Genomic DNA, 144,179 nt, shown 5'->3' with positions numbered 1-144,179 from the left:
TAACTGTACTAACAACCCAAAATGATGCTCGTTAGGGAAGCATGTGAATGAAAAACAAACATACAATTGCTTAAGCAAAGATAGATGTAACACCAAATGAATGATTTGTTAAGACAATTAAGATAAATTAGAGTTCATCAAAATGTTAAAAAATTAAAAATCTGTTCTTCAAAAGATACTGTAAAAGAGATTGAAAAGACAAGACACAGACAGAAAACATTAGGAAATCATGTATTTCATAAAAGACTTAGTTTAGAGTATATAAAGAACTCTCAAAAGAAGTCAATAAGAAAACAAATATTCCAATTTTAGAATGGGCAAAAAAATATGAACAGATACTTCACCAAAGAAGACATGTAGATGAAAAAATGTTCAATGTCACTAGTCATTAAAGAAATACAAAATAAAACTGCAATGAGATGCTACTTTATGTGGATTAGAAGGTCTAAAATTGAAAAAAATTGACCATAAAAGGTATTGGCAAAGATGTAGAGAAAACAGAATTCTCTGACACTGTTAGGAGGAGTACAAAATGTTATATCCACTTTGAAAAACAGTTGGACAATTTCTTAAAAAGTTAAACATGTAGCTACCATGTGATCCAGTCATTCCACTTTGTAGATATTTACCCAAGAGAAATGAAAGTGTATGTTCATACAAAGATCTGTACACAATTTTCTGATTTATTATTATTACTAGTACTACTATGTGTAGTAATGGGGACTGAATTCAGAACCTAGGACATGCTCACATGCTAAGCAAGCACCAAGCTAGTGCCCTATCCCTTGAAATAGGGTCTGAGTTGCTTAGGATAACCTTCAACTTGATCTTCCTGCCTCTGCCTACAAACTAGCAGGGATTACAAGCAAGTACCATCACACCCAGATAACAAACATTTATAGTGGTATATGCATAGAATGGTATACTACATAGAAATAAAAAGGGGTGAACCACCAATAAACACTACAAATGGATGAATTGCAAAATAATTTTGCTAAGTGAAAGAAGTTGAAAAATATTTTGTATTGAGTGATTTCACTTTTATAAAATTAGAGAAAACAAACTTAAACATTTTAGTCAGCTTTACATTGCTGTGACCAAAAGACCTGACAATAATGACTTAAAGAAGGAAAAGTTTTGGTTCATGGTTTCAGAGGTTTAGTCCATGGTCAGCCATCTCCATAGCTCATCACCCAAGGTGAGGTAGAACATCATGACAGAAGGGTGTGGCAGAGGAAAGCAGCTCAGAACATGGTAACCAGGAAGAAGAGAGCAAGATCCTCTCACCAGGAACAAAACATAAACCCAACCCCCAGTGACCTACTTTCTCTAGCTGGACCCTACCTGCCTGCAGTTGCCATCGGGTTAATCCATATCAATGAATTAGTTCACTGATTAGGTTATATCTCTCATGATCTAATCATTTCACCTCTGAACATTCTTGCATTGTTTTGCACATAAGTTTTTGAAGGAAACCTCATATCTAAACCATATTCCAACTCTGGCCCCCAAAAGCTCATGCCCATCTTATGTTACACAATACATTTAGTCCATTTTCCAAGAGTCCCCATAGTTAATAGTTCCAGCATTATCTAGAAGTCCAAGTTCAATGTTTTATCTGACACTAAAGGCAAATGCATGAAGATTTTCCTCTGTAAAGATCAAAATAAGTCATATATATCCAATATATAATGGCATAGAGTTAACATTTCCATTCCACATGGTTCAAGTAAGAGCACAAAAAAAGAAATGGGACCAAAATAAAATCAAAATCTAGCATCTGGGGCACATGGCGTCATGAGGTTTTCTCCAAAGAACTTTTGTAACTCTATCCCATGGACTTGCTTGTTGTAGCCCACATGGCCTCTCTCCTGGATTGTCTCTGCTTGATTCCTGCAGCTTTTCTTGGCAGACATTCCATGTTACTGGTTTCTCTTAATCTTTGGAGTCTCCACTGATTCAATTTCTTTCTCACATCCTTACACCTCCCCTTCTCAGGGGCTGCCCCACAAGGATTTCAACCCTGATACATTTTGCCTGGTCTTCCAGGTCTTTATTTAAAAGCTCAATAAGGAAACTTCCATGGCACCTTAACTCCAGCATTCTGAATCCCTGCAGAACCAGCAACATCTGGATGGCACCAACATCTGCCACCATCTTGAGCAGTAGCCAACTCTCCTGGGACAACTGCTATAGCAGTCTTTGAGTGACTGCATGGTTCCACACAATATATCAATTTCCTAAGACCCCCTGTGTAGGTGGGGTACACCTATGGTCTTGCCTCAAAGGAGTTTTTACTTTTATACCCTTTAGCCTGAAATGGGTATGATCCTGCCAATTCCTGAGGTGCCTCAAGCCATGTTTCCTATTGTCTCCTTTGAAGTACTTAGCATCACCTTAGTAGCTATAATCTCTTTAACAACCATACTTTCCTTAGCTCAGTTTCCTTAGACGAACTGCAAGTTTTTCAAATCTTTCTGCTCTGTTTTCTGCTCCGTTATCACAGCAAACTTGGCTAAAAGTTTCCAGCAATATCCATGACACCCCCTGAATGATGTATTGCCTTGAAATTTCCTCACCAGACTAATTAGTCCATCACCTTTAAATTCAACCTCTTAGAAAGTCTCAGAATATGGATAAAAGGTAGATAATTTCTTTGCCATTATGTACCATAAATGGCCTCTAGTCCAATTTCCAATAGGATCCTTCTCCTCTGAAACCTCAACAACCCAGTCATTGATGTACATAGTTCTACAGGTATTCTGGTCTTCTAACCTCCCACAGAATCATCCATTAACCTCCATTTACAACATTATAAAGCTTTTCCATTTTGTATCTCTAAAAATTCCTTCCACAAACCAGCTCCAAAGGCTTTTGAGCCACATGGTCAACTCAGTCAGAGCAACAACCCCACTTCTTGGTACAAATTTCTATTTTAGTCAGCTTTGTGCTGCTGTGACCAAAAGACCTGACAAGAGCAAGTTAAAGGAGAAAAAGTTTGTTTTGGTTCATGGTTTCAGAGGTTTAGTCCATGGTCAGCCAACTCCATAGCTCATTGCCCAAGGTGAGGTAGAACATCATGACAAAAGGGTGTGGCAGAGGAAAGCAGCTCAGAACATGGTAACCAGGAAGCAGAGAGCAAGATCCTCTCACCAGGAACAAAACATAAACCCAATCCCCCGTGACCTACTTTCTCTAGCCAGACCCTACCTGCCTGCAGTTACCACCCAGTTAATCCATACCAGTGGATTAATCCACTGATTAGGTCATATCTCTCACAATCTAATCATTTCACTCTGAACATTCTTGCATTGTCTTACATAAGTTTTGGGGAACACCTCACATCTAAACCATAACACTAACCCCAAAATGACAATATAGATGAGAAGTTTCCTGAGGATTGAGGGGTTGGGGGACTATGGACATGAGGAGAATAGGAAGGAACAATAGAAGGAAAGGAAAACAAGGAAATTTTTAGTAAGGAAAACAAGGAAATGTTTAGGGTGCTTGTTCATTACCTTGATTGTGTTAATGTTTTCACCGTTTCATATATTTGTTGAATTTACAAAATTATATATATTAATATATGTAATTTATTATATAGCAAATTTATTGTAGTAAAACTATAATAATAAAAATACACAAAATAAAAGTTAAGGAGCTGGACATGGTGGCGCATGCCTATAATCCCAGCATCTCCTGAGCCTGAGACAGGAGGATCACTAGTTCAAAGCCAGCTCAGCAAAAGCAAGGCACTAAGCAACTCAATGAGACCCTGTCTCTAAATAAAATACAAAATAGGACTGGCGATATAGCTTAGTGGTTGAGTGCCACTGAGTTCAATCCCTGGTGACAAAAAAAAAAAAAAAAAAAAAAAAAAGTTAAGGAGAAAATTACAAATTAATAAAGAAAAGTATTGGCATGAAATGGATGACTTTATGGATCTTCTCTATAGTGTTATTGTTAGAAAGGCAACATGAAGTGCTCGCCTCGCAAGCACAAGGCCCTGGGTTCGATCCCCAGCACCACAAAAAAAAAAAAAAAAAAAAAAGAAAGAAAGAAAAAAAAAAAGAAAGGCAACATGATATTGTCATGTAAGAATTAGAAAATAGTTTTTCCATTATAATGGTCCCAGTCATTTTCAAGTACAGATGTGAAAAATGGGTTCATATTTGAAAAATGACATAATGAAATTAAATAGAGAATCTATTCATTGTATACGTAACTGGCTTGACTAACCAGTATAAGTATTTTAATTTTCTAAATAACAGTTAGTAATTTTATCTTCTCAAAATCTCCTTCCTTCTAAGAAACCGTCTTCTTTAACTAAAATCTCAGTTGGAACCCATTATTGTTTTAGGGCATGCTTTAGTGACTAAAGCCATCTCATGTCTTTGCAAAGCTTTGGTTGGTTGATTGGTTGGTTGGTTGGTTGGCTGGTTGGTTGGTTGGCTGGTTGGTTGGTTGGCTGCTTGGTTTTGTTTTGTTTTCCCCCGTAGCTGAACTACTGGTTCAAGTTGCCTGGGCTGGGGAGTCGAGGAGTAGTCTGCCCACCCACTCTTCCCTCTCACTCCCATCCTCACTTCCACCTTCTTTACTCCCAGCATATTCTTCAGCAGCTGGCATAGGGGAAGTTTGGTATCCGTGGGCTTCAGTGGGGGTCACCATAGGTAGCAAGAACGTTGTCTCTTTTTCTGTTCTTCCTTGGTGCTCCCCTTCCTGCCTGTCTCATGGGGGCACATCTGTTATTCTACAGAGGACACTCAGGAACCTCTCCTTGCACAGCGGCCCCCACATGAAAACCCACCATAACTCAGAGCTCTGTCTCTCCTTTCCCACCTCCACCCACCCTTTTGTGGTTTAGGTCCTCTGACTCAAACAGACAACACTCTTTGGAGGCTCCTAGCAAGGTAACTAACTTAAGAACAGTCCCCAACTAGGATCCTCATCTTTCCTTGTCAAGTAAAATGGTGCAAATTCAGACAGCCCCCCAGCCCAGCCCAGCCCAGAGCTCTTTCTCAATTCTGTTCTCTCTCTCCTGCTCCAGTCTTCACAGGCAGGGCCACACATTCTGATGGGTTTAAGGGCCCGACAACTTTCAGAGAAGACTGTTACCTGCTCCTAACTATGAAGAGAATAGCCTAAGCACCCCACTACTGTAGAAATGAAAAGAACAAATCAAATCCCTCAACTCCCAAGGCAAAAAGAGGGGTTAAGACATCATTGTAACTTGACAAACTGCATTTTCCCCAAAATTAATTTTTCCCCCCTTCATTCTCTTATACCTTCCCTTCATAAATGCCTCAAAACTTTTGAGCCTCTCTCAGTGGGATAGGGTATGGGAGACACACTGAGAGGCAAGTCCTCTGGATTGGGCCTTAGAGAATGCAGTCTTGGTTCCCAGCAAGATGGGCTCTCCTGTTACCCCTGAGCTACTGCTGGGTGACCTCTAAGGGAGAAGACCTCAGTCAGTCCCCGCACACATTCCACAGTAATCTGCTTTCTCCAGAGCCCTCTGCTGGGTGCTCCAGAGAATTTTCAAGTGAATGGTGTATACTCTGATAAGGGACTTTGGACAAAAACTGAGTAACCATATTGGAAAGTGGAACGAATTCCAGAAGAAAGCCATGAATACAGTCAAGGACAGATTGTACCGTACCAACACTGCTCAATAACCGTTTTCTTACACCTAAAATAAGAGACTTCTTCCATTTCCTTTCATGATGTGGGGTCATGAAGACATTGGCATTTGTTCTGAGCCTTAAGAAAAGGAAGAGTTTGAACTTGTAGACATAGGTGGGGAGGCAATTAGAAGTGAGGAAATTTTTTGGAGACAGTAAATCATAAGGGGTAGTATTAACTGTTGTTAAGTATAATGTTTCTCAAGTTCCCTGATTATAGGAATCAGTAGGGGTGCTTGTTAAAAAATACAGATTCCTAGCTCCACCCCAGACCTCTGGATCAGATCCAGAGAGGGAGACAGGGAATCTGAATTTTTAACATTCATCTCCTGGGTAATTTCTCACAGTGAAGCAAGTTTTAGAAATACAAAAGAGGGATCTGAAGTCTACTTTGAGTAAGAAAATATTGTAACTTATGTCACTGAACAAGAAAGGGAAAAATGGGCTCTCATTTCTGTAAAAGTTTGGTGTGGAATAAGACTCTAATTAAAGGTTTCTAAACACTGAAATAGGCTTTTATGAGAGTTGGACTTGCCATCCCTGAAAAGCTTTTAAAATGGAGGAGATCACCATTTGCCCTAGAGGAGCTGGCACTAGGCAGCGGGCAAAGGATTGAATTATTTAGGAATCATTTGGGGTTTGTGAAAAACTGAAATCCACTTAAGCTAGCATGAATGAAAAGAGTTTATTGTGAGGACGCAGGAAGTCTCAAAGAAACCAAATTGTGAAACCAAAGATGGACCTTGGGGAAACCAGAAATTCACCAGATACCCTCTCTTTACCATGTCTTTCGTCCTCTTAATCCTATATTTAGTATATATAAATGAATATATACTTGTATATACACACATACATTATACATATTTATGTATGTTACATACACACATGCGTATTTAATTCTCTCCCTCCTAAGATCACCTTCACAATTTCACCATCCACTTAGTAATGGCAATCTTATTCCCCAGGTTATAATGACTCCTCGAACACTTAGAGTGAATTGATGCAATCTCTGGTATCCTAATTCCATATTCCTCCTGGTCGTGAAATCTGATTGGCCCACCTTGAGTCACATACCTGCACCTAATCCAGTCAACAGTGGCTCATGGTACTTCATTCTGGCTGTGGGTGGTCCTGACACTCTGAGAGTGCGATGGGGATAAAATGAAGAATATCTCATACAAAAATAGACGAGATGAATCTTCACTTGCCTTAATTTTATATTTTACCTCAAAAGCAAAAAGGTTCTGAGTTCTACAAACTGATTCTATTAAGAATTGCCTGTCTGTAAGAGAAGACAATTTAACTGGGGAATAGTTCTATCCAGAGATTCTTATAGCATCATAAAAGGAAAGTGAGAGGAGCGACCATAAGTATGAGTCTAGTCCTGCATGCAAGATCCCCAGTGCTCAAAACCACTCTTGTCCCTTTTTGTTTTGTTTTGTTTTGTTTTGTAGGTACTGGAGATTAAACCGAGGGTTGCTTTACCACTGAGCTACATCCCCAGTCCTTTTTATTTTATTTTGAGACTGGGTCTCTCTAAGTTGCCCAGGCAAGGCTCAAACGTTACTCAGCCTCCTGGGTAGCCGGGATGACAGATGTGTGCCACAGTTTCCAACTCTTTTCCCTTCCTGCTAAAGGGCCCCCTTGACTCCCCGTCCTGCTCATTCTCTCCATCTTCCTCTTCTACCTCCTCTGAGTCATGCTCTCCTCCTACCTCAGAATATGAATAACTCTTACCCAATGACACCAGGATTTATAGGGTTCTACTTTTACAAATAGGCTCATTTTAGCATCTCTCATTACTTTGAGGCTCCACTACAGAAATAAGCAGGAGGAAAACTCTTTCCTTTATTAAAACATTCCACAGAGGAAACCAGCCAAGGAAATTGCACAAAGACCAGAAGCAAAGGAGGTGTTTGATTGGTTTTTTTTTTCTTGCCTTTTTTTTTTTTTTTAAGTTGCACTTGTTATACTCTGATCTCCCTGGTTTTGAAAAACTAGCAGTTTATTCATCGTGTGCTGCCAGTTCCAGGGATTCCACCAATTTTCCATAGTTTTTCTCACGTGAACTAACAGTTAGCCTTGAACACAGAGGTAGAAACTCTTTACAAAGTATGTAGGCACTAAGTAAAAGAGACAAGTTGAGAGATACAGTGTTATGAATGTATAAATCCACCGAGATGAGCTAAATAGCAACTATGCCCAGTTCGAGGGTTTGAAATGAATCATTTAGATGGAATGTGGAGAATGAGCCTCTCTGGGCTGGAATGGAAGGAAAGGCAAACACACGAACAAAAATTAGACATATCTAAAGAGTAAATGAATAAAATTCTTTTATTAAGATGAAATCCAATAAAATGACTTATTATATACCACATAAAGACCATTTTAAAGGGTAGAGCTCAGTTGCATTTAGTGCACTTACAATGTCATGCAACCACCACCTCTGTCCAGTTTCAAAACTTTTTCATCTCCCTAGAAGAACACCCTATAGCCATCAAGTGATTACGCCCTCTTCCCCCCTTCCACTCTTCACTTCCTGGCAACCACTGATCTGTTTTCTGACTCTAGATTTTCCTATTCCAGAAGTATAACATAATAGAAATCACATAGTATGTGACCTTTTGTGTCTGGCTTCTTTCATTTAAGGTTTCATAATGTTTTGGTATCATCTGTTCAAGACTCATCCAAATTGTCCCATCTATTAGTACTTCTTTCTTTTTTGTTTGTTTCATATCTGGATAATTATTCCATTGTGTATGTGTATACACACACGCAGCATTTTGATTTCCATTGATCTATTAATGAACGCTTAGATCGTTTCTACCTTTTGACTATCCTGAATAATGCTGCTATGAACACCAAAATATGGAAACACCATTTATTGGGATCCTTGAAAGAAGAGGAATAACATTTTAAGGTAGTAACTCAGCATCCATTCTTCTACATGCTTCCAGGGCATCCAGGAGTACAAACTTGGAAGACAGCCCAAACCCAGTAAAGGAAAGGGCCCGAATATTTTCTTAGTCACAAATCAAAGTGGAAAACTCTAGGAGCTGATATCGTCACCTGAACACTTAACAGGAACCTATTTACCCAGATAAAACCAGTGGGGATAAATCTGACCACACTTCTACCAAGAAACAAAAAAGTGGTGTGGGCAATTTCAGAGATGATTGAGCAGGGGTATTTGAAATGATTGATGAATTAACATCACTGAGAACTCTTCTGATCATGTGCCCAGAGGCAGATATGGAGTGGGGGCTGGTAGAGGAATTCAGAACCATTGTCTATTTTTTTTTCCATGAAACTTTTTTTTTTTTTTTTCTTGAAAGGACTGCACAGCTGCTGCAATTGTGTGAGCATTTTGGGACCGTCAAACCCTCATCTGACTTTGTGAAGAATTCTTCTGAGGTGGATTTTATTGGTTTCAGCTGGGGAATCCATCCCACTCCACTAACACAAAGCCACATGCCCACCAAGCACTGCTTCTCTTCTCCTACCCTGAAGTGATCAGAAAGCAAGAGTCCACCACGGGGAAAACAGGCAGAGCCAATTTATGTCTCAAGTTAGTCCACGGCTTCCCACAATCTACAAGAGATAAGATGAGGATAGTAACACCCCAAGAAGAATAATAGTTCAACGAAGTTCATCTTTACTAAGGGAGTTCGTCCCTTTGTGGAATCTCTATTTTTTTTATTTTTCTGGCAGTAATGTTAACTTTTCAATGTTCAGGAGAAGTATGTTCAAACTTTATTTTGTAAACCTTCTGGAGCTTCAGCAGAACTACTGTATTCTGTATCAACATGCACAATGTAGAAATATTATTGGCATCAAGCAAATAATGGCTATTTAGGGAGAGGAGTGGGGTGGGGGTTGCAGGGAAGGAAGCTGACATCTGCTCCTGCTCTTAGCATTCAATTCAGCCCACCTCGAAGGACCCCCCACCCCTGCTGGATCTTGATGCTCTGATGTTCAAGAGCTGCTCACGATGTCGACACTGGGGATCTAACCAAGTGTTGAAAAGCAACGTGGAGGACCTTCTTCAGGCACATGCTGTGAACAGAGGCAGCAATCACTTTGGTTCTCTTTGCTCAGAAACCATTTGTGAGCCTTTGCCAACTCCCCGCCTTTGAGGATAAGCTTTGAGGAAGACTATTGCTGGGTAATACTTCCCATGTTGGAGATAAACTATGAATTCTTCCAGGCAATTGTGAAGGAAAAGTTCTTAAAGATAAATGAATCCAGCCAGTGTTCACTTTAGGAACACCGTGACAACCTCCTTACCACAGATGCACTCAAAAGGGACAATTCTGTAGAGACTTCCCCAGAAAAAGCATGAGTGTGCACACATGTGTAAGGAGTCAGTCAGATGTGTCTAGGAGTTCCAGTTCAAGTGGATCTCCAAATAAATATGGCTTACGATTTTGGTGTACTCCTTTTTTTAAAAGAGAATTTTCATTGAAATACTAAAATGAAACTCCACTGTAGTCCTCAGTTTTTACTTTTAGTTATGATAAAAACATATAATTTGGCTATGTTAACCATTTTGAAGTGCACAGTATTAGTAACTATGTGCACATTTTTTGCACTACAAATCTCTAGAAACTTTCAATTTTGCAAAATTGAAAGTCTATACCATTGAACAACTTGACTTTTACTCCCTCCCCACAGACCCCGGAACTACTATTTTACTTTCTTTTTCTAAGAGTTTATAGTCCTTAACTTTTAAAATTGGATAGAACTTAAAAGCTATCTAGTCAAAGCTCTCATTTTCACCTGGGTAAACTAAGCTGTAGAATATTTAAGCCAAGACATAAGTGGCCCAGGAGGAATGGAGCCAGTCCTTGGTTTTTTGCTGGTCCAACAAGTTCTGTCTCCCATGCAGCACATAATCTGTAAAGCTATTATGATTTTGGTTGTCTCACATCACCCAAATCAATGCTCATTTCAAAAAAAAAAAAAGTAAGCAATTTGGCAGTAAGTAAATAAACAGTACAAAAATCAAATTGCATTTCCATAAATACTGTGCAAATTGAGCAAAACAGCCAAAAAAAAAAATGATGCCCAAAGCATAATCCTCCCCACTCTGTGTAAGTTTAAGATAACAATATCAAATTCACACAGATAGTTTTTAATAAGCTGTGTTAGAAAGAAGGGGAGTATTTAGCAATAAATAATTAAAAATTCAGAAAGTAGTTCATCAAGAGTGTGAATAGGTATTTTTTATTTACAGTGAAGTCACAGTAGTTACATGACATAGAAAAGAATGTCCTGATTACAGGAAACAGTATGTATCTAGGTCCTTCTACCATGCTCTCCCTCCTTTTTTTTTTTTTTTTTTTTTTTTCCTGACACCTTTATTTTCTCTCCACTTTTCCTTAATCTCCTGTCTGTGCCCCCGTTCATTCCCATGGACAAGACCAATCTCATATTTGGTGATTTGAAAGACAGTCCAAAGGATTCTTCTGCTATAACATAAAGTTTCCTCTAAATTTTAATTAAACATTTAGTCCTCTCTGTAATCACCATTTTTAATGCAAAAGCCCTGACTTTTAAGAATATTTAGTAATGAAAATATTAACCTGACTCCTAATCACTCTGTCACATTCTCTTGTACTGAAATTATACATCTGAAATTATCTTGTTTATTTATTGATTGCTTAGTTGTCCTTCTCCCCAAGCTCTGTAAAAACGTGGGCTTTTCAGTCTTGTGCACCACTGTATTCTCAACCCCTACAATAGAGTCTAACACATATCGGATACTTAACAAATATCTGTCAGGTGTTGAGTGGCTGAAGTACTTACTTCCCCTACAATATGTCATGCAGTCCATCCTTTGGTTCTCCTAATTTGCTATTTCCTATGCACAGAGTGTAAAATTCATTCCGGGTGTTTAGTAGCTATCTATTATGTGTTTACCATTCCCACCAATTCTAGGATTCAGCATGGGCATTTTGACTTTCCTGAGGCCTTTTCTGAGCCATCTAGATTGTGTCAATGCCCTTTTATCAAATCCCACAGTGTCCCTGCCCCCACCTGGTTTAGCATTCCTGAAATCTCATACTGACAAAGCCATCACTATTACCAGGCCTAAAGTTCCCACTCTAAATTTGGTACTGGAATAAATGATAGCACAGCTAGGTTCCACTGAAACTGTTGAGTGTGTAGGGGGTGGGGGAGGAGATCAGGCCTTCTGCAAAACTCTAAAAGGCTCCATGGCAGCCTTGAGGATAATGTGGGAAAAGTTAGCTCTATAATATCAAGTCTATGAATATTAGTGGTTCAGTTTTATCCATGTCAGTTTCTTATGCTGAGAACTTATGAAGAGAGAAACTGTCTTCCTCACTATTTTGCCTCATCTGGTCCAATGTTGGAAAGTATTAAAACCTCCACTATGTTCATGAACTAAATGCATGCTTTGAGCTTCTATCAGCTTAATTACTTTCAGCCATGAAATTGTTTTATTCTTATGTTTCAAATCATATTTTTGAAGTATTCCAATGATGTGGTTGCACCATCTCAAGAGCATAATGTTCAAGAACAAATGAAGATTTCTTTTTATTTATTTCTTCTCCAAGTTGAAATGAAACATCAAAGATAAGAAATCTACAAATAGCACAGGCTCAGAGTAGAATTTTAGACACTTCAGTAAGCTCAGCTCCCAACCTCAAATAAAAACACAGGTGTTGAGAAGGGACCACCCACACACTTATTAGGCCATTGTCCTGCATTTGACATCGATGGTGCTTTCTGGACATATTTGCTGAGAGGGAATGGCAAGCACAGGCCAACATCAATATAGTCAATCTGCACAAGTATGGAAAGAACACTAGAACCCGCCTGGAACCCAGCAATAATCTGGTAGCTCTGAGCCTATTTCTCAAGTTAAGCCCAGAGAACATTTTGAGGACTTCTATCTATGGGAATATGGTCCCAGCTGCCCATGGGAATAGGTAATAAAATGGGGTAAGAACAACATGCCCAGTTTTATTTCTAGATGATATAGTCAAAACAGAAATAGTCTAAAGTTGATGGATTTTCTCAACAATGATTTATATACCTTGCAAATCTTAATATTGCCTTCAAATGTGTGAAAGGAGGAACTATACCACTTCATGTCATTTAAGTTTTGATGTCAAAGTAAGTTAGAGTGGTTTTATCAGTTCCAGATAGTTAGGGACCTCACCCTGATGTATATCTGAGCAATATATCCTCCTATAAAATACTCTATCACATTACTCAAAGGAAAAAAAGGCATTGGAATCATGGGGACAAATTTAGACATGTTGGGCAACCAACTATGCAGACAACTGCTTGGTATGCAATTAAAATACCATTGGTGGGAACAATTGGCTCTGGCAATGGGAGAGGGAAATAGACTTTTCCCTTCGGGAAACCAATTCTGGTTGACAGCTTCACTCAACAAAATGAAATGGAGATTTTGGCATGGCTTCTAGTAACAGGTCCACCTGACATTCAGCACTTGATTAGCCACTGATAAGATTGCACAGAGCAGGGATACAAATACTTCTGCACCAGAAGCTGAGAGAGCTACACAGGCATCACACTCTGAGTTCACAGACAAGGCACAGTGGTGTCGCACAGCTCTGCACATTTTATTGGTGCAATCCTCTGGGAATAAACTGCAAGAGCTGACCTTGGATCTGAAATCACAAGTGCTCTTCTCAGTGTCCCAGAGAAGATGCATTTTAGGAAAAAATGAGCCAGAAGTCACCACACGCATATAACACGTCCAAGAACTAGTTTCTTGGGATACATCTACCTTCTTCATTATATTCTGAAAATTCCAAAATATCAGTTAAACTTCCATTTAATAAAGGACAGTTTACTCCATGGTTTCACCATACCTGTGGCTGAAACAATTCCTGTCTCTTGGAACTCCTTGGGTTTTTTTTGTTGTTGTTGTTGTTGTTGTTTTGTTTTGTTTTGTTTTAAATTAGAGCCTTATAGTTATACATAGAAGTTGGGTTCATTTTGACAAAATCACACAGGCATGGAATTTGATTCACTCCATTTCCGTTCTCCGTCCCCCTAAGACTTACCCAGTTTTCCCTTCCCTCCTCCCTCCCCCATCCTCCTTCTTCTAACTGATCTTCCTTTTACTCATTTCTTTCTTTACTTTTTGTTGGTGCTTTCTACATATACATTAAGGTGGAATTCCCTTTGGATTTATTTATACATGTATATAACACGATTTTGTTACATTCATTCCATACTTCCTCCCATTTCCCAAAGAGAGAGAAAATAATATATTTAAACTTTCATACATCACCTGGCTTCAACAATTATCAACTTAGGTCCATTGTGTTTCATCTCTAACATTGTCCATCACCCTCCACCAACACCAGCTTCCATAAGGCAAATCCAGGACAGCATATGCTTATTTCAATCTGTATCTTTAAAAGATAATGCCTCTTTTTAAAATATAGCCATTGGGTAACCTGCTATCAAATCTTCTTGCTCCTACAAGAGTTCTGTTTCTATTCTTCACACTTGAATAAATCCTACTTCTTTCAAAAAACTACATGTGCAATCATTATCATACATAAATTTTTTTAAATAATTCTGTAATATTATCAAATATCTAGTCATTTATCAAACTCTCATAATATTTTTATTGTTTATTTAAATCAAGGTCAATATGTTGCAATCAATATGGCTCATATCTTAATCTCTCAAACACAAAAACACACACAAACACATAATTTGTTGCTAAAAGAAAGAAGTCTTTTTTTCTGAAGCATTTCTTATATTTCGAATTTTCTAGTTGCATTCCCATGGTGTTATTTAACATGACCCTCTTTCTGTTTTTTCCTGTAAATTATTAGCTGGCTCTAGAGGTTTAATTACATTTTTGACAAAAATACTTCATGCGTGATTAAATCCTGGTACAGAAGGCACTTTATATCTGGTTGTCTCTCTTTGTGTGATGTTAACAGCCATTGAAGATCATCCTGAATTGTTTCATTAATGGTGGTAAAGTGGTGATATTATCATTCTATTATTTCACTTTATCATGAGTATTTCTTTAAATATAAATAGTTCTTCATCAACTATTTGATTATTCAGTAATTTTTAAAGAAAAGATGTAAAATCCTTTATTCTTTATTACTTTTCAAATAATGAGTTATTTCCCTGGCATCTCCAAAAGGTTATTTTTTTGTTTTTATTCTTAGGTATTATCATGAACATGAATTTTAAGCATTTTGTATATTCAGTCTATTTCAGCTATCAGTTTTTTGTTTATTAATGTTCAAATTATCCTATTTTTAATCAATGAAAAGATCTTGGAGTTGACTGAGATTTTTGTCATAATTCTCTAGTCTTCAATGAATTTCTTGCTTTATGTTATAAATCAGATTACGTATTTTCTACTGCTGGTCTGGAATCAGTTATCTACAGAGTCCTGGTTTCTTTCATTGGGCAGTGGTATTTAGAACCCATGATGTGGGTATTAGAGATCTTACAGCTAGTGAATTGGTCATTTTTTCTAGGGCTTCTTAGTAGGTAAAACTAGAAAATATCTTTAAAATAAAATATTTCATAAATTTATACTGATATTTTCGATTAAAATTTAAATTTATAAGGCTTTTACTTAACTTCTTTGATTTATATTTCTTTTCTCTTATGCTAAAAATGTTGGTTAACCTTAAACATTCATATAATTATTATTCTTTTTCCTATAATGTCCTACATTACAGTTCCAGAATAATAACACAACTATGCTACTAAAAGGATAATTTAGCTTATATTTTGTACAAATATTTTTCTTCTTAGAATATATACCTCTAGAATGCAGTTCAACACATCATATATAAATGGAGTATAACTTATCATTCTTCTGGTTGTATGTAATGTAGAATTTCACCAGTCATGTAATCATATGTGAACATAGAATAATAATGTCTGGTTCATTCTACTATTTTACTTATCCCCATATCCCTACCCTTCCCTTCACTCCCCTCTGTCTAATACAAAGTACCTCTATTCTTCCCTAGCCCCCTGCTTATTATGATGTATAACTAATTACAACTAATTTTTTTTAAAAAAGAATATATGCCTCTAGAGGTATTTTAAAGTACTGAGTTTTAAAGTCTCTTGGAATAGACCTTTATGTGGTTATTTTAAAAAACTGACACTAAGCTGAATTCATATTTCATTTTTATTTGTTCTTTTACAGATTTCTTTTTAAATTTGATTTCATTTTATAACTATTTGTATGGTTCCAAAGTCAAATCAAGATACAAGACATAATTTAAGTGACTTTAAAATGTCTATTGTACTCCCAATTTAATATTAAAATTCTTTAATATTTAAATTAAAATAATATGTATATTTGCATATTTATATATATTACACACACACACACACACACACACACACACACACACCTTTCTTTGATCACTTTTCTCATCCTTGCTTTTTCTGCTTACTTTCACTTCATGAGAGTATATAAGCATATTCTTTTATTTTTTTTAGTTACATAATACTCCTCACTTATTTTTATAACTACACAGTACTCCACTGGGTGGTTGTGCCAATGGAGTAGATACACAGGTTGTTTCCAGCCTTTTGATTATAAATATTACTTTATAAATTGTCTGTGCATAACTAGGGGGCATATTTTTGTCTTGGGGATATATTTTTGTCTCTGGCATAGACTCTTAGAAGCAAGATTGCTTTACCAAAATATAAATGCATATGTAATGTTGCAAGATATTGTCAAAACCCTATAACAGGTTACATGTCCACAAGAAGTAATGTCTGAGTACTTATTTCTACACAAACTTATGGTTTCACATAAAATGGTATCTGCTGGTAAATGGATAGAATTGGAGAATATCATGCCAAGAGAAATAAGTCAATCCCAAAACACCAAAGGTTGAATGCTTTCCTTAATAAGTGGATGATGATATATAATGGGACTGGGAGGAGGTGGGAGATAAGAAAAGAATGGAGGAACTTTGGATTATGCTAAGTCACTTAGGGCCTCACTAAGTAGCTGAGGCAACTTTGAATTCATGATCCTCCTCCCTCAGTCTCCTGAGCTGCTGGGATTATAGATATGTGCCACCACGCCCAGCTAAAATCATTTTTCAATTAACCCTTGATTTCCCTTTCCATAATATGGTGTTATCTTTCATTATAGAATTTAAAAAGAGACAAATTTGAGTTCACTGCACTAGGGTGCCTGTGAGAAGCTCACTTACACAGGAAAATGCTAGGTTATTCATTATACAGAGAAAAACTCAGGCCTGCTTGAGTTAAATTAGGAGAAAAATACATATAATCTTTTCACTTTCATTCAGAGAATATTCATTCTTGCTGACAATTTTTCCCCCTTATTCTACTATTCCTGTTTTCTTTCTTTGGAGAAAAGGTAATCCTTTTCAGAAATAGCTGTGGAGTGGTTCCAGCATGGTTGGTGTGGTCTCTGGTGGAGGTGGAGATTTATGCTTGAGGGAAGGAGTCAGAATGGTACTTGGTAAAGAGGAGTGATCCTAGATTTCAGAGTCCCATCTACACAATGTTTCAGATTCTTCTTCTTTCTTAAAATATGAATTTCAATGAACTGTACTGAGTTTATAAGGAAGTCTACATTGTTGAAAGCACTTCACTAAGTCCCATAGCTTACGTGTGTTTATAGCTATACAGCTAACAACTAGTGAAATGGCATAAACCTTGGTGGTTGAATTAGATAAACTGAGGTCTTTTCAATTGTTAAGATTCTCTATCTATGCATTGAAGAAGATTTGGGCCTACTTTTTCTTCTAGTAGGCACAAGGTCTCTAGTGTCTAAGCCTTTGATCCACTTTGAGTTAAGTTTGATGAAGAATGAGAGATAACGGTTTAATTTCATTTCATTACATGTGGCTTTCCATTTTTCCCAGCACCGTTTGTTGAATAGGCTATCTTTTCTCGAGTGAATGTTTTTGGCACCTTTGTCTAGTATAAGATAACTGTATTTATGTGGATTTGTCTCTGTGTCTTCTATTCTGTACCGTTGGTCTACATGATTGTTTTGGTGCCAATACTATGCTGGTTTTGTTACTATTGTTCTGTAGTATAGTTTGAGGTCTCGTATTGTGATGCCTCCTGCTTCAATCTTCTTGCTAAATAGAGGATATAAAATCAATACCCATAAATCAAATGCATTTCTATACAGCAGTGATGAATCTACTGCAAGAGAAATTAGGAAAACTACCCCATTCACAATAGCCTCAAAAAAAAATAAAATAAAATACTTGGAAATGAACCTAACAAAAGAGGTGAAAGACCTCTAAAATGAAAACTGCAGAACATTAAAGAAAGAAATTGAAGAAGACCTTAGAAGATGGAAAGATCTCCCATGCTCTTGGACAGGCAGAATTAATATTATCAAAATGGTCATACTACCAAAATTGTTATATATAATCAATGCAATTCCTGTTAAAATCCCAATAACATTCTTCATAGAACTAGAAAAAGCAATCATGAAACTCATTTGTAAAAATAAAATAGACTTTGTTTTTTAAGAGCAATTTTAAATTCACAACAAAATTGAGGAGAAGGTACAGAGATTTCCCATACCACCATGTTCCCACACAAACATTGTCAACAGCGTCCACTAGAGGGACTCGCTTGTTACAACTGATAAATATACATAACACATCATTATCACCAAAGGCCCGCACTTTAATTTAGGATTCACTCTTGCTATTTTACATTTTATGGGTTTGGATAAATGTATAATGACAAGGATCCACCATGGTGGATCACACAGAGTGTTTTCACTGCCCCTAAATATCCTCTGTATTCTACCTATTCATCCCTCCTCATCCCAGTTTTTTGCAACCACTGACTTTTTTAGTATCTTCATGGTTTGGCCTTTTCCTGAATGTTATTTTGTTGGAACAATATAGTATGTAAACTTTTCAGATTGGCTTCTTTCTTCCAGTTATGATTACTCCATGTCTTTTCATGACTTGATAATTTAATTCTTTACAGTGCTGAATAATATTCCACTTTCTATATGGATACCTGGCCCCTATTTTTCAAAATGCAGCAATATGGCATGAAAGACAAAGAAAAGCAACTAGAAAGACACAACAACTAAAAGCAACATGTGGGTCTAGCTTCCACACTATACTTGGGGGGACTGCGGTGAGGAACATTACTGGGAGAATTGGCAGAACTGGAATACAGACTGTGCACTTACGTGTTGTATGGATATCAAATATCCTGAAGTTGATGACTATACTGTGAATGTACCTAAGAATATTCATGTTCTTAGAAAATATACACTGAAATATTGCCAGGTGAACGGATATAGTGTATATAACTATTTTAAAATGGTTCAGAAAATTATATATATATATATATTATATAGTGCATGTGAGTGTGTGTGTGTGTGTGAAGAGAGAGAGAACATATAAGTGACAAAATGTTAAAAATTAGCATATCTTGGGAAAGGTTTATGGGGAGAGTACTTTATACTACTCTTTCAAGTTTTTCATTAGTTTGAAATTATTTCAGACTAACAAAATAAACATAATTCTCTTTTCTCCCACTGAATCCACTGTTGTCTATATCATATTCTTCATACCCATTGCTCTTCTTTTTCAAGATTTTCCTAGATATCCCTGTATCTTTGTTCTTCTTTATAGACCCTCATGATATTTTTATTGGAATTGCATTATATTTATAAGTTAACTTAGAACCAACATCTTTATGATGTTGAGTCTTCCTACACAGGAACTTGACGTGCATTTGCAGTTGATCAATTCCACTTTTGTGTTTTTCAAGGATGTTTTCCTTTCTCTCATCTGTGTTTTGACACTCCTGTTTGCTTATTTTGCTATTATAAAAGCAGTATTCTCTTCCATTATATCTTTTAACAGGTTTTAATATTCTTCGTGAGTTTCCCAAATGGAAAAGGTTTTCAACCAATTTGTGATTATTTTAAGGTAGACACATTCTGAACTGTGTTAGTGTCTTATTGCCAATTTTGTTGTGAAATTTTCAAACAAAATACCCTATAATTCACTTTAATTAAAAAATTGCAAACACAAGCTGTGTTCGATAAATGCGAAGATAGTTAGGAACCCTGGGATCCCAAGGGTTAATCTAGTTGAAAGCAACACATGGCAAATGACATCTGAAATCTGCAAAAGGCTTATGTCTCCACATCAAAAACAGAAGGATAAAAGCTAGAAAGAAGGATTTGGTCTTGTTGTAATATAAGCAAGTCTTTAGTCTTCTGCATCAACATACCTGAGGAAAGCATTCATGAGCTAACTTTTTAATTAAAGATGAAGACTCTATCAAGATTTATTCAGTCCTGTCAAGGAGGAAAAGAACTGACTTGTAAAAAGGATGAAGTCTGACAACAAATGAAGAGCCCCTATGGTGGGACAAACACCCTCGACCTGACAAACCACATGATCCTGTTTCCCAGGGCTTTTCTTCCTGCCCACCAAGCAGCCTTCCAGGAGTGAAAGTACTTGACAGCTTTCACATACCCAGCTTCCACCAAGGATACTGCTCACTAGAAGCAAACCAGTCACCTGGTGGCATTCACATCTGTCTATAGTGGGCCACAGGAAATACAGTCACCAGCCCTACACGGCCAAGTACAAAAGCCACAGTGCCCACCCATCGGGCTCTCGGGGGAGCCGCCTCAGGTGCTGATTTATGCCTTTCAAACCAAATGTGAGCCATACTCGATGTCTGAGGGAGATTGAAAACCATAAAATCAAATTACGCGGTTTCATGTCTGCAAAAATGTTGGAAAACTCTGTACTGCTTTTAGCTCAGAGAGGAGGAAATAGTTAGTTGGCTTTTCTAGACCCGTAAATGAAATCCTGAGAGAGAAGCTAGGTGGACTATTGACTCCTGAGATTCCTTAAGCATGCAAGATTCTCCATCAAGGTGGATTAGAAGGCACCTCCACAACAGGGCAGGTTAGAGTGCATGACACAAGTGATCTGAGGACCATGCTGCCAAGAAGGAGTCTGATGGTGAGAGCAGATTTTCTAAAGTCATTCCAGGGAATGGCACTTGAGCTACATAACACTGTAAACCTCAGTAATTAGGTGGCGGCAATTCTCCTCTAGAAGAGATTTAGGAGGATCAACAGGAGCTCCACTTCAAAGTCACACTAATTTAAAATTATTCTCCAGAGCAGTCCTACCAAGTACTCTGGCTTTTTTACTCTTCAAGGGAGGAAACTCATTGGGATTAGGGACTTTGAGTGCCTGCCTAGAGTTTGACATTTTACATAGCCAAGCAAATAGGTTTGTTACTCTAAAAAACTCTCTCAGACTAAAATTATTTTGAGAACAAAGTTGAAATTGACTTCCAACTTATTCTTTACTGTGAAATTTCCACTGAAATTTTCATCTCCACTTTTTATATGCCTAATATATTTCCTACTATATTTCTTCTCAAGACATTTAAGGTCAAAAACTTTAAGAGCTAGATTATAATAAATAACGCTGAAATTATATTAAACCTATAAAACTAAAGTCTGGCTAAACCTATGGCTTTACTAAAATAAATAAGTGGTTTTATAAGCAAATTGCACAGCACGTTTAGAAAGGGTCAAGCTTTCTATTTTATTTATTAACACTGACTTTCATCTCTACCCCCACTTGCCTCTACTTTGCCAACTAGAAAGAAACATCAGGTGTACTTCTGGGGTTTTATTGGGGTTCAGCAGGCAATCTCAAAGTCACTAAACAGACATTTTCTCAGGAAATTGTGAGTTCTGTGTTGGAGATGTGTTTTCTTCTTGTGTTAACTTTTGTTTCATTTTCTGCAAGAGAAAGAGAGATAGCAAAAAGGTAGCTTTAAAAATAATAAACCTGCCTTTTGACCATGTATTCAGTTTTTCAAAATAAGAGGCACAGAATAGCCAGAAAGACCCAAGTTCCACTCACTGACCTGGCACCATAGGTATTTGCCACCTGATGGCTAGGTGTCACTTTACTCTACCAATATTCCAAGACATTGAATGATAAAATCAACAGACCAAAAACCTTCTATTTTTCTATTCTTTCACGAGGTCTTTTTCACTTCACACAGAGCACCCTCCCCTCCCCACCATCAGCCCACTCCCACTATTGAATCATTGGGCTCTGAAATCCTGCTAACCTGCTTCACTGATGCCAAACACTTGATCAACCATCTGTTTTTAACTGAGGACCTACTTATATGTGGGACAAGAATTCCTAATCCATGTGTCAGGACACTTGTGTTAAAGTTTCTGGTAATTCATTAAGGATGATAAACACATAACCAAAGATCCCAAACATCTTATCATGTGTACATTTCCCTCCTTCCTTAATATTTATCTTTTTTCCTCACTAACTTGTAAGCTCCATGAAGTCAGTAAGTTTGTCATTCCTGGATGCTCAGTACCAATAAAATGACTGGTATTTATTTATTCATTGACTAAATGAATTAAATAATTGTCAAATCCACATTGTATGAGAGACGTGGTGTGCATAGCAGACACCCCAAAAATGTTTGGTGAATGAATAAACAAGGAGATGGATGAATGAATAAAATCCTATTAGAGGACTCATTTCCTTTTTTTCCCCACATTTTTTATTGGTGCATTATATTTGTATATAATGGTGAGATTTATTGTTACATATTCATACATGCACACAATATAACAATATAATTTAGCCAATAGCACTCCCCACCTCAAGAGGATTTATTTCTAAAATACAAAGTCTAATGAGAAAATGATATATAACTACAACTTTCTGGGATACAAACTACTCATTCAAGAGATTCCAATTTGGGGGTCCTCCGAAGGGTGAATTTAAGTGGGGGGAGTAAACTTTTGGCAGAGGCTATGAGATGAAGGAAAACATCAAGAACATAGGTTAGGTGATTGTGGGGTGGGTGGCTCAAAAGGAAATGATATTCCCAAAACCACTCGTTGCAAGCTGGTTCCAGCTATATATGATTACAATAAGGGTAATGGAATTTCTTACCTCAGTTGAACCCTGAACAATACCCCTGTCTTACTTCAAACCATAAACATACATATGATAGATGATGCAATTTCTGAGGACTGGAACTTGCCATATAATTTTGAGAAAAGTATTGCGATAGTTTTTAATATCTCATATTTAAAGTTTAGAAATGAAAAAATACCTGTGTGTTGCTACTCTGTAAAAATGATGATAATACCCCACCATAAGGAAGAACAACATAAAAACAGAAAAATGATAAGCATTATAGGTTTGGCCAGCTCCAATCTGTCTACCATGTAAGGCACTAGGTTGGGAACATTTTCTTGGCATATTTGGTCTACTTGAACTAGATGGAGTGTAAAAAAGCCCTTATCCTGAGACCATACTTGATCCTAGGAAATTTTACACTGTTAACTGGGTGGCCTTCAATAGTACTTTTTTAAAAAGTTCCTGCAGTACTTTTTTGCAAATAAATCACTCTTAGAAACAACTTTCAAAAATAAGGACACCTCCCCTAGCAATGCCATTTGGCTTGCAAAGGTTTCCTTGGTTCTGGTCATGTTTCTCCAATCCAGAGTCCTTCTGGGTGTCCTACCTTGCCAAAATCTTTAGTGTAGAGAGAAAATAAACATTGTTGTCATTTTTATCCCCTTCCCACAGCCACCTAGAAAATCATGATAAACAAACCAAAACTAATTAGAAAAAAGTCAGAACTAATACTATGCTAACATTGAATGTACTGGTTGTTAAAATGTTGAAATATTTCTAGACTACCTGGGTTCCCATTTACTTCCCCAGCATCCCCAAAACCTGGCCAAAAAAAAAGGTTTAATGACTGATACCCACATAGACCTCCATTCTGACTGGTCAATGCCTAAGCTATTTGTTGTTTTAGGCAGATAGTGTCTTCGTCTATTTTCTGTCACTATTACAAATACCTGAAACTAAGTAACTTATAAATGAGAGAGCTTTATTTTGACTCATACTTCTGAGGGCTGGGAAATTCAAGGTTGGGCAATATAATGTGCTCAGCTTCTGGTGTGGGCTTCCTGACACTCCATGCAGCAGAAAGCAGAGAGGCAAGCAGGAACAACCAAAGAGAGGGAGGAGACAAAGAAGTGGATCCACTTTCCAACCATCTAATCTCCTAGTAATGAATTGAGTCCTGCTAACTATTCAGAACTGATCCTGACAGAGTTAATCTGTTCATAAGACTCTGTCCCCATAACCCAGACACCTCCTAATGGGTCCCACCTCCCAACACTGCTGCATTGAAAAATTAAGGTTCAAAGGGAGTTTTGGTAGGGACAAACCATTTTCAAACCATGGCAGATGGAGAGAGAGATGGGGATACATAATATTCTTAGACACAGGAAAGTTACAATCATTTTCTTTCCAGATGCATTCTGATTCCCTTTAGGTTTGTCACTGTTTTCTCTTACTCCTGGGAAAAGAGATAAATTTCACAAAGAAAATAATTTTAACTTTCCACAGAGATCTATTATAGATAGCATAGCTGGCACATACTATTGTATGACAGCCCAACTTTTACTTTGATTTTCATTATGAAATCAAAGTAAATCTTCTAAAAGACTTTGCCATAAACTTGAAAATTGATGATAACAAAAGAATACTGTACTTGTGTCCAAGACCCAAGTGTGCTGGGCTCTGTTGCAAACTCGAAGTGTTAACTTTCTGGTGCTGTGAGGTTACCTAACAGCTCATTTTCCTTTGCTAGCTTCTTCTGGGTGTCTCCTTTTCCACCCCAACTCCGCCCTGCCCCATCTTAAAAGTGTCTCTCATGCTCTTCTAAAAGTTCTTTGAATTTTATCTGGGTGTTTACAGTTTTAAATGAGCCAGGATACTCATTAATACTTCCTCAGTAAAGAGCAACCCATAAAAATTTTAGGGATTTGGGGTTGAACGTTAATAAAGGAAGGGGTTCACTTCATGTAAAGGGCATCCCACTATTCATGAACCCCTGCTAAGTTTCACATGACCATTAATTGATAATTGGCATGCAGGCACATTTTGGGGATCCTCATGGCCTAAATTGACCTGGGTTTGGGTGTGGAGGAGAGATATCTCCTCACCCATTATCTAATTGAATGAGCCGATTTACACAGGCACACAGGGATCCCATGAGAAGAGAGTCTCTATGTGAAGAATTTGGTGCCAGATAGAGAAGATGAGGACAGTGGAGGAAAGACATAGCATCCTTCCCATACCCACCCTAGAAATCCCAGCAGACCCATGAGGGGCGGAGGATGTTGTTTTTTCTAAGGTAGCTATTGGAGGCTGCAGCAAAGGTAGAAGCCCTGTGAGCTGTGGGAGTGGGGAGACAGCACAAGCAAGAGGGCAAGGACTAGTCCCCTCCCTTAAATCCTGCAAACAGTGGACACCAACATAACCTCTGAGGACAGTATGAAATACCTGGGTTCCAGAGGCATAGAGAGAAAGAAACTTGCCTAGGGCCTCCCAGAAAGAGCTGAGGAGGAACTGGGGTGACTCCTGAGCAGGCACAAGCTGGAACCAGAAGACAGAGATCCTGGCGACTCTGTGACCATGGTACACCCAGCAGCTAGTGAAGCCTAGGGAAGTTCTGGGTTTATTACCTACTCACCTCCAGCATAAGGTGCAGCATCAACATTTCTAACACCACTCTAGGAAACAGAGAGGTAGAAAGACCTCCTAACACATACTTTTATGTGTTTTTGCAGACCCCTTCTAAGTAAGTCAGTCTAAAAACACTCAGAAAGTCACTGGGAAAGTCAGAAGGGAAAGAGCAGAGCTGCTCGTGAGAGTCTGGTGACGTCCCCTCCCGTGGGTCTCTGCTTCCTTCAGAGTGAACTGGAAAAGAACCTGGAAATACCATGACTAGTTCAGAAACTGGTGTCAAGAATAACTTTTCCCTTCTGTTTAGGGCAGTGTATCTAAAACTTTTTTTCATTTTTGCTCCCTACAACACTTTAAACTTTTTTTTTTTTTCTTATCACTTCCCCAGGGAAATTTTAATACTGTAGACTTACTATATATGTTTATGTCCTGTATGTATAACTGTGCTTTACACATTTTAAAAAGTAATATTTTTGCCCTCTACGAACCAATATTTGCCCCCTTTAGGGTGATATTGACATTCTTACCCCACTGGGGTGAGAATGCAAGATTTAGATTCCTTTTACTTTCACATCTTTTACTTTCGCACCCTGGGGCCTAGCCCTGTAATCCTGTAGCCATCTGTGGCCCAGCTTATCCTGTTAGAGCCAGAAGCACATACACACCCTAAGGGCTTAAAACATCCCGAGCACACAGCTGAAATGGTATCCTCATGTATCTTCAAACACTGTGGCTTATGATGTTCCATCCTCAACCTGACATGCATCTCCAAGCAATGTCTATTTTTGTTTGCTGCTAAATATTAGGTACATGCTTAAATGTAATCCACTACCATTCACTAATATATTTAGCTTTGTGGCGGACTCTTTAGGACACTGCAACCTAACTGCTCTTCCCCCCATGAATTGGAAAATCAAATTTCCCTTTTAATATAAGACATGTTTTTAAATGACATAAGATCTCTGAACTATTCCTTCACAAAAAGTTTTTTAAACTTGCTGAATTCCAAACTCTTTATTTTTCATAATCTACACTGACTGTCAAGTTGTTGGTGAAGGTGGCAAAAATGGGAGTTCCCACTAGATTTTTTTCAACTCCCCGCTCACCAAAGAAAGTAAAGTAAACATTTATCTTTTTGCCATAAGCTCTAAAAATTTCTCAAAAAGTGAATTTTTAAATGGAAGAGGTGTTTCCCAATTACATTAAGCAGAGGGAATCATTAAACAGGCACCTACCACTCTGGGGAAAAGTCCACACATTCAACTCTAGTCATCATAAAATAGAAGTATTGTAAACAGAAACTTTATGCTATACCATGGCACCTTCAGCCTTCATTTAGTGGTCTCACCTTCTCAGCACGTCTACTCCAAGGCTGCTGAGGGCATCCAATTAATCAGTCAAGTATTAGATTTTGTGATGCAGAGCAATGAAGTGCTAATGAGGACCACGTGTGCTCATGAATGGCCTCCATGTGACCAGCCGTGCTCACAAAGTGGAGAGGAGACACTCAAGATGGAGCTGTGAGGAATCTCAGAGCGGACACTGAGTTGTGACACTCTGTGTTTGGGAACAGCATGGACCTCCTCAAGACTTTAAATGGTACATTGAGATTTGTGTCCATCCAATTTCAAAATATCATTTTCAAAATCTTTTCAGGAGTTCTTAATTCACTAATGGTACCTGTGGGTTCAATACCCTCCAACACATAACTGTCTAAATTCATTAGGGACAATGAATGGGTTAGAAAAATAAACCTCTAAATTATGCCATGCTTTGGCCTTCCCACCTATGGTAATCATGCAGAATCTGTAATTTGTTAACATATCTGAAACATGCTTTGAAAGACCTGAGTTCAAGGCCAATTTCAACTTTTAACCAACCTTCAGATTCACACATTTTCACATTTTGCATTCTCCTCAATAACTTATCCACCTAACACAGAGAGAATGTTGACATTTGTGGCTCATATAGAATTTCTGATTCAGTGTTTTCTAGCCCTGGGTGTGCTTCTCCGTGGCCTGGAGAGTTTCGAACATTGACAAACAGGAACCCACATCTAGACAAGTTAGCTGGATGATCAGCAGTTGAGCTCTGAATTCTTTCTAAATAGTAATTCCAGAGTTTGAATTGCACCTAGGTTTAGGAATAAATGCTTGAAACCATGATTTAATTAACATTTTTTTACTCATATAAAACAGAAGACGCTATATTTACTTTATTTGTATATAACTTTAATCTGCCTGTTGTGTAGAGTGAGGTTAACATGCTCAGAAAACAGGGTAGTCTTTTTATCTGAGGTCCACATTTGTGGTTGCCTTTTTGTTAATATTGCTATATAACAAACTGATTCAAAATTAGGGGTATGAAACAACCATTCTTCATAGAGCCTATGAGTCAAGGATTCACACGAGGCATAGCAGGGATACTTACCACAGCTTGGGGTAACCTGACAGCTAGGACAGGAATCTTCTGGAAGCTCCTATATTCACATGTCTGACACCTGTGCTGGAATGCAAAGCTCAGCTGGGCCTATCAACCAGAGCACCTCACACAGCTTCCCTATGTAGCTTGGGCTTCCTCTCGACATGGAAGCCTCAGAATAGTCAAATTCCTTAATTCATTATGAGTGTTCCAGATGGCAATGCAAAAACAGCACTGCTTTATGACCACCTTACCACCACTTCTGTTCAGTTCAATTGTCCCCATCCCCTCTCCCCTGCCCCCCAAACAAAACCCACAGAGGAATTTCAGGCACTATCCATAGCCTCCTGTGGAAGACATTTGGGAGGACACAGATTATAGTGTCCCACCATCTCTGCCCTGCTTTGGCTTAGGCAGGCACTAGGTAGAAATTTCCAGTTCATATTCCTGGCATGAGCAAAAAGGAACACACACATGAATAGCAATTTTGCAATGTCTGTCAAATTATGGAAGGCATGTGATCTGCTATCCCACTGAGATAGAAATGAAAAAGCAAAAGAGACTTGTCTAAGAGTAGGAGGGAAATGCCCTTTTTATATAGCAAACAATTTGACCCTCCTGCCTAGTGACCTGTCAGATCAGTGACTATATTAAGACTGAACACTTCCACAGTACTTCATAATTTTCAGAAAGTCTTCTTGTTCACCTTCTCATTTAGAAGTCACAGGTAGGAATTTCTGTAGCAGACACAGAGGAAAAGCAGGTTTTATTAGCTCCACTGTGCAGATATGAAAACAGTTTAGGATGTGGAGAAACAGCACTGCATGTATGTGAAAGTCATGTTCACAGTCATGTGAAAGTCAAAGTTCACAGCCAGGGGTCAAATGCCTCACCCTAAGTTTCACTCCACAGGGGTTCATCTGGTTTTCTTCACTAATTATGCTGCAGAAAGGATCACTATGCACACCTCAGCTGTCCTTCTGAAAGCACCTGAGCTATCAATTCAAAAAGTCATTCATTTACATATCATTGCTGACATTTATTAAGTGCTTACTATATTATATGCCTGGTATGGTCATGAGCATGTTTCATGCATGGCCTCTTTCTGTTATAAAGCTGGTTGGTTATGTGCCAATGTACTCATATGAGATGGATAAATAAGAGGTACAATCCCCAAGACACAAAGTCACAATAGCTCAGATACAATTTGTTACTAGGTGACTATGACACAACACCTTGTAAAAGCAAGAACCGAGTAAATGCAAAAATGCTGACTCTTGAATGCAGTGACCATGGGGGAGGTCCAGACACCCCATCTTCTCTCTCTTGTGCCATTTGACCTACCTGCCTTGCCCTATGAGTGTGCATGCAGTGCTCTCCTCCCAAATTTGTGATTTTCTTCCTGAAAACTATTTACTACAACAACCCAAAAGTAAAAAAAATCCTGAATCCAAGTAGCAAATGAGAAATCTCTAAATCTTGAGAAATTTAATACAGTATAACATTTAGAAAGAAATAATTGAAATTGTCATACCATAAGAAAAAGAAGTCAAAGGCAATCCATGTTATGCCCCAGCAGTGACCATGCAACAAAGTTAACAGAGGTATTTACAGGAAGCACCATGAGGGCTGTGAAGTCTGTTGAACAAGCCTAGGGAGGCTGTAAATCGTGGTGATGATGGAGATGGTGATGAACTCCAAAGCTTTCCTCCACTGCCCAACATGCCACAGTGGCCTGCCAGAGCTGGACTGATGGGCACCTGCGTGGACTAAAGGAGAAGACCCCAGTGCCAAGCAGAGCACCCAGCATCTCATGACCTCCCATCTCCCTGGGAGCCATCCATGCAGATTCTTAAAGAAAGGAGAAAATAGGAAAGCAACCAAATAGGAAAGCCACAAAGGGAAACAGAGCTAACAGACCATAGCACCTTTGTCACCCTAACCTTTCATCCTACCTTCTCTAAAACTCAGAAACCCCAACACAGCACTGCATGACTCCACAAGCAACCCTTGTGCTTTCTGAAGGGTGAAGTACTCTATGTATCAGTGTTTTTTAAAATGTATTAGGGATTTAAGAGGCTTAAAATTTTATTAGGGTCTTAGGAAAATATTCCTTACTGGACAATACAGGTGCTGAGTGTTCCACCCAATTCTCTTTTTCTCATTAGCCCTATCGTTTTTATTGCCTGCCCTTCTCTAATGCCTTGATTTTTAGAACATATATTACCCTATAAGAGAAACGACTGCCTTATCTTACTTAATTCTCATCTTACTCCATTTTATAAGAGAGAACTCTGGGTTCCTTGAATGTCAAAATTCCATGTCTTAAACATCTTCTCTCAACCTGTGTCTCCCTCTTTTCTTCTAATGTGATGTTAACCAAGTTCCTTCACCATTCATAAGCCTTTAGTTAGGACACCATGCTCAGAGAAATCACAAATAGGGAGTAGCTTGAAGCCCCCTGAAAGAGGGAACCTGCTCAGTATCCAAACAGCAGCTAGTTTCTAGTATTGAAAGCAAACGTGCATCAAGCAGGACAGAACAGGATCAATCTTGTAGCGCATGCACACACACACACACACACACACACACACACATTTTTTTAAATAAAAAGTTCTCAAGAGAAGTTCTCAAGGCCAAAAGAAAGAAGCAGAGGGAATGCCAGGAAATAGATCCTAGGGGGAAAAACTCTAACTGGCAGTCTGAAATAACAAGCAATTTTCCCAAAGCGACTGATAACTATTACGTTGCTTTCCCAAAGGTCAACAACAGAGTAGGAACTAGAAAGACCAACTTGGGAGCCTTCTCTGCGCCTTTTAAATATTGTGTTTCTGTTGCTTGGAGTGTTCATGTTCCTCCTCAGACGTTCTCCTTGCTCTATTTCACACCCCCTCTGGCTTCACATCAGAGCAAGGTCAGTATTTGTTTGTAATGGAATAGGGGTGCGATGGTGAATAATAAAGATGTGTATTTTACTTGGAACAAAGGCAGTTCACCTTTCTTCTCGAATAAACTCACATCTTAAGCGAAGTTGCAGAGAATAAGCCTTTAAAAGGAGCCCCTCCTCGGGTTCTCAAAACATATTCCATCAAACCACAAGATACTCTTGTTTCAAGTAAGCTCCTACGAAGAAGAAGATGGTTTCTGCAAGACACTTGTTGGATTGGGGGTTTGTTTAAGATGGTTGTTATTTCTTACAGGGTGACTTTTAAATGTTAACAGAGAAAACAATCCGTGTTGGTGGAACTGGGGGTGGGAGTTTAAATGAATGTATTCCAATAAGTACATCTGTAAGATCCTAGCGTGGCACATTTTCTTAAACCCTTGCTTTTGGGGTTTTTTTTAAAAGAGATTCAAAATAAATGTTTCTACATGAAAGAAGAATGCTGAGGCCAGATGAAGAGAATCAATTCTACTCAGCTTTTAAAACAGAGACAGTGCAGGATCAATCTTGTAGCATACAACAGATTATCTCCCACTTGGAAATGGGCAGGAACTGAAGATACAGAACATAAAACATTCCATTAGATTCCTATTTTAATTCATTTGCGTCCACATGTGTCTGTCTAATCTTGACCACAGAATCAGAATGTTGAAAAGACTTTGAGGGCTCATCAGATCCACACCCAGGCCTATGGGAAGACCTCCCACCAACCCTCCAGACACATGGGGACTTACCCTGTTTTTAAAGACCTCCCTGAAGTCTTACAAAGTGTTCAAACACCAGCTCTCCTGCCAGCAGTCGATGCGCTTGTTGAATTTGCATTGGCCCCACCCCTTTAATCAATCCCACCCCAGCTGCCCGGAACAGTCCCCTTTTCCCTACTCTTTAAATATCCCAACATCTGCCTGCAGTTGATGTTTGTAGTGTTGCCTAGTTCTGGCCCCCAAGCCAGTAGAGACCCGCCCTAATCTCTGTTGAGGTGGAGGCCCAGGTGTGGATCTCAGGCCACACAGTCCCTCCATCAGCCCCCACATGACATTGGCAGCTCTTAGGGTTCTGAGCGGCTAGCAAGAGGGGAGGCACATACCTAAATACTCCAGAGTTTTGGAGTGTTTTATTCTTTGCAAGGAAAAAGATTCATAGATCTTCCATGAGGAAGGCTGCATGTGGCATCTGATGTGAAATATTTGCCCCCTTTTTAAACTGTGAATTGATAAGTATCTAGTTGTCCCAAATCAAACTCCCAATCAAGCCTCTAGGTTTGCAGGACCAGCTTCTAACAAAATATTTATTCCACTGGCTTGAAATAGCAAGGGAGTCATCTTTTTCCCTTCACAAATATAAAAGACTCTAAGGTGCTAGAAGTAGCCCCAGCAATAAAGAAGCAGGTATTGAGACTGGTGTTTTCCAGAAGATAGTGGCCACAGACTGAGTTGGGAATGAAGACCCCTCACTGAGCATTGTGGGAAATGTCTACTTTCCTCACCACCTCTGTTATTCACTTCTGTCTTTCTGCTCCTAAACATGTCTCCTCCATTTCCCTGCAGCGTTCAGAGCGTTCCTCCATGTTAAAGGTCAAAGGTCTGAAAGAGAAGCAGGGAGGGTTGTCATCAGTGCTGATGAAAGCAGCTGACCTTGTTACAAAGAAGAGGAGACCAGCCTCCGCTAGCCTTCAACCCACAGGCCACCCTGGAGATGGAGGGCACCTCCCTGCTGTGAGGCACTAGCCTTCCTTGATGATTGTCTGCTTCAATTCCAGTCACAGAAGCAGAAGTTCCTCGAGCTGTGTGCACTTGGGGCCTGTGTTACTGGTGTGACCGTTTAGTCTAGAACGACCCAGCTGAAAAATGGGGAGGCCATCAAAGTCAAACTCCTCAGGTGGAGTCAAAAATGAACCCCAGAGAATGAGACAAGCCAGCTTACAGAAAAAGGTACTTGCTGCCCTTTCACTTCCTGCAAGTTGAATGCTCTCTCTGAAGGCTTGCCTGAGCTAAAATCAGATTTTGACTTTGGGTGTAAAAATCATCAACACCACCCCCAACTCGTTTATCATAATCATCTTTCAACCTCCCATACTCGTTCCTACATTCACTGAGAAATCCCAGCCCAGCTCCTATGACCCCTGAGAGCTCAGATGACCCTAAACTGATGTGTGAATTTGGATCACATTAAATCAGTGTTCCAAAGCTCAGGTCACGCTTTCTTTCACAAAGTGATTTTCCCAGACTGAATGAGGACATTTTTACATGACAAACAGATTGTTTAAACAAACCAGCTTCATAAGACTTAAAACAAAGCATATAAATTACACCATCATAAACCTTTCTCTGTCCGGGGTTGTAGTTAAGAGCATCATAAACATCAGACCTGGTCATCTTTGGTTCACAGTCCAGATGCCACCGACTTCAGGTGAGAGCCAAATGATTCTTACAAAGGGCAGCAGCGCCCCCTGCTGGCTCAGTGAGCTAGCTGAGGCTTTACAAGGTGGAAATCTGTGCATAAGTCCTTTGATGCTGAAATCCCTGGTAGTTAAGAGGGGAAATGAGGTTTTGAATGCGATGTCCTTCATTTCCTCAGCAACACACGCTGCAGCAAAGAGAGTCTCAGATTTCTTCCATTATTATTCCTAGTATTTAATACAGTCAGCCACATTAGAACTGATGACATCTCCATGGCGCAGTTCCCTACTTCTAATGGTGAGGCAAAACCATGGGGGTGGAGGTGGGAGTCTAACTCTTTCCACTCTTTTTAAATATTCCCATTCCTCAACAAAAGACCAGCATCACTGGCAAGCTTCAAGGTAGTCCCTCAGGAACCACAATAGGACAGGACAGCCACTTGAAATGCCAGGCCCCTTATTCCATGCCCCTTGGCTTGCTGCTCTGGACATCAACTAGGGTTTGAGTCTGCAATAAGAAATCACATGACTGACCATGCAGACACATTATAGAATATCAATCAATCCTGATCTAAAAGTAGCTGTCATTATAGTTGTACCACCTCAATCATTTACTACTGATTCAGAAAATCAGACTCTTTAGGTGGCTGGGATATATTATTCAACAAAAATTTCACTGCATTCAAAAAATATTTAGCCAGCACTTATACGATTCTGGCACTGTGTGGATGCCAATGATACAGCAGCAAACAGAAAACAATATGTCTTTACATAGTTTGTTGCCTAGGGAGAAAACAGGCAAATATAATAATCCCAAAAATGAATGTATAACAAACTTTGACAAAGGACATGAGGGAAAAGCACCCAGTGCCATGAGTGAAACCAAGTCTAGCGAAGTGGAGTCAGTCTCCCTGAGGAAGTGACATTAGAATTGAGATCAAAATGCTGAACAGGAGTTCCTAAGAGTCAGGAGGAACTTCCAGGCAGAGCAGTGAGTGTGTTAAAGGCAACAGACTGGCAGAGAGGGTCACATCATCCGGTTTGAACTCGCCATGAGTATCTGTGTCTTTATGACATCGTTTGTACAAAATTCACTACCAAAAAGTTACAAAAGCAATTGACCAAATCACAGCAGCAAAATTCTTTATGAGAGAATTCAGTCAGGCCTTTTGCCACATGAGCATCTTTCGGTTTTCCTCTACCTGCTGGGAGTTGTGGATCCCACTGAGTTCCTCGATTCACCTTTGCCTACTTTTAACATGCATGTGTTAGTCAGCTTTTCATCACTGTGACCAAAAATACTCATCAAGAATAACTTAGAGGAGGAAAAATTTATTTTGGGTTCACAGCTTCAGAGTTTCAGTCCTTGGACAGCTGACTTCATTGCTCTGCACCTGAGATGAGGCAGAACATCAGGGTAGAAGGCATGGTGGAGGAAAGCTGCTCAGGTCATGGAAGCCCAGAAGCAGAGAGAGAGAGGAAGAAGCCGTGGACAGATATAGTTCAGATCACACCCACAGTGACCTGCATCCTGTGGCCATGCCCCACCTACGTACAGTTGCCATCCATTGTCCTTTCAGATGATTACTCCTTCAAATGAACTGATTCACTAATGAGGTTACAGCTCTCTCAGCTAATCATTTCACCTCTGAACATTACCGTGCTGCCTAAAACCTCATCTTTAAACCTTGTTGTACTGGGGATCATGCTTTCAAAACATGAGATTTTTAAGGGGACATTAAATTTAAAAACCATAACAATGTGACATCAGGTCAGAGTTTTCCTTTATATGGGTATTCTCTATTTACCCGGCTCTTTCAACTTCCCAGCCACCAGTGTTCTTCCTGGACTCAACAGTGACTCTACACTAAACATTCCTACAATTTTATCCTATCTTCTTTGATGATGTCTCATAAAAACGATCTGCTGTCTCAGAAAAAAATGATCTGCAACATGATTTTATTTATTTTTGCTATTTTTTCCACATTTGTTATTGGTCCATTATAGTTGTACATAATGGTGGGATTTATTGTTACATATTCATACATGTACACAGTATAGCAGTCACTAGGTAAGAAAGGGCTGTTGATGAGTAATTCTTCTAAGAAGAGGTTGTACGGAGTGCAATACTATTACCCATAATAATATTTTTGCTATTTAAACAAATACACATTCAGATCCTACTATGTACCAGGTAAGTTCTAAGTATTTAGCAAATAGTAATTCACTTAATCCTCAAGTAATCCTTTGAGGTAGTTAATTAATATTATTCCCTGGTTGCAAATTAAGCAACTGAGGCACCAAGAGAATAAGAAACTTTCCTCAGGTCACTCAGCTGGTAGGTGGTCAAGTCACAATTTGAGCCCTGCGAAGCATCACTCCATGCAGCCTCCTCTTAGCAGAATGGGTCATTCAATCAGTAGCCCTTTCTTAGGTAATGGTCAAGTCTGTCTCAGGTGGGTAGAATCCTGGTAATTCTACCGCCTGAGGACATGTCCAGTCATCTCCCTACCGATGGCTGTCGCACCAGCCGGAACCCTCACCCTGTCCACCCTAACTACATCCCCTTCTCTAGAAACAAGATTTGTCTGTTTATGACCTTCTCTGTCCCACCACTGCCTAGAGACTGAAGTGAACCCCCACACCAGGTCTTCCACAACCTGGTCCTGGCCTGCCTTCATGATCTCATTTCTGAAAGCTATAACCTGCTTCTCAGCCCCAGCTCAACCTTGCCCCACCTATCCTCCCTTTCTCACTTCTCTGTGGTCCCCACCTGCTGTCCTTCCACTGGGAAAGTCTTCCACCCTCCGCTCCCTTTAAGGCTCAGCTAACACTTCCAGGCCACGTCTCCCCTGGAACCCTGCTTCCTCTGCCCCCACTCCTCACCACATGCTCTTCTTTTTCTTTGTGCTGCCTCTAAACATGGTGCATAAGGTGCTGATGCCAGTGTGGGGTCTGGAGTGAGGGATATGAGGCACTTAACACAGCCAAGAATTTAAATTTAAAGGGGTGCAAAACTTTTAGTAATTGAATCATATTTTATCGTGGGAAAATACATATAACATAAAATGTACTATTTTAACAATCTTAGATGTACAATTCAGTGGCATTAGGTATGTTCATGATGTTTTGTAACTAACACCACTATCCATCTCCAGAACTCTCTCATCATCTCAGAAGCTCTGTCGCCATTTAACAATAACTCACGGCTCCTTCTCCCTCTGGCTCTTGGGGACTACTTTTGTTCTCTATGGATTTTCCCACTCTAGGGACCTCATAAGTGTAACCTGACAATATTTATCTTCTTTTTTTTTTAATACTTATCTTCTTATACACGGCGAAATAAAGATAAATAATATCTTAATGTTATATTTTAAAAAATCAGAAATGCCAAAAATCATGATGGACCAAATGTCAATATTTTAGACAAAGATAGGATCAGTGTCACTGATTTTTCCTTTTGCTTCAGGCTCCAATACTACCCAACACTGATCCTGTCTCCATTTAAAAAAAATTTTTATTGGTGCATTATACATAATACTGGGATTTGTTATGTGTTCAAACATGCACACAATAGAACAATAAAAGTTGATCAGTTAATGATATTTTGTTCAACCTGAAGGTTTTTGCATTAATTTTGATTATTTTAGTATTTTTTTGATCCATTATACACAAATGGGGTATATGCTTTTCAATCCTATGATTGAACACAACGCAGATTCACACCATTCATGTAATCATATATATACATAGGGTAATACAGTTTGTTTCATTCTACTATTTCTGTCCCCCACCCCCTCCCACCATATTTTCCTCTACACCATCCAAAGTTCCTTCATTCTTTTCTTCCCCTCCACCACCCCGCCTCATTATTTATCATTATGCACTTATCAGAGAAAACATTCGGCCTTTGGTTTTTTGGGCTTGGACTATTTCACTTAGCGTGATATTCTCCAATTCCATCCATTTACCTGCAAAAGCCATAATTTTATTCTTCTTTTTGGCTGAATAATATTCCATTGTATATATATACCACAGTTTCTCTATCCATTCATCTACTGAAGGGCATCTAGGTTGGTTCCACAATCTACCTATTGTGAATTGAGCCACATTGATGTGGCTGCATCACTGAAGTATGCTGATTTTAAGTCCTTTGGGTATAGGCCAAGGAGTGGGTAGGTGGGTCAAATGGTGGGTCCATTCCAAGTGTTCTAGGAATCTCCAGACTCACCAGCAATGTATGAGTATACTATTTTCCCCACATCCTTGCCAACACCTATTGTTGCCTGTACTCTTGAAAATAGCCATTCTAATTGGGGTGAGATGAAATCTTAAGGTAGTTTTGATTTGCATTTCTCTTATTACTAGAGATGTTGAATATTTTTTCATATATCTGTTGATTGCTTGTAGATCTTCTTCTGTGAAGTGTCTGCTTATTTCCTTACACCATTTATTGGTTGGGTTATTTGTATTCATGGAGTAAAGTTTTTGAGGTTTTTTTTTTTTTTTTTTTTTTTTTTTCAGTGCTGGGAATGGAACCCAGGGCCTTGTGCTTGCAAGGCAAGCACTACCAACCGAGCTATCTCCCCAGTCCAGTTTTTGAGTTCTTTATATATCTGGAGATTATTGCTCTATCTGAACTGTGTGTGGAAAAGATTTTCTCCCACTCTGTAGGCTCTCTTTTCACATTGTTTAATTGTTTCCTTTGCTGAGAAAAAGCTTTTTAGTTTGAATCCTTCCCATTTATGGATTTCTGTTTTTATTTCTTGTGCTTTGGGAGTCATGTTAAGGAAGTCTGGTCCAAAGTTGACATGATGAAGATTTGGGCCTACTTTTTGTTCTATTTGGTGCAGGGTCTCTGGTGTAATTTCTAGGTCTTTGATCCATTTTGAGTTGAGTTTTGTAGAGGGTGAGAGAGAGGGATTTAATTTCATTTCTATGCATATGGATTTCCAGTTTTCCCAGCACCATTTGTTGAAGAGGCTGTCTTTTCTCCAACGTATGTTTTTTGGCAACTTTGTCTAGTATGAGGTAACTTTTTATGTGGGGTTGTCTCTGTGTATTATTCTGTGCCTATTTTTGGTGCCAGTAACATGCCATTTTTGTTATTATTGCTCTGTAGTATAGTTGAAGGTTTGGTTTTATGAAACCTCCTATTCACTCTTCCTGCTAAGCATTGCTTTGGCTATTCTGGGTGTCTTATTCTTCCAAGTGAATTTTATGATTGCTTTCTCTATTTCTATGAGGTATATCATTAGTATTTTAATTGGAATTGTATTGAATTTGTATGGTGCTTTTGGTAGTATGGTCATTTTGACAATATTAATTCTTCGTATCCAAGAACATGGGAGATCTTTCCATCTTCTAAGATCTTCTTCAATTTCTTTCTTTAGTGTTCCATAATTTTCATTGTAGAGATCTTTCACCTCTTTTGTTAGATTGATTCCCAAGCATTTTATATTTTTAAGGCTATTGTGAATGGGGTAGTTTTCCTAATTCCTTTCAGAGGATTCATCACTTATGAATAGAAATGAATTAGATAAATGAGTATTGATTTTATATCCTGATACTTTGCTGAATTCATTTATGAGTCCTAGAAGTTTTCTGGTGGAGTTTTTTGGATCCTCTAAATATAGAATCATGTCACCGGCAAATAGTGACAGCTTGAGTTCTTCTTTTCCTATTTGTATCCCTTTAATTTCTTTGGTCTCTCTAATTGCTCTGGTTAGAGTTTCAAGGACTTTGTTGAATAGAAGAAGTGAAAGAGGGTATCCATGCCTTGTTCCAGTTTTTAGAGGGAATGCTTTCAGTTTTTCTCCATTTAGAAGGATGCTGGCTATGGGCACAGCATAGATAGCCTTTACAATGTTGAGGCATGTTCCTACTATACCTATTTTTTCTAACGTTTTGAGCATGAAGGGGTACTGTATTTTATCAAATGTTTTTTCTGTATCTATTCAAATAATCATATGATTTTTAACTTTAAGTCTGTCAATGTGGTGAATGACATTTATTGATTTCCTGATGTTGAACCAACCTTGCATCCCTGGGATGAAACCCACTTGATCATGGTGCACTATCTTTTTAATATGTTTTTGTATATGATTTGTTAGAATTTTGTAAAGAGGATCCAAGATGGCGGACTAGAGGGTGACTGCATCTCCCATCGTTCCAGAACCCAGGATTCAAGAAGGGGAGGCAATGAGAGACTCAGACTAACATAGAGCCCCAGGCTGAGTCTCTCCCACTGGGTGAAGCTTGGCCCAGGTGGCAGGCCCGGACAGGGGTGACTTCTCAGAGCAGGGCAGGGCAACGAGAGTCTTCCCCAGGCAACCCTGCTCCCTCCAGTGGCAGGCTCCTTCCACAGCCAGCTTCTCAGAGCAGGCCGCCCAGTGGGAGCCTTTCCGCGCAGAGCCGGCTCCGGGCCCCGGACCCAGCGGTGGGCCCCGGCCCGCAGGCGGCTTCTGGGACCAGAGCAGGGCAGCCAGAGACTTCCCCAAGCAACCCTGCTCCCTCCAGCGGCAGGCTCCTTCCACAGCCAGCTTCTTGGAGCAGGCTGTCCAGTGAGAGCCTTTCCGCACAGAGATAACCCCCAGCCCTGAAACCAGTAGCGGGCTGGGGGCAGCTTTCTTTGGAAGCACTGCATTATCAAGTTCCTCCAAGACTTCAGGCTACTGAAGGCTGGGAGGTGATATTCTGGAAATTTACAGGGACACTATAAGCCAATAGAGGAAATCTGCAATATCTCAGAGTCCCACTGACATCTGACCAATATGAGAAAACAAGGGAAGAAAATGTCCCAAACCTAGACACTATATTAATAAAACCCAATGACAGCACAACAGAAGAAATGTCAGAAAGGGAGTTCAGAATGGACATAATTAAAAAAATCAGGGAAGCAAATGAGGAGATGAAAAAGCAAATGCAGGCATTAAATGATCGCACCAATCAACAGTTAAAAACCAAATACGGGAAGCAAGAGATCATTTCAATAAAGAGTTAGAGATACTGAAAAAAAAAACCAAACAGAAATCTTTGAAATGAAGGAAACAATAAACCAAGTTAAAAACTCCATAGAAAGCATAACCAAAAGGATAGAACTCCTGGAAGACAGAACATCAGACATTGAAGACAAAATATTTAATCTTGAAAACAAAGTTGACCAAACAGAAAAGATGGTAAGAAATCATGAACAGAATCTACAAGAATTATGGGATATCATGAAAAGGCCAAATTTAAGAATTATTGGGATTGATAAAAGCTTAGAGAAACAAACCAAAGGAATGAACAATCTATTCAATGAAATAATATCAGAAAATTTCCCAAATCTGAAGAATGAAATGGAAAACCAAGTACAAGAGGCTTATAGGACTCCAAATACACAAAATTACAACAGACCCAAACCAAGGCACATTATTATGCAAATACATAACATACAAAATAAAGACAGAATTGTAAAGGCTGCAAGAGAAAAGAATCAAATTACATTCAGGGGGAAACCAATATGGATATCAGCAGATTTTTCAATCCAGACCTTAAAAGCTAGAAGGGCCTGGAACAACATTTACCAAGCCCTGAAAGAAAATGGATGCCAACCAAGAATCTTATACCCAGCAAAACTTACTTTCAGATTTGACGACAAAATAAAATCCTTCCATGATAAACAAAAGCTAAAAGAATTTACAAAAAGAAAACTGGCATTACAGAATATTCTCAGCAAAATATTCCATGAGGAAGAGATGAAAAACAATGATGCAAATCAGCAATGGTAGGAACTAGCCTAAAGGAATAGCCAAAAAGGAGAAACCAAATCATGCCAAAAAACAAAAATGAGCCAAATGACTGGGAATACAAATCATATCACAATAATAACCCTGAATGTTAATGGCCTGAACTCATCAATCAAAAGACATAGACTGACAGATGGATTAAAAAGAAAAATCCAACAATATGCTGCCTGCAAGAGACTCATCTCATAGAAAGAAATATCCATAGACTAAAGGTGAAAGAATGGGAAGAAACATACCATGCACATGGACTCAGCAAAAAAGCTGGCGTATCCATCCTCATATCAGATAATGTGGAATTCAAGCCAAAACTAGTCAGAAGGGATAAAGAAGGACATTTCATACTGCTTAAGGGAAGCATAAATCAGCAAGACATAACAATCATAAATATCTATGCCCCGAACATTGGCTCATCCATGTACGTCAAACAAACCCTTCTCAATTCCAGAAATCAAATAGACCACAACACAATAATACTAGGCAATTTTAACACACCTCTCTCACCACTGGATAGATCTTCCAAACAAAAATTGAATAAAGAAACCATAGATCTCAATAACACAATCAACAATTTAGACTTAATAGACATATATAGAATATACCATCCAACAAAGAACGAATACACTTTTTTCTCAGCAGCACATGGATCCTTCTCTAAAATAGACCATATTTTATGCCACAAAGCTACTGTTAGCAAAAACAAGAAGATAGAGATACTCCCTTGTATTCTATCAGATCATAATGGATTGAAATTAGAAATAAATGACAGAATAAAAAACAGAAACTTCTCCAATACCTGGAGATTAAATAATACGCTATTATATGATGAATGGATAACAGAAGACATCAGGAGGGAAATAAAAAAATTCTTAGAAGTAAACGAGAACAAAGACACATCATGGGGCGGGCCAAGATGGCGGACTAGAGGGAGGCTGCATTTCATGTTGCTCCAGGACACAAGATTCAAAAGAGGAGATAGTGAGAGACTTGGGACCAACTCAAAGCTGCTGGGTGAGTCTCTCCTGTTGGGGAGGCGTCCCAGATGGGGCGGTAGCCCCAGAACGCAGGGAATTTGTGAAGTGGAGTTGCTCGGCGAGACGCCCCTCCCCCCCGCTGGAGCGGTAAACACGGACAACTGGGATCATCGTAGAGGAGGCGGCTCAGCACAGCGCTTGGACTCGAGCAGCCGCTGGGGCTCCGGGCGGCTGCCTGGGGAGGAGCTGCGTGGCGAGCTGTTTGGACCCAGAACAACCGCTTCTGAACACCGGGGGGTTGCCTGGAGGAGGAGGAGGAGCGCGGCGGGACCCTTGGTCTAGGAGTGACTGCATCAGAGCCACAGGTGGTTGCCAGGGGAGGAGCTGCGTGGTGAGCTGTTTGAACTCAGAGTGGGCGCTCCTGAGCGCCGGGGGACTGCCCGGGGGAATTGGGGGAGCGCGGCGGGACGCTTGGTCTGGGAGTGACTGCATTGGAGCCACAGGCGGTTGCCAGAGGAGGAGCTGCGTGGTGAACTGTTTGAACTCAGAGTGAGCGCTCCTGAGTGCCGGGAGGTTGCCCGGAGGAGGAGGAGCGCAGCGTGTTGCTTGACCTGGGAGTGACTGCATCAGAGCCGCAGGCGGTTGCCGGAGGAGGAGCTGCGTGACGAGCTGTTTGAACTCGGAGCAGCTGCTCCAGAACACTGGTGGCCTGCCTGGAGGAGGAGAGCGGTGGGACGCTTAGTCTGGGAGTGACTGCATCAGAACCACAGGCAGTTGCCAGAGGAGGAGGCGAGTGGTGAGTTGATTGGACTAAAAGCGACCGCTCCTGAACACCGGTGGCCTGCCTGGAGGAGGAGCGTGGTGAGTCACTTGGTCTCAGAGCCACCGCTCCTGAACACCCGGGGGGCTACCCCAAGGAGGAGGAGGAGGAACAGGGCGGGTCACTTGGACTTGGAGTGACTGCCTAGGGCTACGGGTGGTTGGCGGGAGGAGAAGACCCGAAGTGAGTTGTTTGGAATCCTAGTGACTGCGTCGGAAACCGGGCGGCTGTCCGGAGGAGGAGGTGTGTGGCGGGTCTCTGGGTCTCAGAGCTATTGTACGGGGCTCCAGGTGGTGGCTCAGGGGAGGGGCTGCATAGCCAGGCAATTGGTGCAGAGCAGGGTCCGAGGAGCTAGGTGGCTTCTTGCTGGAAGAGCCGCACAGAGACACGCCTAGGGGCGGAGCGAAGTTTCCAGGGCAGCGGGCAGATTCTCTGGGAGAGGCAGCCTAAGGAGACTCGACTGCGAAGGGTGAGGCTCCCAGGCCCAGGACGTAGGTCCGGGCCCCTGGGATCGTTGCAGAGGAAGACAGCCCAGCCCAGGTGGTAGTTGTAGATTGAGGGGAACCTCTTGGAGGGCAACTGACCAGCGAGACGTCCCCACCGAGTGAATCTTCCCGGCCGGGGGAGGTTTTCCCACAGGGACGGTAAAGCCAGAGACATAGGCACAAACAGGCCTTGCCTCAGCCCGCAGTCTAGTTCCCCATTGGATGACCATTGGTCAACAAGTGGAGGCACCTCTGCCCACTAGCAGGGAATATACACCACCTGAGGGTCACCACCCTAGAGAGGCAGCTTCTTCGTGGAGCTCCGCATTATCAACTACCTCCAAGACTTCAGGCTACTGAAGGATAAGAGGGGATATACTAGCAATCTTCAGGGACATTATAAGTCGATAGAGGAAATCTGCAATATCTTAATGACCCACTGATTCCTGAACAATATGAGAAAACAAGGGAAGAAAATGCCCCAAACAAATCTAGATGTTACATCAATAAAATCCAACGACAGCATGGCAGAAGAAATGACAGAAAGGGAGTTCAGAATGTACATAATTAAAATGATTAGGGAAGCAACCGATGAGATGAAAGAGCAAATGCAGGCATTGAATGATCGCACCAATCGACAGTTAACAGAGCAAATTCAGGAAGCAAAAGATCATTTCAATAAAGAGTTAGAGATATTGAAAAAAAACAAACAGAAATCCTTGAAATGAAGGAAACAATAAACCAAATTAAGAACTCCATAGAAAGCATAACCAATAGGATAGAACAGCTGGAAGACAGAACTTCAGATATTGAAGACAAAATATTTAACCTCGAAAACAAAGTTGAACAAACAGAGAAGATGCTGAGAAATCATGAACAGAATCTCCAAGAACTATGGGATATCATGAAAAGGCCAAATTTGAGAATTATTGGGATTGAGGAAGGCTTAGAGAAACAAACCAAAGGAATGAACAATCTATTTGAAGAAATAATATCAGAAAATTTCCCAAATCTGAAGAATGAAATGGAAAATCAAGTACAAGAGGCTTATAGGACTCCAAATACACAAAATTACAACAGACCCACACCAAGGCACATTATAATAAAAATACCTAACATACAAAATAAAGACAGAATTTTAAAGGCTGTGAGAGAAAAGAACCAAATTACATTCGGGGGAAGCCAATACGAATATCAGCAGATTTTTCAATCCAGACCCTAAAAGCTAGAAGGGCCTGGAACAACATTTTTCAAGCCCTGAAAGAAAATGGATGCCAACCAAGAATCTTATACCCAGCAAAACTTACCTTCAAATTTGACGATGATATAAGATCATTCCATGATAAACAAAAGCTAAAAGAATTTACAAAAAGAAAGCCAGCATTACAGAACATTCTCAGCAAAATATTTCATGAGGAAGAGATAAAAAACAAAGAAGCAAATCAGCAAAGGGAGGAATTATCCTAAAGGAACTGTCAAATAAAGGAGGAACCAAGATGGGTCAAAAATTTTAAATATGAACCAAATGACTGGGAATACAAATCATATCTCAATAATAACCCTGAATGTTAATGGCCTGAATTCATCAATCAAAAGACATAGACTGGCAGATTGGATAAAAAAGAAAGATCCAACAATATGTTGCCTGCAAGAGACTCACCTCATAGAAATAGATACCCATAGACTAAAGGTGAAAGGATGGGGAAAAACATACCATGCACATGGGCTCAGCAAAAAAGCTGGAGTATCCATCCTCATTTCAGATAATGTGGACTTCAAGCCAATGTTAGTCAGAAGGAATAAAGAAGGACATTTCATACTGCTTAAGGGAACCATAAATCAGCAAGATATAACAATCATAAACATCTATGCCCCAAACAGTGGCTCATCCATGTATGTTAAACAAATTCTTCTCAATTTTAGAAACCAAATAGACCATAACACAATAATACTAGGTGATTTTAACACGCCTCTTTCACCACTGGACAGATCTTCCAAACAAAAATTGAACAAAGAAACCATAGATCTCAATAACACAATCAATAATTTAGACTTAACAGACATTTATAGAATATACCATCCAACCAAGAGTGAATACACTTTCTTCTCAGCAGCACATGGATCCTTCTCTAAAATAGACCATATATTATGCCACAAAGCTAATGTCAGCAAATACAAGAAGATAGAGACACTACCTTGTATTCTATCAGATCATAATGGATTGAAGTTACAAATTAATGAAAGAGTAAAAAACAGAAACTACTCCAACACCTGGAGATTAAACAATATGCTACTATATGATGAATGGATAACAGAAGATATTAGGAAGGAAATTAAAAAATCCTTAGAGGTAAACGAGAACAAAGAAACATCATATCAAAATTTCTGGGACACTATGAAAGCAGTACTTAGAGGAAAATTTATTTCATGGAGCGCATTTAATAAAAGAAGTAAAACTCAACAAATAAATGACCTAACACTACAGCTCAAAGCCCTAGAAAAAGAACAGACCAACACCAAAAGTAGTAGAAGACAGGAAATAGTTAAACTGAGAGCTGAAATCAACGAAATTGAAATGAAAGAAACAATACAAAAAATTGACAAAATAAATAGTTGGTTCTTCGAAAAAATAAACAAAATTGATAAACCTTTAGCCACACTAACAAAGAGAAGACGAGAGAAAACCCAAATCACTAAAATTCGGAATGAACAAGGAAATATCACAACAGACACGACTGAAATACAAAACATAATTAGAAGCTATTTTGAAAATCTATACTCCAACAAAATAGAAAATTTCGAAGACATCAACAGGTTTCTAGAGACATATGAATTGCCTAAACTGAACGAGGAGGACATACACAATTTAAATAGACCAATTTCAAGTAATGAAATAGAAGAAGTCATCAAAAGCCTTCCAACAAAGAAAAGTCCAGAACCAGATGGGTTCTCAGCCGAGTTCTACAAAACTTTTAAAGAAGAACTCATTCCAATACTTCTCAAAGTATTCCAGAAAATAGAAGAGGAGGGAACTCTCCCAAACTCATTCTATGAAGCCAATATTACCCTGATTCCTAAACCAGACAGAGACACATCGAGGAAAGAAAATTTCAGACCAATATCCTTAATGAACATCGACGCAAAAATTCTCAACAAAATTTTAGCAAATCGCATACAAAAACATATTGAAAAGATAGTGCACCATGATCAAGTGGGTTTCATCCCAGGGATGCAAGGTTGGTTCAACATCAGGAAATCAATAAATGTCATTCACCATATCAATAGACTTAAAGTCAAGAATCACATGATTATTTCGATAGATGCAGAAAAAGCATTTGATAAAATACAGCACCCCTTCATGCTCAAAACACTAGAAAAAATAGGGATAGTGGGAACATTCCTTAACATTGTAAAGGCCATCTACGCTAAACCCATGGCCAATATCATTCTAAATGGTGAAAAACTGAAAGCATTCCCTCTAAAAACTGGAACAAAGCAGGGATGCCCTCTTTCACCACTTCTATTCAATATCGTCCTTGAAACTCTAGCCAGAGCAATTAGACAGACCAAAGAAATTAAAGGGATACGAATAGGAAAAGAAGAACTCAAACTATCCCTATTTGCTGATGATATGATGGTATACTTAGAGGAACCAGGAAATTCCACCAGAAAACTTTTAGATCTCATAAGTGAATTCAGTAAAGTAGCGGGACATAAGATCAATGCACATAAATCTAAGGCATTTTTATACATAAGCGATGAATCTTCAGAAAGAGAAATTAGGAAAACTACCCCATTCACAATAGCTTCGAAAAAAATAAAGTATTTGGGAATCAATCTCACAAAAGAGGTGAAAGACCTCTACAATGAGAACTACAGAACACTAAAGAAAGAAATTCAAGAAAACCTTAGAAAATGGAAAGATCTCCCATGTTCTTGGATAGGAAGAATTAATATTGTCAAAATGGCCATACTACCAAAAGTGCTATACAGATTCAATGCAATTCCAATTAAAATCCCAATGATGTACCTTACAGAAATAGAGCAAGCAATTATGAAATTCATCTGGAAGAATAAAAAACCCAGAATAGCTAAAGCAATCCTTGGCAGAAAGAGTGAAGCAGGGGGTATCGCAATACCAGATCTTCAACTCTACTATAAATAATAGTAACAAAAACGGCATGGTATTGGTACCAAAATAGACAGGTAGATCAATGGTATAGAATAGAGGACAGGGACATAAACCCAAATAAATACAATTTTCTCATACTAGATTAAGGGTCCAAAAATATGCAATGGAAAAAAGATAGCCTCTTCACCAAATGGTGCTGGGAAAACTGGAAAACCATATGCAACAGAATGAAATTAAACCCCTATCTCTCACCCTGTACAAAACTCAACTCAAAATGGATTAAGTACCTCGGAATCAGACCAGAGACCCTGCATCTTATAGAATAAAAAGTAGGTCCAAACCTTCAACTTGTTGGCTTAGGATCAGACTTCCTTAACAGGACTCCCATAGCACAAGAAATAAAAGCAAGAATCAACAACTGGGATAGATTCAAACTAAAAAGCTTTCTCTCAGCAAAGGAAACTATCAGTAATGAAGAAAGAGCCTACAGAGTGGGAGAAAATCTTTGCCATTCATACTACAGATAGAGCGCTAATTTCCAGAATCTATAAAGAACTCAAAAAACTCTACACCAAGAATACAAATAATCCAATCGACAAATGGGCTAAGGAAATGAACAGACACTTCACAGAAGAAGATGTACAAGCAATTAACAGATATATGAAAAAATGTTCAACATCTCTAGTAATAAGAGAAATGCAAATCAAAACTACACTAAGATTCCATGTCACCCCAATTAGAATGGCGATTATCAAGAACACAAGCAACATTAGGTGTTGGCGAGGATGTGGGGAAAAAGGTACACTCATACATTGCTATTGGGGTTGCAAATTAGTGCAACCACTCTGGAAAGCAGTATGGAGATTCCTCAGAAAGCTTGGAATGGAACCACCATTTGACCCAGCTATCCCACTCCTTGGCCTATACCCCAAAAAAAAATCAGCATACTATAGAGATACAGCCACATCAATGTTCATTGCTGTTCAATTCACCATAGCCAGATTGTGAAACCAACCTAGATGTCCTTCAATTGATGAATGGATAAAGAAACTGTGGCATATATATACAATGGAATATTACTCCACCATAAAGAATGATAAAATTATGGCATTTGCAAACAAATGGATGAAATTGGAGAATGTCATGCTAAGTGAGATAAGCCAATCTCAAAAAACCAAAGGACGAATGATCTCACTGATAAGCGGATGATGACATATAATGGGGGGTGGGAGGGGTTAGCATTAGGGTTAGGGTTAGGTTTAGGGTTAGGGTTAGGGAGGGTGGTAAGAATGGAGGAAGGAAGGACTGTATAGAGGGAAAAGAGGGGTGGGTGGGTTGAGGGGGAAGGGGGAAAAAATGGCAGAATGAATCAAACAACATTGCCCTGTGTAAATTTATGATTACATGAATGGTATGCCTTTACTCCATGTACAGAGAATCAAACTGTATCCCATTTGTTTACAATAAAAAATAAATAAATAAAATAATTTTGTTAAGAATTTTTGCATATATATTCATCAGGGCTATTGGTCTGAAGTTTTCTTTCCTTGATGTGTCTTTGTTTGGGTATCAGGGTGATACTAGCTTCATAGAATGAATTTGGAAGGGTACCCTCATTTTCTATTTCATGGAATACTTTGAGGAATATTGGAATTAGTTCTTCTTTGAAGGTCTTGTAGAACTCAGCTGAGAATTCATCTGGTCCAGAACTTTTCTTAGTTGGTAGGCTTTTGATGGCATCTTCTATTTCATTGTTTGAAATTGATCTGTTTAAATTGTGTATATCCTCCAGATTCAGTTTGGGTGGATCATATGTCTCTAGAAACCTGTCTATGTCTTTGAGATTTTCTATTTTGTTGGAGTTTAGATTTTCAAAATAGCTTCTAATTATGTTTTTTATTTCAATAGTGTCTCTCATGATATTTCCTTTTTCATCATGTATTTTAGTAATTTGAGTTTTCTCTCTCGTTGTCTTTGTTAGCATGGTTAAGGGTTTATCAATTTTGTTTATTTTTTCAAAGAACCAACTTTTTGTTTTGTCAATTTTTGAATTGCTTCTTTTGTTTCAATTTCATCAATTTCAGCTCTGATTTAACTATTTCCTGTTTTCTACTACTTTTGGTGTTGTTCTGTTCTTCTTTTCCTAGGGCTTTGAGCTGTAATGTTAGATCATTTATTTGTTGACTTTTTCTTCTTTTATTGAATGTGTTCCATGCAATAAATTTTTCACTTAGTACTGCTTTCAGTGTCCCAGAGATTTTCATATGTTGTATTGTTGTTCTCATTTCCCTCTAAGAATTTTTTTTCTCCTCCCTGTTGTCTTCTGCTATCCAGGCACAATTCAGTAGCATATGATTTAGTCTCCAGGTGTTGGAGTAGTTTGTGTTTTTTATTTTTTCATTGATTTCTAATTTCATTCCATTATGAGCTGATAAAATACAAGGTAGTATCTCTAATTCTTTTTGTATTTGCTAAGAGTAGCTTTGTGGCATAACATATGGTCTATTTTTGAGAAGGTTCCATGTGCTGCTGAGAAGAAAGTGTATTTGTTCATTGGTGGATGGATTATTCTATATATATCTGTTAAGTCTAAATTATTGATTATATTATTGAGTTCTACCATTTCTTTGTTCAATTTTTGTTTAGAAGATCTATCCAGTGGTGAGACAGTTGTGTTAAAGTCACCTAGTTTTATTGTACTGTGGTCTATTTGGTTCCTGGAATTGAGAAGGATTTGTTTGACGTACATAGATACTCCATTGTTTGGGGTATAAATATCTACAATCATTATGTCTTGCTAGTTTATGCTTCCCTTAAGCAATATGAAATGTCCTTTATCCCTTCTGATTAACTTTGGCTTGAAGTCTGCTTTATTTGTTATGAGGATGGAAACCCCCACTTTTTTTTACTGAATCCATGTGCATGGTATGATTTTTCCCATCCTTTCACCTTTAGTCTGTGGGTGTCTTTTTCTATGAGATAAGTCTCCTGAAGGCAGCATATTGTTGGGTCCTTTTTTTAAGTCCAATCTGTCAGTCTATGTCTTTTGATTGACTAGTTCAGACCATTAACAATGAGGGCTATTATTGAGATATGATTTGTATTCCTGGTCATTTTGGCTTATTTTTGGTTTTTAACTTAACTTGGTTTCTCCTTTGATTGGTTCTTCCTTAAGGGTAGTTCCTCCCTTTGCTGACTTATATTGTTGTTTTTCATTTCTTCCTTGTGGAATATTTTGCTGAGAATATTCTGTAGTGCAGGCTTTCTATTTGTAAATTCTTTTAACTTTTGTTTATCAGGGAAGAATTTTATTTTGTCATCAAATCTGAAGGTAATTTTTGCTGGGTATAAGATTCTTGGTTGGCATCCATTTTCTGTCAGAGCTTGAAACATGTTGTTCCAGGCCCTTCTAGCTTTCAGAGTCTAGGCTGAGTAATCTCCTGATATCCATATTGGTTTCTTCCTATATGTAATCTGATGCTTTTCTCTCACAGCCTTTAAAATTCTATATTTTGAATGTTGGGCATTTTCATTATAATGTGCCTTGGTGTGGATCTGTTGTAATTTTGTACATTTGGTGTTCTGTAAGTCTTTTATATTTGATTTTTTCATTTCATTCTTCAGGTTTGGGAAATTTTCTGATATTATTTCATTGAATTAGTTGTTTATTCCTTTGGTTTGTATCTCTGTGCCTTCCTCAATCCTGATAATTCTTAAGTTTGGTCTTTTCATAGTATTCCATAATTCTTGTAGGTTCCATTCATGATTTCTTACCATCTTCTCTGCCTGGTCAACTTTATTTTCAAGATTAAATATTTTGTCTTCATTTTCTGAGTTCTCTCTTCCAAGTGATCTAGTCTCTTGGTTATGCTTTCTATTGAGTTTTTAATTTGGTTTATTATTTCCTTCATTTTAAGGATTTCTGTTTGGATTTTTTTCAGAATCTCTATCTCTTTGTTGAAATGATCTTTTGCTTCCTGCAGTTGCTATTTTAACTGTTTATTGAAGTTCATTGCCTGTATTTGCTCTCTTATCTCATCCTTTGCTTCCTGGATCATTTTAATTATGTATATTCTGAACTCCTTTTTTGCCATTTCTTCTACCGTTCTATCATTGGATTCTATTAATTTAGCATCTAGGTTTGTTTGGGATACTTTCTTCCTTTGTTTTCTCATGTTGCTCAGGTATCTTTTCCTCTAGCAGTGTGGATCCAAGATATTGCAGTCCCCCCACCGCACCCCACCCCCATAGGCTTATAGTGTCCCTGCAGGTTTCCGACACCACACTTTAAAGTGGGAGATCAATATTAGAAACACAAAATACAAATGATAAGCAGCCTTAACCCAAATAGCCCCTAATAAGATATTGACAGTATTGTCTTCATAAACAGAGATGATGAGTTCAATTATTATCTACAACATAAACTATAGGTTTGCAATAAGGCCTACAATTTCTAATGGTGGACAAAGAGGATGGGGAGGGGTATAGGATGTAACATTAACGAGATAAGAAGTGAGTTTATAGAGGTACTAGATCATAGGAAGAGTGAAAGCAGAATCAAAAGAAATTGGTTGTTAGCATGATAAAAGGGAGAAAGAGTCTCCGAGGAAATAGATAAGAGGAAAATAGAGTGAGAAAATAATAAGAAAATAGAAAAATAGGAATAATAGTAATAATAGAACTAATAAAAAATTCTACAATAAAACTATAATTTACTATTCAAACCTTCCAGTCTTCAGTAGCCTGATGTATGAGAGGTACTTGCGGATGCAGTGTCCCAGGATGGGAGTTGCCCCAACTAGAGATGGCTGGTGTTCAGGTTGGGAATAATCCACGACAGCCGGCAGAGGTGACCCCACTTGTTGGTAGATGGGGATCTGCAGCCACACGGGGCACGGTCCTGAGACCTCATTAGGCCCTGGAGATCCACGGACCGCGCCTGTGCAGCATGGCACTGAAGGTCCACCTAATTTTGATTCTTTAAATGTTACATTAAAATATTAGTTAGCTTGATTATTGATTTACTTTTTGTCTTACATTGTGCACCCAAGGCAAGTGGCTCACACACCTCACCCCAGGCTCAGCCCTGGAGGTGCCAAACCCTTTCTTTCTACCACCCCAAAGAAGCACACAACCAAAGTATGAAATAATGTTTGTACACAAACACAGCCTCAAAACAAGACCTCCAGCAACCACCCATACACCTGTAATGTGATTGCTGCCCTTCAACCCTCTAGGCTCTGGGCCCCCAATCAAGTACCCATCACCCTGCTGCACTGTGACTATTTGTCTTCTATCTGCCTTTCTGGTCTGTCAGTGTTCTGAGGGAAAAAACTAAATCTTTATTTCTTTCTTTCTACTGCACTGCTTTGTACAATGTTGGGCCACACAAGATACTTGATGATTGCCTGCTTAAAGAAAAGTCCCTCATCATGCTGAAAGAAAAATTCCCACCATTAATCAGTATTTTAAAGTAGCTAAAGGAGACTTTGACTTCATCTAGCTTACTTCCAACATCCCATAATCCATGAAGGTTCATATTGAAGTGCTGGTGATCTAGAAAGCCCTAACTTTGGCACGCCTAGGAAAAGGATATTTCAGGGTTACATGACTTCCTACTTGCCCTTGGTCCTCTCTCTTACTTCAGCTATCTGTGTCCACTTTCTGTCCCCTTAGGCTTCTCAGTCACAGGGGAGGGACCTGCCCTGAAGACTGCTGGAGAGATACCTACTTCTGGCCTGCATCCCTCCCCTGACGTGATGGTCAGAGGCCTGTCTGCAGGCTGGGCCTGGCTCTTGACTGTGTCACTCCTGACTTACAGAACTGGCAGCACCTCCAGCAGGAATACCTAAACCCCTGTTTGGTTTCTGGTCTTACTTCCTGTCTTGTGGCCACAGTCCTGACGTTGGCTGAAAGTCTCAAACCACAGCCTACAGTCGGCATCCCCTGGTTCCTGGTCCTGGCATTGTGATTTATAGATTTCTCACATTTGAATTTAGTTTGGACCCCATCATCTCAACTGAGACTTTACTTCTTATTTGATGCCAGTAGAAAATGGGGTTTCCAATTTCTTAAGTGACTAGAATTGTTCATCTGGCTTGACATTTAAACTCTTTAAAGCAAAACCAAACATCACAACATCCAAAATCTCAGCTCCTGAATTTATCTTCCACCACAGAGCCAAACATCCCCACCCTAATGAAGTCGTTTTGCCAATAACTACAGCTTTGCTTGGATCTATTTTGCCAAAGCTGTTGGATCACTTAACTTTATAACTAGAAAATGTCTTCCTTTCCTGAAGGATGTCTACTGCTTTTGAAGTTCTTCCCTCTTTCTCGTTTCTATAAATAGTAATACTCAATTTGTACAATTAAAATCAAGTAAACAAAGAGGTGTGATAAGGCAAAGTTCCCAGGGACAAGATGGCAACAGTAGTCTTATAACCGCCATGTCTGTGGGCTTTCATGTACTTTAAAAGAAAATCTGAGTTGAAAAAAATCCAAATTGCTCTTTCCAATATGATGAATGCCAAAATTAACATACAAATACAGACCAAAACTGGAAGAAGAAATGGAAGAGTTCAAGGAAGATGTGACACCCACATTCATCTCAAGACTTCAGAAAAACAGCTGTCCCATGAATTTTAATCATGGAATAAATGCCCTCAAACATTCAAAACAGTACAGAGGCAAAAATGCTGTGGTTCCTTCCTGGCACAAATCAGTGTTTGAAAGTAAGGGGGTTTATAGCACAAGTCCACAACTCTCTATATAGAGTGTGAGTACAAATAATAAAACGAATTTTCATATGTGCCTTGTGATATTAATAAGATTTCACCCAGGATAATTTGAAAAACCAGGTGACGATAGTGATCATATTATCTTATATATACCTACTGTAGTAGCTTGCTAGGGATAACCACACTACCACACAGTACCACAGGCTGGGCTGCTTAAACAATAGAAATTTATCATCCTACAGTTTTTGAGGCTATGAAACAAAGCTGGAGGACTTGGTTTCTTCTGAAGGCTCTAAGAAGGATCTGCTTCAGGCCCTTCTCATTGGCTTGCAGGTGGGCATCTTCTATATCTCTTCACATCACCTTCCCTCTATGTGTGTCTGCCTGTGTCCAACTTTCTCTATTTTATAAGCCCAACAGTTATTTTCTATTGGAACCACTCTAATGACCTTGTTTTAACTTGAATATCTCTGTAGAGACCACATCTCCAAAAAAGGTCATGTTCTGAGGTCCTGGGAGTTTAGACTCCATATTTTTGGGGGAAGGTCTTGGGAGGCAACAAACTCAACCCATCTCACATAACATGTTCATGTTTTTATAATTTCCTTCACTTTCAGAAGTTCCTTATATCTATATGTTAACATAAGTAAATTAGAAAGCAACTTGGCCTTCAAAACATATACTGGCTCTTCCCATGCTCACAGAATTTTCAGAGCAGATGTTCCCCATATGTGCCAACCACCTTCAGGAGAATAAAGAAGCAGAATGCTCCCTTCATTTCTTTTGAGTCCTGGCTTTCTGAAGTTTCTGAAGTCTTGTTTTATGTCTTGGAGGACTTTAACATGAATATTTTATTCTCAAGTTTATTAAGTTCTAAGATGTGAATGGTGCACCCTGTCATATTTTGGAGAAGGCTAGGACACTGTTGAAGACCATTCCACTGACTTCCTGTTGTCCATTCCTAATCCCATTCTCATGTTGCCCAAAACTGGTTACATAAATTGTGAAGCCCAGAGGACTTCTGTTCAAAAATCATTAGAATTTTGAGGCAGCAATATCACAGCATTAAACTAAGCATGAAACCTGTGCAACTGCACAGCCTGCATACCTGTGAAGCCAGCCCTGAATTCAGTGCTCTTGAGGTAATGTATTTTGCAAAGTGGAAATATCATGAAAATATTTACTCTGGTGAACATTTTACAGGAAAGTGCAGGGGAAAATTGACAAACATCTACAGTGAACTATGAAAATAAAATACTGTTATTTTCAAAACTATGCTAACAATTGTGAGTTTTTGGGAGGATCTAGTTCTCAGTGGCTTACCCAAGTTTGTCACTTTTGTGTGTCACTGTCAGAGGTTGTTTGGGCAACAACCCTGTGTGTTCTTTCCTAAGCAGCGCAGGGTGCATTCTTCTTAAAACTCTATCATCTAGAGATAGTGGTCTGACTTCCTACAAGTCTGAGTCACGGATACTAGGTTGAATACCTGGTTTGGTTGCTGAAGATTAGAGTCAAGAATTCTATTTTTATGTCTGATCTGGCTATTTTGTTTGTGTATTAAATCTCTCAAAAGCTATGGAAAGAAAGGGGAAGAAAGTACACAAATGAGAACTGTAGGAGCAAAGATTGTGTTTAAAAGAGTAGGAAGGCAACAGATGACCACAGTTAGAATGAATGTTTCATGTTTATTCATTCACTTATTCAATAAATTAACAAATATTCATTAAGCATCCACCTCCAACTAGATGCTTTTCTTGATGCTATTTTTAGAAAGAGAAGGAACATTTCAATTGATGCTGAAAAAGCATTTGAAAAATACAACACCCTTTCATTCTTAAAACACTAGAAAAAATAGGGATAGTAGGAACATACCTCAACATTGTAAAGGCTATCTATGCTCAGCCTACGGCCAACATCATTCTAAATGGAATGAAAGCATTCCCCCTAAAAAGTGGAACAAGACAGGGATGCCCTCTTTCACCTCTTCTATTCCACAAGGTCCTTGAAACTCTAGCCAGAGCAATTAGACAGAGCAAAGAAATTAAAGGGATACAAATAGGAAAAGAAGAACTCATGCTATCACTATTTGCCAATGACATGATTCCATTTTTAGAGGATCCAAAAAACCCCACCAGAAAACTTCTAGAACTCATAAATGAACTCAGCAAAGTAGCAGGATATAAAATCAACACTCATAAATTTAATGCATTTATATTCATAAGTGATGAATCCTCTGAAAGAGAAATTAGGAAAACCACTCCATTCACAATAGCACCAAAATAAAATAAAATAAAATGCTTGGGAATCAATCTAACAAAAGAGGTGAAAGATCTCTACAATAAAAATTACAGAACACTAAAGAAAGAAATTGAAGAAGACCTTAGAAGATGGAAAGATCCCCCTGTTCTTGGATAGGCAGAATTAATATTGTCAAAATGGTCATTCTACCAAAGGCACTATACAGATTCAATGCAATTCCAATTAAAATCCCAATGACATTCCTCATAGAAATAGAAAAAGCAATCATGAACTTTATCTGGAAGAATAAGAGAACTCAAATAGCCAAAACAATGCTGAGCAGAAAAAGTGAAGCAGAAGGTATCATAATACCAGACATTAAACTATACTACAGAGCAATAGTAACAAAAACAGCATGGTATTGGAACCAAAATAAACAGGTAGATCAATGGTACAGAATAGAAGACACAGAGACAAAACCACAAAATACAGTTACCTCATACCAGACAAAGGAACCAAAAACATACAATGGAGAAAAGATAATCTCTTCAACATATGTTGCTGGGAAACTGGAAATCCATATGCAGTAAAATGAAATTAAACCCCTATCTCTCACCCTGTACAAAACTCAACCCAAAATGGATCAAGGACTTAGGAATTAGACCAGAAACCCTGAACCAAATAGAAGACAAAGTAGGCCCAAATCTTCATCATGTTGGCTTAGGATCAGACTTCCTTAACAAGACTCCCAAAGCACAAGACGTCAAAGAAAGAATCAATAAATGGGATGGATTCCAACTAAAAAGCTTTTTCTCAGCAAAGGATACAATCAATAATGTGAAAAGAGAGTTTACAGAGTGGGAGAAAATCTTTTCCACACGCACTTCAGATAGAGCACTAATCTCCAAAATTTATAAAGAACTTACAAAACTTTGTACCAAAAATACAAAGAACCCAATCAATAAATGGCCAAGGAACTGGACAGACACTTTACAGAAGAAGTTATACAAGTGATTAATAAATATTTGAAAACATGTTCAACATCTCTAGTAATTAGAGAAAGGCAAATTGAAACAACTGTAAGATTTCATCTTACTCCTATTATAATGGCTATTATCAAGAACATAAACAATAAGAGATGTTGGCTTGGATGTGGGGGGAAAGGCACACTCTTACTTTGCTGGTGGAGTTAGTTGCAAATTGGTGCAGCCACTATGGAAAGCAGTGTGGAGATTCCTCAGAAAACTTGGATGTACCCACCTTTTGACCCAGTTATCCCATTCCTCAGTTTATACCCAAAGGACTTAAAATTAGCATACTACAGTAACACAGCCACATCAATGTTTATAGAAGCTCAATTCACAATAGGTAGATTGTGGAACCAACCTAGATGCCCTTCAACAGATGAATGGATTGGTATATATACACAATAGAATATTATTCATCCATAAAGAAGAATAATATAATGGCATTTGCAGATAAATGGATGGAATTAGAGAATATCATGCTAAGTGAGATAAGCTAATCCCAAAAAACCAAAGGCTGAATGTTTTCCCTGATAAGTGGATGATGATACATAATGGGAGTTGGGGGGTGGGTGGTGAGAGAAGAACGGAGGATCTTTAGATTACATAGAGGGAAATGAGAGGGAGGAGGGGGTGGGATATAAAAAGTGGTGGAATGAGACAAACATAACCCTATGTACATGTATGGTTACATGAATGGTATGAATTTACATCATGTACAACCATAGAAACAAAAAGATGTGTACCCATTTGTGTACAATGAATCAAAATGCAGTCTAAAAAAAAATAATAAAAAAGAAAAAAATTAAAATTTGAAAAAAAAGAGAGAAGGAACACATAGGCCCTGCCTTCAAGCTTCTTATAGCTTTTCTTGACCGGGATCCTGCAGATATCCTACAGAAAATGATTCAAGTGCCTATTTTCTTAATTTTCCCAAGGATGAAGCATTGCTAGTACCACAATGCACAGGAGAAGTTGACCCTACATGCATTCTAGAGGTAACACTTGAAGGGAGGGGCACTGTCAGGAGCGTAACGATGGTGGTGCCAATATTCAAGGTGGCAGAATATTCAAGGGAGAGATTGAGATGGACTCTCCAGTTGGAGAGTTCTAAGAGTCAATGGTTGTATGGACCCAGAACTTAAGGGAAAAATCTTGTTCTGAACCTAGTGAAATTGTCAGTCTTGGGGAAATGACCTGTGTTGAACCTGAAGCAAGAGAGGTATCCTGGAGTTCTGTATTCCACTCCATCATTCTCCTTTACTCCTTGTTGGACTCTGACTTACTACGGTCCAGGGCACCAACTGCAGCATGAACTCCTCTAGAATAACCTATCTTCTCAAAGGAGCCCTTTTTTTGGCATATATTCTGGAATGTTTATATGTGAAATGATATATTTGAGATTTAATTTAAAATAATTTGAAGATGTGAACAGAAGTAAGTGAAAATAAAGATGAAACAAGATAGCCTGAGCTGATTATTAGTTAACCTGAGTGACAAATGCTAATAGGTTTATTGTAATATTCTTCCTACTTTCATGTAGAGGATTGAAATTGCTCCTAATATAAAGTTTTCAAAGATACCAATGCTCAGACCTCACCTCCTCATGGGACCTGGCATGGTGGCAAATACCTATGATAACAGCAACTCAGGAGGCTAAGGCAGGAGGACCACAATTTCAAGGCCAGTTTCAACAACTTAGTGAAACTCTCAGTAATTTAGTAAGAACCTGTCTCAAAATAAAGAAAAAATTAAAAAGGACTGGGGATATAGCTCAGTGGCAAAGTGTCCCTGGGTTCAATCCCCAGAAACAAAAGAAAAAAAGGGCAGGGGCAGCATGTTTTGCACTAGAAGACAAATTAGGGTTTGTAGTACAGTTCAACCACTTATAAGCTATGTGATTCAGGAAAGTTGTCTTACTGGTCGGTCTAGTTCCTTCAATGGTGGAGGAGATGAAGAGTACTTCATAGGATTGAGAAGCAACTTCCAAGAAAACACTATTTAAAGTACCTGCAAAGTGACCTGTTACTTATGGGATCCCAAGAATCATTAGTTCCCTCCACCTCCCCTGCTTCTTTGTTCAAGGTGCCACCATAAGGCAGAGTTAGCTCTGATAACATTCTGCCAACTAGCTTCTCTAGAAAAGGATGATTGAAGGATTCATCAGTTCTAAGATTAAAGCTGTGCTCAAGCCACCTCTAAAAAGGCCCTCACCTCTCCACAGTGACCCTGGGCCACTGAACACTAACTGTCTCCTTTCTTAAGGTTGACTCTCCTGCAAATCTGAAATTCTGGGAAAGACCCACCCTGGGATGCCTGTTAACATGGTGGATGCTTAGCCTGATACATTGTCACTGATTTCATATGAGGAGAAAAGGAGTTGGGAACATGGGAAGTCACATCTTCCCCCACAGCAAATACCCCTGGCCCTGGAACACTTCTCCCTAAGTCATTGGGCCTAAGTACATGACCTTGTTCACAGGGCTGTTGCCAAGGGGGCAAACTACGCCTCATATTATACCGTGTGGTTTCATCCTCTCACCCTAGAGTTCTCTAATTAATAAAGGGATTATCGCTGCATTTGCTCTATCATACACTGCTCCTCCTCAGAAAGCTGGTTCCTTAATTTCCTTTGGAACCCAAAGTAGAAACAAGTGGGACCAGAAAATAAATCCTACCATCCCCTCATAAGAACCTCTGTGAAAACTCCTAGCCATCAGCCTGGATACTATTTCATAGTTGCCTTATCCTCTTACATCTCCTTAAGTTGCCTTATCCTCCTTACATCTCCAGGCAGGAGAACTGGGTGGAGTCTTCCCCTTTCCCTATAATATCCTCCTTCCTCCCTTTCTCACCCACAAAACATGCCCTGGCAGCTCTGGTGACCACAATGTTAGCATTGTAAAGAGAGAAGCTAGGTGACTGCTCCCCTACCCGCAAGCACAGCAGTATGCTTGGCCACCCACCACCACTACCAGGAGTCACCATCGCTGCACAGGACCTGGCAGAGGAGATGTTCAGTAAATGCCAAGTAAGTTGAGTTAAATCAAAACAGAGTTTGAGGCAAAAGCAAGAAGACCGAACAATAATAACATGAGTGGTCACAAAACAGAGGTCAAGAACTAGAGGGAAAATTACATAGATACTGATAATTAAGGTAAAATTAGCAGCTAAAACTATAAATTGCTGGTCCACAAGAGAAAACCTGTTTATGTGTGCCTGGCATCTCCAGTTACACCCCCAGGCCAGCTGAGTCCCATGTGCCTCTGCTCTCCATCATGAGAACACAATTCTGTGAAGTTCAGTAGACCTCCAAGGGGACTGGAAATCATTGAAATGGAGAAAACCAAAGCTACAGTCACCTTGGTCTGCGGCACCAACCTGTGTGTGACTGTAATCCACACGGGTTTACCCCACAGAAAGGCTGTTCCCAGCACCCACACTCCTGCTGTCAGCTTTCCCTTCTCAGTGAGGCAGTGGCAGCTCAGCCTGTAGAGCTAAGGCAATGCCCAGGCAACAGAGCTAACTTCACCTGGGAGAGTGGAGAGCCAGCCATTGGATACCAAGTACAAACATCAAGTCCTCATGCAGAATCAGAGCAGTGGTGGAGGGCCAAGCATTTTACTTTTGCAAAGACAAGAACAAATCAAGAGAAGCTGATTCCAAGCAAAGATGGGCCTGCAAGTCACTTCAGAGTTCTAGGATTCACAGAGTATTGTGGATCACCTGACTTAGGGGTAACAGGAAGATCCCACACAATTTAGGAAACCCACCCTTAAGCATCTCCTTTTTTCTGGCTTAATGACATCTACGGAGTACATCTGAGCTCTCTCCCTTCCTCCCAGTCACCCTTACCCAAAGCCTACTTTTTTTTATATATAACAACAATAGCAATTCCTTAACAAGTCCTTCATATATAAGACTTCATATTTCACATGTATGCAACCTGTGAAGTGAGCCTGGCAGTCTTTAATATTCCCATCTTACAGATGTGAAAACAAATCCTCATCACACAAGCCAGTAGCACAGTTGTAACTGGAGTCTGGATCTCCTGAGCCACACCTAATTCAGTGTGGGCTGGAGTTTAGAAATCCTGGGAAACTACATGCTTCACACAGAGACAGGAGATAACATAAAAAAAAACAGTGACTTCATCTGGTGTGTATCATTATTTTACTTCTGCTTTTGTAGACACTGCACTATAACACAAAGCTGCCCTCTGATCAGCACTAGAAGTGTTCATACTGCTACGCTGAGGAGAGTTACACATCCCCCTTCTATACCCCACCCCATGAAATAGACAACAAGGTGACATTCCTGACTACTGGTCAGGACTCTTTGTAGTCCAACCCAAGTAAAGGCTTTCTGACCTACAAAGGCAGGCAACAAGGGTTCCAAACAAAGAAGCAAACGTTTCTTCTCCAACAGAACACATTGGATTAGAAAAAGAATGTTGTTCTTCTTTTCACTGAAGAGAAGAAAAAACAATCTAGAAACAAAACCCACGTGTCCCATAAAATCCAGCCACTGACATCAAAATAGAAATTCTAATTAAAACCATGCTTTGGGTGTCTTCTTTCTCTCCATCAATATTGCTTTAAATGTGCATTAGAGTTGATTTCACTTCCAGTAAAGTATTGGAGATTTGGGGGAAGAAACGGTGCGATTTTCCCCAGGATCCAGGCCCCACTCGAAGATGACTCTGCTTCACCCAGTTGACTCATCCTTTGGAGTCAAATCATAGAAACACATCTGTGTGGTTCATCTGAAACAGAGGTTCTTCCACTTGCCTTTCTCTCAAGTCCCTTTCGAAGAAAATCCAGACATTTTCCTCTAATAGTGCAAGACCCTGAAAAAGAGGGCTTTGGTAGATCCAACAAATTCTGGACTTGAAGAGGGACAGGAGGGATGCGGCATCATTTCAAACAATGGGGATTCTGGAACACAACCAGAGGGCACCCCGCACAGCTCACACTCTCCCCCTCCCACTCTCCCTCCTTCTTCTGTCTCCAGCAAGTGGGTTTTACAAGCACCTTGAATATGTATGTTTAGCACAGATTATTTGGTTCTTAATAACGCACTGGCACAGATTTCCACAGCACAGTTTTGCTTTTTATAAGTACTTTAATAACTTTTTCCCCCTGATATGAGTCCTCAGAACCTCTGGGTGAACAGAGCTGGCATGGAGCTGTTACGTGCCAGTTGTCCAAAGTTAACAGCTTTTGGAAATTTCTATTTACCTTCTTCTTCTGTTTGATTGTATTTAATGCTATTAAAATTCTGTCTGGCAGCAAAAAGTAAAAGGGGAACTTAATAAAAGTGACCACTTAAGCAATTTGGCCACTTGTGACAACAGCTACCTAATATTGTATTTTATTTAATTGAGAAGGATGCAGGAAGCCTGTGGAGGCATTAAAGGAAATCAAAGTTTGGAAAGATCATAGGAATTTTCTCCTCTGTTTTATTCCATTTAAACAACCATTATTAAGTAATTTCTTGACTGTCAACAATATACTAGATATTTTTTATGTTATTTAAAATGAATTGGTCAAGGAAAAGTCATTTATTTTAAACTCTTTTGGAAGGCTGCTCCAGACCATGTGCTCAGTTGTCATTAAAGGAATTCCCCAGAGTTCTGGGGTCAAAGCTAAGCTCTTGAACCTCCGCCCTCTGGCTCCAGTGTTGCTCCAAAAATTCTTCCACCTACTTGATCTTCTAACCACAGCAAACTGCTGATCCCAGTGCTCAGTACTCAGTACCCTCTTCTTGCCCAGGCTTGGCACTGGCTCTTCTCCCTCCTTGGCAACCCTCCCAAATGGACTGCCTGGTAAACCTCTTATCCCTTGAAACCCAAGCATCAGATCCAGCAATTCCCTCTCTGGGTATATATCCAAAGTAACTGAAAGCAGTGGCTCAAGTATATCTACAAACTTTTTTCATCTTAATCTTGTGTGGTCACTACCAGGACAGTTCACAGATAATCAACTTTCTCCCTCCTAATGCAAGATAAAATGAACTTCCTGGTTGTGAATTTCTTTGGCCAATTAATATAAGCAGAAATGATGTGCTTTTCAAAACAGGAACTTTAAATATAAATTCATTTTTCATGTATTCTTTTTTCCCTTTTTTTATGATTTTTTTTATTTTTCATTTGTTCTAATTAGATATATTTGACAATAGAATGCATTTATGTATTTTGATAAGTCATACATAAATGGAGTATAATTTCTTATTTTCCTGATTGTACATATTGTAGGATCACATCAGTCATGCAGTCATATATGTACATGAGGTAATAATGTCTGTATCACTCTACTATCCTTCCCACCCCCATACCCCTTCCCCTCCCTTCACTCCCCTCTACCTAATCTAAAGTAACTCTATTCTTCCCTAGCACCCCACCCTTTATTGTGAATTAGCATCCACATATCACAGAAAATATTCAGCTTTTGGTTTTTTGGGTTTGGCTTATTTCGCTTAGCATGATATTCTCCAACTCCATTTTTCATGTATTCCTTTCCCTTAACCAGATAGGGTCTGTTTGATCACCATTGATCCACAAATAAGGACTATCTGGCACAGAGAGACCCCCAGAGGGCATGTAGAAAGAGAAAGTAATAAACTTTTATTGTTTTAGGCCAATAAATTTATTTTGGGGGGGACACCAGGGATTAAAATCAGGGGTACTTGATCACTGAGCCACATCCCCAGCCCCATTTTGTATTTTATTTAGAGACACTGAGTTGTTTAATGCCTCATTTTTGCTGAGGCTGACTTTGAACTCTGGATCCTCCTACCTCAGCCTCCTGAGTTGCTGGGATTACAGGCACGAGCCTGGCTTCCACATGAATTTTTTAATTGTTTGTTAGTACAACTCTGCCTAACCTATCCTGACTGATAAATTCCTAATGCTTAGTTTAGTACTTATGGTATGGAAATTACTTCAAAAAAATGACTTTAAAAGGGATGACTAATCAAATAAGTAAATTCATGAATACTAATAAACTATCTTCAAAAGACTAAATTCAATGGATAGATTTTAAATGCATTGGCAATTCAATTAAACTTAATTTGTAGATTGAGGTGACCACTTGGGAATCAAGAGCAATAGCATAAAATGAGTTTGTAGTTCTATCATCAGTCCTTTATACCATTATTTATTAATTATAACAATAACTCCCTGTGATGAGTTTTCTTAGCTAATGGGATTGTATTGTTTTTCACATGCATTATTTCATTTGGTAATTGTAATAATTTTTAAAATGGTAAAACTAAAAACTAGAAAAGTTAAATAAATTTCCCAAGACCACAAAGCTAGGAATTGACAGGACTAAGATTTAAAACAGGTCTAACACTTTCCAAAGGCTGTGCTAGTAAACTAGAGGCCAGGAGATTCTTTTTTCCAAAACTGAAAGTTCTTCCTGAAGCTACAAACGAAAAAAACAAGTGAAAATAGCAATGAAAAAAATGCTGTTCACCCATCTGGTTGGCAAGAATAAGACTGCCGTCATCTGCTGCTGGCAAGATGGCAGGACATTCTTCCATTGCAGACAGGACTGTGAAATGCCACAATAGTTTTTGGAAAGTAACTGGAAATATATTTAAAATACACATACCCTTTTGCCAAGGAATCTAACTTTGTGGAATCTAATGCTGCAAAAAGTAAGGACACTAATATGTACAGATATAGGTACAAGGATATTTTTAGTATCAAAAACTTTGGGTGGGGTGGGGCTAAATGTCTAGTCACAAGAAAATTACTGAAGAAAGTTCAATGGGTCTAGATGGTGGGATTAAAGAGAGTGAATGAGATTCACATCCATTTGCCCAGAAAGAAGTCCATGAAACATAATTGGGTAAACAAAAGGAGATTTCATGTAATGTTTATATTATAATTTATTTTTTTACCAAAACAAATCCAGAGAGATCAACAGTAAAAACAACAAACATATGTTCATACAGAATGTAGGATACACACCAGTATTGATTAGTTTATCCCCTCATGAGAATGAGAAAGTAGAAAATGTAATTTTTTCACTTGTTATTTATACAGATTTAGATGATTCCACTTGTTTCTGAGATCTGAAAATTTAATTTAAATGACTGATTGGTTAGGGCTGTCTTTCTGTTCCTCTCTTCAGCACAGTTGGTGTAGAGAGGCTGGCCCAGCTTTACTCTGAGGTCACAGTATCAGACTCCACTCTTAGATGCTGAGAATCACTCTCAGTCAGTACTCCTGGTCCAGCACCCGGTCTGCTCCACATGCCTGGATTCCTTGAAACTAGACCTTGCTCCCATTTGCCTTCATCCTCCAGATGAGGCCCTGGGGCCATTCACTGACAACCCCCCCCCCCCATGGATAGTGCATGGGATGCACCACGTCTCTGGCCCACAAGCTAACCAAAGCGCTACAAGCACACTGCTGTGTTACGCTGAACTGACTGTTCTTAAAGATGAAGCTTTAAGAATCTGTCCAACTTTCTCTGAATGGAAGGAAGGCAAGTAGCAAATGCTCTTAAAATGCCTGTGTCCCTGTAACACAAGACAGGTGAGCTTTCATCTAGTAATGTAAATTAGAATCAGTTTGATTAACCAAACTTCTTAAAACCAAACTTCACAGGAAATGTTGAATACAAAGATTATCTGTTTTTTTAAAAACTATTAGGCCTGGTTGGTTCTCTGTCCCAGAAGGGAGAAGTAACTGCCTTTCTTTTCCTCTGTCCTTCACCAAAGAATTGGGCTACTATGGTAATTACTACTGTGCTGTAATAGGAGTTAAATAAGCTTTTTTGAAAATGTTTCTTGACTGACAAACTTTAGGAATACTGTGTGTGTGTGTGTTTTGCACAAATCAGTGAATGAATGACCATCTTAAAATGTGGTCATCATATTTTCATTACCAATCTTTTGGAAATTGGCTTAGACTAGATGTCCCCCCAAAGCCCCTATGTGGGACAATGCAAGAAAGTTTAGAGATGAAATCATTGGGTTATGAGAGCCTTAACCTAATCCTTGCATTAATCCCCCATAGGGATTAACTGGGCAGTAGCTGTAGGCAGGTAGGTAGGGTGTGACTGGAGCAGGTGGTCCCTGGGGGCATGCCTTTGGGGTTTATATTGTTTCCTTGCTGAGTGGAGCTCTCTTTCTCTCTCTGCTTCCTGATATAATATCCTGAACCAATTTCCTCCACCACACTCTTCTGCCATGATGTTCTGCCTCACAAGGATCCCTAAGGAATGGAGCTATCTATGGACTGAGACCTCTGAAACCGTGAGTCCCCAAATAAACTTTTGCTTCTTAAAATTGTTCTTGTCAGATTTTGGGGTCACAACCATAAAAAAAAAAAACTCACTAGAACAGAAAAGTAGGAAAACTTCCAAATGTTGTTGTCTGGGACACAACTAGTCAATGAGTATGAGCCGGAGAATAATTTAGGAAGAAATAACAAGACATACCCCCCTCTTACTGGTTTTTTAGGGCTTCTACAACAGATTGCCACAAACTTGATGGCTTAGAACGACAAAAATTTCACAGTTCTCGAGGCCTGCAGTCCAAAACCAAGGCACAGCATGGCGCAATCCCTCCAAAAGCCCAAGGGAGGGCTCCTTCCTGCCTCTACCAGCTCCTGCGGGCTTCCAGCAATCCACAGTGGCATTCTCTGGCCGGTGACTGCGTCACTCCAACCTCTACCTCTGCATTCCTGTGGTTGTCTCTGTTACTCTTCCCTGTCCAAGTCTCCCTTGCTTTTCTCTTATGAAGATACCAATTATTGGACTTAACCCCAACCTAAGTCTGAAATGATTTTATCTCAAGGTCCCTAATTAATTTCATCTGCAAAGACCCTATTTACAAATAAGGTCACACTGTAAGGTTTCAGGTAGAAATAATTTTTTTAGGAGATGCTATTTAACGTACTCACTCTCCAAATGTGAATATGAAATTAAGAGTTGTCATCTACACGAGTACTTCACTATTCTCATTGAGAACGAGATGCTTCTGTTATCTTATTTAGAGAGGAATATCTTCCAAATCTCAGCAAAGAAACCACAATGTGTGCTGAATAACATGAATGTCATCCAGTAACTTAGAGTTGTATCAACAGAAAGAAAATGATGTTCAAGGAGGCCAGAGGAAGAAAGTTCTATGAACTTCATGATAATTTTGGTACCATCCAAAAAAGAGAATGTTCTGATTACAGTTACCATTATTAGTCACCTAGGACAGAATTGCTCAAACTGCTTTTCATGGAAAACCAATGCTACCCTCCTGTCTTAGCCTCCCAAGTCTCTGGGATTACAGGCATGCACCATCTTGCCCGACTCATGGAAAACCAATTCTACAGGTACCATGTACACACACATGCACACATAGTTTTGTGCTCGACACTCACAAAATTTCATTTGTGAAGAGCAAAGCTAAGGACCTGTTGTTGCCCAAAACTAGGACAGTGGTTTAGTAGGACTGCACTAAGCATCCAGCTATGCTTTCTTTCCCCAGTCCCACTACCCTCTTCCTATAGCCCTCTGCTCCTGCAAAATATGCATAGGTTCCATTTGTTTATAAACTCCTAAGAGACTTAAATTTTTCAAAATGTTTAGTCTCTCTCCATCAGTGAACTAAATGAAACGTTGTTCTTCTAAATAAGAGAATAATTATTCATTGTAATATATCAATAAATTGCAGCATATGCTTCAAATCACACAATGAATTTAAATAACTTAAAAATCCTAACAGTGGTGTTTGGAAATGTGGACCTAATTCTGAACTTCCACCTCTTTGTATATTCATTTAAGGTAAAGGAGATATCTATACCTACCTCATTTAAAAGTTGCCACTCTTGGCTTCTTTGGCACACCCATGCACACACACATGCAGCTGATCTTGCCACACACTCCTGACCCGGTACCATGTGTACCTCCTCACTGTAATTGCCTGATTATGACCAGGAAGACCCAAATGCTGGTGTATCAGAACAGAGACCAGTGAGACCAGGTAGCAAGAACAGAGAAATAACAAATAAAAATTAATTTAAAAATAAATCTTTAAAATAAAATAAAATAAGAACAGGGCAATAAAAGGGAGATAGGAGGGAAACCTGCCCTAACCACACTACTTGGTAAAAGTCTATTGCATTTAGGCACACCTTTAAATCTCCAGAGCATTCTAACCTGTCTTCACAATTTAGATCATTCTTCTCATTGACCCCAAAACAGGCTTCAGCCTCTGAAATCAGATCTATTGAAATCATCCCTCGCTGGTAAAGTAATAGTAAAGACATAATTATCAGAAGTTAGTAGGATTAAGTAAGTTCAAACCTGGGTGGGAAAAGGGCATCAGGAGGAAGGTAGATATATCAGACCCTCAATAAATATTTGTTGGATAGATGGATGGATGGACAGACAAAATGGATGGGAACAATCCCTGGAAGACTGAAAGTGATTTAAACTTTCAACAACACAATAACACGCTCTTTTTGTTTTTTTTATAAAAGTAGAATATGCTTAAATGTTAGTTACCAAAATCATCATTAGAATAATATGTCTTCAGTTTCACAGACCTATGTTTCCCATAGCAGGAAGGGAAGGTAGCACACTGTAGCATCCCGAAGCCACCCCACCCAAGAGGCCCAGAACACAGGGCGTGGTGACCCAGCAGGGCGGGTCTGTGGATGTGCTCCACCAGGAGCAGGAGTAGAGGAGGTGTCAGAGCAGTACCAGAGAGCTTCCCTCATGGAATAGAGTCTCCAAATAGTATCATGTGGGCAACTACCACTGCCAGAGGGTACCAACTCAAACCACATGCCAGTTTAGAGAGATGTTTCTTCCCATTCCCCTCTGCCTTCCCCACAGCAACTGAAGGTCAGGGGAAAACACAGAGTGGGGAAAAGAAGTAGAGAGGAGGCCAGCGCTGCAAGTTTCTGAGTCTGTCAGGTTCTGTCAGGGAAGATGGAGGATGCTTTAAACTTCTGTTTCGATCAGACGAGGACTTTTAAAGGAATTGATGCCCAAAGGTAATACCAACACTATAGGATCTGCCCCCAAAATATCACTCAGGCATAAGAAAGGGAAGTTTCCATAAAGCATATATGAAAAAAAAAAAAATGATGTGAGAACATAAAATTGTTTTGACGTATTTGTTACATAGATATTTTCCCATATTTGCCTTAATTTCTTCTTTTTAATAAGTAAAACACTATGAACACATTAAAAGTTCCCCTTTCCCAATCCCATTCACCTTCCTCTCTGCCCAGGAGCAACCTCTGTCTTGAGGCTGGTGTGTAGTTTCTGCCCAAGTTTTTATGTTCTTTCAATGTGATTGTGTATTTGAAAACTGTTAATAGTACTTGTTTAAATGTTTTACATGACATCTTTCTAATTCTATCGTATATCACGGCTTTTTTGTTTTAATTTAAAAAAAAAAAAAAAGGAGCAAAGGAACTTTTAAAATTCCTTATCTGCACTTGTGTCTCTCTGATCACGAATGAAAAACTGAAACTCAAGACATGACCTGTGGTTAGAAGAGTCAGGTCTGAGCAGGTGACTGGGCCCAATTAAATGAAGCAAAGCAAGAGAGTTGCCCTGGGAGAGAATTTGTTTGCAGATGCAGCAGAAATCCAGTAGGGGGAGATATCATCTAATAAAAAATGCATCTACCAGGGCGGCAGTTTAGGATACTGTGGCTACCATACACCTGCAACCTAATGAACTAGGTTATTTTAGAAAATCATGTGATTTATTTGCCCAATGTCACAAAGTTAGTGAATATTTTCTACTACCCTCTGGTCGTGTGCCCTGGTAGATGTGTTAGCATCCCTGCTAATAACTCAGCAAACAAGGAATCAAATTGGTCTAAATCAGGTCATTTAGACTTTCTATGAAATTTCTTATGATCTTTTGTGCTAATTTTAAACCCTCAACATGCTCAACTGAAGAAAAGACAAAAGAAAGATAATTTACAACAATAAAATTGCTAAAAATTAAATTGTGCTGAAGCAGGATTGTTTTTAATCCTGAAAAGAACATTTATACACTCTGATTCTTTACATTTGTTCTAAGCATATATTAGTGTTGTATGAAATTTTTAGAATGACATCAAAAGTACATCCTACTGAATACATACATACTTTTTTTGACATAAAAGTATTAGATTAGAATAGTTTATGCTAAAAGTCTAACATCTCAGTAGCTAATACTAGAAAGCAGAAGTCAACTAACAGGGCCAGAGCCTGCTTTTATAAATAAAGTTTTACTGGAATACAACCACACCCATTCATTTATCCAGTACATTGTCTTTAACTGCTTTTGAGCTACAAGGGCAAAAAAGTAGTTGCCACAAACACATGATTTCTTCAAGTTAACCTTGGCCTGCAAAACCTAAAACATGTTCTACCTACCCTTAAAAAAAAAAGTGTTACACTCTCTTATAAAGCAATGCTGTCAAATGAAACTTTCTATGATGATGAAAATGTTCTATATCTGTACCGCCTGATATAGTAGCCACTAACTACACGTGGCTGTTGAGCACTTGAAATGTGACTGGTGATTATACCCTGAACAGCAACTAAGGAACAGAATTTTTCATTTCAATTAATTTCAATTAATTTTAAACTTAGATAACATACATTACCAAAGCTTGGAGGAACTAGTAGTCCAAGGGCATTTGTCATTCTTTTGGCTTCCCACACTGCTAGGATTATATTATTCACCAGTACAGGCTGTGGGACAGATTGCTTGAGGGTAGTATTTCAAGACCCCTGACTTCAGCATAAGCTACCCTAACCTGACTCACACATTCTTACAATTCCCAGTTTCTTGAGGAAGACCATAACTTAAGTCTTCTGAGGAAAAACCTGGGAAGACACTCCCCCATTTCTCTGTCTAACATTCCTCTATCTGATCTCTGTCAGTGCACCATTTAGAAATGCTCTGGCTGCAAGTAAGAGAACACCTGACAGTGGCTGACACAATCAGGGCTGGGTTTTCCCATAAAGAGAAGTCCAGAAGTCAATAGCTTCTGGTGTCTGTTCAGCAATTCAACGATGTCAGACCTAGTATCTCTTCACTTCTCTGGAACTTGCTCTCTTGGTTATAAAATGGCTGCTGCCACATTTTAAGATCAAGAGAAGTGGGACTCAGTATTGCACAAGACACATTTGTCCCTTTTATCGGGAAAGTGAAAGATTTCCTGCTGACACCATATACAATCCTGACCATAACAGTTTCTGGGAACAACCAGCCTCAGGTCATATGACCACCAGAGCTGTAAGAGGCCCAGGAAGCAGGGAACCATTAGCATAGATGGATGATGGTTGTCACCTAGGGCTGAACTTGCTGCCCCACTGAAGGAGGGAATGGATATTGGATAGACAGCTATCCACGTCTGCCAAATATAGTATGCCCGAAGCCCCAATGGTGTCCTCTGATGTAAGTTTCCCAGGATTTCATGAATAGTTACGTGTTCTTTGTATCTATTTCTTAAACCACGAATCACTTACTAACCACCTGTTATTTGCCAGGCATTGGGTCAGGGGTTAGGAAGGAGCAGAAGATGAGGCTGGACATGCTCATCTAGAACACAGAAAATCCATGTAAAAGTGTAAATGGGAGATTTTATTAAATAACATAAAGACATACCAAATAAGTCACAGGTACATTTTTGAGAGGCCCAGTACCTTTGCCCTTCCTGAGTAACATAACTTTTTGTGACATTTATTGTATATTTATCAACACAGTTCTGATGGATGATTTTTAGATCTTCTAGTAGGTACAAATCTTGGTGACACCAATGTTTAAGAAATACGCTATGGTTTTTGTATTTTTCTATGTAAATCTTCCATCGTGCTGGGGTGGCAGAAAATTTGTCTAGGTGAATTTGTGGTTCCCTGGGGTTGCGCCTCAGTCCAAGGGATAGGGAGATACCCTTTGAAGGAGGGAACGTTCTGGCCACTGATGGTTACTGGACACAGAAACCCCAACTTAGATGGGATCCCATCAACCCACCTGCTTGTGGGCTTCGTGGTCCCAACTTTGTGGTCCCTTTGCAGACAATGTGTGACTTGCTCTGCCCTTCAGTCTAGGGAGGACGATCTGTAGCCCCTCCCTATGGTGATGAGCCTGTGGCACTATTAAGGTCCCTTCAGGCTCAGTTGTCAATGTGATGATTTCTACTCCAAAGTTCTGCCACCTGCATAGGCTATAGTAAGACAAGAGGGCACCGCCTCTCTTGTCTTTTCTTTCTTTTCCCTTTATTCCATACCAGGGATTGAATCCAGGGGTGTTTAAACACTGAGCCACATCTCCAGTCCTTGTTTCATGTTTTATTTTGAGACAGGGTCTCGCTAAGTTGCTGAGGCTTTGAACTCAGTATCCTCCTGCTTTAGCCTCCTGAGTTGCAGGGATCATAGGCCTCTGCTACCGTGCCTGGCTCTCAGCCTCTCTTTTCGTCTTTCTGAATCCTATAGCTCAAATGAGGGTTTTGGTGCTCCATGGGACTCAGGCAGGAGAGGGGCCTTTTCTCCACCACTTTTATCTGTGCCCTCACAGTTCCCATTCTTCTCTCCTGGAAATTCAGCAGACCACCTAATGCTGCTAGAGTTCCCCGCTCCCCATGTATTTATAGTAACATAGTTTGTCTTCAAGTATTGTCCATCCTAAATCTTTCAAATTGTTCAAAACCAAAGTCATCCACAAGGATGGAATTTCAGGAGTATGGAGGAATTTATCCAAAGGGGAGAAAGAGGAGATACACTACCCTGTCAAACCATCCCACCTCTCCCCATGGGACCTGCTCAGTTCCAAAGTTCCCTTCCACATTAGCACAACCTGTGTGTCTGGATTTTGAAATTATTCTTCGGTGTCATATTAAAGTAATAATGTGCATATGCAGAATGTGTTGTGGGTGAAGCATCCTATCACCCAAGGGACAAACAATTAATGGATTATGTCTTAAAGAATGAAAAAGGGGCTGGCAGATTAAGAAACTGGAGGAAAACTTGCCAGACAGGTCATGCTAAGGCCCAGTTACAAATTGTCACTTAACATGTTTAAAGAATCACGAGTCATTTTGCATAGTCAATTCTTGTCATTTGCAATGGTTACATATTGTGAGATATACACATCTCACAAACATTGAATGAGTGAATACTGAAACATTGCTCCTGCAAATCCAGATTTAGGCTCTCGAGAGCCTCTGGTCACAACATTATCATTAACCAGTCAATCCATAACTTTTCTTTATTTGTATTTCTGTTTAAAGACCCTTCATTGGATAGATACCATTCATTCATAAACACTGGACTCACAGCCAGCAGCACCTTCCTTCAGTCCCTGAATGAAGGTAATCTAACACATGCATTTTCTCTATAAGGCATGTCACAGCCTTCCCACCCCTTCAAAGCTCTCCACACATTTCAGAACAGCACTTGGGGACTATTTCAAACAGCAAAAACATGGCACTAAATCAACCTCAGAAAGGACATTTGTTTACAACAGGAGGGCTAAAACAAGAAGGCAAAGTTGTCAATGTGTTGCACTTCAGCTAGCAGCTTGCACACCCAGTGGCAAACTTTTCATGATCCTGTGCATGAACATGTTCACCAATGACTGTCAAAATGCCACTGATATTTATTTGGGGTTTCAGATGAACTTTTGCAAGCAGACAAATTGTAAGTATGGAATCCTTGAATAATAAAAATTGAGTATGGCTGGAGTGAAGGGCAAGTGCTTCTGTGCTCTGTGTTTCAGGGTATAAGGCCAAAAAGCAGGTTGTTAAGGGCTTTGTGCATCAAGTTCATGAACATGTCCTCATTTGGGATGGGGGTGTAGAAGAAGGAAATTGGAGGCAAGACAATGCAGTAAGCCACTGACCTCAAGAAATGAATTCTCTAGTATGGAGAACCTGGGTAGTGATGGTGGCAGGTGAGGACACAGTATTTCAAGTTGATCCTAATTAATACCTTTAAGACACACACTCTGGCTTCATCAAGGTCCTAGGAGAGGAAGTGTCAAGACACCTTTTATGTGGCCACCAGAAGTTGACTTTTTCTCTGAGTATAGCAGCCCAAGCAGAAGTAGCAGCAGTCCCTTTGGGCCACAGTGTTGATAGTGTTAACAGAGGTGACAGCAGAGAAAACACTGGCAACTGCCAAAGGTGGGGCCACCACGTAAGGTTGCCAGAGGACTACAAATGACTCATGACCCCGTTGATCCCCTATGTATGGACTTAAATTGTTTCTAGTGCCTCTGTGACTGTCACTCCTGTCCTTCATTATGTTTCCCAACTCAAGCTTGGGGAAGCAAGGGATGACCCTGTAAAATTTCACAAACCATTTAGCAACTTTGGCAAGGATTCTTTGGGAATTTCCATTTGACCCTTGAGGTCAAAGTAAATACATGTTAAAGCTTTACAGTTCCTGGACAATATTACTTTTCCTGAAAAAAGAACTGTTCCCTACAGGGTTCATTATGCTTTAATTTTAAGTTAAAAAAAAATGGAAGTCAACCAAAACTATCATTTTTAGAAACTGTTCTCCATTTTCAAATCTTCACAATGAGATCTGAACAACTCAAAATTCCAAATTCTTTATCTGTAATCTAATAAGACTGGAGTAGGTGTTGTTTAAAGTCCCTTCATTTCTGGGATTCTGGGATGTCTGCCCCTTGAATCCAAAGTCCACATCACATTTTAAATGACTATTCAAATTCTGAGTCTAAAATGCTACTGATGAATAAGAATGCATTCTCAGATGAAGCTTTGTATAACTTAGATTCACCCTTTTTTTGTGGTTATAGGCTATGAAAAGCATGTATTCCCAGACTGAAGAGGAAGACATTGAACATCACCAAATGCCTGGGATAATCTGTACAAAGAGGTAGAAAGATAAGACCACCTAGGGAGAGATGGAGAGCTCTGAATGCAGGAAATCAGAACTCTTGCTGGATTCTGCTCAACTTTTTATCATTGGAGCCTGTCCCTTTTCAGTGCAGGAGGACACATTCCCTTAGGACACAGCAGAGTTGTGGCCAAGGCTGGACTTTGCCTTTGGTTAAATTGGAAGACAGGTGAGTAGGGCTAATTTAAGAGCTACTCATTTCATGAAAGACAATGGTGAACTGGGAGTGATAGGAAAGAAGACAAGGAAAATAAATAATCTTCACTGGATTCATGAATGAATAACCTAATCAGCAAAAAGCAAAAGATAGACATTGGTTTCAGAATTGTATGAAGTGTTTATGTGGGACATTCTCGATACCAGGTGTCACAAAAGAAATGGACCAACAAAATAGCCTTTGTGACAGATCACAAAGGCAGCTGAGTGACATGGAACACACCCCAGGTGAGGAGGTGGAGGTGGCCTCCTACTGCAGAGTGGAGCCCCACTGTACAGTTGAAATGTGCCTGACAGATAAAGCTATGCAAACAAAGGAAGCAATTACACACATTACAAGAAAAAGAAACCCAGTAACTAAAAGCCTATGGTACACAGAATAGAAGCATTAACTGATCTCAGGTACCATGTGTTTTATATACTTGAGACTGAATTTTTTAAAGGATTTTAATGTGAATTTATGAGTGAAAACCTTGAAGTAAGCTGGGCAGAAATTCCAGTTGAACAACCATGTCCCTGAGACAATTCCACTCTGAAGAGAGGTGGGAAGAGTATTAGTTTAATGAATCATATATTAATGAAACTTCATTCCTTTTGATGTAGACTAAACCAAAATTTTTTAATTTCATGGACAGGTTGTAGTAAGGACATATAATGTCTCTGAATTTTACACAAATTATTATAGTAAGTACATAAGTGTACTTTTTTTTCTGGCATTGAGATTTCATAGGTTTCAACAGAGTCTTTCAGAGGGGTTCAAAATAGGTGACGATCACCAGTGGCAGTGGGAGGTGAACTGGCAAAATTCCATCTGCAAAAAGATATTAATAAGTAGAGTCAATATTTTTGCCACCTGAGATGACCCTGTTAGAGGCAACCCTGTGCATATGAGAAAACTATTTGGTGGCTAATTGGTAGCATCTTATCAACTAACTCTTCTTTGTCGAACCACCATGGAATGGGACATAGCTGGTGCAGACATAACTACTAAGTGCACAAAGTATTTGCTTTTATCAGAGCCAAAATTTTGTGTTTGGACCTCACTGGGGACTTACTGGGGTTGCAGTTAATGATGGAAGAAGAAAAGATCTGCACAAATTCAAGTACTGATAGGTGGACTATCAACATTCCCCACTCTACTACAGAAGGAAAGACTTGCTGTTGATTTAAACAATCTCTTTGCTGCAATCACATGGACAAGAATTAGTGCATCTCTTTGCCTCCCCAAGACAGACACCCGTAGGCAATGATTAAGTGATGAAATGATGGTGGTGGAAGTGGTGTCAGTTATTTAAAGAGGGTTGAGGTGGGTGGTAAATTATTTCCATGTTAGAAATCTCCCCAACACAACTAAACCTTACCCATGTCAAATACTTTCTTCATCAAGTCTTCTTCTCACGGAATCATAGGATTAAAAAGTGTTCGCCCTGGAAGGAATGTTAGAAGTCATCAACTCCAGCGCCCTTATTTAAACAGATGTGGAAAGAGGTGAAATGAACTTTCTCATTGTTAAGGGCTGGACTGACCTTTCACATCCATGTTCCCTACTCTGCATTCTTCTAAAACTATGGTCTTTACAATTCCTCACATTCTCCTTCATGACACCTTTTCTAGTAAGCAGATGTTTGGGTGTGTGGCACTTATTTCATCCCTCATGGTTAAGTCATGGCTTCAACTTTTAGATTTAGTTTTCTGATGGCTTTGCTCAGAGTACTCAGTAACTATGTATTAACTACATTAAATTCCCTACTCCTGAGGGACATTACTAAGTGCACAAAGTATTTGCTTTTATCAGGAACAAATTTAGAATGCTACATTTTCAGGTATTTTCCTATTTTCATAAATCACTGAGCTACTTATTTGACAATCATGTGTTCTGAAAATGTAGATTTGAAGGAGTAATATTTGAATCTAATAAAACCAATGCTTTGTTTTTAAAAAAATTCATATAGTGTTAGCAGTTGCTAGAATTACGAATTTTGTACCCAAGTATACACAGGGATGCTTTCCACCTCTCTATGAAGCACACAAATCTCCTTTATAAGCAAAACTGGTATGTATCTCAAGTAGAAAAACATCACAACATATGCCAAACACTGCAACTCTTTTTGTTTTTGTTGCTCTTTCCTTGCTCCCTCCTCCCACACACGCATACCTTTGAGCAATATGGTTTGCTGGGCCAGACACCTAACGAGTTTGCACTTGGCCTCAGAAGAGGCCCAAGTTCCCATGTTTTCAGACACCAAGACCCCACTATCCAAGACCTAGGGTTTTCAACTGCAAGCTCATTAACAGTCACTCATTCATGAAGTGTTTTAATAAGTGAGGAGTACTTCTTAGAATTAAGACTGGGTTAAAATGACAAAGTTTTAGTTCTATAGACAGAAGAACTTTCCAGAATTTAGAGCTGTTAAAAAATTAAATAGCCATGTGCAACCAAAACCAAATATAAGGACATTCTACAAAACACTGTTCTGGAATCCTCAAAATTATTAATGTCAGGAACAAACAAACAAACAAAAAAGGTAAAAATAGTGCTCTAGTTAAGAGAGACTACATAAACTAGATTAACTGCAGACTAAAAGGAAATGCAGTACAAAAATCTTTTACTGAACCTGGTTTGAAAAACAATAGTAAAGAAGTTAAAGACATGCCATCTCAAAGTCAATTTGGTTTAATGATTCCTTCAAGCTAAAATCACTTGAGGAACTGCAACCTGAGAAAGGCCACTTGACTTGTCTTTCCCCTATGCAGTGAGCCACAGGATTCTTTCAGGAGGGACATCTTTCACATGCCATGGCTAGAAAAGAGCTGTCATTACCAGAGACTGATGGTTGGGACTGTAATGACCTGAATAAACAAACTCATTAAAATAATATTTTTATTCCAGTAGCTTCTACACCACCCCCCATACATCTCTTTATAACATCCTAAGAATTTACTACCTTAGTCCAAAGACCAACTTGTCCTATCATTCCCTCACAAATTGATTGTTCCATGTCTAAAAAGTGTAAAAGCATCACACTTTGAACATTTCTTTGGATTTCACTCTCTTGCGAAGGTCTTAATGTACATGTAAAATTAATAAAAGTTGCTTGTTTTTCTCTTGTTATCAGCTTTTGTATTAACACAGTTTCTAGACCCAGCCAAAGAACCTGCAGAAGCACTAACATTGTGGTGATAGAGGACTCTCTCACTCCTCCACAATAATTGTAAAGGAGGTTACTGGGATAATGGAGAAATTTGAATATGGACTTATAGTCCACATGAGATAATATTTTGATATTAAATTTAAGGCTCATAATGAGTGCTGAGGTTGACCAAGGTCAGAGGAGGGAGGCAGGATTAGAACTCAGCAGTCTGTCTCTAGAGCCACCCTCACAGTTTCCATTTTTAAATGTGTTAAACAAACCATCAATCACCTGATAGAGATTATTAGGAAAATTCAAACAATAAATCGAGGTGGAGGTGAAGGTCTGGGCTCTTCAAAATGCTGATGTTGTGAAAACTCTTCCCCCAAAGACTTGGAAACTGTTCTAGACTGCAGGAAAACAAAAAACGGGGCAGGCCTCCTGTTTCAGATGCTCTGATGGTGGTCATGAATCCATTACAGGGGCTGCACTAGAAGGAAGGGGTCACAGCCTTCAGGGTGGCTGGCACAACCTCACACCCACAGTGATTCAGATCTGGGTATCGGAGTCACAGGTAAACCATTCATACTCAAAATAATTTCATGAAGGTTTAGGCCAATTTCTTTGCTGAAATGACTAATTACACTTTATACCAAATTCCTCTGGTTAGGGAAAACCCACAGAGACAACACCAGGCACCACTCTGAAGCAGCTCTTGGTCTGTTGAAGTCACCTCTCCTTCCTGCCTGTGGGCACTCCTCTCCCTCATTTCAAATACAGGGAGATAAAATTTTAAAAATTAAAATTATGGGAGTCCATAGATTTAGACTGAGTTCTTGCTTTAGGCCTAAACAGACTATACCAAAATGGAGTCATTCATGCTAACGTTCCACATCACCAAACAAAAATTAAGTATTTATTTGACTTTTGAGAAGTCAGGAGAGTGATGATAACCAAGTCCCCAACATGCCAGTTTTAGCCAGCACAATAACCAGATCTCTTCTTCTGTATTTGCTCTTATAAGGATAGTAATCCTTGACAATGATTGAAATCAATCTCTTCCTGCAGTCACATGGACAAGAATTAGCCCATCTCCTCTCATCACCAAGACAGACACCCGTAGGCAACAATTAAATGACGAAATGGTAATGGTGGAAGTGGTGTCAGTTATTTAAAGAGGGTTGAGGGTTGAGTTTCCATGTTAGGAAACTCCCCAGCACAACTAAACTTTGCCCATGTCAAATACTTTTTCCACCAAGCTTTCTTCTCACGGAATCATAGGATTAAAAAGCGTTCACACTGGAAGGAATGTTAAAAGTCATCAACTCCAGCCCCCTTGTTTAAACAGATGTGGAAAGAGGTGAAATGAACTTTCTCATTGTTAAGGGCTGGACTGACCTTTCACATCCATGTTCCCTACTCTGCATTCTTCTAAAACTATGGTCTTTACAATTCACTTAGAAATTCCTCATATTCTCCTTCATGACACTTTTCCTAGTAAGCAGATGTTTGGGTGTGTGGCACTTATTTCATCCCTCATGGTTACATCATATTTTCAACATTCAGATTAACCTGTAGTAACCTGCTCTTAACCAAAGCGTTTTTTGTAGTATGCTCTTTCCTCATTTCTGTTCAAGTACATTATAAAACATTAGGCTTCAACATGAAATTGGGGGGAACACAAACATTCTGTTGTTCCTAAATAGACATCAAACACTGATAGACCATGCAGCAACTTAGGTCAAAGATGTTTATTTGGTCCAATGATGTTGATCCAACATCTTAAAATTAGATTTTATAAAACCTCACTCTATCTAGCACTTTGTCAAAACTCTGACAACCAAAAAACCCTAAAACCATGTTCCCTCATGGTAAAAACTGGCTGGAGCTGAGGGGCAGTTTTCCTCTTTAAAAGTCATTGCCCTCCTCTGTGCCCAGGACAGTCAGTCTTCTCTCTGCTTACATTTCCCTCCTGGTCTCAATTTGAGTTTTCCACCTCTCTTAATAAGGGTTAGATCAATGGTGGGGGTTTCAGGCACCATTGATATAGATATTTTTTTTCATCCCCAACTCCCACCCTCCACCCTTCACAACTGGTATTTTTGATAGAGTTCTCAAAGTTCTTAATAATCACACTACTGCCTTTTATACTTACAAGTGAGATCAGCCTGCAGTATGACTTCCCAAACCCATTGCAATTTCTGACTATCACTTTAAGGACAGCAAATATTCTTTGAAGCAGAAGATAAAAGCTGGAAGAAACTTGGGGATCATCTAATCTCTTCTTTTTATCAATGTTTGAACCAAGACCTAGAAAGACAAAGGAACCTGTGCAAAGTAACTTACTTTTATATGTCCTGGCATTTTATAGGGTTTACTCATTTATTCTTAGATTGCTTCAAACAATTCAAAAATAACTAGTTCTGAAAAAAATTAAAACATTAGAAAAATAATTTTTATTTTTTTGCCTGAAATTAGAATAAAAAAAATAGGAAGAAAAAAGAAACCCACCAAATTTAAACACTCTTTAGATCTCCAGCTCTGGTCTAACTAAAAATATATATTTTAATGCAAGTAAAAACTGACATCAAAGGAAAAACTGAAAGAGCAACATTATCATTGTTTTTTACACGACTTTGAAATATCAGTAAACAAATTATCTGTGGGTAAACCTCCCAGACCTAATTTACATATTCAGTCAACAAACTTGTTTGAAAGCAAGATTTTAGTTTAATTAGCTCTGCTCTCCTAGAGTCTGAAAGCACTCCAGCCTGCTTTCCCTGTAACCTAGCCATCTATTTAATTCATTGTCTTTAAAATGTCCTTGTGCCGTTGATGCTTTTCTATTTGCACTACTTTACTGATCAGTATGCCAGTTATTTGATAAGTTTATTTGTGTGCCAAACTCGCACAGATTTCCTTGCTCTTTGACCTTCAGTCCCACAATCCCTCCTTTCTGTGTTTCCAACCTCTTTCTCTCTCTTGGGCTCTAGACATCAACTTAACTCCCTTACCAGGAAAAGTCTTGCTATGGGCTACCAATTGCAAAGACCTCACTGTAGAAAAAGGTGGTTTCGGAGACATGAACAAATATGTACCAGGGACATCTATGTGCCACTTCTGCTCATCATCTCTTTACTCCTTTGGCAGAGAATTAATAGAAATAAAAAACACATCTTATTATTACAGAACAGTAAACAGTGCTGAACAAACTAGGAAAGAAAGTGATTTTTCATTTAAGGAGGAAGATCTTCATGACTCCCAAAGTCATAAAACCCATAACACTGTCTAATCAGTTGGCTCCTAAGCTCAAGCAGCCTTGTGGCTTCTCAGGTACAGTCTCCCTGGGCCTGCAGTCTATGTAGGTCAGACTTTCCATTTTTTCTTACACCTGTGGCTTGTTTCCAACTTACCTTATAACTGAAGGTCACAACTCAGCTCTGATTTCTCCTTCTCTCCCATCACACTAAATAGATGCACACCCACCCCAGTCACTACTCGATCAACACTTACAGACAGAAACTGCAGTCAAAGGAGGTAAAGGGGGACTTAAGTAGATAGGTGAGAATAGCAGCTCCAGGTGACACTCCAGTTCTCTCAGCAGTCATTGCTTAGCAGGAGCAACAGGTTCTTAACAAATCAGTTAGAATATTCAAGTATATTCCAGGAGATGGTTGTAACATCTTTCTGGCTACAAAAGCTAAAATAACTTTTCATGACTCAAGTTAAAACGTGTTCAATTTAACAGCCACTTTTATGCAGCTCTGAGCCAATATTCTGACTCATTAGCTCTGCAGGGGGTTTCCTGGGACTGTTCCCTCAGGTGAACTTTCAGAAAGGCTCTTGGAGCCATGTGAAAATGTTCCTAGACATCTACATGTTTTTATTTTGTAAGCTAGAAGTGGATAACCCCGCTTCCCTTTTCTTTTACATTTCCTAGAGATTGTCTAGTTTCAGTCTAGAGTAGGTTGGTCCCACCTCAAGGGTTTGGGGAGCTGTAAGCTATTAGATTTGAATCACATGTAATTCTCCTAAGCACCACAATTAAATCTATCTATAAAAATATGTTGCTCATACAATGTCCTAAACATTATCTAGTTTTTTCACACTTGTGAAAGATTTAAAAACAAAATGTCTGAATTCTGGGCTTGGATCGACCTTGACATTAATTCATTTATCTTAACCCTTGACATTTGCAATATCTTCTCCTAGGAATTACATGAGGGGGTAAGTAGAACTGTGATAAATTAGAACTGATATTTTTCCAATATGCATTTTTTTTCCATTTACAAGAGAAAATATTCATTTATCCATTTGTTCATTCAACAAATAGTCACTAAGCACCTGCTGTATGCCTGGTCCTGAGCTGGTGGTGGGTACTATTGTAACAGAAACAGGAAGGTCTCTGATCTATGGAGTGTGGTGTCACAAAGAGAAGAGGATGTATCTGGGGAATTAAGAGTGGGTACACAGAAAGAACAAAAAGGACATTTCAGGGAAAGCAAATGATATAAAAAGGACAAGCATCACTTCCCTCAAGTAAGAAGCTGTTTAGGTATAGAAATCTCCACTGTAACTCGAAATACAAAGGAAATTTTACATATACGTATGTAAGGTTCCATATTAAAAGCATAGCTGAGCCCAAAAGAAACAGACATCTTCATATGCCAGAAATGAATAGGGAAGCCATAAGCCAAAGACAAGCAATTTTCAAAACCACATAGACCTTAAGAGGAACTGGGTCACACATATATTATAAGGCCTGGCATGTTCATACCTTTGTAAGAAAGGAAGTGAGCACTCAGTTCCTGTGTGCACCAACCGAAAGACTCCAACTGTATGCTGTGTACAAGTGATGCACATTTCATACAAAAACACAGGTTGAAATTAAAATGATGAAGTAGATATAACACAGAAACTTGAATCATTAAAAAAAATGCTGTTGTGTTTATACATAAAGCAAGATAGACTTCAGCACAAAGACTATTCTAGGGATGAACAAACACATTTATTAATGACAAGAGAGAATGCTAAATGAAAATAATAATAGAAATGAAAAAAGAAAGCATAACATTTATGAATCTAATAAAAACTTCAGGATACATGATGCAAAACTGACAAGACAGGCCCATTCACAATCGTAGCTAGAGATTTCAATATTCTTTTCTCTTTTATTTTATTTTATTTATTTATTTATTAAGAAAAAGGAAAAAGAAATTTTATTGCTTTTCTAGTAAAGGAGAAACAGGGGACTCCTGTCCCAAAGACTGTGATTCTGCCCATCAGCAGTAACAGGAAGATTTTAAAGAGGTGATTCAAAGGCTACATCCCACGTATTCTCTGTTGAGCCATAATTCACTTGTTAATTTGGGAGATAATCATTCCTGAGACCTTTTGGTACCATCCCCAAAGTCTGGATTACTTCATTCCTATGGTGGGTGTGTACTCAGGGACAGATAAATCTACCTAAAAGGGGGAAGAATGGTAATCCTGTTTCCCCTGAGATTAGGGAGGGGAGAGATTAGGGAGGAGCAGGGAGAGAAGAAGAGAAAGAAACATGTCCATTTTAAAATAAGTTGTAGTGGCAGAGCAGTATACGGGCAATCTTCAAAGCATCAAGTGAACCACTGTTACCTTTTCCCACTGACAATGTCTACATTCCATTCCTATGGAGCAATGGGCAAAGACATCCCAAGCTGCTTCCTGAAGGCACCCAGAAAACCACTCCAGACATAGGAACTCACACAAGAGATTTTATTAAGTGAATGAGCAGAGCATCTGCTCTCAAGGGTGAGTGAGAGAGAGAGAAAGAGAGAGAGAGAGAGAATGGCAAGAATGGCAGGGGAGCTATTCTTAAGCAGTGGAAGTTCACAGGCTAATAATGATCAGACCAATGGCTGACAAGGAAGTTTGCAGGCTAACAATGTAGGTTGTAAAATGGTGGGGTGTGGGGGTAGAATAATGGCAGCGGCAAAATGGCAGGGGAGCAGTAAATGGCTGTAGCCTTGTTAACTCATTGTCCTTTCACTCCCCCTTTCATTTTTGTTTTTATAAGATCTCTTTTGGGCGTATGGGCGAAGATTCATCTTCAGTAACTGCTTCCTGCTGGGTGGGTGTGGGCATAGATCTGATTCAGGGGAGGGAGATGTCATTGCAGTAGGTGGGGGTTGGAGACTGGATAGTTCCCCTGGGGAGTGCACATGTAGCCAAGCTCCAATTCTTCCTTTATTGAGGTCCTGATAGTCTTGTAATACAAGCTGATTAATAGTCTGATTAGAAATTTTTTGAATCTGATTTTGTGCAAATCTGTCTGGAAGGAGGTAGGCATTCCAAAGCAAGGAGAGATTTTATGAAGGATGAAGGTAGAGACAGTTAGTGCCCTTTTGTTGGAGGTGGGGATGGCTTCAACCCATCCAAAGAAGGTGTCTACCATGACCAAAAGGTATTTATATTTTTATTACTGTGGGCATGTGAGTAAAGTCAAGTTGTCAGTCTACACCTGGAATGGCACCACAGGCCTGGTGAGTAGGAAAAGTGGGAGTTCTGATGGTTGTAGGATTGGTTCGTGGGCAAACTTCACATGTGGAGGAAAGTTCCTTCAGAAACAAGATGTCAGAGGAGGATAGTTGCAAATGAAGAAAGGTTGGGGTGGAATAGAGGGTGGAGGTAGGAAAGTATCTCCTTTTTGGGGGGTGGTGGAGGTAAGGGATCATGGAGAGTCATGATGGGAGCTGCTGTGGTTGATAGGGCCACTCTTCTAGCCTCTTCATCTGCCTTGTTGCCTGAAAAAATGAATGATTGGTCTGTCTCAGGGGTTCAGCAATATACAAAGCCTATAGTTGCTGGGAGGCGAAGAGCCTCAAGGAGGTTTACGATGTAGCTAGAGCTGGTAATAGAGTTCCCTTTTGTGGTAAGAAGGCCTCTCTCTTTCCAAATAGCGGCATGGGAAAGGATAATTCGAAAAGCATATTTGGAGTCAGTGTAGATTGTGAGGGATTCTCCCTTTTTGAGGGTGAATGCGTGGGTGAGGGCAATTAGTTCTGCCTGTTGGTTGGTGGTGTTGTTAGGTAGTGGTCCTGACTCTACAACCTTTTTCAGGAAGACAATGGCATATCCAGTCTGTTGGATCCCTTCATGGAGAAAAGAGCTCCCATCAGTGAACAATATGAAAGTAGGGTTGTGTAAGGACCCCTCCTGAACATTGGAGGGGCAGGGGAGTAACTCTTCCAGAGTCTCAACTATGGGTTGCCAAAGCATGTATATTGGAAGGTGGGGGTAAGAGGGTGGCTGTATTTAAAGGAGGGCATGTCTTAAAGGAAAAGGAAGAGTCCTCAATAAGAGCAGTTTGTAAAGCTAACACCTGACAGGGCGGTAGAGTTTGCAGACCCTTATAAGAAAGAAGCTCGGACAGATGATGAGGTGAGAGCACTTCAGTGGGAGCCCCAAAGGAAAGTTTTTTCAATTCCTGGGTTAAGACAAATACTGCAGTCAATACCCTAAGACATGGTGCCCAGCCTCTTATGGTGGGCTCTAGACTTTTTGATAGGTATGCCACTGGGCCAAAGGTGGCACCAAACATATATCCTAAGACCCCCAGAGTGAACCCACTTTTCTCGGAGACAAACAGGTAGAATGGTCTGGTGATGTCACAGAAGTGTAGGGCTGGGTCTTGAAGAAGGGCTTTCCTTAGTGTCTGGAAAGGGGCTTCCACCAGGTTGCTCAGAAGTTTGATGGGATCGCCCTTTGAAGCCTCATAAAAGTGGGCCATCAGGATGGAAAAATTTGGGATCCAAGATCATAAATATCTGCTAGCCCTGGAAAGGAAAGGATTTCTTCCTTGACAGATGGAGTGGGCATGTCCTGCAACAATGCTTTTCTCTCTACAGTGATGGCCTTAAATCCAGGTGAGAGGCTGACTTCTAAGTAAATAACCTGAGGTTGGGAAAGCTGTACCTTTGCTGGAGATACCCTATACCCTCTGTCAGCCAGAAAATTTAGAAGCTTAATAGTGTTTCCTTGGGAGTTCTTGAGAGAGGGACTACATAGAAGAAGATCATCAACATACCGTAAGAGAAAGGAAGAAATAAAAGTAAGAGAGAAGAGATTGTGAGGCAGTGTTTGACCAAAGAGGGGAGGGCTGTCCCAAAATCCCTGTGGGAGAACTTTCCAGATCAGCTGAGAAGAAACTTGAGTGAGGGGGTCAGTCCAGGTGAAGGCAAAGAGATCCTGCAGTCAGGATGAAGAAAGACAGTGAAAAAGTCATCCTTCAAATCCAATACAGAGAAATATGTGGTGGAGGAGGGGATAGAGGAAAGCAAGGTGTAGGGATTGGACACAATGGGGAAGATGGGGACAACTGCTGAGTTGATGATGTGGAGATCTTGCAACAAATGGTAAGATCCATTAGGCTTTTTAACAGCCAGAATGGGAGTACTATAAGGTGAGTTTGCAGGGCGCAGAAAGCCTTTCTGCCTTAAATCCTGGATGACTGGTTAAAGCCCTAAGAGACTCCTTTGGGGAAGGGAATATTGGGCCTGGGCTGGGTAAGATCTTGAGTCCTTCAGGTGAATGAGTACAGGCAAGCATGTGGTTACAGAGGATGTGTGGGTGTCCCAGACCTTGGAGTCAACAAGGGAGGGAGGAAGGGGATATGAAGACTCAGTTTGAGTTGTATATTCCTGCAGAGTCATAAGGAGAGGAATAGCAGAGTAGTCTTGGCAGAGGTGCATCATGGGAGAGAAGGAAATAGAGGCACCCAATTTGGTTAGGATGTCCCTTCCCAGGAGGGAAATGGGACACATAGGAATTATCAAAAAGGAATGAGTGAAGCAGATTTGTCCAATATGGCAACTTACTAGAGGGATTTGTAGGGGGTGGTATGGTTTTCCCTCTATCCTGACAATAGAGGATTTGGCAGGTGAAATGGATCCCCAAAACTCCCACAACACAGAAAAGGTGACTCTAGTATCTATAAGGAAAGGGAACTGCCTGCCTGCCATCGTAAGGGTCATCTGGGGCTCCTAAGCAGTGATGGTCATCGGGTGTAGAAGTCTTGGGCCCTTTCAATCATCCATTGCCAATCCTAGTAAGTCAGTAGGGGAAGAGGATGAGGGTGACCTGGCACTTCTCTGAGCACCAAGTCAATCTACTGCCCAATGTCCCAGTTGGTGGCATTTTCAACAAGGACCTGGGGCTGCCAGGGGTTGAGGTAGGCTCATGCCCAATGTCCCTCTTTTCTGCACTTGAGGCATGGGCCTGAAGGTTTTCTGGGAGCTAGGGTATCCCTAGTAGTGGCCAGTTGGGCAGGTCTAGATGGCTGAAAGGCTAGCATTTTGTATTTTGGTTTTTGGGTTTTTTTCCTTCCCTTCTGTTATACACCCTGAATGCCACTGCTAGAACCTCTGGCTGTGGGGTAAGGGACCCGCTGTCCAACTGCCTCAATTTAACCTTCATACTTGGGTAGTTTTGGAAAAAGTAATAAGTCATGAGTAGCTGTCATCCCTCCAGAGTTTCAGGGTCCCAATTAGTATATTTGAGCATGGCCTCTGTGATGTGACTTAGAAAGGAGGATTAATTTTCAGTTTTGTCCTGTATTACTTCCTGAAGTTTATCAGAATTAATGGGTTAAACGGTGACCTTTTGGAGATCTGCAAGGACTCAGGTTTTGAACTCATCCTGCCACAGACACCCCGTCCTCATGTTATAGTCCCATTAGGCTCCCTATCTGGTACTGCTTCAGCCCCAATGAGGTGGCCCAGGGTTCATTGGTGAACCTCATTGCATAATTGTATGCCTATTCCCAGGCTCTCCTGTGCTCCTCAGGGGTCAAAGTGTTGGACATGATCATATAAATAGCATGCCAGGTAAGGTTATAACACTGGATAAGATACTGAAATTCCTTAATAAAGTTTGTGGAGTTGGAGGTGAAGGAACCTAGCAACTTCTCTATCTGGGAAAGATGGGAGAGCAATAAAGGAACATGGACTCTGACCACCCCCTCCACACTGGTCACCTCCCATAGGAGGCTAGAACATGTACATGGGACCATGTGGTGGGAGAACTGGGTGGGCTGGGTGGGGACAGAAGGAGAAGCAGAATGGGGCAAAGGAGATGGGAGAGCCAGGGCCGGAGGGGCCTCTACCGCAGGAGACCACTATGGGGGTTGTTCGTCAGCTGGGTCGAAGTCAAAGGAGGAGGAGGGATTAAGAAGTGGAGAAGAAGTGGGGGGGAGTGAAGATTTAATTGCCAAAAGGAGGTGTTTGGGTTTGCAGGAAGAGCAAAGATCAGGTTAGTGAGCAAGAAAGAGAAAGCTTAAATGTAGGGAATCTCTCTCCATTTGCCCACTTGCTCACAGAAGTTGTATAAGTCCCATGGAACATTAGGATCCAGGGTGCCATTAAATGGTCATTTGGATTGATTGTCCCAAGGATACTATGGCCAAATATCATTACACAAGTGAATAAGTTTTGGTGACTTTAGGTCAGGGATCAGGTGAAGGGGTTTAAGATTGTCTAGTAGACACCCCAGGGGTGAATCTGCCAGAATGGAAGATCCAGATCCCATAGTGGAGACTGATAAACAGCCAACTCAGTGTCCAAGGCATCCTGAGGTCACAAAATGGTTGGCAGGAGATGAGGAAGCAGCATAATAATGAGAGTCATCACCCCCATCAGTATGTGCCAGGCAAAAGCCAAGGGGATTGAGGAACTGGCACCAGGAATTTTGAGAGTAAAACTGAAGAGGAGCCTCAACCCAGGGAAGGAGTCTCCACCATAAAGATTGGAGACCCACCCATCAGATAAGGTCAACTAAGGGGGTCAACCATAACTGTAAAAGTCATGGCTGGGGGAACCCCCACTTCTCAAGCATCTTGAGGGCACTGTGGATCAATGGTCACATCTCAGGTCAGCAGAGGAGTGTTTAAGTTGACCTAGGGTAAAACTCACCAATCTGAATACCAATGGTGGATGTGGAACCGGGCATCTGGGCAAATAGGTGAGACCAGCGCCCAGGTATCTGGGGTGTCAGATGGGATTCCACTTGCCTAAGTGGCAGTAGAAGAGCCATGCAAGTCACAGCACCAATGAAGGCACCCAGAAAACCACTCCAGATGCAGGTACTCACACAAGAGATTTTATTAAGCAGATGAGCAGAGTGCCTACCCTCAAGGGTGAGAGAGAGAGAGAGAGAGAGAGAGAGAGAGAGAGAGAGAGAATGGCAGGGGAGCTATTCTTAAGCAGTGGAAGTTCATGGACTAATAACAATAGGACCAATGGCTTATGAGGAAGTTCTTGGGCTAACAATCTAGGTTATAAAATGGTTGGGGGGAAGAATAATCGCAGCAGCAAAATGGGAAGGGAGCAGTAAATGACCACTGCCTTGTTAACCCATTGTCCCTTCACTTCTTGCTTAAAGAGGGTGAAGTTGGGGGAAGTAACCCAAAGTCCTTGTTCTCTATTAGGTGGGGTGTGGACAGTTAAGGGTATTCAGCATCAGAGCAGTCCAGAGATCCACAGTGGCAGATGGCAGGTTACTGGACAAGGCATACATAGGGTAGGGATAATGCTAAGACAACAATAAAAAATACAGCATATAAGATGGAATATTACTAAGCTTTAAAGAAGAATGAAATTATGGCATTTGCTGGTAAATGGATAGAGTTGGAAAATGTCATGCTAAACCAAATAAGCCAAACTCCAAAAACCAAAGACCAAATGTTTTCTCTGATATGTGGATGCTAATTCACAATAAGGGGCAGGAGGCACTAAGAATAGTTACTCTGGATAGAAGGGAGTGAAGGGAAGGGAAGTGGTACGGGGGTAGGAAAGATAGTAGAGTGAAACAGACATTATTACCTCACACACACATATGACTGCATGACTGATGTGAACTTGCAATATGTGCAATCAGAAAAATGAGAAATTATACTCCATTTATGTACTATTTATCAAAAAAAGACAGCAAAGCTTTACTTTTTTGGTAAACAACCAGTATGAAAGCAATTAGGATTGCAGTCAGTCTCTGAAAACCATGAAGATAGTAACTCATAATTATATCAGTGAAAAACAACATGTTTATCAGTGTAGGTGGCTAGGAAGATATGTAGGTTTGTGAGATCAGGCTCAAATTCATTCAAGACAAACTTGCAACTCTAGAGTCCTTTGTGATCATTATTATTAGGCACTCTCACACAAGAACCCTTCCTTTATAACCTTCAACTTTACTTACTTTTGGTAGGACTGACACAAGCATACATCTTAAGTTACCTTAAACCATTGTTTTTCCTTTTAAATGTTTGTGTAGGACTGTGTTTTTAGGCTATACTCTCCTGCCAAGACCAACTTGACCAAAACTGACTTTGTTCCTATCTACACTTAAGAGTCAGTTGAGATTCCTCAGAGATCACTCTTGAGGACATGTGTGAAGCCCCTTGGTTCCTTTAGCTTTCCTCTACCAGTGGTGCCATGTGCCAGGATGGGACAGAGTCTTCTTGACTATATGTGGTTTCTCTTGGAAGCATGAGGGACATTTCCATTTCCAATGATCCTTCTCTTTGCAAAATGTGCACTGATTGGCTTCCTGTTCTCTAGGGTCCTGCCAATCTCCCTGATCAGCAGATTAGGTGACTCACCAAAGTTGCAGGGCCAGTAAGGGGTCCCATTGTTCTCTGGGTTCTGGCTAACCTTAGAGGGCAAGGGCAAAAATTCAACATTCTTTTTTAGTAACTTAAAGAGCAACTAGAAAAATTAATATATAAAAATAAATATGGATACAGACTATTTGAATAAAATTTTGAAGCAACTGGACCTACTTGGCATTGGGTGATGGCACAGGAGGCCTATTCTAATTTTCTGTGAGAGTGAAGGTAGTGTGTCTAAGGAAGGTGTTAAGCTATCACAAAGGGAGAAAAATCTAATTGAAGATCTCAGATATTGAACTACCAATAGATTAAGAGCTCTTTGAGGACCAAAACTATCTTGTTTTTGTGTTTAACTCCAAGAACATTATAGGATTGCTCAATTAATTACCCTTTTGTGGCAGGAATTCCTATATCTACCCCAATTTCAGAGCTGAAGTAAGTGGGTTCCAGAAGAACTTTCATCTTTGAAGGTCTTTTTGGAACCCCAAAACCCTACCTTTAAGTGATCAGCCTCCCCCTTGCCCAAAAACCCATTCAAGTTCAAGTGATCATGCTTGTATATTCAACTGTGTTTTGAAAACATTTAATATTAGCGGTGAAAAGATTAGAATCTTTGTCTTGACTGCACCACTGAATAGGTGTGAGAACCAAAGCAAGTTGCTTCATCTCTCTACACTGAACAGAAAATGGGAAGTGAGACTAGACAGTTTCTCAGACCTGTTCAGTTCTCAGTCTGGATGCCTGTGTGTGACAGATGACTTTCCTGTTCCTCAAGAGCTTTAGGATAGTTTTGTCCTAGAGAATAGTGCTCCTTTCAGTCCAAATGCAAATAATGAACTTGAGAGTGAGCATACATGAGCAGCTGCTGTCTCTTCCCCCCACTAATGCAAAGTGTTGCAAAGGTTAGAGCATCAATTCTAATTTGGTTCCAGAATAAGACATTGAGGTTCACTCAGAGAAAAATCACCAGTGTATCAGTAATGAAGCATCCCAGAAGTTAATATCTTAAGACAACAACCATTTTATTTGTTCACAATTCGTAGGCTAGCTGCAAGGTTCTGATGGACTCGTCTGCAGTCACTAAGAGCTCACCTGGGCTGAATTGTGCTCTGAGATATCATAACTTGCACCTCTGAAAGTTGGAACTATCTGTCCAGTTGTCTGTGTTTCTCTGAGAGACTAATCAAAACTTCTTAATTTGACAGCAACATTTGCAGAGTGCTGGATCTCTTGAGGCATAGCTTTGAATTCAGAATGCTGTCCTTCATTCCCCTGCATTCTATTGGTCAAGAAAACAACAAGGCCAGCCCAGCTTCAAGAAGGCACATGGCAAACATCTTTTTAAGGGATATATGTCTTTCGTTGCAAAGGTTTATAGGTTATGTCTGGTCCTAGGAGACAGAAGCAGTGATGCAGACTAGATGTCCTACTGGTGGGGAATCAGCTGGGTCAATGATGAGTGTAAATTCTGGTGTGCCCCACAGAGTGTAGTGGGAGAGTTTGCTTTTGATTTTGGTTTTAGTTTGCAGTGAAATTGCTCTCCCCTTTGCTCCATGGATATAAAACCTATTGAAAGTAAGTCATGAAATATTGACCTGCAATAACACCTTTCTAAAGACAGTTACATTTCTATAAGAAAAATACCACAGGGAGAGATTTGACTTACAGTGAATAAGATTTGTACTGTTCTCTTTTTGCTTTGGTGCCCTCTTATTTACACAAGTAAAAAAGCAAAACAAAACAATAAACCCTGTCAAAGCAGTTCAATTAAATTCAATAAATATGTATTTAATGCCTACTTAGTGCCAGGAACATAGTCTGTAGAAATCAAAGTGATGCTCAAAGGTGTGTGCCTTTTCCCCTGTGCCCAACCCAGCCCAACCTAGAAGGTTTCTTTAGATCCTGGAAGAACAGGACATTTCTTACTGTTGTTACTATTGCTGCCTCAAGAATTCTGTCCCCCAGGACTGGCTGCTCCAGCTACTCCACCTTTCAGATAAAGGGACAAGCAAGACAAGCAACTCCTTACTCTGGGGGATTATGGGGCACTCACCTATGCTGTTGCTTCTGAATGAAATGCCTTTCTGCTCTTCCTACCCATTCTCTAAGTCTCAGTTCAGTGTTTCCTGTCTGAAACCACACCCCAGCCCAGACTGGTGTGGTTCCTCCACACTCTGGGCATACCTCCACATACATCACTCCTGCTGTTATTACTGGTTTGCGTGTCCATCTCTTACAGGACTTTGAGCTGCTGAGACTGAGAACAAATATAGTTTCTTATCTCTATAAGCTAGGCAAATAGTCAATAAATGTTGATAAGGGATTTAAGAAATGAATGGGAAAAACAAGAAACAAATAAGCCAGAATTGAAAGAGCACCTGCTGGTTTGCACTAATATTTTGAACCCTATGATGGGGAGGTCTCTGCCTCTCATTCAAAACAACAGACTCTGTCACCCTTTGTTTCTGTCCCCCTCATTTTTTCTTCCTCTAATAGACTTGAAGCAAATTTTAAAATCCATTATCAATTTTTTATGTTACCCTCAGGGGATCGGAAATCAATGACTTCCTATGCAAAGAAAATCTCCATTCTTAACTTTACATGATCTTCTCTTTTTTAACCAAGAAATTACATTTAATGTTTAAATATCTGAATTCTTTCTTCTTAGACCACATAGCAATGTTGACTTCTATTCTGACAATAGTTGTATGTTTTACTTCAACTGAACTAGAATAAGATTTCACTGGAATCCTGAAAGCATTCTAATGAGGTTGGTTTTATGCAGGTACTAAACCATATATAGAGAGAATCATGCTTAGCTGAGCCTTGAAATGGGTTAAGTCACAGTTCTACCACTTTTATAGCAATTGCATGGCAGGAGGGGGATGAAGAATGGTAGAGAACTGGTGTTCATTTCTCAAGAACAGGTGTTAAGGTTGTAGAAACAATCAACTGATCCCTAATTCAGTAATTGCCAGTAAATGTGTGTCACCAGACTGGGGTGAAGAAACTGGTCAAAATGACCAAAAGTAGAATCAATCTCCAATCTCATTTTGTTAAAAATAATAATACAATACACAAGGAAATAATGCCTTTGATAATCTAGCAAAAATGTCCCTAGATTCCTTGCAAACAGATTCTGCTACATTCTGTCTTAGATTCTGCTACATTAAACATGACTGGCATGATTACAATAAATCACCTACCTAAAAAGTGTAGTTGAGATAGGCATCTATGAGTCAGAAATTGTTTGAAACCTAAGTCCAATAGATGCAGCTAATTAAATCATAAAACTTGGAGCAGAGTTGGTTGAGTACTTTAAGTATTTGTTTTGTTTTCATGTGTGCGTTTGCAATACTGAGAATTGAAACTGGGAGTGCTGTACCATTGAGCTACGTTCCCAGCCCTTTTATTTTTGAGACAGGGTCTCACTAAGTTGCTGAAGCTGGCTTCAATCTCGCTGTTCTGCCTTAGCCTCCCCAGTCACTGGAATTACAGATGTGTGCCACCACACCTGGTTCTACATTTATGAGAACATTTAGAAATGAAAAGGATGGAATGAAGAAAAACACATGGAATGAAGAGAAAAGAGAGAGCACTTCACAAGGATAATCACCTCTTTCTGAGGTTCTCCTGAGAAATTACTCTTCTCTCATTTGACTTGATCTTCTCTGGAACAAAAATACACAATGCCAGAAAGTCATTAAAAGGAAGATCTTGAACCTTGACAATTATTTATTTTTGGTACCAGGGATTGAACCCAGGGACCCATAACCACTGAGCGACATCCCTAGCCCTTTGTATTTGAGACAGGGTCTCACTGAATTAGTTGCTCAGGGCCTTGCTAAGTTGCTGAGACTGACTTTGAATTTGCGATTCTCCTGCCTCAGCCTACTGAGCTGTTGGGATTACACGCATGCTCCACCATGCCGGCAACCTAGGGTATTTTTTAAATGGAGATTCCTATCTCTATTTTAGACACACTGAATGAGAATTTCTTGAGGAGAGTCCAAGAATCTATACTTTTATCTCTCCAAATAATTTGAATGATCAGTCACTTGACTATTATTGCTTTAGACTGGTGATTTAAAAAAAAAAAAAGACAAACTCCAAGTGTATTGCTACAGTATAAACTGTGTTTCCTCAAATTTTATAGATTGAACTCTTAACCCCCAATACTCAGAATGTGATTGTATTTGTAGAGAGGGTCTTGAAAAAGTCAATTCAGTAAAATGAGGTCATTAGAGTGCACCCTAAATCGAATATGGTCCGTGTCCTTTTAAGAAGAGGAAATGAGGACAGAGAGAGACAGAGGGAAGATCAGAAACGGAGAAGGCAGCCATCTATAAGCCAAGGAGGGAGAACTCAGAAGAAACTAACCCTTCTAGCACCTTTATCTTGGGCCTCCAGCCTCTGGTCTGTGATAGTTTCTAATAGCCGCCCAAACAGTTTAGTAAATTACTTTCTTTTTTTTTATTGTAAACAAATGGGATACATGTTTCTCTGTTTGTACATAGAGTAAAGGCATACCATTTGTGTAATCATAAATTTACATAGGGTAATGTTGGTTGATTCATCTGTTATTTTTTCCCTTCCCCCCACCCCTCCCATCCCTCTTTTCCCTCTATACAGTCCTTCCTTCCCCCATTCTTGCCCCTCTCCCTAACCCTAACTCTAACCCTAAAACTAACCCCTCCCACGCCCCATTATGTATCATCATCCACTTATCAGCGAGATCATTCTTCCTTTGGTTTTTTGAGATTGGTTTATCTCACTTAGCATGATACTCTCCAATTTCAACCATTTGCCTGCAAATGCCATAATTTTATCATTCTTTATGGCTGAGTAATATTCCATAGTATATATATGCCACAGTTTCTTTAACCATTCATCAACTGAAGGGCATCTAGGTTGGTTCCACAATCTGACTATGGTGAATTGAGCAGCAATGAACATTGATGTGGCTGTATCTCTGTAGTACGCTGATTGTAAGTCCTTTGGGTATAGGCCAAGGAGTGGGATAGCTGGGTCAAATGGCAGTTCCATTCCGAGTTTTCTAGGGAATCTCCATACTGCTTTCCAGAGTGGCTGCACTAATTTGCAGCCCCACCAGCAATGTATGAGTGTACCTTTCTCCCCACATCCTCCCCAACACCTGTTGTTGATTGTATTCTTAATAATCGCCATTCTGATTGGGGTGAGATGGAATCTTAGGGTGGTTTTCATTTGCATTTCTCTTATTACTAGAGATGTTGAACATTTTTCCATATGTTTGTTGATTGCTTGTAGATCTTCTTCTGTGAAGTGTCTGTTCATTTCCTTAGACCATTTGTCGATTGGGTTATTTGCATTCTTGGTGTTGTTTTTTGAGTTCTTTATAGATTCTGGAGATTAGCGCTCTATCTGAAGTATGATTGGCAAAGATTTTCTCCCACTCTGTAGGCTCTTTCTTCGCATTGCTGATAGTTTCCTTTGCTGAGAGAAAGCTTTTTAGTTTGAATCTATCCCAGTTGTTGATTCTTGCTTTTATTTCTTGTGCTATGGGAGTCCTGTTGAGAAAGTCTGGTCCTAAGCCGACATGTTGAAGCTCTGGACCTACTTTTTCTTCTATAAGATGCAGGGTCTCTGGTCTGATTCCGAGGTCCTTAATCCATTTTGAGTTTAGTTTCGTGCACGGTGAGAGACATGGGTTTAGTTTCATTCTGTTGCATATGGATTTCCAATATTCCCAGCACCATTTGTTGAAGAGGCTATCTTTTCTCCATTGCATATTTTTGGCCCCTTTGTCTAGTATGAGAAAATTATATTTATTTAGGTTTGTGTCCGTGTCCTCTATTCTGTACCATTGATCTACCTGTCTATTTTGGTACCAATACCATGCCGTTTTTGTTACTATTGCTTTGTAGTATAGTTGAAGTTCTGCTATTGCAATATCCCCTGCTTCATTTTTCCTGCAAAGGATTGCTTTAGCTATTCTGTGTTTCTTCTTCTTCCAGATGAATTTCATGATTGCTTGTTCTACTTCTGTAAGGTACGTCGTTGGGATTTTAATTGGAATTGCATTGAAACTGTATAGCACTTTTGGTAGTATGGCCATTTTGACAATATTAATTCTGCCTATCTAGGAACCTAGGAGATCTTTCCATCTTCTGAGGTGTTCTTTAATTTCTTTCTTTAGTGTTCTGTAGTTCTCATTGTAGAGGTCTTTCACCTCTTTTGTGAGATTGATTCCCAAGTATTTTATTGTTTTCGAGGCTATTGTGAATGGGGTAGTTTTCCTAATTTCTCTTTCTGAAGATTCATCAATTATGTATAAAATGCATTGGATTTATGAGCATTGATCTTGTAACCTGCTACTTTACTGAATTCACTTATGAGTTCTAAAAGTTTTCTGGTGGAATTTCCAGTTTCCTCTAAATATATAATCATGTAATCAGCAAATAGGGATAGTTTGAGTTCTTCTTTTCCTATTCGTATCCCTTTAATTTCTTTGGTCTGTCTAATTGCTCTGGCTAGAGTTTCAAGGACGATATTGAATAGGAGTGTTGAAAGAGGGCATCCCTGCCTTGTTCCAGATTTTAGGGGGAATGCTTTCAGTTTTTCACCATTTAGAATGATATTAGCCATGGGCTTAGCATAGATGGCCTTTACAATGTTAAGGAACGTTCCCACTATCCCTATTTTTTCTAGTGCTTTCAGCATGAAGGGGTGCTGTATTTTATCAAATGCTTTTTCTGCATCTATCAAAATAATCATGTGATTCTTGACTTTAAGTCTATTGATATGGTGAATTACATTTATTGATTTCCTGATGTTGAACCAAACTTGCATCCCTGGGATGAAACCCACTTGATCGTGGTGCACTATCTTTTTAATATGTTTTTGTATGCGATTTGCTAAAATTTTGTTAAGAATTTTTGCGTCGATGTTCATTAAGAATATTGGTCTGAAATTTTCTTTCCTCGATGTGTCTCTGTCTAGTTTAGGTATCAGGGTGATATTGACTTTATAGAATGAGTTTGGGAGAGTTCCCTCCTCTTCTATTTCATGGAATACTTTGAAAAGTATTGGAATGAGCTCTTCTTTAAATGTTTTGTAGAACTCGGCTGAGAACCCATCAGGTCCTGGACTTTTCTTTGTTGGTAGGCTTTTGATGACTTCTATTTCATTACTTGAAATTGGTCTGTTTAAATTGTGTATGTCCTCCTCGTTCAGCTTAGGCAATTCATATGTCTCTAGAAACTTGTTGATATCTTCGAAATTTTCTATTTTGTTGGAGTATAGATTTTCAAAATAGCTTCTAATTATGTTTTGTATTTCAATCGTGTCTGTTGTGATATTTCCTTGTTCATTCCGAATTTTTTTGATTTGGGTTTTCTCTCATCTTCTCTTTGTTAGTGTGGCTAAAGTTTTATCAATTTTGTTTATTTTTTCAAAGAACCAACTATTTATTTTGTCAATTTTTTGTATTGTTTCTTTTGTTTCAATTTCGTTGATTTCAGCTCTGAGTTTAACTATTTCCTGTCTTCTACTACTTTTGGTGTTGGTCTGTTTTTCTTTTTCTAGGGCTTTGAGCTGTAGTGTTAGCTCATTTATTTGTTGAGTTTTACTTCTTTCATTAAATGCGCTCCATGAAATAAATTTTCCTCTAAGTACTGCTTTCATAGTGTCCCAGAGATTTTGATATGATGTTTCTTTGTTCTCATTTACCTCTAAGAATTTTTTAATTTCCTTCCTAATATCTTCTGTTATCCATTCATCATATAATAGCATATTGTTTCATCTCCAGGTGTTGGAGTAATTTCTGTTTTTTACTCTTTCATTTATTTCTAATTTCAATCCATTATGATCTGATAGAATACAAGGAAGTGTCTCTATCTTCTTGTATTTGCTAACATTAGCTTTGTGGCATAATATATGGTCTATTTTAGAGAAGGATCCATGTGCTGCTGAGAAGAAAGTGTATTCATTCTTCGTTGGATGGTATATTCTATAAATGTCTGTTAAGTCTAAATTATTGATTGTGTTATTGAGATCTATGGTTTCTTTGTTCAATTTTTGTTTGGAAGATCTATCCAGTGGTGAAAGAGGCGTGTTAAAATCACCTAGTATTATTGTATTATGGTCTGTTTGGTTTCTGAGATTGAGAAGGATTTGTTTGACATACATGGGTGAGCCACTGTTTGGGGCATAGATATTTATGATTGTTATGTCTTGCTGATTTATGGTTCCCTTAAGCAGTATGAAATGTCCTTCTTTATCCCTTCTGACTAACTTTGGCTTGAAGTCCACATTATCTGAAATGAGGATGGATACCCCAGCTTTTTTGCTGGGTCCATGTGCATGGTATGTTTTTTCCCATCCTTTCACCTTTAGTCTATGGGTATCTATTTCTATGAGATGAGTCTCTTGCAGGCAACATATTGTTGGATCTTTCTTTTTTATCCAATCTGCCAGTCTATGTCTTTTGATTGATGAATTCAGGCCATTAATATTCAGGGTTATTATTGAGATATGATTTGTATTCCCGGTCATTTGACTCATTTTATTCATTTATTTGTTTATTTTTGACACGACTTGGTTCCTCTTTATTTGAGAGTTCCTTTAGGATAGCTCCTCCCTTTGCTGATTTGCTTCTTTGTTTTTCATCTCTTCCTCATGGAATATTTGCTGAGAATGTTCTGTAATGCTGGCTTTTTTTTGTATTTTTTTTAGCTTTTGTTTATCATGGAAGCATTTTATTTTGTCGTCAAATCTGAAGGTAAGTTTTGCTGGGTATAAGATTCTTGGTTGGCATCCATTTTCTTTTAGGGCCTGAAAAATGTTATTCCAGGCCCTTCTAGCTTTTAAGGACTGGATTGAAAAATCTGCTGATATCCATATTGGTTTCCCCCTGAATGTAATTTGGTTCTTTTCTCTCACAGCCTTTAAAATTCTGTCTTTATTTTGTATGTTAGGTATTTTCATTATAATGTGCCTTGGTGTGGGTCTGTTGTAATTTTGTGTATTTGAAGTTCTATAAGCCTCTTGAACTTGATTTTCCATTTCATTCTTCAGATTTGGGAAATTTTCTGAAATTATTTCATTGAATAGATTGTTCATTCCTTTGGTCTGTTTCTCTAAGCCTTCCTCAATCCCAATAATTCTCAAATTTGGCCTTTTCATGATATCCCATAGTTCTTGGAGATTCTGTTCATGATTTCTTACCATCTTCTCTGTTTGTTCAACTTGTTTTCAAGGTTAAATATTTTGTTTTCAATATCTGAAGTTCTGTCTTCCAGGTGTTCTATCCTATTGGTTGTGCTTTCTATGGAGTTCTTAATTTGGTTTATTGTTTCCTTCATTTCAAGGATTTCTGTTTGGTTTTTTTTCAATATCTCTAACTCTTTATTGAAATGGTCTTTTGCTTCCTGTATTTGCTCTTTTAACTGTTGATTGGTGCGTTCATTCAATGCCTGCATTTGCTCTTTCATTTCATCGTTTGCTTCCCTTATCATGTTGATTATGTACATTCTGAACTCCCTTTCTGACATTTCTTCTGCCATGCTGTCATTGGATTTTATTGATGTAACATCCAGATTTGTTTGAGGCATTTTCTTCCCTTGTTTTCTCATGTCATTCAGGTATCAGTGGACTGCAGAGATTTTGCAGATTTCCTCTATTGACTTATAATGTCCCTGAAGATTGCTAGTGTATCCCCTCTTATCCTTCAGTAGCCTGAAGTCTTGGAGGAAGTTGATACTGCGGTGCTGTCCAAGGAAGCTGCCTCTCTAGGGGTGGTGGCCTTCAGGTGGGGTATATTCCCTGCTAGTGGGCAAAGGTGCCCCCACTTGTTGACCAATGATCATCCAAAGGGGAACTAGGCTGCTGACTGAGGCACGGCTGTTTGGGCCTGTGTCTCTGGTTTTACCGTCCTTGTGGGAAAACCTCACCCGGCTGGGAAGACTCACCCGGTGGGGAGGTCTCACTGGTCAGTTCCCCTCCTAGAGGTTCCCCTCAGTCCACAACTACTGCCTGGGCAGGGCAGCCTTCCCAGGCAACGTTCCCAGGGGCCCGGACCTACTTCCTGGGCCTGGGAGCCTCACCCTTCGCAGAGGAGTCTCCTTAGGCTGCCTCTCCTCAGAGAAGCTGCCCACAGTCCTGGAACCTTCGCTCCGCCCCTCAGCTTGTCTCTGTGTAGCTCTTTCACCAAAAGGCGCCTAAGTCCCCGGACCGTGCTTTGCACCTAATCGCCTGGCTATGCGACCCCTACTCTGAGCAGCTACCTGGAGCCTCGTACATATGCTCCGAGCCCCAGTGACCCGCCGCTCGCCTCTTCCCCCAGGCAGCCACCCAGTGTTTTGTGTGGGCGCTTGGAGATCAAGCAACTCACTGCACACCTCCACCTCCTCAGGACAGCCCCCCCCCCCCCGTTGTTCAGGAGGTTGCTTTGAGTCCAAACAGCTCGCCGCCCAGCTCTTCCTCTGGCAGCCACCGGAGCCCCGGCAGGTTGCTCCAAAACCAAGCATTGTGCTGCTCAGCCTCCTCTGCAAAGTTCCCCGCTGTCCGTGTTCACTGCTCCAGCGGGGGGAGGGGTAAATTGCCGCCTGGGCAGGGCAGCCTTCCCAGGCAACGTTCCCAGGGGCCCGGACCTACCTCCTGGGCCTGGGAGCCTCACCCTTCGCAGACGAGTCTCCTTAGGCTGCCTCTCCTCAGAGAATCTGCCCGTAGTCCTGGAACCTTCGCTCCGCCCCTCAGCTTCTCTCTGCAACTCTTCCACCGAAAAGCCACCTAGGACCTGGGACCCTGTTCTGCACCTAATCGCCTGCCTATGCAGGCCGTCCTCTGGGCAGCCACTGAAGCCCGGCAGTTTACTCTGAAACCAAGCGCTGTGCTGAGCGGCTTCCTCTGCAAAGTTCTCAGTTGTCCTTGTTTACCGCTCCAGCGGGGGGAGGGGCGTCTCGCTGAGCTACTCTACTTCACAAAGTTCCCTGCGTTCCAGGACTACCGCCCCATCCGGGACGCCTCCCCAATGGGAGAGACTCACCCGGCAGCTTTGAGTTGGTCCAAGTCACTCACTTTCTCCTCTTTTGAATCCTGCGTCCTGGAGCAACATGAAATGCAGCCGCCCTCTAGTCCGCCATCTTGAAAACCCCTCAGTAAATGTACTTTCTAAGAAAACTTTTAAAAGTATTTTGTGTAATGAGAAAGACATCATATATCCCGTGGAAAATAGTCCCTGTTGAAATGGCTGCTAAATTTCAGTTCTGGGGAGAGCAGTTGCTAAGGGAGAAGAGAAAGAGAGCAGAGTCCAAAAATGAAGGAAGATAACAAAGAGCCAATCAGATAGGTGAAAGAAGAACATTCAGGACCATGAAAGCCATAGCTTTAAGGAATGAGCTGTAGTAAAATGACATATTAGGAAAGAGCATCCCCAGCAGAGAAACAATGAAAAGTAATGCCCAGGAAAACCTTCTGACGTCCCACTGAGTTTTGTCTCTGAAGCTTCCCTTCCCTGAAGGAAAAGTTTTATTTCTTTCATTCATGTAGTTGATACCTATTTATAGGCTCTCTCCTAGGACTTAGACACTCACTATTCTCTAGCAAAGATGATTAACACAGGAGTCATGGTGTCTAAGAATGCTAGTGTGGAAAACAGAGTTCTAAACCTCCCTAAAGGTCCAATCCCAGGAAAACACACTTAAATCTTCTTTAAGAGATCTTCAGTTCTTTGGTTCTCTACCTCTTGGCAGAGTGCCCAGGTTCCCAGGCAGGGAATCCACAGCTAGTTCCTATCCCAAGAACCTGCGGATGGGTGTGTTTTCAATTACTCTGCTCCCTTTGGGTCGTGATATAGAAGCAATAATTCTCTTATATGCTCACTTCATTATAGAACCAGAAATATAGAAGTTTCTCGACAAATGTTTGTTGAATTAATTAATAGCTTAATCAACTTTATCAGCCCCAGGAGCCCTCCTAGCAAGTCTGGCATGTTTTCCCGTCTCTCCTCCCTGGATCCTTTCCAGAAGCAGTTTGCCCTAATGGAGTATCCCGGAAAAGTCTCCATAAGGCAGTGTGAGGGAAAAAATGAAAAACAAAATCTGGCTAGGCAGAGTGGCACACACCTCTAATCCCAGTGACTTGGGAGGCTGAGGTAGGAGGATCACAAGTTCAAGGCTAGCTGCAGTAACTTAGAAAGGTCCTAAGACTAACCCAGATCCTGTCTCAAAATTTTAAAATTAAGATTAAAAAGCACTGTGGATGTGGTTTTATGGTTAAGCATCCCTGGGTTCAATCTCCATTACAAAAAAAAAAAAAAAAAAAACTGCTCCCAGCTCGGAAAGGTAAAAAAGAAAACAAGTGCATTACTGAATCAGTTCTAAACCAGAATGTAATGCACATAATAAAACAATTCACTAGAGATTGAAATGACAGAATGGAATCTTTTACAGAGATGAGTGGACGTTTATGTTTTCAAGATAAAGTTGCTAACTTTTTTGTACCTTTATGACTGGAGGTAAGATTTGCCATATGGAGTCCAGGTACAGTTGAAAATAGGAGACTGGAAGATGGAGCCTTCCCTTCTCTGATTATTATTCTTCGAAGAGATGGGCTCTCGGGAAACAGTTATTCCTAAGTTATGAGACTGGCAAGAGGTTTATTTAATACTTGGCCATATGCTGGCAAGGCAGGTCCAGCCCAAGGTCATCAGAGTCTCCATGGGACTGGCTTGCTAGCCTGAACATGAGTACACAGGGACTGAAGGGTTCTGTTAACCAAGTGCTATCGTTTGGATATTAAACGTCCCCCAAAGCCCATGAGTGGCAGCCTTGGTCCCAGTCTGTTGGCACCATTAGGAGGTGGGGAAACTTTTAAGAGGTGGAGCCTAGTTGAAAAAAGTTAGTTTAGGTCACATGCTCTTGAAGGGAATGTGCTTTTTTTTTTTCTTTTTTAATTTATTCTAATTAGTTACACATGACAGTAGAATGCACTATGATACATCATACATAAATGTAGTATAATTTCTCATTCTTCTGGTTGTACATGATGTAGAATCACACTGGAGGTGTGGTCATATACGTTCATAGGGTAACAATGTCTGATTTATTCTACTATCCTTCCTACCTCCATAAACCTTCCCCTCCCTGAACTCCCTCTACCTAATCTAAAGTAATTCTCTTCTTCTGTACCCGTGCCCCACCACTTTTTGTGAGTTAGCATCCACATATCAGAGAAAACATTTAGTCCTTGGTTTGCGGGGATTGGCTTATTTCACAAAGCATGATACTCTCCAGCTCCATCCATTTACCAGCAAATGTTATAATTTCATTCCTCTTTAAGGCTGAGTAATATTCCATTGTGTATGTGTATCACATTTTCTTTATCCATTCATCTGTTGAAAGATACCTAGGTTGATTCCAAAGTTTATGTATTGTGGATTGAGCTGCTATAAAAATTGATGTGGGGCTGGGGAGATAACTCAGTTGGTAGAGTGCTTGTCTTGCAAGCATAAGGCCCTGGGTTCGATCTCCAGCGCCACAAAAAAAAAAAAAAAAATTGATGTGGCGTTGTCACTGTAATATGCCTTTGGATGTAAACCGTGGAGTGGGATAGATGGGTCAAATTGTGGTTCTATTCCAAGTTTTCTGAGGAATCTTCATACTGCTTTCCAGAGTGGTTTCACCAAATTGCAGTCCCACAAGCAAAGTATGAGTGAACCCTTTCCCCCACATCCTTGCCTACATTTATTGTTACTTGTATTCTTGATAATTGCCATTCTGACTGGTGAGAGAGGAAATTTTAGAATACTTTTGATTTGCTAATTGCTAGAGAGGTTGAATGATTTTTCATATATTTGTTGGATTGATTGTATTTCTTTGGTGAAGTGTCTGTTCAGTTCCTTAGTCCATTTAATGATTGAGTTATTTGGTTTTTTTTGGTGTTAAGTTTTTTGAATTCTTTACATATCCTGAGATTAATGCTCTATCTGAGGTGTGTATGATAAAGAGTCTATCCCATTCTGTAGGCTCTCTCTTTAAACTATTGATTGTTTCCTTCTTTGTGAAGTAGCTTTTTAGTTTGAATCCATCCCATTTATTGATTCTTAATTTTACTTCTTGTGCTTTAGGAGTCTTATTAAGGAAGTCAGATCCTAGGCTGACATAGTGAAGATTTGGGCCTACATTTTCTTCTATTAGGCACAGGGTCTCTGTTCTAGTGCCTAAGTCTTTGATCACTTTGAGTTTTGTTTCACACAGGGTGAGAGATAAGGGCTTAATTTCATTTTGTTCCATATAGATTTCCAATTTTCCCAGCACCATTTGCTGAATAGGCTATCTTTTCTCCAGTGAATGTTTTTGGTACTTTTGATTAGTGTGAGATAACTATATCTATGCAGGTCTGTCTCTATGTCTTCTATTCTATACCACTAGTCTACGTGTCTGTTTGGGTGCCAATACCATTCCATTTTTGTTACTATTGCTCTGTAGTATAGTTTAAGGTCTGGTATTGTGATACCTCCAGCTTCACTTTTCTTGCTCAGGATTGCTTTGGCTATTCTGGGTCTCTTATTTTTCCAAATGAATTTCATGATTGATTTTTCTAGTACTATGAAGAATGTCATTGGGATTTTAAAAGGAAAACTGCATAACACTTGGTAGTATGGCCATTTTGACAATGTTGATTCTGCCTATCCAAGAGCATGGGAGATCTTTCCATCTTCTAAGGTCTTCAATTTCTTTCTTTAGTGTTCTGTAGTTTTCATTATATAGGTCTTTCACCCTTTTTGTTAGATTGATTCCCAAGCTTTCTTTTTTTTTTTTTTTTTTTTTTTTGAGGCTATTGTGAATGGGGAAGTTTTCCTAATTTCTCTTTCAGTGGATTCATCACTGATATATGTATATAGAAATGCATTTGATTTATGGGTGTTCACTTTATATCCTTCTATTTGCTGAATTCATTTATGAGTTCTAGAAGTTTTCTGGTGGAGTTTTTTGGATATTCTAAATATAGAATCATGTCATTAGCAAATAGAGATAGTTTGAATTCTTCTTTTCCTATTTGTATCCCTTTATTTTCTTTCTCCTAATTGCTCTGGCTAGAGTTTTAAGGACTGTGTTGAACAGAAGTGGTGAAAGGGGGCATCCTAATCTTGTTCCAGTTTTTAGAGGGAATGCTTTCAATTTTTCTCCTTTTAGAATGATGTTGGCCTTGGGTTTAGCATAGATAGCTTTTACAATGTTGAGGTATGTTCTTACTATCCCTAGTTTTTCTAGTGTTTTGAACATGAACGGATGCTGTATTTTGTCAAATGATTTTTCTGCATCTATTGAGATGATCATATGATTCTTGTCTTTAAGTCTATTGGTGTGATAAATTGTTTATTGATTTCCATGTGTTGAATCAACCTTGCGTCCCTGGGGGGATCCCCATTTGATCATAGTACACTATCTTTTAAATATGTTTTTGTATGTGATTTGCCAGAATATTATTGAGAATTATCCAACTGTTTTCATCAGGGATATTGGTCTGAAGTTTTCTTTCTTTGATGTATCTTTTTCTGATTTTGGTATAAGGGTAATACAGTCTCATAGAATGAATTTGGATGGGTTCCCTTCTTTTCCATTTCATGGAATAATTTGAGGAATATTGGTGTTAATTCTTCTTTCAAGGCCTTGTAGAACTCATCTAAAAATCCACCTGGTGCTGGGCTTTTCTTAATTGGTAGACTTTTAATGGTATTTTCTATTTCATTACTTGAAGTTGATCTGTTTAATCTATGTCTGTCCACCTGATTCAGTTTGTGTAGGTCATATGTCTCTAAAGATTCGTCAATGTCTTTGAAATCTTCTATTTTATTGGAGTATAAATTTTCAAAATAGTTTCTAATTATCATCTGTATTTCAGCCAAGTCTTTGGTGATATTTTCTTTTTCATCATGTATTTTAATAATTTGAATTCTCTTCGTTAGCATGGTTAGGGGTTTATCAATTTTTTTTTTCAAAGAACCACTTTTTTGTTTTGTAATTTTTTAATTGTTTCTTTTGTTTCAATTTCATTGATTTCAGCTCTGATTTTAATTATTGCCTGTCTTCTACTGTTTTGGGTGTTGATTTCTTTCTTCTTTTTCTAGGGCTTTGAGGTGCAATGTTAGGTTATTTATTTGTTGACTTTTTATTCTTTTAATGAATGAGCTAAATGCAGTAAACTTTCCTCTTAGTACTGCCTTCATAGTGTCTCCATGATTTTGTTATGTTTTATTAGTTTTCTCATTTACCTGTAAGTATTATTTTATTTCCTCCCTGATTTCTTCTGCTATGCATTCATCATTCAATAGCATGCTATTTAGTCTGCAGTTGTTGGAATAGCTTCTATTTTTTATGTTATCATTTATTTCTAGTTACATTCCATTATGATCTCACAGAATGCAGGATAGTATATCTATTTTTTTGTATTTTCTGAGTTGCTTGTGGCATAAGATATGGTCTATTTTAGGGAAGGTCTGTGTGATGCCAGGAAGAAAGAGTATTCACTCATTGGTGGATAAAATATTCTATATATGTCTGTTAAGTCTAAATTATTGATTGTATTATTTAGTTCTATAGTTTCTTTATTTAGTTCTTGTTTGGAAGATCTGTCCAGTAGTGACAGAGGTGTGTTAAAGTCACCTAATATTATTACATTGTGGTCTATTTGATTCTTAAAATTGAAAAGGGTTTGTTTGATACACATAGACTCTCTATTATTTGGGGCATAAATATTTACAATTGTTATGTCTTGCTGATGTATAATTCCCTTAAGCAGTATGAAATGTCCTTCTTTGTCCCTTCTGATTGACTTTGGCTTGAAGTCCACTTCATCTGATAGGAGGATAGAGATTCCCTGCTTGTTTACGAAGTCCATGTGAGTGATACATTTTTTTTCCATCCTTTCACCTTTAGTCTGTGGATGTCTTTGCCTATAAAGTGAGTCTCTTGGAGACAGCATGTTGTTCAGTCTTGTTTTTTAATTCAAATTGTCAGTCTATGTCTTTTGATTGTTAAGTTTAGACCATTAACTTTCAAGGTTATTGTCGAGATGTGATTTGTATTCCTGGTCATTTTGGTTTATTTCTGCTTTTCAATTTGACTTAGTTTCTCCTTTGATTGACTATTCCTTTAGTGTAGTTCCTCCCTTTGCTGGTTTTCACTTTTTTTCACTTTATCTTCATGGAATATTTTGTTGAGAATATTCTGTAGTGCAGGCTTTCTAGTTGTGAAATTTTTTAACTTTTGTTTATCATGGAAGGTTTTGATTTCATCTTCAAATTTGAAGCTCAATTTTGCTGGATATAAAATTCTTGGTTGGCATCCATTTTATTTCATAGCTTGAAATATATTATTCCAGGACATTTTAGCTTTGAGGGTCTAGGTTGAGAAATCAGTTGAGATCTGATTTATTTCCCCTATACATAATTTGATTTTTTTCTCTCTCAGCCTTTAAGATTTTATCCTTATACCATATGTTAGTCATTCTCATTATAATGAACCCTGGTCTGCTGTAATTTTGCACATTTGGGATCCTGTAAGCTTCTTGTATTTGATTTTCCGTTTCATTCTTTAGTTTGGGAAATTTTCTAATATTATGTCACTGAAAAGATTGTGCATTCCTTTGGTTTGTATCTCTTCTCCTTTATCTATCCTGATAACTCTTAAATTTGGTCTTGTTATCCCATAATTCTTGGAAGCTCCCTTCATAGTTTCTTAACATCTTCCCTCCATGGTCAACTCTATTTTTGAGATTATATATGTTGTCTTCATTGCCTGAGGTTCTATCTTTCAAGTGGTCTAATTTGTTGGTAATGCTTTCCATTAAATTTATAATTTGGTTTGTTGATTTCTTCATTTCAAGGATTACTGCTTTTTTTTTTTGAGACTCTCTACCTTTTTACTGAAGTGATCTTTCACTTCCTGTATTTTCTGTTTGATTTCACTTCTTATACCATCCTTTATTTTGCAGATCAGTTTAACTATGTACTTTCTAATCTCCTTCTCTGACATTTATTCTACTGTATTGCCAATGGATTCTGTTATTGAAGCATCTTGGTTTATTTGGGGTGCTTTATTCCCTTATTTTCTCATATTGTTTGTATGTTTTCCCATCTAGTAGTATGGATCTGAGACAGTACAGATCCTGCCCTGTAGACTTACATTGTCACTGAAGATTTCCAGTATCTCGCCTTTAAGGGGGAAATCAATATTAACAGCACCCAATGTAAATCATATACAGCCTTAAACCTAATAGCTCCTATTAAGACATCTATAGTTTTCTCACAATAAACAGAAATGATGAGTTCAATTATTGTTTACAATATAAACAAGCTAAAAGTGTTCACAATTTCAAATGGTGAATAAAGAGAAAACGGAAGTGATTTAGTGTGTGACATTTATGAGGGAGAAGGAGAGAAATTAGAAGTAAAAATTTATAGGAAGAATGGAAGAGGAATTGATAGAGATTGGCTATTAGCGGAAGAAAAGATAGAGAATCTAGGGAAGCAGATTAGTAAGAGGAAAAATATATACAAAGAAAAACATTAAAAATATAATAATGCACAATAAAACTGTAAAATACTATTCATGTATCACAGTCTTCAATAAACTGATGCATGAAAAATACTTGGTTTCAAATACGGTAGAGATATTAGAGAGGAAAAAAATCTTGATGGAAAAGTGAACAAATGTTTCCAAGGGTGTTCAAATTTCCTCGGTTTTCCCTCTCTGCTGGTAGGTTGGGTTATCTGGAGTTTGATCGTAGCTCCAGTCTGGTGGGTGCCAAACCAACTGGTTGGGCAAGTTGACAGCAAGATACCCTCACACACTCTTCTAACCTTCCCAACAGATGTCACCAGTCCCTACTGTCCCCAGGTACTTCAGGACTTGCACAACTGGGGGAGCCTGGTTCTCTCTAGCCTCTCCAACCTGTGCTCCCCAACCCAGGCAAAAGGCCCCATCTCTGGCTTTTTACTGTGTTGCCAGGCCCAGACCAGCCCACGCAGACTCAGTGACTATCCCTCGGATCTGGGTTTCAGGTACCCCAGGCTCGGCCACATTGCAGTCTTAAGATCTCAATGCCATTCCAACTTGCACAGAGGCTACAATGGATATGCTCACACAGAGGAGCAACTCTAAGAAGAAGCAACAAGATGGTAGCCTCCAGCATTCCCAGCAGTAAGACTTCAGGTGCAGCCAAACCGGCAGAAACCCTGACACTGGACCTCCAGTCCCTAGTAGGTGTTCCAGACAGAGGCAGCTGCACCCTGAGATGGCTGTGACAGCAAACCTGCTGGCACCCTGGCTCTCCAGGCCCTGGCTGGTGTCCCAAGATGGTGGTGGTCACATTCAAGTACACTGACAATGGATCTCTGGGCAACAGTGGAGGGGCATCAGTGGAGGGTTGGCAGCAATGTCAGCAATGGTGACAGCCAGGGATATGCTTTTGAAAGGGATATTGGTACACCAGTAACTTCTTTCCTCTTTGCTTCCTGACTACAATGAGGTGAGCATCTTCCTCCTCCACAAGCTCCCCAAAAGATATATTACCCCACCAGAGGACCAAAAGCAACAGACTGACTAACCATAGACTGAAATTTCCAAAACTTTGAACCAAAATAAACCACTCCTTGTTTCAAGTTGATTATCCCAGGTATTTTGTTACAGTAACAGAAAACTCACTGACACATCAGATTTCCTGGTCTTGGCATTGTATTCTGAAGCCAACTCTAGGACAAAAAAGTCAAACCTCCTTTTGGAAAGCAACATGGCAGCTGCTTTAACCTTGAACATTCAGCAGTATAGCACAGATTTTGAAATTAGACAGGCCTGTGCTTAAATTTATACTTCATAATGCATGTTTTCTGATCTTTAATTAATTGATCAGTTAATTTTTCCAAGACTAACTGCTTTTGTCTATAAAATGGAGATACTAATACCTTCCACAGAGAGCACTTAGAAGGTTATTGACTGCTCTCATTACTGCTATTGAAGCAAGAACATGGGAAGGTTTTCAGCACACACTCTGAGTCCAAATGCCTGCTTTCATCCCAGTACCACTTTAGGCAAAAAACACCTTATCCTCTTCCTCAGTTTCCCCATAGGTGAAGTGCTGGGAAGAGCTGCTAGACCACAAAGGATTCAATACATGTTGGCTATTATGTTTTTATTCTCATTAGTGTTTCCAAGATGTTGCATGAACCTCCCATCTCACCCCTTTCTCTTTTTTTCACCTTTTATCTCCCTTTGAGGATAGGAATTGGAGAGTGTTACAGGTATAGTCTAGTTCTGTTAACTTGTTTCATTCATTTCTAATTAGGTAGACTTTGGAATTTCAAAGTCTCTGGGCAAATTATTATCAGGATTAAGCCCATTTAAAAGCAAGTGGAAATAATTTGAAAACCTAAAGAAGCATAAAATTCCAAATCTCAGTAGTGAACAGGCCTCTGGTGCTCATCCTCACTTAAGACTCACTGCCTTCCTTCTTGATAATTTTCCCTTTTCTTGACAACTTCTGAATTTAAAGAGAAAAGCTTAGTCATTCAGGTCTAGTTAGTACCTATTTAACAATTTACTTCACTTGTAACAGCACCAATTATACTGTCAGCTAGAGAATTGCTATAATTGTTCTCCAAATATGTAACAGTCACATTTTCTTCTGTTACTTGGCCAAGATTGGATCTGGGGGCAAAGTTCAGCTAAATAAATCACTGTAATCAAGTCCACTCTAACAACTGATAAAATAGCATATGAGATGAAGAATATTTTAAAACATCTATATTAATTAATCTACTGCAAGCTGCTTATTATCATTTAAAGTGAGTGTAAAACAAAGTCTTTTGTAGTGTCTACTGAGACAGCAATGAACTGTCTCTGCATCTCAAAAATAAAACAGTATTCTAGAACTAGTGGTATTAACTCCCAGATCTCAGCTGCTCATCTGTTCAAGAATCATGGTTAAAATTGTCTCCAGGTTTTATTTGGTCAAATCATAAACCAGGGCATGGCAAAAGGTGAGAAGTGCATCAGGTAGATAGTAACATCATCTTTGGAGCCACAGCCCAAAGGAACACTGTTTAGACTTTCACTTTTCAACCAGTGGAGCTTGCAACCCCTTCCCAGGATTGACCTTATACAGATTTGCATCCTAAATCTGTTATTTGCTAGCTGTGCCACTGTAAAGAAACCAATTAAACTCTGGGTCAAATGTATGCTCTTTAAGTAATTAATAATGATAACTTTTGCCTGTGTTTATTTGGGGGATTAAATGTGACAGTGTGTGTAAATTTGTTCCCAAACCCTGTGTCCACCTCAGGACTATATGACCTACGCTCAGTGAAACTTGATTTCCTTCCCTCCCCTGCCCCTTCTAGTCAAAGGATGTATTGTCGTCTTCATACTATAGCAGATTCAGTGCTATCTTACAAACCCCACAGGCAAATAATTTAATTCCAGTTCATCTCTCAAGTCTTCGCTTTCTTCTGTTTCCTCCATTGTCCCATCATTTCATATTGAAACCATCTTCCTCTGAATTCCTCTAAAGCTGATATTTTTACACCATTCATAGTATGTGGGCACATTCCGTTGGTGGTCCATTTTTTCTTAGTCCCTTCTCTGTCTCCATTAGTCAATCCTTAAGAGCTTCACTGGTCAGCACTGGTGCTTTAGTCACACTATATGGTCTTCTGCCTCTGGATTCCTCTGAAGCAACCCTGGTTTGGGTAGTTTATTGGGAAGATGATCCCAGGAAGATAGGTAGAGAAACCAAGTCAGGAAGAGAAGGAATACTTTTAAAGGTGCATCAATGAACTGATAGTTACTGTGGCTTCTAGAGCTCAGCCCCACTGAGGACCCTCTGAGAAGCACTCTTCAGAACTACCCTACCAAGGAATGGAGACCTTTGGAGTATTTATTCATGGCCTCTCATCCGCATTGCTAAGGGCTGACCCTGGAGCATCCAACCAGCACTTCTGGCAATCCTGAGAGGCTGAGCCAGCTCTTTTTGCTGCAGCGGGAGAAACAGAGGCAGAGACACACATGGTAGGAAGCTGCCAGGATGCACTAGAGTTCTCTGCTGTGGGTGAACTCAGAACTGGAGCATTCACACCTTCTGCTATCGTGTTCAATTAAAAGCCTGGTTAGAAGTGAATGAATGGAAAAGTAAATATTGCAGAAGCACTGCCTACATCTTAATGCAAAATCACTTTCCTAACAACACTACGCTTATTTCTTTTTATACTGCTATTCTATTTAACTCATTTATAGTATTCTGAGGTCCAGTTCCAGAACAGAGATCATGGATATTTTGTTGTTTGGTTCTGTTTGGGAGATGGTAGAAGTTCCTGCATATTGCAGTAAAAGATGAAGGGGAATGAGGGAGCTAATGGCTACCAAGAACCTCTTACCAGATGCAGTGGCACACACCTGTAATCCTGGCTGCTAGGGAGGCTGAGCAGAAGGATTGCAAATTCAAAGTCAACCTCAGCAATTTAGCAAAACACTATTTTTCTAAATATTTCTAAATGAAATATTTTTAAAGGACTGGGGGTGTGCCTCAGTGGTTAAGCACTCTAGGTTCAATCCTTGCTACCAAAAAAGAAAGAAAGAAAGAAAGAAAGAAAGAAAGAAAGAAAGAAAGAAAGAAAGAAAGAAAGAAACTTCCTCAACCTTTTCTCAAATATTCTTCATAAGATGTACAGTGACTTGTCCAGGTTCAAATGGTAAGTTAGCTCTCAGGTTGGAAAAACAACTTGGAATTTCTCAAGTTTTCCAAAGGTCCAGTAGAGAGAGACAAGTAACTGACTGCTCACAGAGCCCACATCCTGGTGGTTCCACCTACTGAGCCATTCCTGCCAGCTTCCATCATGTTTTCCTTACTCCTACGAGGACCATGACTTTATGTTTCCACAGACCGTTATTCCAGGAAGACCTCCTGGAGCTATTCCAGATAGCTCCTCCTCATCCGTCATTACTTTTCCTAAACACTGCAGGTGGTAAAAATAGAGGAACATAATTTTAGTGCCAACACGTAATATTTCTAATCAGGCTAACACACAAAGGAATTTCTTGGGAGGATGTCAAGTTTTACATCTTACATTTTTCTACGTTAATAATAATATTAGTCTGAAATCAGTTAATAAATGTAAAAACAGTAATAAAACCCAGAGTTCCTTATTAATTCTTATCAATCGTAGTCCTGTTGTTATGTAATATCTCCTAATATCCTAAATTAGAGCAAAGATTCTCAGATCAGGCTCAGAGTCCCTAAGGATGCATTAAAATTTGACCAGAGGGTAGCACAGAACCCTGTTTAGAAGGAAGCCTTTAATGAACATGAACAATTCTGGGAAAATTGTGTATGCTTACAAAACTGACATCTCAAACAAAATGACAATCTTCATGAGTAAGCATGCTGAGGCAAAAGGAAGTGTGAAAAGTCTGCTGAGGATTAACCTTTTGGTGGAGGGGACTAGGAAAGACAGTAGAATTTGTTGGTCATAACTTTCCTAGTCTAGTATTTGTATACACGACCAGGGAAACTCCACATCATGTACAACCACAAGAGTGGGAACCTATAGAATAAGTTATACCTTGTGTATGTATGTTCTGCCAAAATATGTTCTACTGTTGTGTATTACTAAAAACTTTAAAATAAATTTTAAAATGAAGGCAGTAGTGTGACTAAGAACGTTTGAACATCCTGGGGTAATGGGGGATGGATTAACCTCTTTAAATTATTTCTGCCTGAACTCCCTCTTTCTTTCCTTTCCTTTCTTCTCTCTGTTTCTATCTTTCTCTCCCTGCCTTCTTCCCTTCCTCCTTTCCTTCCTTCCTTCATTTATTTGGCTTGATTATGGGGTTAAGCTAAAAGAAGTCCATTTTATTCAGATAGGCTGTGATTCCCCACCAGTTTAATTCACAAACATAAAACCACCTAAGTAATGCTAAATAGTCTCAGTCCCAACTTTTACAGCTGTCTTCAAAGAACAGAATTTCTGAAGCCACATGAAAACCAGAAAGCCTCAGGCAGAGCACTCACACACTGCACCTTTTTCTTGACTCCATTTTTAAGAAACAAAAGTAAAAGGGAGGAGAACCCAAGAGAACTGAAAGGGAAAAAAATATAAAAACAAGAAAGTCTGTCCCAGACACAGACTCAGCAAGGGCTGAGCACTGTCTAGGTGGAAGTTGAGAATAATCCTCCACAAGGGTGAATACCTTTGGGAGGGTTTAAAAATAAGGAGTTGTGTGGCCTGGGGGTGTAGCTCAGTGGTACAGCATATGCTTAGCCCTGGGTTCAATCCCCAGCCCAGGAGGAACACAAACAATAGAAGTTGTGGTCACTACAAAGAAATGTGTTCTCAGCTGCTGTGGGAAGAAAATGGCAGGATTACACTGAATTCTCATCCTTTTACATGCAGATTTGTACCTTGGAGATCTTTTTCTTCTCCCTAGGATGCAAGAAGTCCTTTTTATCCTGGCTCAAAGTGCTACAGACTAGCTGGGGACTTCCTTGTTTTCTCAGAAAGAAAATGAGCCCCTCCAAGTAATCTCAACCTGTGGTACTTACAGACCCCACATAGCCTGGAAGTGGAGGTGTTTGGTTGCTCACAGAGTCTCTGCCCAACCTCTAGTGCAGATGGTCTCTTATTGATCATTGCCTCCCCTGGGCTTCTCTGTCCTCATTAGAGTTTTATTTAATAAAATTGATAGTGCAGTATAAGTGCTAAGCAGCTGCTTTCATTCATTATTATTACTATTATTTGCTTCCTTCCTTCACAATATCTTCCCATAAGAACTTTCTGGTGGATTGGACAATGCCCTGTGGCTCCCACCTGGAATTGAAATGCACTTTCCTTCCATTATGAACAGTACTCTGCAACATAATACTTTATTAGTGAAATGTTTGTCATTTGTTGTCAGGCTACCATAGCCATGAATAATGTTCTTTGAGAATCTGGAACCTGAATTCCCAATAAGGTCAAACTTACAGATGGTTGGCAGATGAACAGGAAATATTAGAGTCATCTCCTTTATTACCAGTGTCCACCAGTGGATGATAAGCAGACTGATGAAATAAACAATGTGTGTTCAGATCAAAGCCACCCACTGGAGGGGATAAGCAGGACATGAAATCCAGACTTCATAATGCCCTGAGCCAAGTCCCTGGTTCTGAGACTGCACTGCAGCCTGTTTTCTTGGCATGAAGAAGCCGGTGGGTATTCTTCTGATACCAACCTAAAAGCAAAATTCTCCCCTCTCATTTCTCACAAGACACCCCAGTCACATGGGCACATAGTGATAATGGTCAGGTGGAAGGTGAGTGAGGGCAACTCCCATAGTATAACACCCACACACTCACAGAAGGAACCCCATGTCTAGGCCTGGTCTCCAGAAGCCCCAGTTCCAGTCACCACGCTGCACACTGCATACAACACCTTCAGGAGGGCCCTGTCCTCCTCTGCTACCTCTGTCCTGGGATCTAGCTTCTGTTATCCCCAGTCCCTCCAGAATTTTAGTGAATAACATCTCTTCACACAAATAAATAATTGAATGAGAACTTGGCACATAGCTGGCACTTACGATCTGTTGGTTAAATATGAAAGGGAGCAAGGGAATACATGAATGAACAGAACTCAGTTGTGGGTATTATCAAATCAGTCGATTCTAGGATGAGGTGGAATCAAGCATTCTCATAGGACATATCAAAATGGACAATTTGGCACAAGAACTCTGGCTCCCAACAAACTGTCCAGTAAGAGGAAATAAAAGCCAATGTTCCTCAGAGGTGGCCTGTAAGCTGAAATGTTTTCTAAACAAGTGAATACAGATACATGGAAAGTTGGAGCCAGGAGTTAGGGAAGCTTCCTTGGAAAAGCAGACAGGAGTACAGTGCCTCTGAGGAGAAGGGAGACAGCCAGGGGACCGGACTCCTGCCACCAGAGCAGTTCTCCTTCCCTGCACCACTAGATACCATGGCCAGCCTTGGAGCAGAGCATAGAGATATGGCTTTGGGTATCAATCCTCAGAGTCAGGGAACACATATCCCTCTGCTGGATATGAATGAATCATATTCTCAGGAAATAAAACTGATCACATAAATCAGCACTCTGCAAAGTCATAAGAAATGAATTAAGTTCAGTGGACACACTGCATCAGCAAAGCACACACTTAAAGCCTTGAGAATGGTATGCCCTGTGACTAATTAGAGATGGGCAATGTTGGTGCCCAGGTTTTTGTATACAAAAGGCAAGTACAGTAGAATCCGAGGCAGGTTCCATAAATCAATTCCTTCCTTTCACCTTCTGTTTGTATCAGTCAAAAGAGATCTGGCAACAAATCAGATCTCCTGGTGAAGGGCTCTCAGACACCAGAACATGAGTAAGAGCTCCCCGGGTTTCCAGGTATTCAGAAGAGACTTACAAGTGTCAATCTTGATTGGACTCAGAAAACCCCAACACCAAATCACCAGAGAATGTTTCATTTGCTTCTCTAAGCTAAAATAATACATCCCTCCAGACCACAGTCCCTAAAGTTTCATTCCAATTCATGATCTTTCAATCCAACTCAAACATACGGCCATGAATTCAAAATAAACAGAACTGGTTTGGGGAGCCACAGTGCTTTACAGAGAAAATAAAAAACCAGTTGCTATTGTTAAGGGAAAAGTTAAACATATTCTTTGACTCAAATCTGAGGAAAGGTGGGGCTGAAAGCCAGGTGGTTTAACATATGAAAACTTCCTCTTTCTGAGTTCAGGTTGGTCTTAATACTTTAATGCTTGATAAGCCTGTGCAAAGTCTAGGTGGAAGGCTGCCTCAACTCCAGGCAGACATGATCCTCTGATTCATGAAGACAATCATGATTCTCCAGCCAAGCCTTGATTCTGACATGGGGAAATCTGGAACTTGGAGAGCCCAGCCCTTTGGAGACAACCCCAGCAACCCTCCTGCTGTCTGGTCTGTCTCCACTTGAACCATCCACTGTAATGCACCTTTAGCCACCTATTTTCTTCCCTAAGAACTTCTCTTACTGGGAAGCCACCAGTCACTCAGCCTTTTGTGGGAAACACAAAAAACACACTCACAGCACTCTGGCTGATGGTGCCTCTGAGAGGCAGGGAGCAGCCTTTGGCAAGCCAGGCAGGGCTCCCTTCATCTTGAAGGGTCACAGACTGGCACCAAAGTGTGCCCCATGGCCCTGGCCTTATTCTCCTCCTCAACTCTAATTCACAGCCAAATCTGGGATCACCTTAATCATGTTTCACATTATCTGGAATCTCTTCACTTCCAAAGAGGCTTGGGTGACAATTTTCTAATCACTGTCAATGAGAAGGGACAAAGAGGAAAACCCTAACCAGGGGTTTCTTGATTATGTTGTCAGTTGATAATCTCAAATAACCTGTTTACTTTCTAAAGTGCCCGTCCTACCTCTTTTCCCCCTGAATTTAGAATCAAAATTGAATAAAAGAGTTTCAAGATGTCGGCCTAGAGGGCGGCTGCATTTCACGTTGCTCCAGGATGCAGGATTCAAAAGAGGAGATAGTGAGAGACTTGGGACCAACTCAAAGCCGCCAGGTGAGTCTCTCCCGTTGGGGAGGCGTCCCGGATGGGGCGGTAGCCCCGGAACGCAGGGAACTTTGTGAAGTGGAGTTGCTCGGCGAGACGCCCCTCCCCCCCGCTGGAGCGGAAAACACGGACAACTGGGATCATCGTAGAGGAGGCGGCTCAGCACAGCGCTTGGACTCGGAGCAATCACTGGGGCTCCGGGCGGATGCCTGAGGAGGAGCTGCGTGGTGAGATGTTTAGACTCAGAGTAATCCCTTCTGAACACCGGGGGGTTGCCCGGAGGAAGAGGAGGAGCACGGCGGCTCGCTTGGTCTAGGAGTGACTGCATCAGAGCCACAGGCGGTTGCCAGAGGAGGAGGCGAGTGGTGAGTTGATTGCACTCAAAGCGACCGCTCCTGAACACCGGTGGCCTGCCTGGAGGAGGAGCGCGGTGGGTCACTTGGTCTCGGAGCCACTGCCCCTGAACACCCGGGCGGCTACCCCGAGGGGGAGGAGGAGGAACAGGGCGGGTCACTTGGGCTTGGAGTGACTGCCTAGGGCTACGGGAGGTTGGCAGGAGGAGGAGACGCGAACTGAATTGCTTGGACTCCTAGTGACTGCGTCGGAAACCGGCGACTATCCGGTGGAGGAGGTGTGTGGCGGGTCTCTGGGTCTCGGAGCTATTGTACGGGGCTCCAGGTGGGGGCTCAGAGGAGGGGCTGCATAGCCAGGCGATTAGGTGCAGAGCAGGGTCCCAGGAGCTAGGGGGCTTCTTGCTGGAAGAGCCGCACAGAGACATGCCTAGGGGCGGAGCGAAGTTTCCAGGACTGCGGGCAGATTCTCTGGGAGAGGCAGCCTAAGGAGACTCGCCTGCGGAGGGTGAGGCTCCCAGGCCCAGGACGTAGGTCCGGGCCCCTGGGAACGTTGCAGAGGAAGACAGCCCAGCCCAGGCGGTAGTTGTAGATTGAGGGGAACCTCTAGGAGGGGAACTGACCAGCGAGACGTTCCCACCAAGTGAGTCTTCCCTACCGGGAGAGGTTTTCCCACAGGGACGGTAAAACCAGAGACACAGGCACAAACAGGACTTGCCTCAGCCCGCAGCCTAGTTCCCCATTGGATGACCATTGGTCAACAAGTGGAGACACCTCTGACCACTAGCAGGGAATATACGCCACCTGAGGGTCACTACCCTAGAGAGGCAGCTTCTTCGTGGAGCTCCGCATTATCAACTTCCTCCAAGACTTAAGGCTACTGAAGGATAAGAGGGGATATACTAGCAATCTTCAGGGACATTATAAGTCGATAGAGGAAATCTGCAATATCTTAATGACCCACTGATTCCTGAACAATATGAGAAAACAAGGGAAGAAAATGCCCCAAACAAATCTAGATGTTACATCAATAGAATCCAACGACAGCATGGCAGAAGAAATGACAGAAAGGGAGTTCAGAATGTACATAATTAAAATGATTAGGGAAGCAAATGATGAGATGAAAGAGCAAATGCAGGCATTGAATGATGAGATGAAAGAGCAAATGCAGGCATTGAACGATCGCACCAATTGACAGTTAACAGAGCAAATTCAGGAAGCAAAAGATCATTTCAATAAAGAGTTAGAGATATTGAAAAAAAACCAAACAGAAACCCTTGAAATGAAGGAAACAATAAACCAAATTAAGAACTCCATAGAAAGCATAACCAATAGGATAGAACACCTGGAAGACAGAACTTCAGATATTGAAGACAAAATATTTAACCTCGAAAACAAAGTTGAACAAACAGAGAAGATGGTAAGAAATCATGAACAGAATCTGCAAGAACTATGGGATATCATGAAAAGGCCAAATTTGAGAATTATTGGGATTGAGGAAGGCTTAGAGAAACAAACCAAAGGAATGAACAATCTATTCAATGAAATAATATCAGAAAATTTCCCAAATCTGAAGAGTGAAATGGAAAATCAAGTCCAAGAGGCTTATAGGACTCCAAATACACAAAATTACAACAGACCCACACCAAGGCACATTATAATGAAAATACCGAACATACAAAATAAAGATAGAATTTTCAAGGCTGTGAGAGAAAAGAACCAAATTACATTCAGGGGGAAACCAATACGGATATCAGCAGATTTTTCAATCAAGACCCTAAAAGCTACAAGGGCCTGGAACAACATTTTTCAAGCTCTGAAAGAAAATGGATGCCAACCAAGAATCTTATACCCAGCAAAACTTACCTTCAAATTTGACAATGAAATAAAATCTTTCCATGATAAAAAAAAGCTAAAAGAATTTACAAAAAGAAAGCCAGCATTACAGAACATTCTCAGCAAAATATTTCATGAGGAAGAAATAAAAAAACAAAGAACCTAATCAGCAAAGGGAGGAATTATCCTAAAGGAACTGTCAAATAAAGGAAGAACCAAGATGTGTCAAAAAATAAATAAATAAATAAATAAAATTTTAAATATGAACCAAATGACTGGGAATACAAATCATATCTCAATAATAACCCTGAATGTTAATGGCCTGAATTCATCAATCAAAAGACATAGACTGGCGGATTGGATTAAAAAGAAAGATCCAACAATATGTTGCCTGCAAGAGACTCACCTCATAGAAAGAGATACCCATAGACTAAAGGTGAAAGGATGGGAAAAAACATACCATGCACATGGACTCAGCAAAAAAGCTGGAGTATCCATCCTCATTTCAGATAATGTGGACTTCAAGCCAATGTTAGTCAGAAGGAATAAAGAAGGACATTTCATACTGCTTAAGGGAAGCATAAATCAGCAAGATATAACAATCATAAACATCTATGCCCCAAACAGTGACTCATCCACGTACCTTACAGAAATAGAGCAAGAAATTATGAAATTCATCTGGAAGAATAAAAAACCCAGAATAGCTAAAGCAATCCTTGGCAGAAAGAGTGAAGCAGGGGGTATCGCAATACCAGATCTTCAACTATACTACAAAGCAATAGTAACAAAAACGGCATGGTATTGGTACCAAAATAGAAAGGTGGATCAATGGTACAGAATAGAGGACATGGACACAAACCCAAATAAATACAATTTTCTCATACTAGACAAAGGGGCCAAAAATATGCAATGGAGAAAAGATAGCCTCTTCAACAAATGGTGCTGGGAGAATTGGAAATCCATATGCAACAGAATGAAACTAAACCCATATCTCTCACCATGCACGAAACTAAACTCAAAATGGATTAAGGATCTCGGAATCAGACCAGAGACCTTGCATCTTATAGAAGAAAAAGTAGGTCCAGAGCTTCAACATGTCGGCTTAGGACCAGACTCCTCAACAGGACTCCCATAGCACAAGAAATAAAAGCAAGAATTAATAACTGGGATAGATTCAAACTAAAAAGCTTTCTCTCAGCAAAGGAAACTATCAGCAATGCGAAGAAAGAGCCTACAGAGTGGGAGAAAATCTTTGCCAATCATACTTCAGATAGAGCGCTAATCTCCAGAATCTATAAAGAACTCAAAAAACTCTACACCAAGAATGCAAATAATCCAATAGACAAATGGTCTAAGGAAATGAATAGACACTTCACAGAAGAAGATCTACAAGCAATCAACAAACATATGGAAAAATGTTCAACATCTCTAGTAATAAGAGAAATGCAAATCAAAACCACCCTAAGATTCCATCTCACCCCAATTAGAATGGCAATTATCAAGAATACAAGCAACAACAGGTGTTGGCGAGGATGTGGGGAGAAAGGTACACTCATACATTGCTGGTGGGGCTGCAAATTAGTGCAGCCACTCTGGAAAGCAGTATGGAGACTCCTTAGAAAACTTAGAATGGAACCACCATTTGACCCAGCTATCCCACTCCTTGGCCTATACCCAAAGGATTTAAAATCAGCATATTACAGAGATACAGCCACATCAATGTTCATAGCTGCTCAGTTCCCAATAGCCAGATTGTGGAACCAACCTAGATGTCCTTCAATTGATGAATGGATAAAGAAACAGTGGTATATATATACAATGGAATATTACTCTGCCATAAAGAATGATAAAATTATGGCATTTGCAGGCAAATGGATGAAACTGGAGAATATCATGCTAAGTGAGGTAAGCCAATCTCAAAAAACCAAAGGAAGAATGATATCGCTAATAAGTGGATGAGGACACATAATGGGTGATGGGAAGAGTTAGTGTTAGGGTTAGAGTTAGGTTTAGGGAGGGGGGCAAGAATGGAGGAAGGAAGGACTGTATAGAGGGAAAAGAGGGGTGGGAGGGGTGGGGGGAGGGAAAAAAATAACAGAATGAATCAAACATTACCCTATGTAAATTTGATTACACAAATGGTATGCCTTTACGCCATGTACAAATAGAGAAACAACATGTATCCCATTTGTGTACAATAATAAAAAAATAAATTAAAAAAAAGAAAATCAAAAAAAAATTGAATAAAAGATTCAGAAGTTTTGTACAGTGAAATGTATTTATTTTCCCTTGACATTAAAATCAATTTTGAAACATTGTGAAGTCTGTAATATTTCCACGTATGGAAGTACCTAAGCAGCCCATTAGGTCTGATTGTGATAGGTTTATTTATGCATTAACTGTTATGGGATGTGGCAAAGGGTATGTAAACAAACTAGGGCCACCCCTTCTGCACCCCTGGACATAGTTTAACACACTCCTTTGAAGATGAATAAATTTTCCAAATGAGTTGGGAAGCATCACTTGTCCTGACAGACCAAGGAGGAGGCAGTATGTCAAGAGCGTCCCCAGCTGCCATTGCGCCTTCTCTGCTCCTCTGTGCAGGCAGCTGGGTGATGGACCACATCAAAGGGTCCCTTTGCCTTCCGGGGAGCTTGCCAGGGAGCGTGGTGAATGAAGAGCTGAAGGAGATCTAAAGGAGAGAGGACTGATAGGTAATTGTTCTCCAACTTCCTTTCTATGGGGTGGGCCCTTCCAAAAGGCACAGTTCCTTCTGTCCCGGCTTCTCTCCAGGCGGCTTTTCCATATGTCTTTCTGTGCTGCTAACCTCTCTTCCTGGTCCCTTCACACCCAGGCTGTTTCTCACCTCACACTGTATTCTCCAAAGGTTCCCAAACACTGTCCACCACTTTGTAAACAGTCCCATGATTAAACTCTTCTAAAATTATCTTATTCTGTTACCTTCAGCAGCCCTGACAACACAGCAAAAGTGTGCAAATACAAACACTCCTTAAATTACGGTGGGCCTGTGTGTACACTAAAGAGGGGTCAGCCACGGGTTTCACAGATCACCTGGGGGGGTGGGATTAAATGGAGTGAGAAAACCCTTACCTGGGTCAGAGTGCATCCCGTCCATGTTAAACCTGACCACACACTGCCTGCGACTGGCAGCCTGTTTTGGCAACAAAACAACTCATGCCAAGGTGAGGTATATGAAACTCAGCCCCTCGTTCATTCATTGGGTAAATATTTACTGAATGTTTACCAACAACTTCTATGTGCCAGGCTCTGTTATAAGTATCTCACTTCCAATCATGCTTTTTATCTCGGTCATGAGACTAAAGGCAAGACAGACACACACACACATACACCAGCACACACAGCATCATCACCAATACCACCATCTCTTACCTGCCATTCAACTTTACACCTCACCTTCAGCCACATCCCTCATATTCCATCACCCAGGACTCTTTCTCCTTATAAATTTTACATAAAAAACCCCAAATTCCTACTCTTTTACAGGCTCCTCACTTCCAGCTGTCTCCTTTCCTCACTCCCATACTGCCTTCCTTCTACCTCTTAGGATTAGACTTTAATCCCCCTTTATTTCCATTCATTTGCCCCTCAGGAGTCCCCTTCCTTCCTTTCTTTCTATTGTCCCCACTTTCCTAACAGGTTCCCCTGGCATTAAGTGTCTCCTACATACAAATCATTCTCCTTCTTGCCATTGGGGATGTATCTAAAATTACATCTTTGTATGCCACTCCCCCAAATCTTAGCAAAACATAGCTATCCTGAACTCTTTCACCTTCCTTAAACTCGACCTAACCTCTTGGGCTTCAGACACTTTGGCTCATGTGCGAGTTCCTATCTGGGATGTCCTTTTCTCCCCTTGCTTTGGGATGCTCCTACATAACATAGAATTCCAGTCTGTCATCACCTTCTCACCCTGGTGGGTGAGGCTGAGAAAGAACTCAAAAGAAACAAAGCATTTAGAAGGAATTTTACATCTCTGCAGTAGGTTCATCAAGAAAGCCCTATCCCACAGATCACCTATGAGAACCAACACTGTTTGTGGGGCATGAAGTCTTTTGGAAATGCCTGTGATGGGTGTGGAATGACTGGCTGGCTCTGCTCTATCCCTGCTTACATCACGGGGTTCACAAACCCAGCATTACTTCTGTCCTAGGGCAGCCTCTGCCACTCATGGATTTGTTCGTTTGGGGTCTGCTTTCTCCACTTATCATTATTTAAGTATGGCACCTAGAACATTTACAAGAACCTAGAGGTGCTATAAATATTACCTAAATATTTATAGATTGCATGAAGGGCTCATTGTAGCCCTTTGTACAATCACCAAGTCATCTGTGATCCAAGCTGGAGAGGCCAGGGAAATTTAGGTTCCATAGTAAAAGCTCAAATCTGACCATGACTCTGATGCTCAGAAGTCCCAGATGCTTCTGGGATTCTAACTGACTGGTGTAAATGCTATAAAACCCAAACCTTTTAACATGGCAAGAGGAACATGTTCTTGATCTGGCCCCTGCCTAATGGTCTCATCTCTCACCTGAGTTCACATCTTACCCTCCCAGGCACTGGAAGGCATTGCTTCCCACATACCCCTCCTCCCTCCCTCCATGCTGTGCCGGTATAGTCCCTGTACACCTTTCTCTGTCCCGTTCATCTCTTTCAAATCTACTCCTCTTTAGAGCACTTACTGAACTCCTATCTTTTCTACAAATTCACCCTTCTCACCTCCATCCTCATCAGTTTTGAAAATGAGTTCAGGTCTTGGGAGAAGCTATGGGGAACTTAAAAAATCAGGCAGGTTAAAACAAGCACAAATGCAGGTATGAGAAACAAGGGAACCTTCATCACTATGGAAAGGTGAAATCCCAAGGCCAGAATCAAAGAGGTCCTGGCAGTAGGGTTCACTTCTTCTTCCTGATTTACATTTATTTAGCAGGTATAGGACATGTTTTTTTGCAAAATGCTTTACACATTTGAATTAACTTAATCTCCACATAATGCAATGTGGTAGGACTAGTGTGGTTTTCAGTTTATAGATGGGGAAGCTGAGCCACAGAGAAGTTTTGGAATCTAAGTTTCATAACCCCTTCAAGGTCCTTCAGCAATAAGTGGTAGAATCGCTGTCTGGCTCCCAAGTACTTAGCTAAGGCTATTTACGGTTAATAACTTCCTGCACAATGGTCTTCAGTGACAGAGAAGGTCATCTTGGACATGATGGTCAATAGGACCAAGGGATGAGCTTGCTCCTAAAGACCATGACCCTCTTTGCTTTGAGCTCCAAACTTATCAAGCAACCCTTTAATTATTGCTGATTCAGAAGGCACTAGGTCTTTGGGGGAGGATTGGATCTCAGATGTCGGATTCAAGTAAAAAATTATACTCCACTATAAATAGAAAAGAATGCCTTCTGGTTTATAGATCAGGTCAAGTTTGAGTCCACCAAACATCTGGTTTGGGGATCTTCTAAGAGACAGAACTTCAACTGCAGGGACTCTACCCCCTCATTTTACTTGGAGTCACACCAACTGGTCTTCCCTCCTGATAATGCCTACATGATTATTTAATGTCATTACGTCCATGGACAATTAGTTTGCTTTACCTGAGCCACTGATGTTGAACCCCTTAATGCATCACACTCCCCACCCTTTTCCAACCCCTCACCCAGCCCTGGGGTAGACGCAGCCCTACCAAGGAGACTAGAGGGCTACTGGGGCAGGGATGACTAGACCGAACAATTATACTGAAATCTCTGCAACTGTTTGGCATGTCAGCATTTATCTAACATGGTACCGAACACTGAGAAAACGGCAGGCACAGCTTACGTCTCCATCAACTAGTCTAATTGTCAGCCAGATCACATTCTGGAGGCAAGGTAAAAACTTATGTGGGCAAGCTAACATATCAGCAGATGCAAATAAATAAAACTTGCATGGCAAGATTCGGAAAGGTCAGTCCCAACATGTGCCAGGTGTTTTTACTTCTGAAGTTAAATTAGGTATAACTGGGATGATGACACATAATGGGGGGTGGGAGGGGTTAGTGTTAGGGTTAGAGTTAGTATTAGGGAGGGGGGCAAGAATGGAGGAAGGGAGGACTGTATAGAGGGAAAAGAGGGGTGGGAGGGGTGGGGGAAGGGAAAAAAATAACAGAATGAATCAAACATTACCCTATGTAAATTTATGATTACACAAATGGTACGCCTTTATGCCATGTACAAACAGAGAAACAACATGTATCCCATTTGTTCACAAAAAAAAAAAAATTAGGTATAACTAGAATGTTCATGATGGTAGAAAAGTAGTTAGAATTGTACTTCCTTACCTATCTTTAAACAAGTTACGAAAGAGCCCAGGAAAATGCCAAAGTGATTTTTATGTGGAATTTTAAAAATATTATCAGAGCACTACATACACAAAATTAAAAATCATAAGCAGGACTGAGGGTTGATAGCACAATGCAGCCACATCCTGGTTTGAGTCCTCACAGTCCGTGTCTGAGTGAGTGATAGGCCCAGGCAGTGGCCCTGATAATAACTCATAGCAGGAACAGTGAGTACAATAGCTAGAAACTTTGGAGTCCATCTCACCTGACTCCTTTATGGTTCACCTCCGCAGTGGTCCATCCCTTCTGACAACTAGCCTTCCAAAATATAAATGGACGAGTGTGATTCTACACCTCCTTCTGTGGTTCTTCACTTGGCAGCACCCTGCTAGATGTTGTCAGAAGAATCAACCAGCTTTCCCATTCTTTAACATCTAAGGTCAGAACAAATGTCAGTGCCCAAAGTTTGCATAAAGATTTCCCATTTATGAAGTATTATCTCTGAAAAACTAAGATTTCACAAACATTTAAAAATTACTAATGTTACAAGAAGAGGAAAATTATTAGAATAGCAATCTTCGCTTAAGTGTCAGCTGGCAAGAAAAATTTAATGAATTAATAGAACAAATAAAAAATTTAAGGGGTTGTGGTTGTAGCTCAGGGACAGAACACTTGCCTAGCACATGTGAGGCACTGGGTTCCATCCTCAGCACCACATAAAAGTAAATAAATAAAACAAAGGTATTGTGTCCATTTACAACTAAAAAAAATTTTTTTTAACTCTAAGGGAGAAAGTAAAGAGAGCAGGAGGGAAAGGAGGGCATGGAATGGGACAGAAAACAGGAGGGGAAAAGGGAAGCAAAAAAAAAAAAAAAAAGCAATTGATCTGTGGCAGTTCTGTAACAATGGAGAATTTCTTACGTTGGAAGACAAAGTTTAATAAAGAACTCTTGAAAATTAAAGAGAAACAAATAAACAAAGGAGACCAAGTAGGAGAAAATAAATTAGTGGGACGAAATAACTACTTAAAGTGGATTATAATCCTGAAACATCTAATATCCATTCCTGAAGGGTACTGGAGTCCACAGAAGGATAGATGAATCTTTGTTCCAGGAAATGAATGGCTGGAAGCTGAGGATAAAGAAAATGATCTTGACTTCAGTCTTGCCAACCCAGAGGATGACTCAGTGGTGGCGTCCCCAGGCTCCTATCCCCATCTTCAGGGAGAGTCAAATGTCTCGGAATCTGTGGCTATGCTGAGGTTGGTTCAGCTTTCTTTTCTTTTTTCTAAGAAAAAATAATTTTCATAAAAATGTTCTTCTCATACATTTCATCATTGAGCTTATTATGCAGACCTTAAAAGTTTTTATAAAAGGGTTATAACAACAGCAACAAAAACAGTGCCCTGCCTTACTCTCCCCCAGACTAAATAGATTCAGTGGCCACCATTTTGGTCAGGATACAGGACAGTTCCTACACCCACAAAACTCCCTCATGCTTCATTTTATCTTTCACATCCTCCCTCAACCATGGCCCTAACAATCATGCACCTATTCTCCAACACTGTATTTTGTCTTTTTAAAGAGCGTCATATAAATGAAATCTGGTATGTAGCATTTTGAGAGCAACATTTTAGACTCAGCTACTGCCTTTGTGATCTATCCAAATCGTCGCCTGTATCAATAGTCGGTTCCTTATTGCAAAGTTGTTTCCATTGTATGAAGGTACTACAATTCATCCACTCACCCACCGAAGGACATGTGAGTTGTTTCCAGGCTTTGGAAATCATAAATAGAGTTGCCATACAAATTCGTGTGCAGTTTTTTTTTTCTCTCTAGAGCAAATACACAAGACAGAAATTGTTGAATCACAAGTGCATATTTAACTCTTGAGAAATTGCCAAACATATTTTCTGCCCACAATGTGTAAGAACCTCAATTGGTCCACAATCTTGTCAGTACTAAGTATGACCAATATTTTTAATTTTAGCCATTCTAATATAGTGATAACTATCATGTTTAATTGCATGTTTAATTTCCAGTGACTAATGAGAGTGAGCATCCTTTCATGTGCTTATTTCTGACCTCATGTTTTCTTTGGTGAAGTATCTGTAGATCAATTTGGAGAGAACTAAAATCTTCACTGTGTTGAGTATTCCAATCCACACCAAACACATTTTATCTCACCATTTTTTAAAAGTATACTCTTAGTATGATTTTAATTTTAAAATTGTAAGGTCTGATTTATGGCAGAGAACATGGCCTCTCTTGAAGAATATTCTACACGTACTTGAAAAGAATGTGTATTCTGCTATTGAATAAAGTGAGTGTTCTATAAATGTCAATTAGATTCAGTTGACTAATGATGTTCAGTTCTATATCTTTGCTGATTTTCCCTCTATTCGTTCTATTGATTCTATCTATTACTGAGAAAGGAGTGTTGAACTCGCCAGCTATAATACTGGTTTGTTTGTTTCTCTTTCTATTCCATCAGTTTTTATTTTAATTAATTTTTTTTTATTTTTACAGACTGTATTTTGATTCATTGTACACAAATGTGTACAGCTTTTCATTTCTATGGTTGTACAAAATGTAGATTCATGCCATTCATGTAATCATATATATATAGGGTAATACTGTTTGTTTCATTCTGCTATTTCCATCCCCCACCCTCTCCCATCCCATTTTCCTCTACACCATCCAAAGTTCCTTCATTCTTTTCTTCCCCCCAACCACCTCCTCTAATTATTTATCATCACGCACTTAATCAGAGAAAACATTCGGTCTTTGGTTTTTTGGACTTGGCCTATTTCACTTAGCATGATATTTTCCAACTCCATTCATTTACCAACAAATGCCATAATTTTATCCTTCTTTATGACTGAGTAATAGTCTATTGTGTATATATACCACAGTTTCTCTATCCATTCATCAGTTGAAGGGCATCTAGGTTGGTTCCACAATCTAGCTATTGTGAATTGAGCAACTATGAACATTGATGTGGCTAGATAACTATAGTATGTTGATTTTAAGTCCTTTGGGTATAAACCGAGGAGTGGGATAACTGGATCAAATGGTGGATCCTTTCCAAGTTTTCTGAGGAATCTCCATACTGCTTTCCAGAGTGGCTGCAACAATTTGCACCTCCGCCAGTGATGTATGAGTGTGCCTTTTCCCCACATCCACACCAATACTTATTATTGCTTGTGTTCTTGATAATAGCCATTCTAATTGGAGTTAGATGAAATCTTAGGGTGACTTTAATTTGCATTTCTCTAAGGGAAATTACTAGGGATGATGAGCACTTTTTCATGTATTCATTGATTACCTCTATATCTTCTTCTGTGAAGTGTTTGCCCATTTCCTTAGCCCATTTATTGATGGTTTCTTTGTATTTGGGGTGTAAAGTTTTTAAAGTTCTTTATAAACTTTGAGATTAGTGCTTTTTCTGAAGTGTGTGTGGAAAAGATTTTCTCCCACTCTGTAGGCTCTCTTTTCACATTATTGATTGTTTCCTTTGTTGAGAAAAAAACTTTTTAGTTTGAATCTATCCCATTTATTGATTCTTGCTTTTATTTCTTGTTCAATGGGGGTCTTGTTAAGGAAGTCTGGTCCTAAGCCAACATGATGTAGATTTGGGCCTACTTTTTCTTCTATTTGGTGAAGGGTCTCTACTCTAATTCCTGGATATTTGATCCATTTTGAGTTGAGTTTTGTACAGGGTGAGAGATAGAGGTTTAATTACATTTTACTGCATATGGATTTCCAGTTCTGGCACCTTTGTCTAGGATGAGATAACTGTACTTATATAGGTCTGTCTCCATATCTTCTATTATAACCATTGGTCTACCTATTTTGGTGCCAATACCATGCCGTTTATGTTACTATTGCTCTATCGTAGGGTTTAAGGTCTGGTAGAGTGATACCTCCTGCATCACTCTTCATGCTCAGGATTGCTTTGGCTATTCTGGGTCTTTTGTTCTTCCAGATGAATTTCATGATTGTTTTTTCTGTTTCTATGAGAAATGTCATTGGGATTTTAATAGGAATTGCATTAAATCTATATAGCACCTTTGGAAGTATGACCATTTTGATAATATTAATTCTGCCTATCCTAGAACATGGGAGATCTTTCCATCTTCTAAGATCTTCTTCAATTTCTTTCTTTAGTGTTCTGTAGTTTTCATTGTAGAGATCTTTCACCTCTTTGGTTAGACTGATTTCCAAGTTTTTTTTGTTTTGTTTTGTTTTTTTTGTTTGTTTGTTTTGAGGCTATTGTGAATGGAGTTGTTTTCCTCATTTCCCTTTCCGATGTTTCATCACTTATGAATAAAAATGCTTTAGATTTATGTATGTTTATTTTATATCCTGCTGTTTTGTTGAATTCATTTATGAGGTCTAAAAGTTTTCTGGTGGAGTTTTTTGAATCCTCTAAATAGAGAATCATGTCATCAGCAAAGAGTGACGGTTTGAGTTCTTATTTTCCTATTCCCTAATTTCTTTGGTCTCTCTAATTGCTCTGGCTAGTATTTCAAGGACGATATTGAATAGAAGTGGTGAAAGAGGGCATCCCTGTCTTGTTCTAGTTTTTAAGAGGAATGCTTTCAGTTTTTCTCCATTAAGAATGATGTTGGCCATGGGCTTAGCATAAATAGCCTTTACAATATTGAGGTATGTTCCTACTATCCCTATTTTTTCTATTGTTTTGAGTATGAAAGGGTGTTGTATTTTGTCGGACACTTTCTCTGCATCAATTGAAATAATCATGTGATTCTTAACCTTAAATCTATTGATGTGATGAATTACATTTATTGATTTCCAGATGTTGAGTCAACCTTGCATCCCTAGGATGAACCCCACTTGATCATGGTGCACTATCTTCTTAAGGTGTTTTGTATGTGATTTGCCAGGATTTTCCATCAGTTTTTGTTTCACGAATTTTGAAATTCTGCTAGAAGGCAAATACACCTTTAAAACCTTTATGTCTTCATGGTGGATAGCCCTCTTAATCCTTGTCTAATCCATACATAATGTCCCTTTTTATCCTTGGTGATTTTCTTTCCTCTGAAATATACATTGGTATTAACATAAACTGCTCCAATTTTCCTTTAATTAGTATTTGCATGGTATATCTTTTCCAGTCTTATAACTTGAATACTTACCTATATCATTATATTTGCAAACAGCATATAGTTAAGACATGTGTTTTATCCATTTTAACAATCTGCTACTTAGTACATTAAAATGACTTACATTTAGTGACGACACCATTGATGTTCACAATTGTGTTTACCACTTTATTATTGTTTTCTGTTTGTTCCCTCTGTTTTTCACTTTTGTTCCCCCTCACCTGTCTTTTTAGGGAGTGATAAGGGGGAGTTGAGCATCTTTTATTTTCATATTCTAACTTACCAATTGTGATTTTTTTTTTTCTCTTTTGGTACCAGGGATTGAACTCAGGGGCACCTGACCACTGAGCCACATCCCCAGCCCTATTTTTTATTTTATTTAGAGACAGGGTCTCATTGAGTTGCTTAGTGCCTTAATTTGCTGAGGCTGGCTTTGAACTCTCTATTTTCCTGCCTCAGCCTCCTGAGCCACTGGGATCATAGACAAACACCTCTGCACTGGCTGCTCCATTGTGATTTTAACGGTATCTATTTGTGTAAATTTTTTAGTGGTTGCTCTAGGAATTTAAAAACACATACTTAAAATTTTAATTTATTTAGAATCAGAAACCTTAACACCAAAAATTTCCTTTTTGCTTCCTCTCTTTATGTTAAAGTTGTGTTAAATATCATATTTATATACAGTGAATACTTGAGCAATGTTACACATCTGCTCTTAAAAATATGTTTTAAAAAACTCAAGAAGAGAAAAATAATTTATTATATTTACCCAAATATTCACCAGTTCTCTTGCCCCTTCTGCATCCTCGAAGCTCCTGGTTTCTTTGCGCCTTTGTTTCTCTTCTGTCTGAAAAACTCCCTCTAGCAATTCTTTTAAAGAAGAGTCTACTGAATGAAAAATTATCTTCATTTTTCAATTTAGAATGTCTTTGTTCTACTTTCATTCTTGAAAGCTATTTTAGCCAAATATGGAATTCTGGGTTGACAGCTCTTGTCTTTTAGCACTTAGAAATGCCTTACCACTTCCTTTCCGCCTCCATGGTTTCAGATGAGAGAACCACTGTCACCAAGGCCTTGTTCTCCTGTAGATTGTTCAATGTTTCTGAACATTTCCAGAATATTTTTTGGTCTCTGGTGTTTCAGAAATGTGTTTGATATGTTTCGTCATATATTTCCTTGACTTTATTCAATTTAAGATTTTCTCCATCTCTTGAATTATTTTCTTAAATTTTTTTCCCTTTTTATTATTATTATTTTAACATTTGCAATACACATAGTTGTTCACAAAATATACAAAGACTGGAAAACTCAACAATCAGCAAATGATGCAAATAATAATTAACAAGACACATAAACAGGTATTTCACTGAAGAGGATAAACAAATGGCAAATAAGCACATGAAAAAATACCCAGCATTACTTGTTGTTAGAGAATTTCACATTAAAACCATAATGGATACCTAAGAGCTTGATATAGATGATAGACAGAGAGAGAGAGAGAGAGAGATGATAGAGATATTATTTCTTGTTTGTAAATAAAAGTGTTAATAAAGCAAATCTGTTGCTGTGTACCAAGTGATAAATGAGTGAATGAACAATTACATCAAAAGCATTCCAACAATCTTCTCTCTGAGCCTGACAGCAGGACTATTCAACCCATTTTCCAAAATATTACATCATCAAACTATCATTTACCCAATTTTCTACTGACCTTCATGTCAGGTGTTCCTTTTTTTTTTTTTTTTCAAAAACATCGATAATTAATTTAAATATAAATGATCTAGATATTGTAATTAAAAGGTATAAATGATCAACACATGTAAAAGGCCAACAATAACTATATACTGTATACATGTGTCACACTTTAAATACTAATATGCCAATAGGTTAAAAGCAAAAAGAAGGGAAAAATAAGCATGGGAAATCTGACATAGCACTACTAATATAAAGTAAATTTCAAGAAAAAGTATCTTCAGAGATAAAGGGGAATATTTCATAACCATAATAGAGTAACTTCTTCATGAAAATATAATAATCCTAAAAGTGTATGTACCTAATAACAAAATTTCAAAATACATGAAGTAAAAATTAATAAATTAGAAAGGCAAATCCACAATTATATTTGGGGATTTTAAGCCCCCTCATTTTGCTGGAAGGAGTAATCATATAGAAGGCTTAATAACATTATCTGTCACCTTGACCTATTTGTTATTTATAGAGAACTACACACAAAAATGACAAGTAGATAATTAATAGGGATAGACTATATTCTGTCATAAAATAAGTTTTGAGATATTTTTAAAATTTGAAATTATGCACTGTTTCCTACACGACTTATTACATTAGAAATCAATCAACTTAAGATATACAGAAACCCTACCCCCACGACTCAACTACTTCAAAATTAAGTAGCACACTTATAAATATCTCACAGATCAAAGAAGAAAGCACAAGAAAAGTAAATAAAAAGTTCTTTGAACTAAATAATAATAAAAGCTTAAAATATCAGAATCTCTGTGACAAAATAGTACTCAGATGAATACTTATAACAATGTATTTGTATCAGAAAGAAGCTAGATTAACAATCAAATTATTTTCAAATTAGGTAATAGGAAGTAAAAAATAAAAGTAGGAGCAGAAATATGTGAAATAGAAAAGAAATAATACTGCTGAAATTTGATAAAAATCTAACAAGTCTAATCAAGAAAAAATATCAATGGAAATGAAGCTATCGAAACAACCCTGCAGATGCTAAAAAATGTATTAAGGTAATATTACAACAGTATAATTACAATTACATATCTTACATAGTTTATTCTATTTTAGAGATACAAACCCCTGCTTATTTACTGGATCCATGTGAGTGATGTTTTTTCCCATCCTTTCACCTTCAGTCCATGGATGTTTTTGCCTATGAGATAAGTCTCTTGGAGACAGCATATTGTTGGGACTTGTTTTTTTTTTTTTTTAATCCAATCTACCAGTCTGTGTCTTTTGATTGATGAGTGTAGGCCATTAATGTTCAAGGTTATATTAAGATATGATTTGTATTCTTGGTCATTTTGGTTTATTTCTAATTTCTAATTTGAATTAATTTCTCCCTTGATTGTCTATTCCTTTAGTGTAGTCCTTCCCTTTGTTGGTTTTCCCTTTTTTTATTTCATCTTCATGGAATATTTTGTTGAGAATATTCTGAAGTGCAGGTTTTTGGGTTGCAAATTCTATTAATTTTTGTTTATCATACAAAGTGTTTATTTAATCTTCAAATATGAAGCTTAATTTTTCTGGACATTAGATTCTTAGTTGGCATCCATTTTCTCTCAGAACTTGGTATATGTTATTCAGGACCTCCTAGCTTTGGGGTCTGGGTTGAGAAATCAGTTGAGATCTGAATTGGTTTCCATCTATATGTAATCTGATATTTTTCTCTTGATGTCTTTAAAATTCATTCTGTGTCCTAGGCATTTTCATTATAATGTGTCTTGATGTGGGTCTGTTGTAATTTTGCACATTTGAAGTCCTATAAGACTCTTGTATTTGATTTTCCATTTCATTCCTTAGAATAGGGAGATTTTATGATATTATTTCATTGAAACAAATTGTGCATTCCTTTGGTTTGTATCTCTACACCGTCATCTATCCCAATAAATCTTAAATTTGGTCTTTTCATGTTATCCTATAATTCTTGGAATTTCTGTTCCTGGTTTCTTAACATCTTCCCTCCAAGGTCAATTCTGTTTTCAAGATTATATGTTTTGTCTTCATTGCCTGAGATTCTTTCTTTCAAGTGTTCTAGTCTGTTGGTGATGCTTTCTATTAAATTTTTAATTTGGTTTATTGATTCCTTTATTTCAAGGATTTTTGTTTGGATTTTTGTTGTTGTTGTTGGTGTTGTTGTTGTTAGAATCTCTATTTCTTTATTGAAGTGATCTTTTGGTACTTGTATTTGCTCTTACATTATCCTTTACTTCCAGATCAGTTTAACTACGTACATTCTAAACTCCTTCTCTGACATTTCTTCCACTGTTGTATTCATGGATTCTGTTATTGGAGTATCTTGGTTTGCTTGGGACAATTTGTTCCCTTGCTTTTTCATGTCATTTGTGTGTCTACCCATCTAACAGTATGGCCTGAGGCAGTAGAGTTTCTACCCTGTGGACTTAGAGTGTCCCTGAAGGTTTCCAGGGGGAGACAAATAATAACAATAACCAATGCAAACAATTTACAGCATTAAGCCAAATAATCTATAATGTTAATTATCACAGTAATTAGAAATGATATGATCATTTATGCCTATAATACAAACAGCAAATTTGCTAAAAGGTTTAGGTTTTCAAATGGTGGAAAGAGAGCGAATAGACGTAGTATAGGATGTGATGATTATGAGGGAGGAGGAGAGAAGACAGAAGTAAAAAATTAAAGAGTGAAAGAGAGAACAATAGAGACTGGCTGTTTGAAGAAGAAGAGAGAATCAAGGGAAACATAAGAAAATATATACATAAAGCAAAAATTTAAATTAAAAGGTTTGAAAAATAAAAGAATACAAAACAAAACTAAAATATACTAATTAAACATCCTAGTTCACAAAAAACTATTTCATGTAAAATAATTGGTTTTTAAAATGCTGGAGATGAGAAGAAGAAAAACTGTATAAATGTCCATATACCATTAAGGTCACAATTAAACAGTGAAAAAGAATTTTTTATAGATCTTGATAAAAGTTAAAAGAATTCTTTCTGTTGGCATTCAAAATATTATCAGCTTCTCTTCTCAGAAGTTTTAGGTGGGGTCTTTTGGAGTGTGATTCTCCACCCTCTGGACTGCTGGAGTTAGAGAGGTAATCCCAGAGGCAGAGTTCCTGGAGGCAAGGGTGAGGCTCAGGGGGGATCCAGACTCTTCACTGAATGCCAGTTAGTCTAGAGATTTTAAATCAGTGCACCTCCAACTACCAGTATTTGCTGGTTTGTGCTGGGAGGACTTTACTCCAGGGCTACCCTGGGTTCTATTCATGTGGTGGGGGAGCCAATTCTTAGTCCCCTAGGTCACCTGCAGACCCCAAATTTCCTGGTCTCAGGTTCAGTCTCCAAACAAGTTCTCCCACCCTACCCCTCCAAGTTCTGTGCCAGATGCATCTCTCCCAACCATTCCTGCAAACAGATTTGAGGGGGAGGGGTAGAGCTGATTGGTTTCTGCAGTCAAATGTCCCTTGGGCAAACCTCTCTCCACGTGGGTTTGATTTTCTTCTGATCACTTAAGCACACTGCATGTCATGCAATGTGTGTTTACTGGACCTGTATTTTGGGTTAAGCTTGGGTTTGCCAGGAATCACTCCCTTAGTTGCCAGCCCCTACGCTGCAGCTGCAAAATGGTTTCTTCCTTTGTCCCCCACACACCTCCTAGAGAGATGGCGGCTTCTTTCCCCAAACTCAGATATCACACAGAGAGTCCTTTATGTTTGTTGGGCAAAGTCTTTGTTCTCTAAACCCTCCATACCCGGACACACCTCGGGCCTCCCAAAAATGCAGGTTCTTTTAATTCCCTCATCCCTCTACTGTGCCCATGGAGGGACCCCTCTGACTGGAGCTTCCAGCCTGGCTGTGCCACTGGGTATTTCTTCCTTATTTTATTATATCCAACCTCCTGTGTCCCCAATCAGCTTTGAATGTCTAGTTTCAGGTTCCAGTAAAGTCCCTGCTCACATTTGTTTTTGTTCACCCACTTCGTGGAGAAGCTGCCTATTTGCTTTCTTTTTTTTTTTTTTTTTTTTTTTATTGTTAACAAATGGGATACATGTTGTTTCTCTGTTTGTACATGGAGTAAAGGCATACCATTTGTGTAATTATAAATTTACATAGGGTAATGTTGGTTGATTCATTCTGTTATTTTTTCCCTTCCCCCCACCCCTCCCATCCCTCTTTTCCCTCTATACAGTCCTTCCTTCCTCCATTCTTGCCCCCCTCCCTAACCCTAATTCTAACCCTAAAACTAACCCCTCCCACGCCCCATTATGTATCATCATCCACTTATCAGCGAGATCATTCTTCCTTTGGTTTTTTGAGATTGGTTTATCTCACTTAGCATGATATTCTCCAATTTCATCCATTTGCCTGCAAATGCCATAATTTTATCATTCTTTATGGCTGAGTAATATTCCATTGTATATGTGCCACAGTTTCTTTATCCATTCATCAACTGAAGGGCATCTAGGTTGGTTCCACAATTTGGCTATGGTGAATAGAGCAGCAATGAACATTGATGTGGCTGTATCCCTGTAGTATGCTGATTGTAAGTCCTTTGGGTATAGGCCAAGGAGTGGGATAGCTGGGTCAAATGGTAGTTCCATTCCAAGTTTTCTAAGGAATCTCCATACTGCTTTCCAGAGTGGTTGCACTAATTTGCAACCCCACCAGCAATGTATGAGTGTACCTTTTTCCCCACATCCTCGACAACACCTGTTGTTGCTTGTATTCTTGATAATCGCCATTCTAATTGGGGTGAGATGGAATCTTAGGGTGGTTTTGATTTGCATTTCTCTTATTACTAGAGATGTTGAACATTTTTCCATGTTTGTTGATTGCTTGTAGGACTTCTTCTGTGAAGTGTCTGTTCATTTCCTTAGACCATTTGTCGATTGGGTTATTTGTAGTCTTGGTGTTGAGTTTTTGAGTTCTTTATAGATTCTGGAGATTAGTGCTCTATCTGAAGTATGATTGGCAAAGATTTTCTCCCACTCTGTAGGCTCTTTCTTCGCATTGCTAATAGTTTCCTTTGCAGAGAGAAAGCTTTTTAGTTTGAATCTATCCCAGTTGTTGATTCTTGCTTTTATTTCTTGTGCTATGGGAGTCCTATTGAGGAAGTCTGATGCTAAGCCAACATGTTGAAGATCTGGACCTACTTTTTCTTCTATAATCTGCAGGGTCTCTGGTCTGATTCTGAGGTCCTTAATCCATTTTGAGTTTAGTTTCGTGCATGGTGAGAGATATGGGTTTAGTTTCATTCTGTTGCATATGGATTTCCAATTTTCCCAGCACCATTTGTTGAAGAGGCTATCTTTTCTCCATTGCATATTTTTGGCACCTTTGTCTAGTATGAGAAAATTATATTTATTTGGGTTTGTGTCCGTGTCCTCTATTCTGTACCATTGATCTTCCTGTCTATTTTGGTACCAATACCATGCCGTTTTTGTTACTATTGCTTTGTAGCATAGTTGAAGTTCTGGTATTGCAATACCCCTTGCTTCATTTTTCCTGTGAAGGATTTCTTTAGCTATTCTGGGTTTCTTATTCTTCTAGATAAATTTCATGATTGCTTGATCTATTTATGTAAGGTTCATCATTGGGATTTTAATTGGAATTGCATTACATCTGTATAGCACTTTAGGTAGTATGGCCATTTTGACAATATTAATTATACCTATCCAGGAACATGGGAGATCTTTCCATCTTCTAAGGTGTTCTTTAATTTCTTTCATTAATGTTCTGTAGTTCTCATTGTAGAGGTCTTTCACCTCTTTTGTGAGATTGATTCCCAAGTACTTTATTTTTTTCGAGGCTATTGTGAATGGGATAGTTTTCCTAACTTCTCTTTCTGAAGATTCATCACTTATGTATAAAAATGCCTTAGATTTATGTGCATTGATCTTATGTCCCGCTACTTTACTGAATTCACTTATGAGATCTAAAAGTTTTCTGGTGGAATTTCCTGGTTCCTCTAAGTATACCATCATATCATCAGCAAATAGGGATAGTTTGAGTTCTTCTTTACCTATTCGTATCCCTTTAATTTCTTTGGTCTGTCTAATTGCTCTGGCTAGAGTTTCAAGGACGATATTGAATAGAAGTGGTGAAAGAGGGCATCCCTGCCTTGTTCCAGATTTTAGGGGGAATGCATTCAGTTTTTCACCATTTAGAATGATATTAGCCATGGGCTTATCATAGATGGCCTTTACAATGTTAAGGAACGTTCCCGCTATCCCTATTTTTTCTAGTGTTTTGAGCATGAAGGGGTGCTGTATTTTATCAAATGCTTTTTCTGCATCTATCGAAATAATCATGTGATTCTTGACTTTAAGTCTATTGATATGGTGAATGACATTTATTGATTTCCTGATGTTGAACCAACCTTGCATCCCTGGGTGAAACCCACTTGATCGTGGTGCACTATCTTTTTAATATGTTTTTGTATGCGATTTGCTAAAATTTTGTTAAGAATTTTTGCGTCGATGTTCATTAAGGATATTGGTCTAAAATTTTCTTTCCTCGATGTGTCTCTGTCTGGTTTAGGTATCAGGGTGATATTGGCTTCATAGAATGAGTTTGGGAGAGTTCCCTCCTCTTCTATTTCATGGAATATTTTGAAAAGTATTGGAATGAGCTCTTCTTTAAAGGTTTTGTAGAACTCGGCTGAGAAACCATCAGGTCCTGGACTTTTCTTTGTTGGAAGACTTTTGATGACTTCTTCTATTTCATTACTTGAAATTGGTCTATTTAAATTGTGTATGTCCTCCTCGTTCAGTTTAGGCAATTCATACGTCTCTAGAAACTTGTTGATATCTTCGAAATTTTCTATTTTGTTGGAGTATAGATTTTCAAAATAGCTTCTAATTATGTTTTGTATTTCAGTTGTGTCTGTTGTGATATTTCCTTTTTCATTCCGAATTTTTTTGATTTGGGTTTTCTCTCGTCTTCTCTTTGTTAGTGTGGCTAAAGGTTTATCAATTTTGTTTATTTTTTCAAAGAACCAACTATTTATTTTGTCAATTTTTTGTATTGTTTCCTTTGTTTCAATTTCGTTGATTTCAGCTCTGAGTTTAACTATTTCCTGTCTTCTACTACTTTTGGTGTTGGTCTGTTCTTCTTTTTCTAAGGCTTTGAGCTGTAGTGTTAGGTCATTTATTTGTTGAGTTTTACTTCTTTTATTAAATGCGCTCCATGAAATAAATTTTCCTCTAAGTACTGCTTTCATAGTGTCCCAAAGATTTTGATATGATGTTTCTTTGTTCTCATTTACCTCTAAGAATTTTTTAATTTCCTTCCTAATATCTTCTGTTATCCATTCATCATATAATAGCATATTGTTTCATCTCCAGGTGTTGGAGTAGTTTCTGTTTTTTACTCTTTCATTTATTTCTAATTTCAATCCATTATGATCTGATAGAATACAAGGAAGTGTCTCTATCTTCTTGTATTTGCTAACAGTAGCTTTGTGGCATAATATATGGTCTATTTTAGAGAAGGATTCATGTACTGCTGAGAAGAAAGTGTATTCACTCTTCGTTGGATGGTATATTCTATAAATGTCTGTTAAGTCTAAATTATTGATTGTGTTATTGAGACCTATGGTTTCTTTGTTCAATTTTTGTTTGGAAGATCTGTCCAGTGGTGAGAGAGGCGTGTTAAAATCACCTAGTATTATTGTATTATGGTCTATTTGGTTTCTGAGATTGAGAAGGATTTGTTTGACATACATGGGTGAGCCACTGTTTGGGGCATAGATATTTATGATTGTTATGTCTTGCTGATTTATGGTTCCCTTAAGCAGTATGAAATGTCCTTCTTTATCCCTTCTGACTAACTTTGGCTTGAAGTCCACATTATCTGAAATGAGGGTGGATACCCCAGCTTTTTTGCTGGGTCCATGTGCATGATATGTTTTTTCCCATCCTTTCACCTTTAGTCTATGGGTATCTCTTTCTATGAGGTGAGTCTCTTGCAGGCAACATATTGTTGGATCTTCCTTTTTTATCCAATCTGCCAGTCTATGTCTTTTGATTGATGAATTCAGGCCATTAATATTCAGGGTTATTATTGAGATATGATTTGTATTCCCGGTCATTTGACTCATTTTATTCATTTATTTGTTTATTTTTGACACGACTTGGTTCCTCTTTATTTGAGAGTTCCTTTAGGATAGCTCCTCCCTTTGCTGATTTGCTTCTTTGTTTTTCATCTCTTCCTCATGGAATGTTTTGCTGAGAATGTTCTGTAATGCTAGCTTTCTTTTTGTATATTCTTTTAGCTTCTGTTTATCATGGAAGGATTTTATTTCATCGTCAAATTTGAAGGTAAGTTTTGCTGGGTATAAGATTCTTGGTTGGCATCCATTTTCTTTTAGGGCCTGAAAAATGTTGTTCCAGGCCCTTCTAGCTTTTCAGGTCTGGATTGAAAAATCTGCTGATATCCATATTTGTTTCCCCCTGAATGTAATTTGGTTCTTTTCTCTCACAGCCTTGAAAATTCTGTCTTTATTTTGTATGTTAGGTATTTTCATTATAATGTGCCTTGGTGTGGGTCTGTTGTAATTTTGTGTATTTGGAGTCCTATAAGCCTCTTGAACTTGATTTTCCATTTCATTCTTCAGATTTGGGAAATATTCTGAAATTATTTCATTGAATAGATTATTCATTCCTTTGGTTTGTTTCTCTAAGCCTTCCTCAATCCCAATAATTCTCAAATTTGGCCTTTTCATGATATCCCATAGTTCTTGGAGATTCTGTTCATGATTTCTTACCATTTTCTCTGTTTGTTCAACTTTGTTTTCAAGGTTAAATATTTTGTCTTCAATATCTGAGGTTCTGTCTTCCAGGTTTTCTATCCTATTGGTTGTGCTCTCTATGGAGTTCTTAATTTGGTTTATTGTTTCCTTCATTTCAAGGATTTCTGTTTGTTTTTTTTCAATATCTCTAACTCTTTTTTGAAATGGTCTTTTGCTTCCTGTATTTGCTCTTTTAACTGTTGATTGGTGCGATCATTCAATGCCTGCATTTGCTCTTTCATTTCATCGATTGCTTCCCTTATCATGTTGATTATGTACATTCTGAACTCCCTTTCTGACATTTCTTCTGCCATGCTGTCATTGGATTTTATTGATGTAACATCCAGATTTGTTTGAGGCATTTTCTTCCATTGTTTTCTCATGTCATTCAGGTATCAGTGGACTGCAGAGATTTTGCAGATTTCCTCTATTGACTTATAATGCCCCTGAAGATTGCTAGTGTATCCCCTCTTATCCTTCAGTAGCCTGAAGTCTTGGAGGAAGTTGATAATGTGGTGTTCCCCAAGGAAGCTGCCTCTCTAGGGGTGGTGGCCTTCAGGTGGGGTATATTCCCTGCTAGTGGGCAGAGGTGCCTCCACTTGTTGACCTATGGTCATTCAAAGGGGAACTAGGCCGCGGGCTGAGGCAAGGCCTGTTTGTGCCTGTGTCTCTGGTTTTACCATCCTTGTGGGAAAACCTCACCCAGCGGGGAAGACTCACCCAGTGGGGAGGTCTCGCTGGTCAGTTCCCCTCCTAGAGGTTCCCCTCAGTCCACAACTAATGCCTGGGCAGGGCAGCCTTCCCAGGCAACATTCCCAGGGGCCCAGACCTACGTCCTGGGCCTGGGAGCCTCACCCTTCGTAGACGAGTCTCCTTAGGCTGCCCCTCCTCAGAGAAGCTGCCCACAGTCCTGGAACCTTCACTTCGCCCCTCAGCTTGTCTCTGTGTAGCTCTTCCACCAAAAGGCACCTAGGTCCCCAGACTGTGCTTTGCACCTAATCGCCTGGCTATGCAACCCCTCCTCTGAGCAGCCACCTGGAGCCTCGTACAGATGCTGTGAGCCCCAGTGACCCGCCGCTTGTCTCTTCCTCCAGGCAGCCACCCGGTGTTCTGTGTGGTTGCTTGGAGACCAAGCCACTCACTGCACACCTCCACCTCCTCAGGACAGCCCCCCCCCGTTGTTCAGGAGGTTGCTCTGAGTCCAAACAGCTCGCTGCCCAGCTCTTCCTCTGGCAGCCACCGGAGCCCCGGCGGGTTGCTCCGAAACCAAGTG

This window comes from Sciurus carolinensis, chromosome 7, assembly GCF_902686445.1.
Source record: "Sciurus carolinensis chromosome 7, mSciCar1.2, whole genome shotgun sequence".
NCBI classification, from domain to species: domain Eukaryota; kingdom Metazoa; phylum Chordata; class Mammalia; order Rodentia; family Sciuridae; genus Sciurus; species Sciurus carolinensis.
The sequence above is the reverse complement of the archived record's forward strand: the minus strand, read 5'-3'. Positions refer to the sequence as shown.